The sequence below is a fragment of the Grampus griseus genome (genome assembly GCF_964374135.1).
Source record: "Grampus griseus genome assembly, chromosome: 4".
NCBI lineage: Eukaryota > Metazoa > Chordata > Mammalia > Artiodactyla > Delphinidae > Grampus > Grampus griseus.
Genome location: NC_138997.1, coordinates 116,581,568 through 116,725,746, shown reverse-complemented (window position 1 = coordinate 116,725,746; position 144,179 = coordinate 116,581,568). Strand labels below are relative to the sequence as shown.

At 37.6% G+C, this 144,179-nt stretch overlaps 2 protein-coding genes and 1 pseudogene across 6 annotated transcripts; 1 reads left to right on the top strand and 2 right to left on the bottom strand.

Moving 5' to 3' along the window:
• Window positions 1-33,226: 33,226 nt before the first annotated feature.
• On the bottom strand, window positions 33,227-52,897 carry LARP7 (La ribonucleoprotein 7, transcriptional regulator). Of its 4 annotated transcripts, none has more exons than XM_082653774.1 (13): window positions 52,768-52,897; window positions 46,505-46,715; window positions 45,863-45,963; window positions 45,707-45,790; window positions 45,409-45,573; window positions 45,237-45,330; window positions 44,816-45,160; window positions 44,593-44,737; window positions 42,550-42,701; window positions 41,644-41,762; window positions 38,120-38,279; window positions 37,780-37,871; window positions 33,227-33,849 (listed from the first exon to the last, which is right to left on the bottom strand). In XM_082653774.1, the coding sequence occupies exons 2-13, from the start codon at window positions 46,704-46,706 to the stop codon at window positions 33,769-33,771; spliced, it is 1,740 nt and encodes a 579-aa protein (XP_082509900.1). In that variant the 5' UTR covers window positions 46,707-46,715; window positions 52,768-52,897; the 3' UTR covers window positions 33,227-33,768. The 4 variants fall into 4 exon arrangements, with proteins under 4 accessions (XP_082509900.1, XP_082509903.1, XP_082509902.1 ...); XM_082653777.1 differs by having other exon boundaries at window positions 41,707-41,762; XM_082653776.1 differs by having other exon boundaries at window positions 44,816-45,157.
• A 358-nt stretch (window positions 52,898-53,255) lies between these two features.
• ZGRF1 (zinc finger GRF-type containing 1) lies at window positions 53,256-123,710 on the top strand (the record flags this gene model as incomplete). The annotated part of the gene is made up of 29 exons (XM_082653800.1): window positions 53,256-53,286; window positions 56,665-56,752; window positions 57,886-57,966; window positions 64,277-64,336; window positions 66,650-66,835; window positions 67,142-69,353; window positions 79,128-79,201; window positions 80,762-80,812; window positions 82,653-82,736; window positions 94,505-94,607; window positions 94,699-94,796; window positions 97,920-98,043; window positions 99,863-100,515; window positions 101,241-101,379; window positions 101,876-102,060; window positions 103,697-103,893; window positions 105,096-105,235; window positions 107,026-107,169; window positions 108,446-108,560; window positions 109,967-110,229; window positions 111,925-112,084; window positions 115,351-115,428; window positions 115,633-115,780; window positions 117,401-117,528; window positions 119,400-119,523; window positions 121,948-122,124; window positions 122,263-122,397; window positions 123,116-123,377; window positions 123,553-123,710. Exons 2-29 carry the CDS (start codon window positions 56,732-56,734, stop codon window positions 123,708-123,710), a joined length of 6,300 nt encoding a protein of 2,099 aa, XP_082509926.1. The 5' UTR covers window positions 53,256-53,286; window positions 56,665-56,731.
• A 5,907-nt stretch (window positions 123,711-129,617) lies between these two features.
• On the bottom strand, window positions 129,618-130,711 carry LOC309822309 (periodic tryptophan protein 1 homolog; annotated as a pseudogene). Its single transcript has one exon. The product of its transcript is annotated as a periodic tryptophan protein 1 homolog (transcript).
• Between the last annotated feature and the right edge of the window lie 13,468 nt (window positions 130,712-144,179).

Below are 144,179 nucleotides of genomic sequence, written 5' to 3'. Positions count from 1 at the left end.
GGTTCAATTTGAATACAGTGTCTAGTTGGTGGATGGGTGGATGGATGGATGGATGGATGGAGATATTTAAGGATGGCTGACAGTATTCCTTATAAGCAACAAAAATATTTTTATATTAATCATTTTATGTAGAAAAATTTCTAAGACATATTATAACCTCCCTGCCTTCTAAAAAATTACTAAGACTGTTTGACTCTTCTAAATGACTCCTTATTACTATTCTTTGAAGTAGTTTTTTTCTATATTTTCTGTTAGCTTCCTTGCTGACATGAAATCGCTTGTCGCTTATTACTGCTGTCCATATGCCACCTGAGTCAGCTCTTCTTCCTCTAATACCATTCTGATCTGTTACAAGTTTGGGAGACACATCATGAAAATTGCTGTAACTGTATGCAAAACACAAGTACATTCAGAATGAGGTTCTGGACACTCTCTTATAAGAATCGTCATGAACTCTAGGGCAGTAGTCTTAATGACAATTATATTTGCCTAACAGAATACTTTCCTTACTTCATGACTCTTTGGGCTCTGGATAGGAATGGTATTAATGTATAAGATTTAGTACCGTTTCAGAAACTAAATCTGGGACTTCCCCAGCAGTCCAGTGGTTAAGACTCTGCTTTCCAATGCAGGGGGCACTGGTTTGATCCCTGGTTGGCGAACTAAGGTCCCACATGCCGCAGGATGCAGCCAAAAATTAAAAGAGAAGAAAAGAAATGAAAAACTACCAAATAGAAATAAATATCTGAACATATACCAAATTAGGAAATAGTGGTAAGATATGGTATTTTAAAAAGACATATCACAAAATCAATTTGATTTAAATATCTGACACAGTCTATGTTCTCTTCAATATATGGTGAAATGAAAAGAGCATGGACTTTGGAAACAGATAAATTCAGGCCCAAATCTTTGTTCATTCTTTGGATGACTTAGCTATTCTCCCTTGATTTCATCTATAAGATCCCTAGGCCGGAAAATGGAGATAAAAACACTCTTCTTACTGAGTTGTTAGCAAATAGATTAAGATAATAATTTAAATAGTCAACAGCAATGTACATTTAAAAATTTGTTGAGAGAGTAGCTCTCATGTTAAGTGGACTTAACAGTAAAACAAAAAAGTTTTTAAAAGATAATATTTAAGAGCAGTTGCCTATTTGGCATTTCCTCTTGCAAAAATGAGTACCTGCAAAATAAGATAGTGGTAACATCAGTAATTAGAAAAAGAAAGCTAAAGTCTCAGCAAAGTGATAGATCATTAATGTTTTACTGGGCAAATCTTGTAAATCCTTGCAAATGTATGCTCTCAGTGCCTCTTTCAAGCAACCTTGTGACCTTTGCTAACTCATGATTACAGCCTTACTCAGCCTCCTGTCAGGAGATCTCCCCTCCTCTACTCGGAGTGGCAACAAGCTCCTCTTCCCCTACAGACCACCAGGCCATTCTTGGAGAGGGTTTTGTTTTATAAACTCTGAAACTGTGCTAAGCACTTCATAACTAATAACATTTAATCACACGAGACAGGTCTTTTTTTTAATGTTATCTTTATTTTTTTAGTGAGGTATAATTGACAACATTGTATTAATTTGAGGTATACAACATGATTTCCATATTTGTATTACTGCAAAATTATCACAAGTCTAGTTAACATCCACCACCATACATAGTTACAAAATTTCTTTTTCTTGTGAGAACTTTTAAGATCTACTTTCTTAGCAACTTTCAAATATGCAATACAGTATTATTAACTATAGTCACCATGCTATCCATTACATCCCCAGGACTTATTTATTTTATAACTGGAACTTTGTACCTTTTGACCTCCCTTTACCCATTTCACCCACCTCTCCACCCTCCAGACCTTACCGTTCTTACACACACTTTACAGCTAGGAAAACTGAGGCAGAAGTTTAAGCCTGAGTTGTTCAACACAGTAGCCACTAGCCCATGTAACATTTGAGCACTTGAAATGTAGCTTGTGTCAATTGAGATGTAGGGGTGAAGCACATATAAGATTTCAAAGACTTAGCACAAACTAAAAGATTGTAAACTACCTCATTAATATTAGTTTACATTAGGGAATTCCCTGGCGGTCCAGTGATTAGGAATCTGCGCTTCCACTGCAGAGGGCATGGGTTCGATCCCTGTTCAGGGAACTAAGATCCTTCAAGCCACACGGTGCGGCCAATAAGTAAATAAATAAATAAATAAGTGTAAAAGTTTACATTGATTGCATGTTCAAGTAACATTTCGTGTATATTGGCATAAGTGAAATACGTTATTAAAGTTGATTTCATTTATTTCTTTTACTTTCTTTAACATGGCTACTAGAAAATTTTAAATTGCTTATGTGTCTCCTATTATGCTTCTATGGGACAACTCTGGTTTAAGCAAGTTGCCCCAGATCACCCTGGTGGTGTCAGAGGCAGGTTAGAACCAGGTGGTCTGGTCCCAGAGCAAGAGCTCTTCATCGCTGGGCTCTAAATATACGTAAAGCACTTAGTGCTTCTGGGCATATACTGGTAGCACAAATTCAGTGAATGCAGGTTTCCTTCTATGTTCACTAATGATATATCCCTTTTCCTGCACCTCTGCTTCCTTCTAAAGTACTTAATAGATAGTATACGATTTAATTTCTATAATAAGCCGATTAATTGCCTGCTATCATTATCCCCATTTTACAGACAAGGATATTGCAGTTGAGAGAGGTTAAGTCCCTTGGCCAAGATCACAAAGCCAATGAGGAGTTAAACTATCTCAGAATATGTACATTAACAAGGATCATAATATTCAGTCCATCTGAATTGCCTGAGACAACTGTATGGAGCATGCTCTGTGGAACCAGTGTTTCTAGGTAATTGTTAAGACAATCTGCTATCAGGAGGTTGAAATCAAGTTTCAAGTCCCCGGTAGTCATATTCACAGAGACACAACCTCAGAAAAGTATCAAGCAATAACTGCTGCCATATTTCTTCTGTCATAAGCTATACATCATTTTCAATATGAATTAATGTTAACCAATATATTAATTTTATTTATTTATATTTTTTTTTCCCGGTATGCGGGCCTCTCACTGTTGTGGCCTCTCCCCTTGCGGAGCACAGGCTCCGAACGTGCAGGCTCAGCGGCCGTGGCTCACGGGACCAGCCGCTCCGCGGCATGTGGGATCTTCCCGGACCGGGGCACAAACCCGTGTCCCCTGCATCGGCAGGCAGACTCTCAACCACTGCGCCACCAGGGAAGCCCCCATCAATAATCTTTTAACAGTTAGTAATTGTGTTTTAATTTTCAAAAAATTAATTTTGTGTCTAGCAGTAAAAAAAACAAGAAAATCCCTTGCGTCAATGGAGCTTACATTCTAGCCGGGGGATAGGAGGGGAGATAGATGTTACAAATGAATATGTATTATTTCAGGTGGTTAAAGGGGCTATGAAGAAAAACAAAGCAGAGTAAAGGCACAGAGAATGACAGGAGAGTGATGGATGGAAATGGTGCTATTTTTAGTAGGAGAATCTGGGAAGTCCTCTTTGATATGCTGACATTTACACAGGGGCCTAAATGAAGTGATGCACGCTTTGCAGTTATTCTGGGGAAAGAATTCCAGGCAGAGGGAAAGGCAGGGGCAGAGGACCTAAGGAAGGAGCAAAAAGCTAATATGGCTAGAATGGAGTGAACAAGGGTAGATCATGAGGTTAGAGAGATGTGGAGTGGGGGGCAGATGCAGAGTCTGACAGGCCGCTGTAAGGACTTTTGACTTCATTTTGATTGACACTGAAAGTCATTGGAGGTTTTAGAACAGAAGAGTGAGAAATTCTGAGTCACACTCTTACTGCTTTATGGAGAATAGATTGTAGGCAGCAAAAATGAAAGTAGGGGTGTCCGTTAAGAGGCTATTGCAATTGCCTAGTTGTGCAAGTGTGGTAGCTTAGACTAGGATGGTACCAGTGTAGGTGATGAAAAAGGTCGGATGTGGGTTATTAATGGAGTTAAGGCCGACAAAATCTGGTTGGATGTGAGATGTGGGAAAAAGATAGCAGTTAAACTGGCCTGAATGCATAGGACTTTGTTTTCTTTCATTCATTCATTCACTCGTCCTTTCATAGGCTCTGAACTCTGCCACTTGTCCTGTGCCCAAACCCAAACTCGTGCTCATACAGAGTAACCCCTCTTGCTCTTGGGTTTTTGTTTTGTTTTGTTTTTTATTTATTTTTGGCTGCTTTGGGTCTTCGTGGCTGTGCCCGGGCTTTCTCTAGTTGTGGTGAGCGGGGGCTACTCTTCCTCACGGTGCGCGGGCTTCTCATTGTGGTGGCTTCTCTTGTTGCGGAGCACGGGCTCTAGGTGCATGGGCTTCAGTAGTTGTGGCTTGCGGGCTCTAGAGCACAGGCTCAGTAGTTGTGGCGCACAGGCTTAGTTACTCCGCGGCATGTGGGATCTTCCCGGAACAGGGCTCGAACCTGTGGCCCCTGCATTGACAGGCGGATTCTTAACCACTGTGCCACCAGGGAAGCCCTCTTGGGTTGTTTTTTGAGTGTTCTTTTTTTTTTTTTAGATAATTTTTCCCTTTTAAAAGCAAACTACATCTATAAAAAAAAATTTTTTTGAAGAAAATAGGTGGAAAATCAACCTAATTTCATCTCCCTAAATCTAATTTTAATATTTTGTATATTCTTTTCCTAGTACTTTGCAAAATGCCCGCATATTTTTACATAATGACATTATTGGGAATAACCTATCATCTGTATTGCATATTCAACTTTGCCTTTTGTCTACATGGTATTCAAAAGTAGCATTTATAATTGTTGTATAATGCAGAGGATATATATTACTATTTCAGTCACTATTTCACTTACAGTTTCTTCTAATTCTTCCTTATTATAAATAGCCCTGAAGGAATGTTCCTATTTTGGGATTATAATATTAGGTCAAGTTTTCAGATTTGGATTGCTGGGTCAAAAATAATGAATATTTTGTCTAATATATTAAAATTCATTTAAAATTTATCTCTCTATTCAGTATCTGTATAAGACCAAAATTAAACTTAACTTGGTGAACATAAAAATTTTAAAAAGCTTCTAAATTTTCAGTGAAAGATCCCAATCTTTCTCAAATTGTTTGATTAATATATGAAAAGGAGTTACTTTTAAATTTGTATTACTATGGTTTTTCTGTTTATTTCAAATGTAACACACTTACTTTAAAATTTTTAGAAATGCTGAAAGATAGAAGTAGGAAAAACACTTTACTCATGTCCCATCCTCAAAGTCACTGATAGACTATTAGTGGATTTCCTTCCAGTCTTTTTTTAATGCTTAGATTATTTTTATTTTTTAAAAAACTTATTTGTATTCCTACTATAAATACAATTTCACATTCCAATTTATTCAACATTTTTCCACATAATTAAAGTTTTCATAAATATACTTTTTTTTTTAGATAATTTTATTTTATTTTTTAACATTTTATTGGGGTATAATTGCTTTACAATGGTGTGTTAGTTTCTGCTTTACAACAAAGTGAATCAGTTATACATATACATATGTTCCCATATCTCTTCCTTCTTGCGTCTCCCTCCCTCCCAACCTCCCTATCCCACCCCTCCAGGCAGTCACAAAGCACGGAGCTGATATCCCTGTGCTATGCGGCTGCTTCCCACTAGGTATCTACCTTACGTTTGGTAGTGTATATATGTCCATGCCTCTCTCTCGCTTTGCATAAATATACTTTTTTTAAAATGTTTATTTATTTATTTATTTTGGCCATGCGGCTTGTGGGATCTTAGTTTCCTGACTAGAGATTGAACCTGGGCCCCAGCAGTGAAAGCACCGAGTCCTAACCACTGGACCACCAGGGAATTCCCATCGCAACATACTTTTTTATTTTATTTATTTATTTATTTATTTATTTATTTATTTTGCGGTAAACGGGCCTCTCACTGTTGTGGCCTCTCCCGTTGCGGAGCACAGGCTCCGGACGCACAGGCTCAGCGGCCATGGCTCACGGGCCCAGCCACTCCGCGGCATGTGGGATCCTCCCGGACCAGGGCACGAACTCGTGTCCCCTGCATCGGCAGGCGGACTCTCAACCACTGCGCCACCAGGGAAGCCCCAACATACTTTCTTAATGACTGTAATGTTCTGTGGAATTTACTTGGATATTAGTACGATCTATCTCTGACTATTGTTAACCCAACCATCAGAGTTTAATCAGGTTGACCCGTCAAGCTAAGTGGTGGTTTTAGCCCTTCCTTAGCACACCATTAGGGTCCACTGAACAAATTTTCCCAAAAGTAGGCTTATAGACGTCTCCATGCTAGACCCTCTACAGATTTTCCTTAACTCTTCACCTATTATTTTTAGTTTCTTTAATTCTATCTTGGTGCTACATCTGTCCTTATATAGCCTTTCCAATTTATATATTGTTTTCCACTTTTAAATATATTGGTAAGTCATCATATATGCATATTTTAAAATGAAATGTAATTTTCATCTCCTTTATTAAAGAAGCAATACCTGTTTACTAAAGAGCATCATAAAATATACAAGGAAAAAAAAGGAAAAAGAAATCCAAGAGATGTATTCCAAGCAATAACGTTAACTCCTGGCATATACCGTACTACATCTTTTTTTTTTTAATGTATGTATATATACCACTTGCACTTCACCTGCACTTGTCTGTGTTATTTATCATCAACAATGGAGAATAACCTACTTTTTCATCTTGGAGGAATAAAAGCTGCCTCCTTGAGCTGAAGTTTCATATTGTTGTAATGTTTTTCTCAGAGGGATTTAGGAAGCCTCACCTATTCATTTCAGGGAACAGAAAACACAAAGTGAGAGAAGGTTGATGCTGGATATAAAAGAAAGTGGAAAAAATAAGTCAAGGTCAAAGAGGAAGGATGGGTTTCAGAGGCCCTGGATCCTCAGCTGCTGTTGCTTCTCATTTTGCACCTGGCTTCCTGCCGGACACCAGTGCCTGCCCTTAACCCTCCTCCTCCATCCTGCCCTTGAGGAGACACACATTAAGACATGGTAAGCCTAAACTCCCACTTTCCTGTTCTAACTGCATAATGCAAATGCCCGTGACATTTAGGCTGGTACTGAGTGATCCCTTAGGGTTCCTAATGATCAGCATTGCTTTAGGCAACCTCCTTGGGCTTGGGCAACATTCTCACCTCAATAAAAGATCAAAGAGGGGCTTCCCTGGTGGCGCAGTGGTTGAGAGTACGCCTGCTGATGCAGGGGACACGGGTTCATGCCCCAGTCCGGGAAGATCCCACATGCCACAGAGCGGCTGGGCCCGTGAGCCATGGCCGCTGAGCCTGTGCGTCTGGAGCCTGTGCTCTGCACCCGGAGAGGCCAAAACAGTGAGAGGCCCGCGTACCACAAAAAAAAAAAAAAAAAAAGATCAAAGAGATCTGTCTTGCCATAGGGATACACAATTTAAAGAGTTTACTTATGTTTAATGTTCCACGAAATAATGAAACTATATATGGACTGTATGTTTGATATTTATATGCTATTTTACAAAATGTTATCATTGGTGCTGGTAAAACGTGGGCTTTGATGTCAGATAAACTTGAAATCTTACTCCTGACTTTGCCACTTATTAATTGTGGGAACTTCATTAAGCAATTTTTAATTCTCTAAAGTTCACTTTGTTTAGACGAATTGAAGCTAATAGTACCCAACTGCAAATTTAAGTGCTAAATGAAATAATATATTCAAAAAGACCAATAGAGTGCCAGGCAGATAGTTTTTTTAAACCTTTATTTCTTAGCACAGCTAGAATGGTGTCTCATGTGTATTCGTTGCAACTGAATTAAATAGATGAGCATGTATATACATGAGTTTAATTCTTTGCCAGCATAGACATTTGAGAAGTTTTGCAAGGGAGAGAGAAATCTCCTTGGCCCTTCAATGTCACAAAATGGTGCCCAGCACTGCCACTCACATGTACATACCCCAGGTTATGAAGTCTACTTGGCTCCATGTCAAAGAAAAGAAAGGGAGTGAGAATTTAAGAGTGGCCAGTGGGACACAGATCCAGGAATTTTCTGCTGTGTTGCCATAGAGCCTGCACTACTGAATTGACAGCAGAGACACACAGGACTTTGCATTAGCCATCAACTTCAGGGACTCTCAACATAAATCTGGTTCAGGCAGAGAATTTAGAAAAGGAAGACGAGAGAAGTAATGGTCCTGCCTCATCCTAGAAAGAACGTAGGATCCAACAGGAGAGAGAATATGAAATGCTAAGAGTTGGTCAGCATACTTTTATGATGAGTTAGCAATGATGGGTCCCCATCTAATGATGGGTTCATACTAAGAATAATATTTCTGGAACAATGTAATTTGATACTTTTCTCTTTATTTCTTATTTTACCTCTTGTCACTAAAAGAAGACCTTCATTCTCACATCGCTAACAAAGTTCAGGGTACTACCTTGTTGGTCCTGTCTATAGATAGGGGAAGAGAGAAAACGAGGTGATTTCAGAAAGAAGATATCCCTTGCCCAAAAATATCTTCCTACCCCTGAAATTCCATTTCAGAATCTCCCTGTAAAATGCCTAGCACAGTGCCAGCACGTATTTATTAATTGTTCAATACATGATGGCTATTTCTATTACCATATAATATATATATATATAATATTACATATTATCTTTACTTTTTTTTTTTTTTGGCCATGTTGCGTGGCATGTGGGAATCTTACTTCCCTGACCAGGGATCCAACCTGGGCCCCCTCAGTGGAAGCGCAGATTCCTAACCACTGAGCCACCAGGGAATTCCCTATTCTTACTTTATCTCTACAGTTTTGTAGTCTTGGAAGGCACAGTACTCTAAGATGTTTTAGATCACATCATTCTCCTCAAAATCCTCCAGTGGCTTCTCATCTCCTTTAGAATCAAAATAAAAAATTTTTATAGTGACCACCCCCCCAAGGCCCTACATCATCTGATCTCCAGCTCCATGCTTACCCTCATATTCTACCACTCCTACCTACTCCACAGCTGCTCTGCTGGCCTTCTTTTTGTACCTCAATATCCAAGGCACACTCCCACCTCAGCGACTTTGCATTTGATATTCCTGGACTTAAAACCTAGACTCCCCCTATCTGACATCCTTCAGGTTCTTTGCTCAGATATCATCTTCACAATGAGACCAACCCTTCCTGGCTTTATTTTTCTCCATAGATGTGTCAAAATCCAAAATAGCACATATGCATTTATATATTGATTGCTATCTCTGTCCACTTATGCTCTCTCCAGAGCATAAGCTCAACAAGGGCAGATATATATTTTATTGCTGATGCTTAGCCATTAATAGCTACACAATAAATATTTGCTGAAAGAATAAGTGAATAAGTCATATACCTTGCCATTTGAAATGGATTACCTAAGAAAATATTTTCTAAAAGTACAATCATGAGAGGAAGCATGAGAATCAGATGGGACACACATGGAGGTAAAGGGCATGGAACAGGACAGTCTTGGAGGTCTGAAAATAAACTCATCTACCTGATCATTTTGCAGAAAGCCAAGCCTTTTTGGTGGGCCAGAAACAATATTGCATTAATCCAGGCAATTGAAGAAAACCCAAACCTCATCTCAGAAATTCCACTGTATTAAAACTCTTTTGTGGCCATTTCTCATTCATGTTAATAGATCTCTCCTTTTCCTCTAAGAGCAGTAGAGGAAAAAAAAAATTTACTTCAAGGGCCCAGAAGGGAATGACTTAACTAAATATAGCCACCTTGTACTGTAAGAAATAAAGACTAGGCACTGGTCTGCACGGGGAAGCAGTAGGGACGGAGCCCGGCACCACCTCCTGGTTCTCCCTCCAGGGAAACCAGGAAAACAAGAACTAGCAAGAGCTTGACAAACGCCTGGTTTTGAACTGGAGACCATTCACCTGCCTATTGCTTCATTCCTGGAAATTTCATTGCAACTAAGTAAGCAAAAAAATACCAAGAAAGAAAACAAAGAACAAAATACCCGAGAATTCCTAAAGAACGATACACTAGAAATACATCTAACGTGGAACAACTCCTACAGAACACCTACTGAACGCTGGCAGAAGACCTCAGACCTCCCAAAAGGCAAGAAACCCCCCACGTACCTGGCTGTGTGGATGAAAGGCTCTTGGAGCTGCAGCTAGGAGTCAGTGCTGTGCCTCTGAGGTGGGAGAGCCAACTTCAGGACACTGGTCCACAAGAGACCTCCCAGCTCCACGTAATATCAAATGGCGAAAATCTCCCAGAGACCTCCATCTCAAAACCAGCACCCAGCTTCACTCAACTACCAGCAAGCTACAGTGCTGGACATCCTATGCCAAACAACTAGCAAGACAGGAACACAACCCCACCCATTACCAGAGAGGCTGCCTAAAATCAAAATAAGTCCACAGACACCCCAAAACACACCACCAGATGTGGACCTGCCCACCAGAAAGACAAGATCCAGCCTCATCCACCAGAACACAGGCACTAGTCCCCTCCACCAGGAAGCCTACACAACCCACTGAACCAACCTTAGCCACTGGGGACAGACACCAAAAACAACGGGAACTACGAACCTGCAGCCTGCAAAAAGAAGACCACAAACACAGTAAGATAAGCAAAACGAGAAGACAAAAACACACAGCAGATGAAGGAGCAAGATAAAAACCCACCAGACCTAACAAATGAAGAGGAAATAGGCAGTCTACCTGAAAAAGAATTCAGAATAATGATAGTAAAGATGATCCAAAATCTTGGAAATAGAATAGACAAAATGCAAGAAACATTTAACAAGGACCTAGAAGAACTAAAGATGAAACAAACAACGATGGACACTGCAATAAATGAAATTAAAAATACTCTAGATGGGATCAATAGCAGAATAACTGAGGCAGAAGAACAGATAAGTGACCTGGAAGATAAAATAGTGGAAATAACTACTGCAGAGCAGAATAAAGAAAAAAGAATGAAAAGAACTGAGGACAGTCTCAGAGACCTCTGGGACAACATCAAACACACCAACATTCAAATTATAGGGGTTCCAGAAGAAGAAGAGAAAAAGAAAGGGACTGAGAAAATATTTGAAGAGATTATAGTTGAAAACTTCCCTAATATGGCAAAGGAAATAGTTAATCAAGTCCAGGAAACACAGAGAGTCCCATACAGGATAAATCCAAGGAGAAACATGCCAAGACACATATTAATCAAACTGTCAAAAATTAAATACAAAGAAAACATATTAAAAGCAGCAAGGGAAAAACAACAAATAACACACAAGGGAAACCCCATAAGGTTAACAGCTGATCTTTCAGCAGAAATTCTGCAAGCCAGAAGGGACTGGCAGGACATATTTAAAGTGATGAAGGAGAAAAACCTGCAACCAAGATTACTCTACCCAGCAAGGATCTCATTCAGATTTGATGGAGAAATTAAAACCTTTACAGACAAGCAAAAGCTGAGAGAGTTCAGCATCACCAAACCAGCTTTACAACAAATGCTAAAGAAACTTCTCTAGGCAAGAAACACAACAGAAGGAAAAGACCTACAATAACGAACCCAAAACAATTAAGGAAATGCAAATAGGAACACACATACCGATAATTACCTTAAATGTAAATGGACTAAATGTTCCCACCAAAAGACACAGATTGGCTGAATGGATACAAAAACAAGACCCATATGTTTGCTGTCTACAAGAGACCCACTTCAGACCTAGAGACACATACAGACTGAAAGTAAGGGGATGGAAAAAGATATTTCATGCAAATGGAAAGCAAAAGAAAGCTGGAGTAGCAATTCTCATATCAGAGAAAATAGACTTTAAAATAAAGATTATTACAAGAGACAAAGAAGGATACTACATAATGATAAAGGGATCGATCCAAGAAGAAGATATAACAATTGTAAATATTTATGCACCCAACATAGGAGCACCTCAATACATAAGGCAAATACTAACAGCCATAAAAGGGGAAATCGACAGTAACACATTCATAGTAGGGGACTTTAACACCTCACTTTCACCAATGGACAGATCAGCCAAAATAAAAATAAATAAGGAAACACAAGCTTTAAATAATACATTAAACAAGATGGACTTAATTGATATTTATAGGACATTCCATCCAAAAACAACAGAATACACATTTTTCTCAAGTGCTCATGGAACATTCTCCAGGATAGATCATATCTTGGGTCACAAATCAAGCCTTGGAAAATTTAAGAAATTTGAAATTGTATCACGTATCTTTTCCGACCACAACGCTATGAGACTAGATATCAATTACAGGAAAAAGATCTGTAAAAAATACAAACACATGGAGGCTAAACAATACACTACTTAATAACAAAGTGATCACTGAAGAAATCAAAGAGGAAATCAAAAAATACCTAGAAACAAATGACAATGGAGACATGAAGACCCAAAATCTATGGGATGCAGCAAAAGCAATTCTAAGAGGGAAGTTTATAGCAATACAATCCTACCTTAAGAAACAGAAAACATCTGGAATAAACAACCTAACCTTGCACCTAAAGCAATTAGAGAAAGAAGAAAAAAAAAAATCCAAAGTTAGCAGAAGGAAAGAAATCATAAAAATCAGATCAGAAATAAATGAAAAAGAAATGAAGGAAACGATAGCAAAGATCAATAAAATTAAAAGCTGGTTCTTTGAGAAGATAAACAAAATTGATAAACCATTAGCCAGACTCATCAAGAAAACAAGGGAGAAGACTCAGATCAATAGAATTAGAAATGAAAAAGGAGAAGTAACAACTGACACTGCAGAAATACAAAAGATCATGAGAGATTACTACAAGCAACTCTATGCCAATAAAATGGACAACCTGGAAGAAATGGACAAATTCTTAGAAATGCACAACCTGCCAAGACTGAATCAGGAAGAAACAGAAAAGATGAACAGACCAATCACAAGCACTGAAATTGAAACTGTGATTAAAAATCTTCCAAAAAAAAAAAAAATCTTCCAACAAAAAAAGCCCAGGACCAGATGGCTTCACAGGCGAATTCTATCAAACATTTAGAGAAGAGCTAACACCTATCCTTCTCAAACTCTTCCAGAATATAGCAGAGAGAGGAACACTACCAAACTCATTCTACGAGGCCACCATCACCCTGATACCAAAACCAGACAAGGATGTCACAAAGAAAGAAAACTACAGGCCAATATCACTGATGAATATAGATGCAAAAATCCTCAACAAAATACTAGCAAAGAGAATCCAACAGCACATTAAATGGATCATACACCATGATCAAATGGGGTTTATTCCAGAAATGCAAGGATTCTTCAATATATGCAAGTCAATCAATGTGATACACCGTATTAACAAATTGAAGGAGAAAAACCATATGATCATCTCAATAGATGCAGAGAAAGCTTTTGACAAAATTCAACACCCATTTATGATAAAAACCCTGCAGAAAGTAGGCATAGAGGGAACTTTCCTCAACATAATAAAGGCCATATATGACAAGCCCACAGCCAACATCATACTCAATGGTGAAAAATTGAAAGCATTTCCACTAAGATCAGGAAAAAGACAAGGTTGCCCACTCTCACCACTCTTATTCAACATAGTTTTGGAAGTTGTAGCCACAGCAATCAGAGAAGAAAAGGAAATAAAAGGGATCCAAATCGGAAGAGAAGAAGTAAAGCTGTCACTGTTTGCAGATGACATGGTACTATACATAGAGAATCCTAAAGATGCTACCAGAAAACTACTAGAGCTAATCAATGAATTTGGTAAAGTAGCAGGATACAAAATTAATGCACAGAAATCTGTGGCTTTCTTATACACTAATGATGAAAAATCTGAAATTGAAATTAAGAAAACATTCCCATTTACCATTGCAACAAAAAGAGTAAAATATCTATGAAAAAACCTACCTAAGGTGACAAAAGACCTGTATGCAGAAAATTATAAAACACTGATGAAAGAAATTAAAGATGATACAAATAGATGGAGAGATATACCATGTTCTTGGATTGGAAGAATCAACATTGTGAAAATGACTCTACTATCCAAAGCAATCTACAGATTCAATGCAATCCCTATCAAACTACCACTGGCATTTTTCACAGAACTAGAACAAAAAATTTCCACAATTTGTATGGAAACACAAAAGACCCCGAATAGCCAAAGCAATCTTGAGAACGAAAAACGGACCTGCAGGAATCAGACTCCCTGACTTCAGACTATACTACAAAGCTACAGTAATCAAGACAGTATTGTACTTGCACAAAAACAGAAAGATAGATCAATGGAATAGGATAGAAAGCCCAGAGATGAACCCACGCACATATGGTCACCTTATCTTTGATAAAGGAGGCAGGAATGTACAGTGGAGAAAGGACGGCCTCTTCAATAAGTGGTGCTGGGAAAACTGGACAGGTACATGTAAAAGTATGAGGTTAGATCACTCCCTAACACCATACACAAAAATAAGCTCAAAATGGATTAAAGAACCTAAATGTAAGGCCAGAAACTATCAAACTCTTAGAGGAAAACATAGGCAGAACACTCTATGACCTAAATCACAGCAAGTTCCTTTTTGACCACCTCCTAGAGAAATGGAAATAAAAACAAAAATAAACAAATGGGACCTAATGAAACTTCAAAGCTTTTGCACAGCAAAGGAAACCATAAACAAGACCAAAAGACAACACTCAGAATGGGAGAAAATATTTGCAAATGAAGCAACTGACAAAGGATTAATCTCCAAAATTTTTAAGCAGCTCATGCAGCTCAATAAAAAAAACAACCCAATCCAAAAATGGGCAGAAGACCTAAATAGACATTTCTCCAAAGAAGATATACAGACTGCCAACACACACATGAAAGAATGCTCAACATCATTAATCATTAGAGAAATGCAAATCAAAGCTACAATGAGATATCATCTCACACCAGTCAGAATGGCCATCATCAAAAAATCTAGAAACAATAAATGCTGGAGAGGGTGTGGAGAAAAGGGAACCCTCCTGCACTGTTGGTGGGAATGTAAATTGATACAGCCATTGTGGAGAACAGTATGGACGTTCCTTAAAAAACTACAAATAGAACTACCATATGACCCAGCAATCCCACTACTGGGCATATACCCTGAGAAAACCATAGTTCAAAAAGTGTCATGTACCAAAATGTTCATTGCTGCTCTATTTACAGTAGCCCGGCAATGGAAACAACCTGAATGTCCATCATTGGATGAATGGATAAAGAAGATGTGGCACATATATACAATGGGATATTACTCAGCCATAAAAGGAAGCAAAATTGAGTTATTTGTAGTGAGGTGGATGGACCTAGAATTGGTCATACAGAGTGAAGTGAGTCAGAAGGAGAAAGACAAATACCATATGCTAACACATATATATGGAATTTAAGGAAAGAAAAAGTGTCATGAAGAACCTAGGGGTAAGACAGGAATAAAGACACAGACCTACTAGAGAATGGACTTGAGGATATGGGGGGGGAAGGGTAAGCTGTGACGAAGCGGGAAAGAGGCATGGACATATATACACTACCAAACGTAAGGTAGATAGCTAGTGGGAAGCAGCCGCATAGCACAGGGATATAGGCTCGGTGCTTTGTGACCGCCTGGAGGGGTGGGATGGGGAGGGTGGGAGGGAGGGAGACGCAAGAGGGAAGAGATATGGGAACATATGTATATGTATAACTGATTCACTTTGTTATAAAGGAGAAACTAACACATCATTGTAAAGCAATTATACTCCAATAAAGGTGTTAAAAAAAGAAAGAAAGACTAAGTTCTGCCAAAATTAGATCCTATCAACAAGGAACACATTATGTTATTCCTGGTTTCAACCTTGAGATAGGAAAGTTTAAGAAACTAAGATTTGCAATTCTCTATTTTCATATAATAATTAGAAATTTAAATGATCTGGTATTTGGACCATCTTTTCCAAGCGCAAACTGGATATTTAAAGGCAGGGGCTACGTGACTCCAGACAAAAATACTCTGTATCATATTGGAAGCCATGTATGCCTTCCCAGCAGCTGCAAGAACATTTGTCATGTGGTGACAGCATTCTTCTCACTTCTGATAGCACGCACACTCTCAAACCAGTACCCAGGGCCTCTTCTAGTCTTTGTGAAGTCAATTTTCAATAACTCTTTCAGATTAGAACAATGTAAGAAAGGTCTTAAGTCCCCTACTACTTTTTCAAACCGTTTCAAAATTAAGAATGAGGTCAGTAGAGACTACATTTCAATGATATGCAGTTTGGGGCCAGAGGTGTAGTGAAACCAAACACTTCTTTGGCCCTGTGCAGGGTCTCACAACTCCAGGATTAAACATCAGCTTGGATGCCAATTAAATCAGAGTCATCCAAAACTTGCTCTGGAAAACTTTTAATTATAGCTCTTTCTTTCTTGGCATAGGTAAGTTAGGAAGCAGTGATGGAAAGAAACACTATTTAGAGGATGGTAGTCTTTTTTACTTAGAGGGTTTAGGGGAAGAAAAATTAAGTATAAATGAAGAGGGGTTATGTTGGAAGCAGACAATAGGTTACCTCACAAGGGAATACGATGTGGGGTTTAAGCAAGTAGAAGAAGCCAAATGATATTCAAAAATGTATTGTATGGGATAGTAATACACTTCCATGTATAATCATGAGATAATCTCGAGAACAGTGGTCCTAAAGTGTGGTCCCTGGACCAGCTGCATCAGCATCACCTGGGAACTTGTTCAAGATGCAGTGTCAGTCCCACCCCAGACTTACTGAATCAGAAACCCTGCGGGTAGAGTGCAGCAAGCTTACCCAGCCCCCCAAGGATTCTGCTGCACAGTAACGTTTGAGAACCATTGAACTAGTGAATCTCAAGCCCTGGTGCAGTAGTTCTGCAACCTTAATGAACATTAGGATCATCACCTGGTGATAGACCACAGCCTCTAATGCCCTGCCCAGAATAGGCTCTTCATCAATTCTTGTGGGCTTGTGGACAAAAGGAAAGTTGGGAAAGGAGGAATATATTCACATATATCAAAGAAGAAGAACTTATCAACTTCCATCACTCATCTCTCATGTTTTGGGTTTTGTTATACTCAAGGAAATTTACAAAGAGATACAAACTTCTATGTATAATAAATAAGTAACAAGGACATATTGTACAGCACAGGAAAATATGGGCATTAGTTTACAGTGACTTTAAATGGAGTATAGTCTATACAAATATTGACTATGTTGTATATCTGAAACTAAAAAAATATTATAAGTCAACTATACCTCAATTAAAAAAAAACAAATTTACAGAAAATATTAATCTCTAACACCATTTACATTGTATGACGTACACACAATATTTTACCTGAGTTGAAATCAGTGTATATATACTAGTTTTGCAATATGATTTTAATTTTTTTATTTCTGCTTCATGTTTATCTATTAAGGATTTGAGGCTACCGCTTCTTTTTCACTTGTTTTATGTACACACTTCCATGTATCAGTTTAGCCAATATGCTTTTTATTGTTATGCTTTACAGTCTTTCTGTGTGTTTCCTTTTCAGTGCCTTAAAAATAGAAAATAACTAATTTTGATTTTTACGACAAACAGTGGCAATAGCATTTGAATCTCCTGCAGAAAACAGCATTGAGTGCTAAATTCAACTCCAGTAACAGAGAAACAAAGAATCAGTCCCTGTTCTGTAGAGACAACAGTCAGTGAAGTAATTTAAGGAAATAAGTGAGAAGCACCACAGTACTTAAGTGATTAGAGAACACGCAGTAAAGAAGTGATCAGAATGGGAAGGCTTCCAGAAGAAAGTTAAGTTTTGAATCAGCACTGAGAGGAAGTGATGGATATGATTGGCAGAGAGTGGGAAAGCCATTCCAGATTTAAAGAATGGCCTTTCCGAGGTCCAAAAGAGAGGAACTAGCAAGTCATATGCTGGGTGCTATCTGCCAATTAACTTGGCACAAGAAGAAGGTCATGTTAGGGAATAACAAAAGTTGAGGTTGGAGAGTTGACAGTGAGCCCAGAATGCTAAACTCAGAGATACGGTAACCAGTAAACAGAGAATTCTGATAGATTTACAATGAGGTAGTGATGTGATAAAAACAATTTAAAAAGGTTCACATCCAAAATGAATACTGATATAGAAGTAAAATCCATGGGTTTATATTGTTGGCAATATAAGCCATTTAAAGCAAGAATTGTTGTGAATAAGACACATAATAATTATTTGCACTATTATGTCTTTCTCCTGTTTGTATACTTAATCTGCTTTAACAATTCCCTGCCCTATTCCCCCCAACCCAAGCATCAAACAATGTACAATAATTCTAATGTACATTTGTGCTGGAAAAAAATAACTTCTAATACACCAAATTTCTAGCATGCAAAAGGAGTTCAGGTTTTTTGAACCAATCCTAACACTGTATTTCTTTTTTTTTTTTTTTTTCTAACACTGTATTTCTGAACTACATTTCTGAACCTCCACTTGCCTTGAGCTGTAAAGGCTGTACCACTTAACCTTGGTCAAACCAGTGAAGTCTCTGCTTGCTATATCGTTTGCATACAATGTCAGCTTCATTTAAGGCAACTGCATCTAGACTTGAATTTCACCATCTTTAACTGGAGCAGTAACAAGGCTGAAAATAGCTCTTAAAAAATCTTGATATTTTTAAATATGTCAAAGATATTAAATAAAAGGGAAAATGTGATGCTATACTGTCTAGTACTAATCCTGAGTTTTACTGTTCTTTTTAATTTTGATATTCTACATGCATAAGAAGTCATCTATAATTGAGCTCTAATTGTTCACTCTGGGGTCCACATAACTCAAGGATACTGTGGAGAATTTAAATCAAGAGCAGATTTGATGAATAACAAATCAGTGTAGGAATTTTGCCAAGACTTGATAGCCTGGAAGTGATGATGTCAAAGAGAAACTTTTCCAAACCTGTCTAGGACTCTAAGAGCTAGGGAGAGCAAAGTATTGAAAAGCAGAACCTGTAGATTTCATTCAACATGTGTTAAGGGTCAACACTAACTTTTGGCCAAAAGTATAGAGAAATGAGTTTTGCATTTTGGGAGAGTAAGTCATTGGGATGGCGAGAAAAAAAGTGTAAGGATTTCCTACTTGATATAAACCAAAGAAAATCACTGGGTAGTTTCCTCACCAGCAGATGCACATCATTCTTGTATTTTCTTCTATGTTCCCACTATTTCAGTTCCTCTTGTGGTTCTATGGGCCCATCAACTATGGTGGAGTCAGAAAATATGAACATTGACCTTAAATAGCAAACCATACACACTCAGAAAGAAGATAGGGAGAAAATGAGGGAGAGAGTGAAGAAGAGGAAGGAGAGGGAGAGGATTGAGAGTATGACAACGATGTAATTAGTATGGAAAAGTATCCTTAATTGGGAAATGGGAATATGCTCTTCCCTGAGTTTTTTAAAATAAATTTATTTATTTTATTTCTGGCTCAGTTAGTTCCTCGTTGCTGCGTGTGGGCTTTCTCTAGTTGTGGGGAGTGGGGGCTACTCTACTGCGGTGTGTGGGCTTCTCATTGCGGTGGTTTCTCTTGTTATGGAGCACAGACTCTAGGTGCATGGGCTTCAGTAGTTGTGGTGCATGGGATCAGTAGTTGTGGCTCATGGAGTCTAGAGTGCAGGCTCAGTAGTTGTGGCACATGGGCTTAGTTGCTCTGCAGCATGTGGGATCTTCCTGGACCAGGGCTCGAACCCGTGTCCCCTGCATTGGCAGGTGGATTCTTAACCACTGTGCCACCAGGGGATCCTGTTCCTTGACATTGTTTTTTCCTCACATTCCTCTCTGAGTGTGGGCATGAAGCTACACTTAGCATTTAAAGATTCATTTGTTGAGAGGGCAGACAGCAGAAGCAAGAACTACAATCCTGCAGCCTGTGGAACAAAACCCACATTCACAGAAAGATAGACAAGAATGAAAAGGCAGAGGTCTATGTATCAGATGAAGGAACAAGATAAAACCTCCAAAAAACAACTAAATGAAATGGAGATAGGCAACCTTCCAGAAAAAGAATTCAGAATAATGATAGTGAAGATGATCCAGGACCTCGGATAAAGAATGGAGGCAAAGATCGAGAAGATGCAAGAAATGTTTAACAAAGACCTAGAAGAATTAAAGAACAAACAAACAGAGACGAACAATACAATAACTGAAATGAAAACTATACTAGAAGGAATCAATAGCAGAATAACTGAGGCAGAAGAACGGATAAGTGACCTGGAAGACAGAATGGTGGAATTCACTGCTGCAGAACAGAATAAAGAAGAAAGAATGAAAAGAAATGAAGACAGCCTAAGAGACCTCTGGGACAACATTAAATGCAACAACATTCGCATTATAGGGGTCCCAGAAGGAGAAGAGAGAGAGAAAGGACCCAAGAAAATATTTGAAGAGATTGTAGTCGAAAACTTCCCTAACATGGGAAAGGAAATAGCCACCCAAGTACAGGAAGTGCAGAGAGTCCCAGGCAGAATAAACCCAAGGAGAAACACGCCGAGACACATAGTAATCAAATTGGCAAAAATTAAAGACAGAGAAATATTATTGAAAGCAGCAAGGGAAAAATGACAAATAACATACAAGAGAACTCCCATAAGGTTAACAGCTGATTTCTCAGCAGAAACTCTACAAGCCAGAAGGGAGTGGCATGATATATTTAAAATGATGAAAGAGAAGAACGTACAACCAAGATTACTCTACCGGGCAAGGATCTGATTCAGATTCCACGGAGAAATCAAAAGCTTTACAGACAAGCAAAAGCTAAGGGAATTCAGCACCATGAAACCAGCTCTACAACAAATGCTAAAGGAACTTCTCTAAGTGGGAAACAAAAGAGAAAAAAAGGACCTACAAAAACAAACCCAAAACAATTAAGAAAATGGTCATAGGAACATACATATCGATAATTACCTTAAACGTGAATAGATTAAGTGCTCCAACAAAAAGACACAGGCTCGCTGAATGGATACAAAAACAAGACCATATATATGCTGTCTACAACAGATCCACTTCAAATCTAGGGACACATACAGACTGAAAGAGAGGGGATGGAAAAAGATATTCCAAGCAAATGGAAATCAAAAGAAATCTGGAGTAGCAATACTCATATCAGATAAAATAGACTTTAAAATAAAGAATGTTACAAGAGACAAGGAAGGACACTACATAATGATCAAGGGATCAATCCAAGAAGAAGATATAACAATTATAAATATATATGCTCCCAACATAGGAGCAACTCAATACATAAGGCAACTGCTAACAGCTATAAAAGAGGAAATTGACAGTAACACAATAATAGTGGGGTACTTTAACACCTCAGTTACACCAATGGACAGATCATCCAAACAGAAAATTAATAAGGAAACAGAAGCTTTGCATGACACAAAAGACCAGATAGATTGAATTGATATTTATAGGACATTCCATCCAAAAACAGCAGATTATACTTTCTTCTCAAGTGCGCACAGAACATTCTCCAGGATAGATCACATCTTGGGTCACAAATCAAGCCTCGGTAAATTTAAGAAAATTGAATAAATAAATAAATATTCATTTGTCATATGACATGACCCTCATGCTCACTGGTGTCCACCTGAAGGAACAAGGACTGCTTCTAATAGTGGTAGAAAATTGGCTCTGTTGAGTTTCTTTTGTTTTGTGTTGTTTCATTTTGTTTTGTTTGCTTTTGGTCACACCACGTTGCACGTGGGATCTTAGTTCCCCAACCAGGGATCAAACCCGTGCCCCCTTCAGTGGAAAGTGCTGAGTCCTAACCACTGGCCAGCCAAGGAATTCCCTGTTGAGCTTAAAGAACAAGTTTTTCCACTGAGGCATATTCGTGGGGGATATTTTTCCCTAGGATAAATTTGATTATTAGTGGTGTTTCTCCTTTATTATGTTGATATACATTCTTCTGTACCTAATTTATTGAGAGTTTTATAGTGAAAGGATGTTGAATTTTGGTAAATTCTTTTCCTGCATATATTGAGATGACCAACATATCTTTCTTGTTGCTTCCTATGCAGCAGGCACAGATCTAGGCACTGAAGAGATCTGGTTTGAAATCCCAGCTCTGCCATTTACTAGCTGTGCAGCCTTGGACAAGTTTCTTAATTTCTCTGAGCCTCAGTTTCCTCAAAGGTAAAATGTATCTATCTCATAGGATTGTTATGAGTGAATAAATGCATGTGCTTGTAACAGTGCCTGGCACAGTAAGCAGCTGTGAGTATTCTTTTATTGTTAATTAATACAGAAATGTATAATGTAAAAGGTGAAAATCCATACCCATCCCATACTGCATACATAACCAGTGTTAATAGTTTGGTTTATATGTGTCCTATTTTTATACGCATATACAAATTTCACATCTGAATGTATGTGCATAACTGTCTTACATGAGTGGGCTTATTCTGGTCTTGAACTTGTTTTTTCACTTAAATATATTTATTTTATAATCAGAAATAAATATGTATATATATGTATGTATATATATAGAATTAAATTTACTATACATAAATTAAGCCCCTCCCATACATACTCATAATCAAATTTACACAGGGTACTGACTTCCAGGCTGCCTTGAACCAAGCTGTATAGTTTCTGGTTAGAGAGGATAAATGTGTAATAGAGAATATGGTCCTTTGGTAAGCTGGTAAATCTATTTATTCATTGACAATGATTGACGTCAGCTTTTCTTCTTTAAAAATAATCTAAGAAATCTTGATATATGATATATTAAAACTGAGACTAATGCTAGATCCAACCAAACCAAAATATGTCCATAGAAGCAGAAAACAGTCCTGAGGGCTGATCTTAGGATCAGTGGGGAATGCACGTGAATAGCATAATGTGATCAGAAACTTGCAGACAACTTATTCTTAGAAAAGCAGTGTTTTTAATCAGATTACTAAAACACTGAACACACAACTGGGAAGAAAGAGCATGTCTGAGTATCCATGCTGGCATTGATAGTGAGCAACAGTTCAGCCGGTGCTCAGAAACAGGACAGGCATACTCAGAGCTAAGAAAAATGTATAGTGTCTTAGAAATTTCTAATTAGGTGTTCCTTTCTTCCAGTTTCTCTTATTTCATTTTGAAGATGGAAAGTTAGATTCTTTAAAGTGGTAGGAGAGAGACATGCCCAGATTACTTCAGAATATGACACATATGTCAACTCATCAGGCATTCCAGTCAAGCCTGTGATGAAAGCAGTCCTGTTGGAGAACCACCCAGGAGCTCAGCTTGCTCTGCAGCGACCTATCACCCAAGAGAGAGGATGATGCTGCGTCCAGTGGTACACCGACTGGAGGGACTGGATTCCATCAGGTCAGCACACACGTGTGCCTTTGGCTCTGGTCTAGTCAGTCATGGTCACAGTAGCGAAGTAGATCCTTGACATGCATGGCACAAACCATATTAACTTTGCAGGAGGGGCAAAAAAGGCTTTTAGAAATATTTAGCAGGCCCTTACTTAGGACTGCATGGCCCAACCTCCTCTGTACTCTACAAGCTACCTGCCATCAACACTTCCAGGAATTTATCCTAAGCATACACAAAAACTTATAATAATCAAAAAATAGAAAACTAAATGTCAAGTAATGATGGATTGATTAATAAATTATGGCAGATGACATAATGGCACACCAGATAGCTATTAAAAATAAGGATGCTATTTGTAAGAGATTTGATGAATGCTTACCATATGCCATGTATGTGCTAGATGGTAGATAATATTACTATCTCTGTTTTTCAGATTAAAAAACCTGACCTGAAAGTAATATTTATTGACAGAAAAATCTTTACAGTATACTACTCAGTAAACATAGGAAGTTATGAAACAGTGTAATAATATGTATAGAATTCTGATGACTTCCTTTTCTTCTTTCCATATATATTTTCTAATATTTTTCCTCAGAATTTGTGTTATTTATGTATTTGAATTATAATAACAGGGGAAGAACTTTTTAATAAAAAATTTAAAGTTATTTTCAGTACTTGAGATAATTTAAAAATAAATATATTTTCATTCCTATATTCAGCCTTCCTTCCTTTACCCTTTATCAAACATTTTTGCTTTTCTTTTTTTTTTTTAAATCTAGAGAAAGGGCAAATAAAGTTGGTTTCCTTAGTAATAGCAACTAAAGCTTCCAAACATTCTTTCTTTTTGTTTTTCCCCATTACTTTCTTTTAAAACTGTTTGGATTTCCTGGGTAATAGATATGCATACTAATTATCAGTCTGATTTTATTCTAGGCGTTTGAAAATGATGACTGTGAAAATGGCCTGATTCAAAGTTTAAACCAACAATTTTAACAGCTTAAATAAACAATTTTAAGTGGGTCACCATTTCCTCCTAGAATTTTCAGACACTTTCCAATACTACAATTTAAGTTCAAGGGCCAATGTCTTAGTGCACAGATGGCAAGAAGGGTTCTCATATTAAATGTAAGGACTATATTCAGAGGATTCTTCAACTTTCTATTCATATTTTTAAAATTAAATACAAGTAATGCATGTTTATTAGAATATGGAAACAGGACAGAAAGACATAAAAATTAAAAAGTCTTTGTCATTACTTCAGTTCTTCTTCACCAAAGGTATCACTATTATCAAATTTCCTGTGTATTACTCTAAAATGTGTTTAATGCATATAATAGTACATATATGATACATGCTTTTCTAAAGGAGATATATTCTCTTTAATATGTTTACCCAGATGGGATCATATAATATTATTGGTTTGTAAACATCTTTTCTCCACTTCAATCTTACCTGCTACAGAGCATTCAATTGTATAAATTGTACCATAATGAAAACAACCAGTCTCTTTTTGATGACTTAGGATTTTTCTTTTAGAAACAATCCTGGAATGAGCAAACCAGTGACCTAAAAAGAACATCTAAATGTCTGATTCTGTTTGGATCAAGCACAAAATCAGCTGAAACTAATCTATGCTGAGTCCTCCCTTGGTGAAGGGAGTCGGAGTGACTGGAAGCAGGGGTTTTTCTAGGGTGCTTATCTGTTTCTCAATTTGGGTGCTCTGCTTACCCAAGTGTAGTCCTTTTGTAAAATTTCATTGATCTTTACTAAGCTTTAACATACAGTTTTCAGTATACATGTTACACTTCAATAAGAAGTTGAAAAGAGAGTTGTTACTGTAATTGCTATTTATAAGACTTAAACACTGGTGCTTTTTGCAGCACAGCAATTACTTAGGTTACTTTTAAGTTTTAGCTCTGTGCTTTTGCATATTTAAATGACTAAATATATAATAATTACAAATAAATGATTGACATGTGACCTTATACCCTCTTTTCCAAAATACTGCTCTAGCATCACAGCCTCAGTAGCATAGCTATGTGGGAGAAACCCAAGTCCCTGTATTTGGCCTCTTGCTATTATCTAATCGTGGTTGCTATTTGTCCAACAAATTGTAGTATATTTCCACTTAGAATTCTACCTCCAAATTAGCACATACTAAAAAGCTAACAATCACACCTCCACCTCACTGGTCTGCCTCTTGAAAAATCAACTCTCATCTTAACCTTTTTTTTTTTTTTTTTTTTAAATCAACTGCTGTGTTCCGCCATCCAGCCTAAAATCTCAGGCTTTGGCTCTTCAACTTCCATCAACATTTATATCTGATCATTCACCAATGATTGTCAGCTCTTCCTCAATAATACCCTTTCCATTTTCACTGAACTCCACTTCTTCATGACGGAGATATGCTAGTGGCTTTCTAATTTAGTTTCACTGATATCTGTTTTTTCCTTCATCACTTCAAAGAGTTACATATTGATGTTGGTTTTATTAGACTGATATTTCATGATACCTTTCCCGTGTTTAGAATCTTCAGTTGCCTACAGGTCATACCCCTGAGTCTGCCATTCAAAAAATTTCTATAGACTGATCCTTATCAACTTATCCCATTCTTTATCTTTTCCTACTTTCTTTTTATCAATGTTTTCAGCTGCTTAGATTCTTTGCTGTGTCCCAAACATGCCAGACAAGTTCCAAATTTATTATTTTTACATATGCTGTTCTCTCAACTTTACTACTATAATAGAATTAGTTAGGTAAATATTCAACTAACAACCTTTGCCCTCTCTAAGAAATACTTCCAAACCTGTAATCAATCCTAGTGTGACTATTCAGAAAATCTACTCCTCTGGCCACAACTGATTGATCTAAGAATGCACCTGACCCGGGCTTGGTCTGTCAGAGTCTGTCTTCTGGGAATTGGAAATTTGGAATTGAGAGTTACAAGCCTGGAGAGCACTGCTACTGAGTCAAGTGAACAGTTGAAGTAGGCTCTCTAAAAACTCCTATTGTCAAGAGGTCCAGAGCTGCCCGGGGTCCTCCACTTCTTGAGGCTTTATTATTCATCTATCTCTTCCACAGAGTTCATGTGCCTCCCTTGTATTCTGACAATACTTTTTTTCCTTTGCTTAATCTAATGGAATTATTTTCTGTTTCTTGCAACCAAAAAAACCTGTAAATAATACAATTTCTTTCTCACTCATTCTTGCACACTTATTCTGTAAATATGTTGCTGGGCCCCGTATTGACCTAGTCTTACTCTGATTGACAGGTGAAGAAAATCAACAATCACTGAGTATTTATTTCATGAGCCGGGCAAGTTCCAGCACAGCACAAAAGCTCTGGAGTTATTCTTGTGTCCTATGCGTGGCCCAGAAGTACCATGAGAACTATTGAGCCAAGTATACAAGAATACCTTTGCAGCTGAGTGAATTCAAGATTTGTAACTTCATAAATGGAACAGTGGCCTTCTCAGATATATTTCTGGAGATAAATGGTCCCCTCAAACTTCATATTGCATAGCCTTGAGAATTTTGACTCAACACTAAGTGAAAGGGAGAGAACCCTAAATTGACTGAGATTAAGAACATTTGTGGGTGTATCAATTTACATTCCCACCAACAGTGCAGGAGTGTTCCCTTTTCACTACGCTCTTTCCAGCATTTATTGTTTCTAGATTTTTTGATAATAGCCATTCTGACTGGTGTGAGATGATACTTCATTGTAGTCTTGATTTGCATTTCTCTAATAATTAGTGATGTTGAGCATCTTTTCATGTGCCTCTTGACCATCCGTATGTCCTCCTCGGTGAAATGTCTATTTAGATTTTCTACCCATTTTTTAATTGGATTGGTTGTTTTTCTGATATTGAACTCCATGAGCTGTTTATATATTTTGGAGATTAATACTTTGTTGTTTCATTTGCAAATAAGTCAGAAAGAGAAAAACAAATACCATATTGTAACACACATACATGGAATCCAAAAAAAAAAAAGGAACTGATGAACCTAGTTGCAGGGCAGGAATAAAGATGTAGACATAGAGAATGGACTTGAGGACACAGGGTGGGAGGGGGAAGCTGGGGCGAAGTGAGAGTAGCATCGACCATATACACTACCGAATGTAAAACAGTTAGCTAGTGGGAAGCAGCAGCATGGCACAGGGAGATCAGCTCTGTGCTTTGCGATGACCTAGAGGGGTGGGACAGGGAGGGTGGGAGGGAGGCTCAAGAAGGAGGGGATATGGGGACATATGTATGCATATGGTTGATTCACTTTGGTGTACAACAGAAACTAACACAGTATTTTGAAGCAATTGTACTCCAATAAAGATCTATTAAAAAAAAAAAAAGAATAGGGCTTCCCTGGTGGCGCAGTGGTTAAGAGTCCACCTGATGATGCAGGGGACACGGGTTCGTGTCCCGGTCCGGGAGGATCCCACGTGCCGCGGAGTGGCTAGGCCCGTGAGCCATGGCCGCTGAGCCTGCATGTCCGGAGCCTGTGCTCCGCAGCTGGAGAGGCCACAACAGTGAGAGGCCCGCGTACCGCAAAAAAAAAAAAAAAAGAATATTTGTGGGATGTGGGGCTTGAAATAAAGTTATATTTCTTGCACACCTTCGTTTGTGGGCTGATTTCTATTGCAACAGAAATAATGGTTTTGTAATATTTTAGGTAAAGATGTACATTATTATTTTCCATACTCATTGGTTCAGAATGTAATTTATCAATTGAATAATGAATTCACTAGTTAACCCACGAGATATGAAGATTAATTTTTAAATAGCCACCCTATTTTTGTACACTTCACTTTATATTAAAATAAGGATTTGGCAGGGGTTTGTTTGAAAGGTTACTTTATAAGTAATTCCATGAAATAAATGTTCTTTAAGTACAGGAAAATAAACTCCTTAAATCGCAACAATTTTTATTTACTCATGCCACTAAAGACTCTTGGAAATACAAATTCAGATCTATTCTAGTTAAAAGATAACAGAGCAAGAGGCTTATCAAATGGACTCAAGGCACAAAAAAGCCTTTTTTTTTTTCCTGGCATCAGCTAAGCCTATTGTAGGGATATAAGGATGCTGATATTGTCAGTTGATTCTTTCAAATAACTGTTCATTGGTATAAGCTATTATTCTAAATACTACCGTGGATTCCAGTTGCATGGTGGTAAAGTTCTATCAATTCACAATACAGTATATAATATTACCCCTTTACCCCTATCCCTGACCATACAGGATAATACTAATACTAATCTTTCTTTTTGTAAAAATTTTATTTATTTATTTATTTTTGGTTGCATTGGGTCTTCGTTGCTACCCACAGGCTTTCTCTAGTTGCAGTGCACGGGTTTCTCAATGCGGTGGTTTCTCTTGTTGCAGAGCACGGGCTCTAGGAGCGTGAGCTTTGTTAGTTGTGGCACACAGCTCAGTAGTTGTGGCTCCCCGGCTTAGCTGCTCCGCAGCATGTGGGATCTTCCTGGACTACGGCTCGAACCCATGTCCCCTGCATTGACAGGCGGGTTCTTAACCACTGCGCCACCAGGGAAGCCCTAATCTTTTTTATTTTGTCAATCTAATCGACCCATAAAAGGCAGGGTGCCTCATTTTATTTTCCTTTTCATTTTCTTGATTACTAGTGAGTTCATGGGTCTGTTCATTATGTTTATTGGCCATTTATACTTCCTTATCCTCATCCATTTTTCTATTAAGTTTAATCTTTCCTCATTGGTTTGTAGGATTAAAAACACAACACTTTTCTTAAGATCAAGCCTTGTTTACTCAAGACAAAACAAATCTAAAACCTTCCAGAAACATAAATTATATTCCATACCCTTGGAATATAGTTATGATTATAGCTCTAAGTATTTGCTACAGAAAGAATAATAATGAAAAACTAATATTGTCCTATAGTAGTTCAAAATCTCAGGGCGATGGACTACCTTTAGAGATCCCTATTTTAATTCTTGTCCCTGAAGTCTCTACTTAGATGATGATTTGGTCTATATTACAAATCATGCCTCTAGGTTTGGATCACCCCAGACCTGGACTACTTGTGATGATTTATAAGAATGTTAGTTTTTTGTTGTTTCCTTCAGTAGTGGAAGAATATTCTCAAATACAAAATACAAAAAGCTGAACATCCTTGTGCACTGGGCTGCCACGTATGGTGGGCAGATTGTGCACTGCACAAGAACATCAAATCCAAGAACATAGGTTCACATTGTAACCTATGCAAATGCTGCCATCAGTGCACGACTTGTGCCTCAATATGAAAAAGGCAGCCTTGTTTGTGTGGTATCATTAAGAAGGTCAACAGACAAGTGGGGACTAAGTACAAGAGATAGTGTCGACTCTTTCCTAGTGTGACTCCTTTCTAGTCTTTCATTCCAATTGCTTTCCTGTATTATAAACTTCCTAAGGCATTTTCAAAAACGTGTGATTTAAAACCAACAGGGACCTACTGTATAGCACAGGGAACTATATTCAATATCTTGTAATAACCTATAATGGAAAAGAATGTGAAAAAGCATATATATGTATGTACATATAAATCACTTTGCTGTACACCTGAAACTAACACAACATTGTAAATTATACTTCAATTTAAAAAAATGGTTAAAAAAAAGATGGAAATTTTGGGAAAAAAATTTTAGATGAATAGTATAACTTGGTCACAGCAGCTCTCTTAAATCCAGAGAGAGGTAAGGAAGCAAGATAGCACAGAAATATGTCTTTAAAAAGACCAAGGATGTGGTTATTAGCATGTGGAATTCTCTGGAATCAAGGAAGTCTACTGAGTTCTTGAGAAATTACTACTGCCTAAAAACTCATGAACCTAGACTAAAAAAAAGTGTGATTTATTTTTTAAAGAATGATATTCCTTTTAATTAAGGTTGTACTGGCTGCAGAGAATGGACTCACTCATGCTAACTCAAGAAAGATCTCTGCTTATGTCTCTATCTTCTGGATATCAAAAATCTAAAAATGAGGTAAAGACAGGATTCACAGGCTTCAGCCTGGGAAATCATGTTCTATTAACAGCAGATTAAATGATATGGCGCTGGGAATTCCCTGTCGGTCCAGTGGTTAAGACTCGGTGCTTTCACTGCCACGGGCCTCGGTTCCCTGGTAGGGGAACTAACATCCCACAAATCATGTGGTGTAGACAAAAAAAAAAAAAAAAAGATATCACTCTGTAAAAATATAAAATATCTGTAAAATAAATGTTCCGTAAACCAAGTTGAAAGGCAAGAGATTGAATGGGAGAAAATATTTACAAGAACGTAGTTAACTGTTTCTGGCAGTGAAAATTTGTACAGCGTTTTTGGACTATTTCAGTCATGCAATGTAAAATATATTTCTGCCCTGGCAATTCCTATTCCAGAAATCTATACTGCAGACACACACACACGTCAACAAATGTGGAGGACACACAGCATTGCTTTTAGTAGTAAAATAAAGCAGGTAACTACAAGAAATTGCAGTACATCTCTACTACGAGAGGCAAAGCATTGATTGAAAAGAAGGAAATAAGAAAGGAAGTGGGAAGAGGTCGGGAGAAAAGGAGGTGTTCTAATCATTTAAATATGTGGTCTTTACAGTAGGAGAAACTGAGTTTAAATCCTAGACTGGCTAGCTATTTTGACCTTGGGCAAGTGCTTCAGTTTCAGTTTTGAAGTGGTGATAATAGTGGCACCTACTTCACTGAAGTAACACAGTAAACAGGTTAACAAAAGACAATGACCATGGAGGTTTTCTTTGTGACAGTGGTACTGAGCTACTGCAAGGTGCTTAAATAAAATTAGCATCGCAGTTAAGGAAGGAAACCCCACTAACATGCACGAAGACAGGTATGTAGTAGGCACTTAAAAAAAAAAAAGGAACATGAGTACTGAGAATCAGCAACTTGAAAGAGAAAATATCCTTTATGCAACTAAATCAGCATCTGATCTCGGGGAACATCCTGAAGCACACATTCAATTAAACAAATACTTACTAAGCAATTACTAGGTACTAAGTGTTGGATAATGAAGGGAATACACTTACCCAAAGGATCGAAGGTTAGAGACCTTGAAAGGTCATGCAGAATTATGACTTTGCTTTCAGGAACCCATCCCATATCTGGAGTAACTTGTCCTGTCACTTATATTGTATCCCAACTTTATGTTGACTTGCCTGTCTTCCCCAAGGCTGTAAATTCCTCAAGGGCAGGGGACCTTCCTTACCTCTTCTTTGTATCTCTAATGTCTATAGTGTCAGTGTCTGATATATAGCAGGGGCTAAATAAGTATTCCTTTAATTAAGTGAATTATAGAATAAATGAGGGCTTCCCTGGTGGCACAGTGGTTGGGAGTCCGCCTGCCGATGCAGGGGACGCGGGTTCGTGCCCGGTCCGGGAGGATCCCACGTGCTGCGGAGTGGCTGGGCCCGTGAGCCATGGCCGCTGAGCCTGCGCGTCCGGAGCCTGTGCTCCGCGACGGGAGAGGCCACAGCAGTGAGAAGCCCGCGTACTGCAAAAAAAAAAAAAAAAAAAAAAAAAAAAAGAATAAATGGAAGAATGAATGAATAGGGTTTTCTCCTTCTCCACCTTTTTCCCTTTGTCCCTAGGACTTATCTAACCAACTGTGTGATTTTTACTTATTTTTGTTTATTTTCTCTATCTACTGCTGAAACATAAGCACCACGAGGGCAAGTGTGTCTAAACACAGATATTTGTTGAATGATTGCTTCTCTTGTTTTAAAGACTGCCAAGAGGAGAAGTTTTGAAATTTTATCTGATAACCTCTTCGAAGTCACCTTATGACAGTCTTCCTTGAGATTAACTCAATTCTTGAGACATACACCTACTTTTGATTATTCTAGATCAACTGGAGCATTATTTACTCACAATCCTCACAAAAGGGTTTAGCAACTATTAATTGATCATTCTTTTCCTTCACGAGTGTGTATGCTAGCTTTCCTTCATGGGGAGAGAAAAACTAGTGAGTCAGTGGCAACCTGACAGTATACCTTTTTTTTTTTTTTAATAAATTTATTTGTCTTTACTTCTGGCTGTGTTGGGTCTTTGTTGCTGCGTGCGGGGTTTCTCTAGTTGCGGCGAACAGGGGCTACTCTTCGTTGCAATGCATGGGCTTCTCATTGTCGTGGCTTCTCTTGTTGCAGAGCACAGGCTCCAGGCACGCAGGCTTCAGCAGTTGTGGTGCGAGGGCTCAGTAGTTGTGGCTTGCGGGCTCTAGAGCACAGACTCAGTAGTTGTGGCGCATGGGCTTAGTTGCTCCACGGCATGTGGGATCTTCCCGGACCAGGGCTTGAACCCGTGTCCCCTGCATTGGCAGGCAGATTCTTAACCACTGCGCCACCAGGGAAGCCCCAGCATACCTATTTTTGGTACTGATAAGCTGTTGCCATCCCAACCAGTGATGCAGCCAATTTCCTCAAATTTCTGGCCCATAGGAGTGAATAGATTCTTGATCCTTTGCTTCCCACAATGCATAGAAGGGACAGCCAAATTAGTCCTTCACTGCTGGACAACGCTGATGGAACTAAAAATGGGTTTATAACCCAAGAAAATGAACCCCAGGGCTGTCCAGAGTACTTTCCTGATACCTGGTGAGAGATTAACATGCCAGTCACATACATGCCCTTCAGGTTCAGTTCTGGGAAGGCCTTCAACATACCATTCTGTGATTTTCCCGAATAAAATGACAGACTTCGGTTATGCCTAAGGCTGATTCCTAGATTTTTTTTTTTCTGTGTTCACAGCATCTGGTACATTTTATAACCAAAATAAAATGTTTATTAGCTTCATTTATGAAAACAAACTCACTTAACATTTTAATTGGAAACAGTTCATATGGTCTGTTCAGTGGAAGCTCAGATAGGCAAAGTGCAATAAGCAGAATGAAATATCAACATATACGTCTCTGCATAAATCAACATGAAAAAGTATTTAAGATGTTTCAAATGGAAAAAGCAAGCTACAAAATAATAACTACAGTGAGAGTTCTCTGTTAAACATTGTTTCCTAAACTATTTATGTAGTACTATTATTTTTGCAAAAATGTTATTGTTTTTGTAATACAAAACAGCAAAATTAATGATAATGTTTGGAAAAAAATATAATGTTCAAAACACATTTATTTTCTAAATCACTTTGAGGTTAATTTATATCAGATAATTTCAACAAATACAATGTTTAATGAAAAAACTGTGGTATACAGTGTAATTGTCTCTGGACAAACATCTTGTTTACAAATTAAGGAACAAAACTATTTCTTTTAATTAAATGTAGGTTTTAGAAAAACATTCATTACACATTACTACCGTAAAAAAAAAAAAAAAAAGAATTCCCTAAGAATAGCTCTAGCATCCAGTGAAATCTTAAGAGGTGAACCAAAATGTTTTTTTCAATCATATTCAGAAAATCTAATGTGTTTACTTGCTTGTTGAGTCTTTTCGAGTCTGATCTTTTCGGCTTTGGTGATTAACTACAGAGAAAGAAATCAGAAATTAGAATGTACTGGATACGTAAAAAGAGAAAGATAATTATGACTAGAAAAATCTCATAACTATTAGCTTGAATAAAACTTCTTAAAAAGGGGAAGAAGAAAACAAATGAGATAATTAAGCTTACATCAAATCAGTTACAGAGAGAAGTGTCTAGATTATGGCTTATTAAATAGATACTAAACCTTTGAATTACCTAAGATCCTCTCATTTTAGTTCCAGATTACTAAAAAAATTTTCAATTAAAAATAACCATTCCACCAACAAGGACCTACTATACAGCACAGGGAACACTCCTCAATATTCTGTAATAAACGAAATGGGAAAAGAATTTGAAAAAAGAATAGATACATGTATATGTATAACTGAATCACTTTGCTCTACACCTGAAAGTAACACAACATTGTTAATCAATTATGCTACAATATAAAATTACAAAAAAAAAAAACATTCCATGCTCGTAATTTTTTTGACATTTTAGGAGGCTTAAGGACCAACATTTGTTGTTTTATAGTCCTTTGGGCTTGAGTATTAATTATCAAGACACTTCTTAAATGATGTGTGGTCTTTAATAATTATATTGTGCTTGAAAATTCATATATTATTTGAATGAGACAGCATATTTTGGGCTGAGTGCTACACAAAGGTTTGCTTACAAATTTAAAAAATATTCCAAATAAGAAACTGCTATTAAGAGTACTTATTAATTACACTCTTACATAAATACTTGAAAATTTTAAAGAAGGCAAATGAAATTATGTGGAATGCAGAAGAACATTTAAAATATCTTTACATTCCAGAAGTTTTCTTGATAAAAAAACTTAAGGTATCTTACTTAGCTTTGGAGGAAATGAAAATTTTATTCTCTTGAAAACACAGATTCTAATGAGTATTCATTAAAATAGTTTATTTAAACTGGTGATAAGTGGCCACTGGCAGGAAATCACTTTCAGATTAAACTAAAAGCCTTTTAATCAGTGAAGTGAGTCAAAATGTAAGTGTTTAAAACTGTCACACCGATATGCTCTTCACAGATTTTATGAATTCCACCTATACCTGCTTAATATCTAACCTATCAGTACTTTGTAAAGGAAAGAACATTTTGATAAAAACATTAAAAAATTCAAAAAAAAACATTAAAAAATTCAAATATGTTTTAAAAACTAAAGAGAAATGACAAAAGCCTTACTGTGTCTCCAGTACCTGTTATCTAATTTTACCAACGTGCTCAAAGCGATAGGGTACACTACAAAGATTTGGTCTGGGTAGAATGAATCAGACCCCTTTTGGCAGATCTTTCCTTCATCTTACTGATCTTTTGTCAGAGGTCTTAATTTAACTTATCTGTACTTGATTTTTATGGGTAAAAATATCATACATAGAAAATAAAATATTTCTACCAATTCTTTTGTCTTTTAATTCTGTGTAAACTGACCAGAGCTCAGGAAAGTTTCCCCAGTAGCCTTCTCCTCCACAATGTGAAAATAAGAACCAGGATTTTTTTTAGTGCTTTTTTTCCACTCAATTATGGACCAAGTATAATGTTACTGTGGAAACGGTAGGCTGGCATGTCAGTGAGGTATTTATGCTATACTTTTGGCTGCTAATTTTTTCTAAAATACTTAATTTCCATTACTAACATGCTTGCTTCCAGTACTCCAGCTAGTCTCACAATCTCCTTTCAAGACCTCTGCACTTTCTTCTTTTTTTTTAAAATATTTTTATTTATTTATATTTTTGGCTGTGTCAGTTCTTAGTTGCGGCACGCGGGCTTCTCTCTAGTTGTGGCTTGCGGGTTTTTTCCTCTCTAGTTGTGGCATGCAGGCTCCACAGCGCATGGGCTCTGTAGTCTGTGGTACTCGGGCCCTTTAGTTGAGGTGGCGGGCTCAGTAGTTGTGGCACACCGGCTTAGTTGCCCCATGGCATGTGCGATCTTAGTTCTCCGACCAGGGATCAAACCCTTGTACCCTGCATTGGAAGGCAGATTCTTTACCACTGGACCACCAAGGAAGTCCAAAGGCCTCTGCACTTTCTGTTGCCTCCGACTGGAAAGCTGTGCATCTACATTTTTTTTTTTTTTTTTTTTGCCGTACATGGGCCTCTCACTGTTGTGGCCTCTCCCGTTGCGGAGCACAGGCTCCGGACGCGCAGGCTCAGCGGCCATGGCTCATGGGCCTAGCTGCTCCGCGGCATGTGGGATCTTCCCGGACCAGGGCACGAACCCGTGTCCCCTGCATCGGCAGGCGGACTCTCAACCACTGCGCCACCAGGGAAGCCGTGTGCATCTAAATTTTCCTGACTTGCTTGCTCACTTCCCTAAGGTCTCCTCTACTGTCACTTTTGCAGATAGAACTTCCCAGACAATCTCATCTCATGTATCCCATTATACTTTTGAGTTTTCTGTACAGCACATGTCATCATCTGACTTATTAATATATTACCTCTAAGCCTCAACAAAGAAGGGGACTTTGTTACTCACAGCTATATACTCAGTTCCTAGAACAGTGGCTAACACAAACTGGCACCAAAAATATTAATTAAATGAATTAAGAAAGAAGTAAACTAAATTACGGTCTAACCCCCTCTCCTCTGAGAAGCTTCTCTGTGTGGTACCTTTTTTTCATTTCATGAAATGAGCAAACTAGTTATATCCATAGCTTTAGCTAGGAGTCTATACTTTCAGAGGTTTATCACACAAATCATGTGTATGATAAACCTGATGGTGTAAGAGGTAAATGAGAACTCTCCCAATGATAGAACTACTCACTGCTTTCCAACCGAATTTATAAAATTCCCTAAGTCAGTGTTTATTTCCTTGTCTCAAATTTAATTTGTGGAGATGGAATCTTTCTGAAAAATAAACTTTCTGATTTCTAGTTTTAAAAATATATACAATTTAAATGAAATTTCACACCAATTAGAAGGATAAGCATTATTTAACAAAATGATTTCATTTCAGTTGTCAGTTCTGGATTAATGATTTTATTAACATTTAAATACTCTCAAGCAGGCTTTGAAATTAACACCTTATGGACCTGAAAGAGTCCTTAAGAAGGGAGGCCTCCCCATCTCAGCAAATTTAGTCCACATTCACAGAATTAACAAAGACCAGTAGAAAACCTCCTCCTAAATCATCTTAAATTCCAATGAATCCTAGGCTATCTAACGCTGATGAAAAAACTTAATTTTCCAATTAAAAAATAAACAACAAAGAATTTTATAAATAGGACCCTAAAGCAACAAACCTAGAACATAGGAAGTATGACCTTTCAAGTGCTAATCAATCAAAAAAGGATGTACGTACATCGTTCCGTATTTTACCGATTTTTACAATATACATTAAAAAATTTATACTAGTAATATTACTATTATTATGTGCACATAATAGGGCACAGTTATTATGTGCCCTATTTTATTCTAAGCACTTTAAGATGTTCTAACCTTTACATGTATAATAATGTTTTAAAAGAATAAACTAGACAGCTTACTAGCAACAATAAATATCTGATAAATTTAGTGTCATTTAAAATAAAATTATTGAAAGAGAGGCTTGTTTTAAATTATTTAATGTACTTATTTAAGTTTGTTTCTTTCACTTGTCAGCTAGCCTAGAGAAAAAGGAATAAAGCTTACCGTTGCTACAGGGAATGTTATGCATAGTCTCTCAATCTTATCTGTGGAGGCTCATATTTTTAAAAAGTACAATCTAAATACATTGTGTTTTTTACCATTAAGACAATCTTTAAATAATCATTCACCACAAAGCCATAAATGAAAGCAGCCAGAAATTTAAATTACATCACTATTTTCTTTTTTAAAAAAGATAAACTTATATACCCTTGTGTGGAAAATAATTCTAATTTCGTATATTTCAAAATCTAGAGAAATAAAAAAAAAAATGCATTGATTACCTTCTCAGTGCCTCTTTTCTTTTCACGAGGCTGATTAAGTTTGGCCTGCCTATCTACCAAAATCTTCTGCCAATACCTCTGTTCATGGTCACCTTAAAAAAAAACAGAACAAAAAACCCCACGAAAATGCTGATCATAAGGATACAGATGAAGAAACATATTCAAGGCTTTATATTGTCAACAACCGAACCGGAATAGTCTCATTTTATTAATGCTACTTTATGCATATTATAGTACCAAAAAAACCCAACAACGTAGTTTCATTAGCCAAACTCAGAAATTATAGAACAATCACCCCACAATAAGAATTGTTGAAAAAGAATGTTCTATAAAGTTTTACCAGAAAGAATCTCTAGTTTCCAGCAGTGTTTCTTTTTAATTTCCGTATATGCATTTATTACCGCTTGAGCATCGTCAGGAGTTTTAAATCTAGCATGGCATTCTGTATCTCCTTCCAGCAAATCAACATAAACAACTTCTGAGATTACTGCCAAGGTATCCTGCGTTAGAGTTTAGAAAGGCTTAAAGTAAATAATAAAAATGTTTCAATATAATTTTAAAATTATTCCAATGGCTGTACTAGAATCTATTATAAAATTGAGCCATATGTCATTTAAAATGAGGAGAAACTATCCTATATCAAACATTTCTTCTAAATATATACAAATGGGGAATTTCCTGGAGGTCCGGTGGTTAGGACTCTGTGCTCTCTCTGCTGAGGGCCCAGGTTCAATCCCTGGTCGGAGAGCTAAGATCCCATAAGCCACACAGTGCGGCCAAAAACCAAAAAAAAAACCACAAAAAAAACAGAAAACGAGAAAGAAAAAAAGCCCCCAAAACGAATGCTCTTAAAAAGTGACTTGGACAAAGCTGAGAACCAATTTAACATCAACTCTAATAATAACTTTCCTTCCTTCAACAGCATCCTTAAAATCTTAACTGGCATGGGAATATTGCATAAGGAAAAGAGATTTGTAGAGCGGAATGTACAAATACAACTCCAAATTCAGAAGAAGGTTTCCAAGTCTGGGTGTAGTTAAAGAGTAAAATTAAAAACAAACAAAATCGAAAAGGGATGAAGGAAGGTGGGTTTGCACTTACCTGTACCAAAACACTTATGACTTAAAATATATGTAACCTTTTTATAACCACTTGTGAAAAACATTTCAAGGAACATACAAAGTAGTTCCCAAGTAGTCTATGGGAATACAGATAGCTCAAGAGCTTTTATTCTCTGATAAAAACACCTAAGCAACCTCTTCTAAACAAGTTGACTCACACAGCAAGGAAAAGTTTTACCTATAGGGCCTGCTGTGAGGGCAAATTAACAAGATTCCTGCATTCCTAGTCTTTTTTTTTTTTCACAGCAGGTTCTAGAGTGTACGCAATGCAATTATGCAGGAATGTTACACTAATTCTTAATTCATCAACTTCCATTCATAAAGCTAAAGAAATAACTGAAGGTTCCCAACTGGGGGAAAAAAGCCTTACCCACCTCACCTCCTTTAGTTTTAACCCAAAATTTCAAGGCACAACTAATTTAGATTACTTTTATTTATTTATTTTAAAACATTTATTATTTTCTTTGGCCCCGCCATGCAGCTTGTGGGATCTTAGTTCCCCGACTAGGGATTGAACCCGGGCCCTCAGCAGTGAGAGCGCGGAGTCCTAACTAGTGAACTGCCAGAGAATTCCCTAGATTACTTTTAGACATTGGATTTTTAAAGTATGAATTACAAAAAGAACTGAGCAATACCTGGAAATATTTTTTCATAAGAAAAGTTTATAAAGTAGTAAAAACCTGTGCTTATGTACAAGCCAGGGACTATATCTTAATTCATACCAACACTTAAAACACTGCCTATCACAAAATAGGCTCTTAATAAATGTATGCTAATTCAATGAAAAAAAAATTAAGAGAACTGGAGAGAAATATACCTGCTAATTCTTCCCATTTCTCTATCTATTCAGTATTAAATTTAGACACAAAGCAAGAAACTATGGTATGAAGTGATGAAATTTTAATGTGTTCATTGGTAGTAGTTAGAGTTTTATAATTGATTTATCAGACAGATTAGATTACTACAATTCAAAAGATATTTACTAAATATCCATTATAATGTCAGGCTAATCTCCGGATTTAAAACCCTTCTTAGAATGACAAATTAACCTGGTAATCACATGGGCAAGTCACAGACAGCAGTAACAATCGTAGCTCAGTTTTTGTTCCAGCAAAATGTAAGTAATTACTAACTTGGTTAATGCAGTTATTTTACGATTTTGGTGATCATAAATGAAGAATCTATAATTGACATAATTACCATTTAGATAATAAAAGCTATTTGATAAATATAATTAAACCTATGTCAGTCATTCCAAATAACAAACTTTGTGTAATTTTTCTGTTAAATATTTTTCAATCTGACTAACCACAGCAGCGTTTACATCCTCAATTTTTTATCCTTCTTATTTGAAAGTCTATACTGTGACCAAACTTGAAATGCAAGCTGGTAATACCAATTTGGGATTGACCAGGTTTAATACTGTAATGAGAATCTAAATTTTGTGTTAGTGACAGCTACAGGATTTTAGGGGATAGGGTTTCAGATGAAGAGTGCTTACAGATGGTTACAATGAGCAACCTTAATGGTTATGCGAGTCAAAAAATGTGACTGCTAAGAGTCTATGCAAAAGCAAAACAATATACTACATGGTGCTGATGTCAGTATAAGAATTTTAAATATATTTGCTACGTTACAGAACATGTTATATAGTTTAAAAAGAAAGCGTCTTACCTAAATGGGTGACAAGGTTTAAAAGTAAATAAAATATGGTACTCCCACTCAAAGGAATATGTGAATAAGAAAGGAATATTGCTGTGCTGGTACAAAATGCTGTAAAAGATAACTTTATAAAATGAAAAAAGAAGACTAGTACCATATGAATAGCAATTTAAAGTGTAAATTGTGTAGAAATAAAGATTTATTTGCATATGCATGTAAAAGTTTTGGAGCTTTGGAAAATAGTTCACACTTTTCTGTAATTGTTTCAAATTTTTAAAATAATCAGCATGGATTAAAAATACCAAAAATTTTTAAAAATAAAAAATTTAAAGGCTCTTTTCTCCAAAAAAACCCGTGCCTTTCAGGAAAAAAAATTTCTATTCCCAAGAGGATTCATTAACAGACAAAAATAAACTAAGCCCATGGTAAGTGAAAAATATGCATATTATCCCTTTTATTCCGAAATCGTTCTGACTTGTTTTAAGTCACAAAATCTTTTAGGAATCTATTGAAAGCTAAGAGCTCTAATGAAAACAAATTACAAATTCTCTAGTTTGCTCCAAACCAGACAACGGCAGATAATTACAATTTTATTTTAAAAATTATTTCAAACCAACTCTAATGTTGATTAAATATTTAAAAAAGTTTTCCTAAAAAACTTTCCTAAAATCTAGTTTCTCTAGGTTTTTCTGAAAACAGAGGAAGTCCCCTAAAAAATGAATACTGGAAAACATTTTACTTTATCTACCCTATTAGTTATAATAACTATAGTATGGTTTCCTTATCCAACTATACAACCACCATTAAGGGCACCAATAAAAATAAGTACAAATTGCTTTTTTCCTATAAATGGATTAAACTATATTCACTGTAAATTTGATCCAGTGAGGAATTTCAGTCTTTAGAATTTGCTTCAAGTCAAACTTAAGGGTTATTATGGAATCAAAACCAGTAATCAGTTTATCACAAGAGAACAAATTCTAATTTGATTTGCTTCATTTTCCACATTCAAAACACCTTCACATGGGGGAGTTTTTTAGAGGAAAGAGAAACAACTATCCTGGGGATACAAAAGCATTACCCTGACTTGTTTCCTGCCAGGTAAAGGCTCAGCGCTAATGATCTTCACAATCACACCACTCACAAACTGTGGTCCTGCTGCATTAACCTTCTCCTGGGGACCACCCTCTTCACTGTCTGCTGTTTGAAAAGAAGAAGACCAGAAATAAATCTCTTACACTTAATAATTTAACCCTTAGGAGGCCCACTTTAGAATAACAATAATGATTTCTCAGCCTGATTTAAATAATTAAATTTACTCATAAAGTCATCATGTTGTAAGTTATACTATTTATTGCAGATCAGCATGAAGTAAAATACAAAAACCTTTATTATTGTAAATGCAAACTTTTACCATTAGAAGAGCACCTGTAAAACCTTAATAAAAAAAAAAGCTCCTTTACAATGAACCAAGTAACAAAGTGCTTTACTAAGTGAAGAAATAAACAGGCATAGGATAATATATAAGAATATTGTATATAAATTACAATTCAAATGTGAAATTTATATTTTCAACTTACAGGAATTTAAAGTATATGCTAATATTGAAGATTTCACAAAAATCTTGTTTTAATTTGTTCCTGCTTGTGGTTAATACCAAGGAGTAACATGTCAGGTGAGAAATTATCATCTTTGTTTCTATAAACCTGCTCAACTCAAACTAGGCACTCATTACTAAATTTGATTAATAATGAAAACTGTAGAGAAAACTTATATGATTAAAAAAGATTGTTTAAAATGAACCCTTCAAATATTCTTATGTTAAGAATAAATCACGTCAGGACAACTTGACAAATCAGTAATTTTTCTAATAACAAGCATTGTATAATCAAGTTTTTAAAACTAAAGTTTATCATATAATAACTCAGAAAGTACATTTAGTGTAAGTACAATATAATGATACAAAAACTATCACAGTGATGCTTACTTTTTTCATTTTTCATTTCGGACTTAGTAGGTGCTCCATGGTTTGTTTCCATTTCTGACTCTAATTTTATTTGGGATATTGTTTTTTTTAAAGAAGCCATGCTAGCTTTTTGCAGTGCTAAATACTCTTTTTTCAAATCCAGCCATTGGGTCCTATAATGAAAAAACACTATAGTTTTAAAATAGTGACAATAGATCATTAAATAAAAAGTAAGTATCTAATACAGACATTCAGTGACTTACAATCACTCCTCCTCCCAACCTTTCTTTCTTTAAACACTTACACTCAAATTATTTCCTGAGTTCTAAGTCCATCTGGCAAACAAACAAAGGGGAGTTCCCTTTGCCCCAACATTCAGATTAAATGTTTTATATTTGATGATTCAATTCTTGAGTATGTTTCAAATATCTGAATTGATGAAACTAAAAGTATTGAATTAATTAACTAGTAACATTTACTAGAAAAGTCAGTCAACTTTGGGGAAAAAATGAGAAATTAAAATTTAAAGATTTGTTAAACTGCTTCCAATTTGAGAGACAACATTCCTTAGTATTTACTTGAGTCAAAAGGAATTTCTAAGAAGAAAAAAACACCCCATGGAAGCAATTTATTTATTTACATACATTTAACGTGTAAGATGTTTCTTCAAACAGCTAGAGCTCCTCCAGATAGAAACACAATGCCTCGCCTGGCTCTGCAGGAGTACTCATTGTTACCCTAATCTATGCCATCAAACAAGCAGATAGGGGATTTTTTTTTTTTTTTTTTAAAGAGGAGAATATCTGTGGTAATGGTTTTAGCTGTTAACATTGACATCTGTATACTTCAAAAAAAAAAAAAAAGTATCCAGACCCACCCAGGACCATACATTCCCTGAGAGCTGATACATTAGAATAACAAAGGGCTCTTGTAATGATTCTCTGAGATAAAAAGGCAAAAGGAATTCAGGAGTTAAGAATAGTATAAATAGAAGTACCCAAAGTCCTTGCCTTTTAACCCTCCAAGAGGAAAACTGGATTCTTTGGAAAGTAATCCAGGAAGGTTAAGAAAAACTCTCTTCTAAAAGGTATGCCATTTGCTTTCTTCTACTTATCTCTCACCCCTTGAGTAGATGGACTCCCTTTAACTTTAACATGGAAGTACTTTCTGTGACTTTTAAAATAGTAAGTGCTTCCATGTTTTAGTAGAAGTGAATCCAAATTATGCCTCCGGATTCGAGATGGCAACCTTTCTAATTTACAGAAGCCAAGGGGATCCCCTTTGCTTTAACATGGGGGTACCTGCTGTGTAAAACAAAAGTAAGTGCTTCCATGTTTCAGTGGAGGTGTCCCCAAACCGACACTTTCAAGGATTCAGATCTATTTTTATAGGATTAAACTGTTGAAACTGGCTACTAGTGAAGCTCTGAAAATAAAATAATGAAAATACAGCATTGCTTGTTAAATTTTGAATAAAGGATAAAAATATATAATCCTTACAGTGAAATTTTACTTAATTTAACTTCATATATCTTTGTCGGACAGGTCCAAACTGACGCGTTTGTTCTGATCCCAGATTATTTTCTAAATTTCCTTTACAGGTCAAAGGACATTCATGATTTTTATTTTTCTTCCCAAGACTGGGCTTCCCACCACTTAAACGTGGATGTACTTGCTTTGAAACTAAAAAAGTAAGTGCTTCCATGTTTTAGTGATGGTAAGTCTTCCTTTTTCATTTTAACTTCAAGAAAACTTCAGGAGTACTTAACTGAATGGCCGGTCTATGATACATTAAAGCTGTGCTTCTAAATCTATTAAGGAACACCCTCTACTTTAACATGGAGGCACTTGCTGTGACTTGATAAAAAATAAGTGCTTCCATGTTTTAGTGTGGTGGTTCCTTTTTAAACCCCAATCGTGTTAAAGCAACTTGTCTGCAGATCATGGCTTCAGGCCATTACTGTTGCTAATATGCAACTCTGTTCAATACAAATTGGAATTGCACTTTAGCAATGGTGATGGAGTGTGTCAAATGCCAACAATATAATTTGTACCGCTGACTTACTTTGATAGTACTCGTAATGGTATAACCTCTTCTCCCATTTTATGCCTCTCTTTATGTTTTTTCTTATGCTTTCTTTTTGCTTTCAAGAGGGATCCATCTTTTATATCTCCAGTGTCTTTTTCCTCTTCAGTAGAGACTTCTAATTCTAAATTAAAAAATAAAGTCGTGAGTTAAGAAAAAAAGAACCTTATTTATCTAATCGTAAGCTTAAAGTTAGAAATACCTTTGTTTTCTTTACAAACTTCTGAAGCTTTTTTAATGTCTTTCTGAGCCACTTTTTTAAGTTTTGATTTGGGAGTTAGGTAATCTGCATCTTCAGAGCTACTTCTCTTTCTCTTCCCTGTTTTGCCTAAAGGTAAGCTGGATACTTCAGTTCTTTCTCGTTTTTTCTTCTTCTTTGTGGGTGGCTTTTGGGCTTCAGTAACCTCTACTTCAGAGCCCTCAGATGTGGTCCTCGATCTTTTTTTACAGACGCTTTCCTTGCTTGGGTCCATATTTGACTCTTTGGTCTGGATACTGTCTTCTTTCTTCATTCGGCCTTTCTTCTTCTTTTTCTTTTTCTTTTCTTCTGTAACAATTTTATCTTTTTATTATTTATTATTTTACTTCAACTACATCTACTTTAAAAATATTTAATAACTCACCAGCTACTCTAAGGGCAGGAATGGGCTTGTTTTTCACTGTCTTGGGAAATACACCAGGTTTTCTTGGTGCTTCCTCTGGTGGGTTATTAAGAAACTGAAATGAAATAAAATTTTGTTACTATTTAAAACAGTTGGTTATTTTCTTTTCCTTTGTTTTAGGTTCTGGACCTACCTCAATAGCTTTTGCTGCTTGTTCTTTTGTCTCAAATTCCACAAAGGCAAATCCCTTTGGATCTCCAGTAGACTTATAATGTGGTATACTTATATAAACAACATTGCCACATTTCCCAAATACTCTTTCAATCCAGCTGTGATTAACATTTTTGGGAAGTAATTCCTATGATAAATTAGAAGCAATATTAAATAAAATGTTAAATCTTAAAATAAAGTTTTACTTAACTGAATATTAAAATGTTTCTGTTGTTTTTTTGGGGACAACACTTCTGAGCTTTTCCAGAAAAATGGCTCACCACATACACAGTCCGCTCATCCTCATCCTTTGGTCTTTCACCCAGAGGCTTTTTTCTCCTGATTCTGGTGCCTTCTAAATCCAGCTTTAAAACAGTAAATAAGGTTAATACACTAATACAATATAATGTGACATAATAAGTTGTAACAATTCTTACCTCTACAACAGCTGAATTTTTCAGTGCTCTGGCTATTAACTTTCCATCAGTGGTCAATTTTTTCATTTTGTTGAATGACACGAGAAGTGATATATCAACATCTAATGAAAACAAGTTAAAGTGAATAAATATAATTAAAAAGAAAACATTAAAAATATAAACATTAAAAAGAAAAAGAAAAAGAAAACATTAAAAATATAAACCAGCAGGATAAAATGGTACTTGGGATGAATTAAATCTGCCCCTTAAGTTAGACACAGCCTTACTGGTCACAGTTATACATTCATAACAGAAAATTGATACAACTTCCCTTCAAAACTAGTCAAAGGTGTTTTGAAATGTAGACTAGGTAAAATGCCTTTCTGTCTGAATCCTGCACATACCTCTATGCATTCTCAAATAAACATGCGTGGTAAATGTTCATCTGCTTTGAAGTTGCTAGAGGCCTAGTGAGTCTTTAACTGTAAAAATATAAAGGCTATATAAAAAGTGGCCTACAATAGTTCTCGTAAAATTATACACATTACACAAGCGTAGTGGAGTTGATGCTATATATACACTACATTATAGAATTACATACACTATCTTAGAAGTAGATACACCTCTTAAAACTAGTTCAATTATACACTGAAGCAAACTTACATCCATCTCTAGATTTTTCTATCTGCTCTCGAAGAAATCTATCCTTGTGAAGATTTGCATCTCCAAACCAGAAGTCCACCTGCTTTGCAATATCTGCAAGCACCTGTTTTACCCGAGACCTTTTCTTTTTTTCTACTTCTTTTTTCTTTTCAGTGCTTTCCTCTTCCAGTGCTTTTTCTTGATTTCCACTTCCAGTTTCCATTCCTGTCAACTGGGAAAAGGTAAATATCAACTCAGTACAAGTAATTAGTAATACGGAAAAAATGTTTAGTTTAGCCTTTGACTGAAGGGAAATGGACTCAAATTTGACTGCCAGAGAACAAACTTCAGGGGAACACTTCATTTTTCACCATCAGCTGAGGAAACTTTCATTGGTCTTCTTGAGTGGTTTTTTTTTTTTTAGTTCTTTCTCGTTCACTTCTCATTTGGCCTTGTTTTTACTTTAAAAATAATTTACCTCCTATGTTATGGAGCACAGCTTCAGGATTTTATGTCTTAAACTGCAGAACCAGATTATCCTAGTATAATTTATGTCTACATTTATATCTCAAAGTATATCATTAGGAACTGAAACATTTTGAAAAACCTCAAAAAAGTTATTTGCATTTTAAAATACAACTTCTAATGAAATAAAAATTGATTCTTGATTTTTAAAAATGTTAATTTGTTTACTAGAAGCAGAATTCAACTGATAAGTCACAGAATCCACCATCTCTTTTTCAGGTGACCTTCCTGTCCCAGTGTTTATTTCTTGGTCAGCAACTTTCAACCCCCTCATTCCTCAAGTCACTGTGCATGCTTCTTTGCTCCCTCCGCTCCAGCCATGCTGCTTTTCTAGCTGTAGCTACAACTCAGCTGGCAAACTGAACTGAGGGATTTTTGAATCTTGCTATTCTTTCTAAAATTATCCCCTAGATAACATGGCTTGCTTCCTCACTTGCTTAAGTCTTGTTCAAATGTCACCTCAGTGAGATCTCCCATAACCCTATTACTATACATTTGTTTATTCTTTATCCTTCCTAGAATGTAAGATTGATGAAATCAGATTTTTGTCTCTTTTGCTTACTGGTGAATCCCCAGTCCCTGGTACACAGTACTCATTCAAAAATTTGTTGAATGAATTGTGTCATCTTAGTTGAATCACTAAAGGTATGCACACAAAAATGAGTAGATGAGCAAAGGCTTAACATGAGGCCTGGGGTGATGCAGCCTTGCCTAAGAATAATCTCGGTCTCCCATAACATGGTTTTTTGGAAACAGGAGCATTAAGACAAATGGGGAGAGTCATCTGTCTCCTCTGTCGCACTGGGTTGGGCGCTGCTATTAGCTGGTATGCAGTCCTTAAGGCTGTGACCAGAATGACACAGTAGATTGGTGGGCAAAAGGGCTAAAGCTTTTACATATCAAGGTGACCCAAAACACCGTTTGCCTTTATCTGTGGAAGCCATACTTGTCTACTGTAGATGGCAGGGCTGGGGGCAGGGGAAGCAGTGGATTTGAGTAAATGCTGGGGCTAGGACTCCAGATGAGATGAAGATTCTGTCTCCACTGTATCTTCTGCCTTGTATCCTTTAAAGCTCAGTAAACACAGTATTAGATTAAAGCCTATTTGTGTCTCCTGAGTCTGACTGTCAGCTAGAATCTGTCACTGCAGCAGTGATGTTGCAGACAGTACCAGAAATAGTGTTTCAAAGTGACATCCGGTAAGAGGGTACAAAGCCATTAATGCATTTCACTTCAATCTCCAACTAAATATGCCAAAGTCAATAGAAGAGTATTCTGGTATTTTTAAAATAGGCTTTTTGACTTTGCTTCTATTGACCAAAGTCAATAGAAGAGTATTCTGGTATTTTTAAAATAGGCTTCCGCTGATTGGCTAAGCACCAAGTTTTTAAATATACAAGTAATGAAGTATTAATTTAGATGATGCTAGCATAACTCATAAAATGGAGGAATATGGGGCTTCCCTGGTGGCGCAGTGGTTGAGAGTCCGCCTGCCGATGCAGGGGACACAGGTTCGTGCCCTGGTCCGGGAGGATCCCACATGCTGTGGAGCGGCTGGGCCTGTGAGCCAGGGCCGCTGAGCCTGAGCGTCCGGAGCCTGTGCTCCGCAACGGGAGAGGCCACAACAGTGAGAGGCCCTCGTAACGCAAAAAAAAAAAAAAAGGAGGAATATGTCAGAATTAATCATTAGAAAGACAATCAGGTGTCATTCAGTGCTGCATAACCACAGTCCTCACCTCGCACTCCCACTCCAACCCATCCTGTCAGGCTTTCCTTTCCACCTTTCTAATGAAACTGAAAACAATTATCTCCGCTGTCTACCGGACCTCTCAGCAGCATCCGCAGTCGGTAACTCCCTCACTGAAAACGTTTTCTTCCTTTAGCTTCCAGGAGCATTCTTCTCAATTTCCTTTTCCGGACCCTCCTACTCCGCTCTACCTTTACATGCTGCCTAGGATTGCATTCAGTCCTGAGCCCCCTTCTTATCTACACAGACCTCCTTTCAGAGGGTGTCTGGCTTGAAGCTCCTTGGCTCTATGCTGATGTTTCACAAATCTATCTTTTCCCTGACTTTTCCCATTAGCTCCCCATTCCAACATGGAACTGTCCATTTGACCTCTTCACTTGTTTATTTCTTGCGTATCTCAAGCTTAAATTGGCAGAAATTGAACTCTCTAATTTTAACAAACCTATTTTTTGCCTAGTTTTCCCCACCTCAGAAAACACCAGTGACAAAATTGCTGAGAGGGCAAAAACACTGAAATTCTTAATTCTTCTTTCCTCACACCCCATAGCCAATTCATTAGCATTTCTGTTAGCTCTACCTTTTCGAAATACATACTGAATATGAATCTTTCTCATTTCTTCCATCACAACCACCTGTTCCAAGCTATCACGGTGTCTTGCCTGAACTTCTGCAAACACATCCTAACATTTGCTTGCTTCTACTCTTCTTCCATTATCATCAATTTTCCAGATAGCAGCTGGAATAATCATTTAAATATGTACATAAAATGTCAATCTCTTGAACAAAATCCTCCACACGTTTCTTATCACACTCCAAATAGAATCCAAAATCCTTACTGTGGCCTACAGGCCCTATTCCATCTGGCCTGGGGATCTCGCTCTAACTTCATCACTTGCAACTTCTTCCAGGGTGCTCATTCCAACCACAACATACCATCTTTTTGTTCCTTTTTAAACAAGCTAAGGCCATTCCCATCTCAAGGCTCCTGTTGCTCTCTAGCTTCCCTGCCACACCTGCAGGAATTACTTCCTTGTTCATTCAGGTCTCTGCAAATGTCACTTTCTCAAAGAGGCTTTCTCTTTCACCCAATCTAAAATATCCCCTCCCAGCCAACCTTAACCCTACCCGCCCCCTTAGTCACCACTTTCTACACTTGTATCCTCTTATCCCTAACTGGAATTATAATTCTATTGCCTGTCTGCCTCACTAGAATAAAACACTATGAAGGTAGAGACTTCAGTTTGATCACAACCTCAGCATTTGTTGAATAGCTAAATAATATATCTAAAAGGATCTAATAAACTGTAAAGTGTTAAGCATTTCAAGTTATTTTGTTAGGGGGTCAAATGTAGGGTATGACTGTCACTACAGCAGGGTCCACGCTAACTTTCCTTCTGAAAAAACTACAAATTATAGAGGGCAGACTACCAGCTCTCCACTTCTTTGCATCGTCAAAGCCACCATCTAAGGAAATAGCGGACAGAACTGCATAAACACAGAAAGTCACAATTCTCCCAGAAATCAGACTTTTCCCATCATTCTCATATCTCAGCCCAGATACTCTCCTCCTTTCCTTCTCCTAAAGAATTTTTTGTGGCTTGGAGAATTAAGTTCAGAAAATCTTGCCTAGTGTGAATAACACTCATCTGCAAATTTTAATCTTAAAAATATATTCTATAGATAATCAAATATACCTTCACTTTAGGGGAAGACATGAATTAAACAGGAAATAACAAGCTATGGTACAAGTTAGCTTCCCTACACAATGGTTGCAGAAGATGAGGAAGTTACATGGCAGTATTTTTGTTACAATTTTGATCTTCATAGTTTACTTTCTCAATGTCCTATGATAACAAATATGTGTGTTGTCATTCCATATATTCGAAATCAAACTTATTATCTTTCTTACCCATGACTGTTCTTCTCACCATCCTCATTTTATTTAAGGATGACATATTCCACTTAGTTAACCAAGCAAGCTATTTACTAGCTGTATGGATTTTGAGCAAGTTACCTCATCTTTCTATGGTCTATAAAATGTGAATAAAAATTATACCTGCATAATAGAGTTGTAAGAATTAATCAAAATAAATAAACCATTTCCCATTGCTGCTATATAGCACACACTCAATAATATGTAAGCATTATTATTTATTATCATTTTATCATTTACCAATCTGTTATTAAGTACTATCAATTCAACCTTTGGAATGGCTCTTATCTCCATCCACTGTTTTCCACAACTACTGTCACAACAGTATGGAACTAGTTTATAAATTGTTCTAGAAGTCATCCATCCTTCACAGAAGCTGTGTAACTTGTCTAAAACACAGATCTAATTTTCTGACTCTGACATTAAAACTTCCAACATTAGAAACTCCTCAGCACCTTCTAGTAACATAATCTGTGGTTTTAAAAAATTGTTAAATGAATGAACCGGTTTCATGGGCTTTAAACAAATAAAAGTTACCGTGTAACAATGTCAGTTACTTTACATACGTTGTTCTAAATCCTCATAATCCCTCTAGGTTCTTTTAACTTCTTTTTACAAAGGCTCAAAGATTAAGTGACTTGCCTAAAGCTAGCTGGGTAAGTAAGCTCAGGTATGCTTGACTCCCACACTGCCTACCTCTTAGTAGACCTTCTTGCAACCTGTTACCATGTGCTCTATGTTCTGACTCAGAAATCCTTAATCTGAAGCCCATGGAATTTGCGAGGGATTTCAAGAATTCTTGTGAATCCCATGAAATTTTCAAAAGATAAATTTTAAAGAAAAGGTGAAATCATGACTCTTCTACATATATAAAATGATCACATGTCAAAGATTTTATTTAAGCAATTAACCAGGGAACTAGCCAAGTGTTAAAAACCAGGAGTTTTTAACTCCTGGTTAAAAGGAATTACTCAAAAACTCCTTTTCAAAGGAGAACTCAAAAATTAGACATGCACAAGTACAAGCAATCAGGAATGTTGAAATGAATTTGTTAAAATAGATTGCAATACTAATCAAGGCAATAATTGCAAGACTGATTTCCATTATTGTTTTCTACAACTTACACAATTGTAAAATAGCTCAATGACGATGAAAGGCAGAGATAACCTTGAACAGTGAGCTAGACAAGACACCACATATATGTGTGTGTGAATATATATATATATATATATATAAAATGGGCCATTTCAACGTCTTCCACAATTTTTCTTAGAAAAAGTTGTAGCAAAATGTTTTCACATGTACATGCATTTTCCTGGGAGGCTCATCCACAGCTTTAAAATCATGTTTTAAAAGGAAATGGTGTGCCCAAAAGGTTAAGAACCATTGTTCTAGTCACAGCTGACTATTCAGCAGTACCCAAAAACTTTCTTGTCTCTTGGGCCTTCGCTTTAAATGAGTCTTCTCGTCTTCCTTGCCTTATAAACTTCTATACAATTTTCAAGGCCCAGGTTAAATGGTATCTTACTCTTTCTAGCCTTCCACTACCACGTCTCCCGTAATCAACTGCCTCCTCATCTGTTTTCTCTTAAGTAAGTCTATTAACGTACTCGGTACACTATTTAACGCTTATTATTTGTTCCTTCCATAACTGGATTTTCAGCTCTCTGAATGACAAGGACTAAAGTTCTGAGAAAGAAAATGACTTAATTTTAAAATACAAGTCCTCACATTCGGTATCTTTTAGCCAGCAAAACTCGAACCTGTGAAGTAAAGCAATTTCACTTGACTACTGCCTCTCTCGGTACCCGTGCTTCCGCACGGACGCCGCCAAACGCTGGACGGCCCCGAACCTTCCAACACCGGACAACACGCGCCCCCAATCACTGAAAATTGGGAACTACAAGGGCTGCCGGAGGACTTTTGCGCGTGCGCACAGAGCACTACGACGAGCAAACTGATGGTTGATGGGAGGGGGCGGGGTGAGGACAGATGATAGAATGGGCTGCATAAAAAAGGACTGAGAGAAATTCAGACCTCACCTAACCTGGGCGACCCTATAGTCCACTTAGAACTTACTCCGTCCAATTCCCAAAATACAGGGCCAGAGACTGCGTCCTTCAGTCCTTCGCGTCTCCCGATCCTTAAAGTCGTAGTTGTTTTCGCGTCATAGGAGGAGCGACACCGTTCTTCCGTACGCCTCGGAAAAGACAGGCCCAGCGACTGTGCGTCTGTCGTTTACGTCACAGGCGTGGGCTGCCTCAGCGTGCGGGGCGGGGCATCGGAGAAGGCGGCCGCTGCGGAGGCTCGCAGACGATGAAGAATTTGATTGGCGGTTTGAAAACGGCGGTTCTCGCCGGGGCGGTGGTGGGCGGGCTAAATATTGGAGCTTGATCTGGTGTGGTCGCGAGCGGATGACGTCACGGGTTTTCGCGGGAGACGTTCGAAAATGGGTTTTGTGCAATAGATGGGTGAAGTGAGCTGTTTCACGGGGTTTCCGGGGAGTAAGGAGGATTAGGCTGGAGTTTTGAGCGAGAGGTGGTGTCACTGATTTTGGCGCGACTGGACGAAGGAATTTGCTCCGCCAGAAGCGGACCGGTAAGGAAGCCCTGTGGAACCAGGATTGGATCACAGGGTTCTCGGACAACTTGTAAGAACTGGTGTCTCCTCTTCACCGCCTTTCCCAGCCCTTGCTTTGCAGTTCCCACATACGTGTGAGAACCAGAGATGGTTTTGCTCTTTGTTTTTGGGACTGACAAAGGGTCAATTCTCCACTGTCATTTGGTTACACAGGATCATGGTAATTAAACTTTGGCAAATGAAATGGGAGCTTCTTTTGGTTATCTGGACTGGATGCTTTCTTAATAAGCTATCGGGTTCGTGACTCTTAAATCTGTGAATCATTTAGGGATTCGAAAGATCCTGCTTGTTCCAAAACAAAAGGACCAAAAACATCTCGTCGTACTTAACAGAAAACATCTCATTTTAGTGATAACACAGAATTTTATACATAAATCTATAACGCAGCACAATAATGTATGTGTGAAGATATGTATATATTTCTGTACTTAAGTATCACAGAACATCTAGGGTCTCCATGCCAAAAACTCATTTGCACATTAAGCTTTCACCCACTAGAGGTGGGTCAACACTTGAATTGTTTTAGAGATATGGATAGATGAATACTTTCAGAAAGCTTTTTATCTTTGCACCTCACTGAAATATATGATGCTTTTCGCTAAAAACGTTTTTCCTGTTTAATGGTAAGAAAGAGGTGTTGACTCACCTTTGAATGTGGGAATTAGGGCTTCTTCTAAATATTTTAAGAGCCAGTTAGTCTTTTTTTTTCGATGTCTAGTCCTATAAACTAACTTACCACATATATGAGTTTGGACCTCCTCAGTTCCTTTTAAATTTTAAACAAGTAATATTTCTAATTTAGGAAAACAATGGGAAATTTTATTTTGCAATTTGTAAATAGCATATAAGCAATCCTAAATTAGTAAATACTGGATTTCTAATATGTAAATTGTGATGGTAATAATTACTTTTCAGGATTATGAGATGATAAATATTATATGTAAAGTATCTAGTCCCATTCCTGCCTGATGCAGTAGGTGTTCAACAAATAGTCACATAATGTAGTTTTTGTGAATATGAGCACCAGAATTTAGACTACTTAATTTTGAATTCTGAATCTGCCATTTATTTACTTCATGATCTTAGGCAGATTACATACCTATTATGCACTTCAGTTTCCTTTTTTGTAAAATGAATATGAAAAATAGTATCTATACCATAAGGTGTGAACATTTAAACAGTGTCTAGCATATAATTGCACTGAGTAAATAATAGCTGTTATTAAAGGGGCTTAATGTTAACAACTGCCACATGCCAGGCATTGTTTTGACACCATGTAGTCTTACCTACATATATAGGATGTCTAACCCATTCAGTGGCTAGAAGCAAGTTGCTATAAAAGCAGCAGTGAATGATGTATTTCTCTGGACCTCTCTGTTATCTTCTTGGCATTCATTGGACATCTAGCAATCCCGTGGGCTGCAGGGGAGGGATATCGGATATGGGAGTTATGTTTCTGAAACGCAGTGCCTCTGTAGGTCTGGGTCCTGTCCTGTGCACTGTGTTGTGGGGCAAGTATTCACATCTCATTTACGTACCCCTTGCCACACCCTTTCTCCATTTGGCAGCCAGAGCAATCTTTGTAAAACCCAAGTCACGTTATGTAATCTTATTCTTAAAATCCTGCCTTGGCCTCCTACTGTCTTTATAGAAAGTCCAGACAACTTAGCATAAAACAGAAGGCCCCTTGAATCCTGTTATTGCTCACTTTTTCAGTGTTATCTCTCACAACTCACTGTCTTACACTTGATTGTACTAGAGTTCCTTGATTATGCCTTGCTGTGTCTTCCACAGGCTTTTGGACATGTTGATTCCTATTTGGAAATACCTTCCCTGGCATTTTTCCTTGGTTAATGATTATTTCAGTTTACAGCTTAGATATGTCTTTCAGGGAACCTTGTTTCATGCCCTAGACCGAGTTGGGTGCCCCTCCTGTGCTTATTCCTGCTACATTTTATTGTAATTACCGTTTATTACCCTGCTATACTGAAAATTCCTTGAGACTAGGAATAGTATTTTGTTCAATTTAGTATCTCGGCCTGGCACAATGTCTGGCACGCAGTAAGTACAAATATATGTGATTTATAAATAATATGTAGGTGGCCTGTTTTTATATATATTATATGTATATAGGATGAATTTAATCCAGAATTGCAAATTATAGCTTTATTAAATCCGTCTGGGTTTCAAATTTGAGCATGTATCACTATCACCTGCAGGGCTTGTTAAATTACAGGCCATCCAGCCCCAACCCCAGACTTTATAATTTAATAGGTCAAGACCCAAGAATTTGAATTTCTAACTGGTTCCCATGTGATGCTAATGCTGTTGGCCCAGGGACCTAAGGCAGTGGTTAAAAATAACTTTCCTGGGGTTTCCCTGGTGGCGCAGTGGTTGAGAGTCCGCCTGCCGATGCAGGGGACACAGGTTCGTGCCGCGGTCCGGGAAGATCCCACATAACGCGGAGCGGCTGGGCCCATGAGCCATGGCCGCTGAGCCTGCGCGTCCGGAGCCTGTGCTCCGCAACGGGAGAGGCCACAACAGTGAGAGGCCCGCGTACCGCAAAAAAAAAAAAAAAAATGATAATTTTCTTTGGCATCTCTACTTACTTCTTCAATTCACCCTCTGATTTTAGATTTCCAAATTTGTCCGCAGTAATAATTTTATCCAATAGCGTAGGATAACTACAGTACTCACTGCAATGATATTGGAAAGGTTTTTCCTTGGAGAGGTATTATAATGTATATTTGGTCTTAAATACTGTGTTATATTGACTTTAAAATGTAAAATGAAAAATTTGAAATGCAAGAGGGCCATCTTGTGGTGATCGTAGCAACTCAGAAAGTTTTAAAAATTGAAACTTTTTCTGTAAAGAATCGAGGTTGGGGGGAAGGGAAGAATCATATTTTCTGATACATATTATGGCAGCTGGAAAAATGTTTGCAGCCTACTAATTATTTTATATATTTTACTTGGTTTTGTCTTTACTTGGCAAATTCTTTTTCCACAGTGTAGTGTCACTATTCTATCGTGTCCTCAGTGGCAGATAATTTGATTACACCTGTGGGTTTTTTTTTTTTTTTTTCTTGGCCATGCTGCATGGCTTGTGGGATCTTAGTTCCCTGACCAGGGATTGAACCCGGGCCCTTGTCAGTGAAAGCGTGGAGTCCTAACCAGTGGAGCGTCAGGGAATTCCCTATACCTGTGTTTGCCTTGATAGTTACATAGTCTCAGGACGCTTAGATGCCTCTCTCTGGTCAAGAGTTTGTGGGGGAAAAATTGTATTTGATACTCTGTTCATCAGGGTTGAATATTCTTTGTCATTTTTCATTTTAGGTGATATAAATTGTTGAATGACCACTGATTATTTTCTGGACCTGACTATATAATTTCAGAAGAAACAATGAAAAGCCAAGAATTTATTGTAAGTCTTACCAGTTTTCACTATTTCCTTTTTTCTTCCTTCTTTCCATGTTTCACAAATGTCTTGCCAGATTTAGCAAAAAAACCTAAAATAAATTAAAAAAAACCAAAAACCCAAACCTAAAAGAAGGGCACTCAGTTGAAATTGAATTTCAGATAAACAGTGAATAATTTTTTAGTATTAAGTATGTATGTCCCAAATATTGCCCTATATTGTGTCTGGCAACCCTACACATTGGTTATACAAAGTCCTTTGGAACAAATTCTTTGGAAGTTTGGGACCAGGAAATAATTTCTTTCTCTTGAAGGACTGGCATGACTCTTCTAGATTAGTGGTTCTTAACCTGTTTGGTCTCAGGACCCTTTTATACTCTTAAAAATTATTGAGGACCCCAAAGAATTTTTGATTATGGGCCTTATATCTAGTGCTGTCTTTCATATTAGAAATTATAATGGAAATTTTTAAAATGTTTATTAATTCATTAAAAATAATAAGCCCATTACATTTAACATAGATTACATTTTTAATGAAAAGTTTATGGTCCAATAACAACAGAAACGTATTGTAAAGAGTAGCCATGCTGTGCATTTTTTGCAAATCCCTTTAATATTTGACTTAATAGAAGCCGCTAGATTCTCAGATCTGCTTCTGCGTTCATTCGGAAATTGAATCTTGCAATATTGCATATATATAACCTTGGGAGCTTCTACTAAGTACATGATCAAAGGAGTGAGATTGAGATACATACAACATCATGAAAATAGTTCTGACTTCACAGACCCCTGAAAAAGTCTTGAGGGGGACACCTCCAGGAGTCTCTGTACTCCTGGACTTTGAGAACTGTACAATTTTTTCCATCCCACAGATGACTAGGAAGCTCAAAATAGTTTTTGTTGCTCAGTTAACTTTTCAGTTTCTTCCTTAAGTTTTACCTCTCCTTTCTCCCCTCCCTTGCCTTTTGCTACCAGGTATTTTTTGTTGTTGGTGTTTGTTGTTATTGTTATGATATCTGTGCTTTTATTTTGATAAAAGATGTCTTCAATATTTTTTGTAGGTAGGAAGGGTATAAAAATATATACATTTAATACTTGTAAATAGAAACCATTTCTTTCCTTTGTACTTTTGGAAATAAGGTACTATATACTCATCAAAAGATGAAGAAGTCAAAAGTGTGGCAAGATGGAATTCTGAAGATCACTCACTTAGGAAACAAAGTAAGTGCATAGCAGTTGACTATGGAGTCTAAGAGTTGGGTTCTTGCCTTTTGATTGAATATTAAGAAAACTCTGGAGATGATAAAATCTTAGATATGTCCATAAGCTGATGTGATATGAAAACAGAAGTTGTCAAATGATTCCCATACCACAGTGATTCATTTGTGCATTATAAAAGTTCAGTTAATACTATTTAACTGGGCTTCCCTGGTGGCGCAGTGGTTGAGGGTCTGCCTGCCGATGCAGGGGATGCGGGTTCGTGCCCCGGTCCGGGAGGATCCTACATGCCATGGAGCGGCTGGGCCCGTGGGCCATGTCCGCTGAGCCTGCGCGTCCGGAGCCTGTGCTCCGCAGCGGGAGAGGCCACAACAGTGAGAGGCCTGCGTGCCGCAAAAAAAAAAAAAAAAAACTATTTAATTTCTTCAGATTTTTTTAAAATTAGATTTTCTATGAAACTTTTCAGGAATTTTAGCACACTTTTTTCTTTTGTTTTTTTAAATTTATTTATTTATTTATGGCTGCGTTGGGTCTTTGTTGCTGTGTGTGGGCTTTCTCTAATTGCATTGAGCGGGGGGCTACTCTTCACTGCAGTGTGTGGGCTTCTTACTGCAGTGGCTTCTCTTGTTGTGGAGCATGGGCTCTAGGCGCACGGGCTTCAGTAGTTGTGGTACGTGGGCTCAGTAGTTGTGGCTCACGGGTTCTAGAATGTGCAGACTCAGTAGTTGTGGCACACAGTCTTAGTTGGTCTGTGCCATGTGGGATCTTCCTGGATCAGGGCTTGAACCCATGTCCCCTGCATTGGCGGGCAGATTCTTAACCACTGTGCCACCAGGGAAGTCCTGGCACACTCTTTTTCTTTGCAGGTAATAAGAGTTTAACTATACAGAAAAAACTACTATTAAAATATATTTCTAGGGCTTCCCTGGTGGCGCAGTGGTTGAGAGTCCGCCTGCCGATGCAGGGGACACGGGTTCGTGCCCCGGTCCGGGAAGATCCCACATCCCGCAGAGTGGCTGGGCCTGTGAACCATGGCCGCTGAGCCTACGCGTCCGGAGCCTGTGCTCCGCAACGGGAGAGGCCACAACAGTGAGAGGCCCGCGTACCGCAAAAAAGAAAAAAACAAAAAACAAACAAACAAAAATATATATATTTCTAACATAATAATGCTCACAGTGTAATGGTACACACAGAGTTGACATACCATTTTAGAAAAGCTGCCAATTTCTGAAATTATGTATAGAATTCTTCTATTTTTGGATTTTCTTTGAATCTGTTATTTTATTATATGATCCTATCAGTCTTGAGAAAATTATTTACTAGGATAATCGTCAACCCTGCTAGATATGGTGATCCTTCCTTGGGTTTCCCACCCTGATTATCTCCATCTGTCAAATTTTCATGTTCTCCTCTTATCAGTTCTCGTGACCTTATTTAACACCCTTGTCTCTTCCATTCTTCACAACACTTCTTCATTTGACTTCTGTGACACCATGCTCTCCTGATGTTGCTTACTGCCCACTTCTGAGTATTTTCTGTGGGCTCATTCTCTTCCCATACTTAAAATTTTTAGTCAGGACTCAGGATTACATGCTCTTATATATAAAGATATATAAATTATCTCTGTCTCTCTCTCTTTGTTACTCCCTCTATGGAGAAGACAGAGATTTATTGTAAGGAATTGGCTTATGTGATCATGGAGGCTGACGAGTCCCACCATCTGTAGTTGGCAAGCTGGAGACCCAGGAGAACTAATAATGTGGTTTTAGTGTTTATGCCAACAGGCTTGAGACGCAGGAAGAGCCAGTATTTCAGTATGAGTCAGAAAGTAGGAAAAAACTGATGTCTCAGCTCAAAGACAGTCAGGCAGGAGGAGTTTTCTCTTACTTGGCTGTTGTGTTCTATATAGGCCCTCCACGGATGGGATGAGGCCCAGCCACAGAGCAATCTGCTGTAGTCATTTATTTTATTGAGGTATAGTTTTGACATTTAAGTTTCAGGTGTACAACTTAATGATTTGATATTTATATACATTGCAGAATGATCATAATAAGTCTACTTACCATCCATCACCATCCATAGTTAGAAAAATTCTTTTTCTTTTCTTTTCCTTGTGATGAGGGCTTTTAAGATTTACTCTCAGCAACTTTCAAATATACAATACAGTGTTACTAACTATAGTCACCATATTGTACATTATATCCCCATGACTTATTTATTTTGTAGTGGATATTTGTATCTTTTGACCCCCTTCACCCATTTGGCCCATCACCCTGTTTTGATTTCTTTAAAAAAAACTTATCAAGTGCTTACTGTGTACAGGCATAATGCTTTAAATGTATCAACTTACTTAGTCTTTATAAGTCCCGTATTAGTTACGTACTATTTTTATCTTTATTTTATTGATGATGAAGCTAAGGCTCAGAGAGATGAAGCCCATAGATCTCACAGCTAGAAAGTGGAGGAGTCGTTTATTAATTTAGATTTTTTGGCTCCAGAGCCCATGCCCTAACCATTCTATTGTTTCTTTTAATATTACTAATTTAAAAGAAGAACTTTATTATAGATGAGTTGATAACATATAGGACACATTGACAAGATTGTGGCCTCCTGAATGAAGCCAGCAGTTAAAGATCTCCATATTCTGTCCTTATTCTACATATCTATCACTCTGAAATTATCACTAAGAGAACATTTTTAATGTAGAAAGACTACTTATCATTTTTTAAATTAACATTTGATTTATTAAAACAGAAAAGTAGGAGTTCCCTGGTGGTCTAGTGGTTAGGACTCTGTGCTTTCACTCAGGTTCAATCCCTGGTTGGGGAATTAAGATCCCGCAAGCTGTGTGGCGTGGCCAAAGAAAATAAAATAAAAGAGATGGTAGGGAAGGAAATGAGTACTGTTCTTTAAAAACAAAAAAAAAAGAAACAACAAAAAACCAGAAAAGTAAAAGAAAAATTAGTTTTGCCTTAAGCCTTCAATTTCAGCTTACAGATCCTATTCAGTTTATAAACCTAGTTTAGTTTAACTTTTAGTTGAGTCCTAGCTTAATATTTAGTCAACTTAAGTCAAACAGGCTAGATACTTTTAAACTAATCCATTCACTGTCCAATGCTGTTCTGTAAAACTCTGGGGTTTTTTTTTGGGTGGTCTTCCTATTCAGTTAAGGCCAAGTCTTTAAAATCTTATAGTTTGTGTTATGTTAAAAAGACATATGATTGGATTCTGCCTGTCTTTCATGTCTTCTTTTGGCACAAAATCATAAGTATTAAGGTTATGCTAGTGGTATTATCCAACTTTATCTTCAACTATAGCTTATATTTATTGAGTGTCCATTATATACCTCACACTGATAGGTTACAGGAAAGCAAGATAAGTACAAGTTAGTCCCAGAGAGTTTTTCTATGATCCAGGAAAATTAATAATCTCATATCCTAACCCTTGTTCCCAAATCCAAACTGTAAACTGTAAACTATTGTTTACAGTATTTTTCTTGATAGTAATGCCTTTTCTCTATGTATTCAGATCCTTACTGTCAGGGTTATTCATCTTCCATTAACTGAGTAATCATTCAGTAAACATATATTGCTGCTGGGCAGTGGGAAAATTCAAATAAGACGTATGGAAGCAGTGTAGAAGAGCAGTTAATGTCAAATAGTCATTAGCCTGAATCCTGCTCTTCACTTACTAGATGTGTAATCTTGGCAAGTTATTTAGTCCCTCAAGGCGTATAGTCTCTTCTTTGTAAAATGGGGAAAATGATACTTCATAAAGTTTTCTTGAGGATTAAATAAGATAACAAACCTCTTAACGAAGTACCTGGCACATTTTAAGCATGCAATAAATAGTAACTGTTATAGTTTTTGTCTTCAAGGGAATTTTATCTAAGTGCCTAAGGATTAGAGTATATACAGAGATATGCTTAAGGGTCTATGAGATTACAAATGAGAGACATCAAAATTGGACTCTGGTTCAGAGAAGTCTTTCCAGATGAAGAGTATTTTTTTGAGTATTTGTTTTGTTTTGTAAACAAAATTGATAGGTCGGAAGGAGGGGAGCTGAAGATTGAAGATTGTGTCATTGCTGTAACGGTGTTGAGGTGTGGAACAGTGTGAAATATTTCTGGGGAATTATAAACAATTGACTCTGGCTGGAATGAAGGTCCCATGTAGGCAAACTGTAGAATACACAGCTAAAGAGGTAGGCAGGAGCCATATCATGAAGGACTTTGTGTGCTCAGCTTGAGGAGCCAGTGAAGAATTAGGAGTAGAAGAATGACATAATCATGTCTCTATTTTAGAAAGATCACTCTGGCAGCAATGTCTAACATACCTTTTAAGTTATGTAGGATGAAAGATTGGATTTCGGAAGACAGTTATAATAAAGAGGCTATAAAATAATGTAGATGAAAAGTGATGGGGGTCTGACTAAGGAGGCCTTAGCACTGACAATGGAGAGAAAGGATGATTAGAGAGAAATTGTGAAAATATTATAGAATCTTAAGGTCTTGGATATGGAAGGTGAAGAGAATCCAGAATGACTTCAGGTTTCTGTATTATGATTATGGTATTGAGTGAGATAGGATATCTGAAAAAGAAAAGCAAGTTTAGGGGGAACAATGAAGATTTACAGTTTCATTTTGAACATACCAAATTTTCAGTGTCATCAAAACACTCAAGTAATTGGCGATAGGGACCTGGAACTCAGGAAACAGTTTTGGGCTACTGATGCAGATTGGGAGTACTTGGCATTTAGATGATATTTGAAGCTCCTGGAGTGGATTCGTTCATTCATTTATTTAACAAATACTTTTTGAGCACCTGTTAGGAGTTACACACTGTTCTAGCAGATGTAGCAGGTAACAAAACAGTTAAATCCCTGGCTTTGTGGAAATAACATGGTGGAGACAGACCAGTAAACTAAATGAAGATGTATGTCTAGTGAGTTAGGCAAACAACAAGTAGAGTGAGCAAGGGTAAGAATGAAGATAAAGAGGACTATGTAGGCCTTATTGGCTAATGTAGGGACTTTTGTCTTATTCTTTGGGAGCTGTGGAGACATTTGAGCAGAAGTGTGACATGAATTTTGTGCATAATATGCTCAGGGATGGAGAATAGAATGTAAAGAGTAGAGAAGAAAAGGTAGGAGACCTTAGAAATACCAAAATTTTTAACTGCTTTATTGAGATATAATTCACACATTTTTCATTACACCCATTTAAAGTATACAACTCAATATATTCACAGAGTTTTGCAACTATTACTGCAGTCTAATTTTAGAATATTTTTGTCACCCCCAGGAAGAAATACCATAAAGGCACTACTCAGTCCTAATCTACTTACTGTCTCGACACATTTGTGTATCCTGGACTATTCACATGAATGGAATGATACAATAAGTGGTCTTTTGCGAATGACTTCTTTCATTTAGCATGTTTTCAAGGTTCATCCATGTTGAAGCATGTACCAATACTTTATTCCTTTTTATTGCTGAATAATATTCTACTTTATGGATATATCCCACTTTGTTTATCCATTCATCAATTGATGAACTTTTTTGAGTTGTTCCTACTTTTTGGTATTATGAACAATGCTGCTCTGAACATTTGTATGCAACTTTTTCTGAAAACATGTTTTCATTTCTCTGTACGTATATCGTACTTAGGACTGGAATTGCTGGATCATGTGGTAACTCTGTGTTCAATCTTTTAAGGAACTGCTAACTATTATCCAAAGTGATGGAAACAGCAATGTTTAAGGGACTAGTAGAGAAGCCGCTATGAAAAATGGCTAGAGAGCTAGAGAGACACGAGGAGAAAGCCAGAAAATGACAATCACCTTGGTTTCCTTTTTCTCCCATATCCTGCATGTTCGATAAGTTTTACTCTTTATGCCTCTTATACAATTGTCTTATCCCAGTGCTAATGACTTATTTCAAACTCTAATTATCTCCTTGATCCTTCATATCACACCATTACAATAATCTCTTTACTGATCGTGTTTCCTGTTTTGCCTCCTGTAACTCATTCCAATTCTGTCTTCTCCCTGATTCCATTCCAAGATTCTCCTGGTAGGGAATAAGTTGTTGAATTTATGTGTATGCCTTTGCTCTTTTGCACACACTGAATGGATGCTTAGAAAACATTTGAGATAGATGCACTTTCTAATCCAAGTTTACAAAGTGGGTAATCCTTTCAGTACATGATTTACTTATATAACAATTTTTGATTTGCTTTGAAGATGTTTAAGAAAAGTGGAATTGTGTTGTGTCCCTTTTTAACATTTTTAACACTTTTTTTGTTTTAATATAGGCAATTCTATACGATGACAAAGGAGAATGTTTGGAGAGTTTATTTCTTAAGTGCCTTGAGGTATTTTAATTTATCTTATTTTTAAGTTATTGTTAAATCTTAATTCCTTTGTGAATATTGTTAAATAGTATAGTAATGGTACTAATACTAGTAATTATAGCTAGTATTTATTGAACATTTATTATTAGCCAGACTCTGCTAAAAGCTTTTAGGTATTTTTTCATTTAACCTTTATACAACCCTGTGATTTTTTTTTTTTTTTTTTTGCGGTACGCAGGCCTCTCACTGTTGTGGCCTCTCCCGTTGCGGAGCACAGGCTTCAGACGCGCAGGCTCAGTGGCCATGGCTCACAGGCCCAGCTGCTCCGCGGCATGTGGGATCTTCCCGAACCGGGGCATGAACCCGTGTCCCCTGCATCAGCGGGCTGACTCTCAACCACTGCACCACCAGGGAAGCCCGGACCCTGTGATTTTTATAGATTAGGAGTATAGTGCTGAAAGTTTAAATAACTTGCCCATGCTTATAGAGTTAAAGTGGTAAGGCTGAGATTTGAACCCAGAAAGTGACTCTAAATCTATTATGTGGTTTTGATAAGCAGAGACCTACAGTGGGATATATTTTGTGAAATTATTCCTATTTAAAATATTTTCTCAAATATTTATTCCATGTTTTCCTCTGTTGGAAAATGGAAGGGAATATTTTAGTGTAAAGATTAAGGATATTAGAATTTGTTTGTTCTTGGTTTATTTCCCACTTTCACATACTTCCTAGCTAACCTAACCTCTCTGTGTTCAGCTTCTCGGCTGTCAAATGTAGACCGGAGACAGCCTACTCAGTTGGTGGGAAAGTTAGAAATAGCTTAGGCAAAGTGCTTAGCAGTTTAGTACAGTGATTTTCAAAGTACTAAAATGCATACATATTCTTATTATCACTGTGTTGATTTTGGCCATGGTACTTAACCTGTTTTTAAATTTTATGACAGTAGTGGTTGTGGAATTTTTATACTTACCAAAAGAGGGTCTTGGAGAAGCACTGTTTTAGTAGATACTTAGTGATGGTAATGACTGTTGTTATTATTTCATTTAAAATTATTTCATGAGTAAAGATTGAGCACATTATCTGTGATAATACACAGATTTTGTATATTATCAACTAGGTTGATAATCTTGTGTTTATGCTGCAGTCAGAAGTGGTCGCAAGTGCTGTATTTGTTAATTAAAGTGATTAAAAATTCTCTCTTGGGAATATGATTAAGAACTAACAATTAATAATTTGTGATAATTATGAGTATGTATGTAATTCACATTAATTTATAAAGATATATATATAACTGATTAATAACTTTAATTGTTTTTTAATTAATTTTTTTTAGCTGCATTGGGTCTTTGTTGCTGCGCACAGGCTTTTTCTAATTGTGGCGAGCGGGGGCTACTCTTCATTGCGGTGCGCGGGCTTCTCATTGCAGTGGCTTCTCTTGTTGCGAAGCACAGGCTCTAGGTGCGCAGGGTCAGTAGTTGTGGCTCATGGGCTCTAGAGCGCAGGCTCAGTAGTTGTGGCACATGGGCTTACTTGCTCTGCGGCATGTGGGATCTTCCCGGACCAGGGCTCAAATCCGTGTTCCCTGCATTGGCAGGCAGATTCTTAACCACTGCACCACCAGGGAAGTCCCTAATAGCTCTAATTTAAAAATTACATTTAGATTTATGAATTCTAGGTGAATTGAGAGGAGGCATCTTTTCCTTGCTTGTCTTTGTATCCTCGACATGTAACAAAAGTTCTCACATAGGTTCCTAATATGTATTTTTTTTAGTATAAATTTATTTATTTATTTTTCGCTGTGTTGGGTCTTCGTTGCTGCGCACGGGCTTTCTCTAGTTGCGGTGAACGGGGGCTACTCTTTGTTGCGGTGCACGAGCTTCTCGTTGAGGTGGCTTCTCTTGTTGCAGAGCATGGGCTCTAGGCATGAGGGCTTCAGTAGTTGTGGCTCACGGGCTCTAGAGTGCCGGCTCAGTAGTTGTGGCGCACGGGCTTAGTTGCTCTGCGGCATATGGGATCTTCCCGGACCAGGGCTTGAACCCGTGTCCGCAGCATGACCAGGCAGATTCTTAACCACCGCACCACCGGGGAAGTCCCCCTAATATATATTGTTGAATAAACAAATTAGTGATTTTTTTTTGTTGTATTACTTTTTTTTGTTCTTGTTGATAGTTAACTAGTGCATAGTAATCAATAATTTAGTTACTGATTCATTCATTCAACAACTATTTATTGAATATCCATTGTGTCTTTGCTTGTGCTAGAAGCTTATTGGAACACATAGGTAATCAAATAATTAGATGTATATGATCTTGATGTTAATTCTTTAAAATTTAGGTGAAACCTGGAGATGATTTAGAAAGTGATCGATACTTAATCACAGTTGAGGAGGTTAAAGTTACTGGAAGCACAGCTGTCAAACAGGATGTTGTTAAAGAAGCACCAGCATTGAATTCAAAGAGGTTTATATCTTCTGGCCGGTCCCTTGGGTGTCAGCCTGCTGGTTTAAAAAGGAAGTTTGCTGTAAGTTTCTCTGTTGAAAATAATAAATCAATATATATTTATAAAATTGTTTTAAGAAGTAGTGAATTGTGAAGCTATTGTACTGTATGATTAAAACAGTGCTTCATAGTATATGCTTAGGTAGGAAGGAAGTAAACATTAATCTTAATACAAATGAGTGTTTGTATTTTAGCTTAGCAAACTTTATATCTTAATTATTACCTTGTAAAACATCCACATTCCTTTTTCTTTTTTTTTTTTTAGTCAGTTCATTTTACATTTTCTTTATAGGATATAGAACAGCTAATAATTGTTTAATATTTTTAGGGTTTTCAAGGACCGCGTCAAGTGCCAAAGAAAATGGTTATTACAGAAAATAATGAATCGGCTGTTTCATTTGAAGCTAAGAAGCCTGGTCCTATTTTTCTTCCTCCATTCTACAGCACACCTCCTTTGTTTTCTACATTTGGCAAGAAAGATATAAATAATATACCAACAGACCCTGAGAACATTGTCACTTACAAGAACAGAGAGAGAAATGGCATACCTTTTTCTTCACTTGTCTCTACTTCGTCCTTCAAGGTTAACCCAGAAATGCTATGTGAAGAAAATTATTTTTGCTCTCCTGTCAGTTTTGTAAATAAGCATTCAGATTCTTTACTGACCAATGAGCCCATGAAAAGAGATAGTTTGGTATCTCACTGTTTAGGAGTTTCACAAAATATTAGAAGCAAAGCCCAAATATTAGCTCTTCTGAAGTCCAAATCAACTAGTATGTCTAAGGAACTAAATTCTGAGATTACAGGACATTTCCCTCAGATGCAACCACAAGGAAGTTTAAAAATTCCTACTAAACCAAAGTGCTTAATTGAACAAGAAGAGTATGCTGAGGTGAAGAGCACAGAAAGTTTACACTACCAGCATCAATCAGAAAATACCATGAGAAATAAAAGCCGGTGGGCCATGTATTTATCCTCACAGAGTTCGCCTATACATTCCTCTACGGTAGATGGAAATGATATAGGAAAAAAACCCAAGGCCCAAGTTGGTAATTTAAACTTGAAAGACCTTTTGGTGCAAAAAAGGATACAGTTCTTTGAAACAGGTGCTGAAAATGGAAAAAACTATAACGAAGACAAGCCAGTAGATGATAATGATCAGACCTGGGATCAAGAAGGAAAATTAGAAATTCCTTCATTCTGTGATAGCAGCAGCTTACCAGTTACCTGTAGTAACGCAGAAAATGATGGCTTTTTATCAGAATCTGACATTCAAAAAAATAATAAAAGACCTCTTAATCAAAATGACCAGATGGGCATAAAAGGGTCAATTCTCATTAGAAAAAAAGCTCAGGAGATAGATATACGTGGAACACCAGAAAAGGAGTATAAACATCTACAAATTGAATCTTCACTAAGTAACAATTCTGGGATCTCTGATGATAATACGGACATATTTTCTAAAAGTAGTACTAATAATGAACTCCTTAATAATATTCATGAACCTATGAGTAATGTAACACAGCCACTTGTGGAGGTCACATTTAATCTAAAGAATTTTGAAACCAGTGACACTGAGGAGGAATCAGAGGAAAGCAACAGAATTTCCCAGGATTCAGAGGGTTGGGTGAAAGAAACTTTGGTTAATGACGGCAATTCAAGATGTGAGAATATAAGCTGTAAAGAAGTTGGCAGTGAACACTTGCCTCTCTTAACGTCTACTGGGGACAAACTATCAGAGACATTTCCCATGAAAGAGATTCTGCCATCACAGTTTTGTGATAAAACGTGTGTAGGTTTTGACAGAGGACCTTGGAAAGCTGGAAACACTGGAAAAGAAATAGAGGAGGAGTGGAGTGACACATTAAGCAATTTTGACTCATCCTTAGAGTGGACTGATGATGTATATGCAGAAAATAATGAAGGCAGTAATAAATCTATTAGTGCTTCATTCCCAAATAAATCTGAAAGTATAAACACGAATTTACATATTCCTCATTTTTTAAACATAGCCACTCATCAGAATCCTGAAAAAAACCTATTTTCAGAACAGGCTCAGCCTCGGCCTTTTATTATGGGAAGTGACTTGGACAAAAATTCCAAACAGGTTTTACCATTAACCTCTAGCAGTGACAACAGTATCCAGCTATTAAATGCCAGTCAGATTCACTCTGAAGAATGTATTGCACTTGATAAATCACATACCCAAGTTTCCAATTCTTTGTTTTACCCTTTGGGAAAAAAACATCCTATTTCCAAAGACACAGAATCACATGTTCCTGAATCTGAAGACTTGGGAAGGACTAGAAGTTTACCCCAGGACCATATTGATGTAGAAACTGCTGGAGAAAGCAAACAATACTGGAATAATCCTAGACATTCTTCAGAACTTTCCAGATTAGTAAATAGCATTTCCCTATTAAAATCATTGTCTGAACACAGTACGGCTTTGGAAGGCTTGGAAGTATTGAAAAAGAGGAATACCGCTTTTAAACAACAAGGAACTCGGCAGACCGATGAGCCAGATAGCAATCCTGAAGGTTAGAATGTCATGTCTGTTTTGGATTGTTCTCTTTATAGTTCAAAGGATGAGGAGATATTTGCTCTGGAGGCTACATTAAGAATTACATGGTATTTAAATAGGTAATACATGTACTTGATAAAATCAACTGTAATAGAGGATAATATAGTGAAAAGTAAGTCTCCTTCCTACCACAGCCCTTCAGTCCACTCAGAATTAGCAGTCTTCTTCCAGAGTATTCTTTCAAAAATATGTTATGTGTATATAAGCATATATAGGCACATATAAGCAAATATGTGTGTGTGTGTTATAATCCATTCCTGTCGTTATACATTTTTGGTCATGTGCTAGGAGATACTTTTTTAAGAAAAACGTCATGAGCTCATATTGATATCTCTAACTCCAGTTCTAAACCACAGGATTCTTCCTTTCTTCCCTTCATTCCATAATTGTGTTTCTTTATTCTCAGAGTGGAAAGGGTCCTGGTGCCCAGCAGCATCAGTATATTTACTTCCTCAATTCTATGGTGTGCACCAAATGGTTTCCAAATTGTTAAACCAATATCACTACTGGCAAAAAAATTTGTAAAGCTTACAAATTCCTTGGAGTTTTTCTTTGTTTCCATTTTTTTTTAAACTGGTTGTGTTTTGTTTCTTTGTTTGTGTTTAGAGTATATCCTGAGAGTATAGAGTTGGAGTATTATGTTCCAAAGTTATTGGGTACTTTTTTTTCTTTACCGTGATTATGTTATCATTTGATATATAGTTAAGTTCATCGTCTATATTTCGTATGAGGATATAGTTGATTTATTCTTTAAAAAATTTTTTTTTCTGACTATGTAGAATATTAACTGAGTACAAAAATCAAAACTGTATAAAGACATATACTCAGATTCCTTCCTTATGCCTTCCATCCTATTCCTACCTGCTGTAGGTAACCAATATATCATACTTGTGGTCTGGTTTTTATTTTTTACTTTTTTGCAAAAATAGACACCTCCCGGTATAAATTCTTGTTTCCCTTTATTCAACATAAGATACTGTGCTCTGTATTCTTTAGCACCTTGATTCTTTTCACTTAATAATATATCCTGGAAATCACTACCTATCACTTCATAGGACTCATCCTCATTTTATTTGTTTATAGCTATATAATATTTTACTGTGTGGATGAACCATCATTTTTGCAACCAGTCTCCAGTATTTTGCTATTGCAAATAATGTGACAATAAGTAACTTTATATATCTGTATCTATATAACTGTATGGACTTTTTGCATGTTACTGCAGGTATGTCTTCAGGGCAAATTCCTAGCAGTAAGGTTGTTGGGTAAAGTTGTGTCTTTGTTAGATACTTCAAAATTCTCTTGAAGGAATCATACCATTTCTCATTCCCACCAATAATGTATGAGAGTGCCTGTTTCTCCATAGCATTGCCAGTAGAGTATTTTGCCAAGCTTTTGAATTTTTACCAATCTAATAGATGAGAAATGAGAGTGTATTTTAAATTTGTATTTCTTTCACTACAAGTGAAATTGAGCTTTTCATATGTTTAAGCATCATTTGTATGTCTTTTTTCATGAATAGTCTGCTCTACTCTTTTGTCCAGTCTTTTGATGGTTGTTGGTCTTTTATTCTCTTTTACTTGGAAGAGCTCTTTATGTATTAGAAATAGCAGCCCTTTATCTATGTTGCAGATATTTTCTTTCAGTATGTCATTGATTGGTCTTTTGACTTGGCTTGTGGAACGTTGCCAGTAGCATTTTTTTTTAAGAAAAATAATATTATAGGACATAAATATTATGTACACATGAATGTGAATGAACAGTGTACTCAAAAGTTAAAATTGAACTCTTCTTTGAATATCTCAAGGAATCCCTGAGAAAAATAGGAATAAATTATTGTACCTAGTAAAATGTTTCTTTCAAATGTAGTTAAATATGATGACTATTATTACAGTTTATTTTCTTTTTTTAAAAAATAAGTTTATTTATTTATTTTTGGCTGCATCAGGTCTTCGTTGCTGCTTGTGGGCTTTCTCTAACTGTGGCAAGTGGGGGGCTACTCTTCGTTGTGGTGCGCGGGTTTCTCATTGTGGTTTCTTCTGTTGCGGAGTACGGGTTCTAGGCATGCAGGCTTCAGCAGTTGTGGCATGCAGGCTCGGTAGTTGTGGATCACGGGCTCTAGAGCGCAGGCTCAGTAGTTGTGACGCATGGGCTTAGTTGCTCCGCGGCATGTGGGATCTTCCCGGACTGGGGCTGGAACCTGTGTCCCCTGCATTGGCAGGCGGATTCTTAACCATTGTGCCACCAGGGAAGTCCCTACGGTTTATTTTCTAAAAAATTAAAAATAAGAAGAAACCTATTGAAAAATAAATATGGGTAGATGTAGTTATGCAATGTCATATAAGGATATAAATTCCTAATATGAAGGTTTAGAAATTACAGAATTTAGTTTTGGGAAATTTATTCTTTTTTCTCATCAAGTTGGAAAAGAGGATTACAGTTGATTCTCATTATTTGTGGTGGTTGTGTTCTATAAAGTTACCAAACAGTGGATTAGTGAAAAATAGGCCATTGCTTTTTGGAGAAATGCAGGGTTAGGTTCCTTCAAACCTCTGGTCAGAACATTTTCATCAACTGATCAGTACAAAACCTTGTTTTATGTGTGTTTTCATTTAAAGATTCCTTGTTTAATATATATTGGTGATCGATTAACACTGAACTTATGACCAATAGCACTGTAACTAACTCATGCCTGAATGAAACTTACCACGTGTTTCCTACATAAGGGACGTCAGAGCCTTCTTGCACTTAGGAACACTGGGCAGCACTATGCTTAGGGAACATTTTAAATAGCAAAGTCACCAATAAAAAGCCCCCAAATATGAAAAATGTACTAAATAGATCACAAGAAGGACACTTGTTTGTAGCATGAGGGCTGGAATTAGAAGGCAGAATGTCGCCTTGTTCTACCTCAGCTGGGAATGTGCATGTCAAGCAACTCACTTTTTGTAGCTCTGCATGTCTGCAGATGACCTCAGAAACACAGTATTGATTTGGGGGTTACAAATAAATTTTAGCAAGTAGGCGGAATCTGTGAATAATGAGGATTGACTGTATTTTCTGACATAAATATATTTCTCTAAAAATGATTAAGTTGGTTTTCTTGAGACAATTTGAGAATTGGAATTATTTTTATTGGAATATAGCAAATGACTTCATGGATTTTAATACAGAATTAGAAAAGAATCTGTTTTACCACCATTTTAGAATGTGTGAAAGTGTTAAAAAACATTTTCTCCATTATCTTCAAGTTTTCGTGAGATGGCTGGATATATTTTAGAAATGTTAATTTAGAATTTTATTCTTAAGTGAAGGCAGTAAAGGGAAAAATAATTTTCATCCAGTGCCTTTTTAAAATTCCTTTTATAAATAACCTCAAGTTCCAAAATCCACTTATTTTTGTTTCATTTGGTATAGTCTGAATGTTTACAGGAAAATAATGAAACCAAAAGTAACAATTGGCAAAAAGTGAAGTTTGCACTGGATATGGCTTTTTTTCTTAAGTTATTGAATTTTTTAAAATTAATTAATTATTTTTTGGCTGCGTTGGGTCTTCGTTGCTGTGCGCGGCCTTTTCTCTAGTTGTGGCGAGCGGGGGCTACTGTTCGTTGCAGTGCATGGGCTTCTCATTGTGGTGGCTTCTCCTGTTGCAGAGCACGGGCTCTAGGCGCGCGGGCTTTAGTAGTTGCAGCACGCGGGCTCAGTAGTTGTGGCTCACAGGTTCTAGAGTGCAGGCTCAGTAGTTGTGGCACACGGGCTTAGTTGCTCCATGGCGTGTGGGATCTTCCTGGACCAGGGCTTGAACCCGTGTTTCCTGCATTGGCAGGCAGATTCTTATCAACTGCACCACCAGGGAAGCCCCATGGCTATTTTTTTAAACGGTAGTTATCACTAAAATTATAGTCTTATTGGTGACTTTGCAAGAAACTGAGATTATTGAATTTCTTTTAAGGGAAAAATCCCAATTTAAACAGATACCTGATAAGGTGGTTTGGCCTAGCCACCCTGTCCTCCTTTTTTTTTTCCTTTATGCACTTTCCTTTCTTTCTTTTTTTTTTCCTTTTTTCCTTTAACATCTTTATTGGAGTATAATTGCTTTACAGTGTTGTGTTAGCTTTTGCTGTATAACAGAGTGAATCAGCTATATGCATATGTATATCCCCATATCCCTTCCCTCTTGCGTCTCCCTCCCACCCTCCTTATCCCACCCCTCTAGGGTGTAGCACAGCACCGAGCTGATCTCCCTGTGCTATGCAGCTGCTTCCCACTAGCTATCTATTTTACATTTGGTAGTGTATATATGTCATTGTTACTCTCTCACTTTGTCCCAGCTTACCCTGCCCCCTCCCCATGTCCTCAAGTCCATTCTCTACATCTGCATCTTTATTTCTGTCCTGCCCCTAGGTTCATCAGAACCATTTTTTTTTCTAGATTCTATATATATGCGTTAGCATACTGTATTTGTTTTTCCCTTTCTGAGTTACTTCACTCTGTATGACCAACTCTAGGTCCATCCACCTCACTACAAATAACTCAATTTTGCTTCCTTTTATGGCTGAGTAATATTCCATTGTATATATGTGCCACATCTTCTTTATCCATTCATCTGTTGATGGACACTTAGGTTGCTTCCATGTCCAGGCTGTTGTAAATAGTGCTGCAATGTATATTGTGGTACATGACTCTTTTTGAATTACGGTTTTCTTAGGATATATGCCCAGTAGTGGGATTGCTGGGTCGTATGGTAGTTCTATTTTTAGTTTTTTAAGGAAACTCCATACTGTTCTCCTTAGTGGCTATATGAATTTACATTCCCACCAACAGTGCAAGAGGGTTCCTTTTTCTCCGCAACCTCTCCAGCATTTATCATTTGTAGGTTTTTTGATGATGGCCATTCTGACTGATGTGAGGTGTAACCTCACTGTAGTATTTTTGTTTGTTTGTTTGTTTGTTTTTTTGTGGTACGTGGGCCTCTCACTGCTGTGGCCTCTCCCGTTGCGGAGCACAGGCTCTGGATGCGCAGGCTTAGCGGCCATGGCTCATGGGCCCAGCCGCTCCGCGGCATGTGGAATCTTCCTGGACCATGGCACGAACCCGTATGCCCTGCATCAGTGGCGGACTCTCAACCACTGCGCCACCAGGGAAGCCCTGGATTGGATTGTTTGTGTTTCTGATATTGAGCTGTATGAGCTGCTTGTAAATTTTGGAGATTAATCCGTTGTCAGTTGCTTCATTTGCAAATATTTTCTCCCATTCTGAGGGTTGTCTTCGTCTTCTTTATTTTTTCCTTTGCTGAGCAAAAGCTTTGAAGTTTCATTAGGTCCCATTTGTTTATTTTTGTATTTATTTCCATTTCTGTAGGAGGTGGGTCAAAAAGGATCCTGTTATGTTTTTTTGTTTTCTTTGTGGTACGCAGGCCTCTCACTGTTGCGGCCCCTCCCGTTGCGGAGCACAGGCTCCGGAGGCGCGGTCTCAGCGGCCATGGCTCGTGAGCCCAGCCACTCCACAGCATGTGGGATCCTCCTGGACTGGGGCACGAACCCGTGTCCCCTGCATTGGCAGGCGGACTCTCAACCACTGCGCCACGAGGGAAGCCCCCCTTGTTATGTTTTATGTCATAGAGTGTCCTGCCTACATTTTCCTCTAAGAGTTTTATAGGGTCTGGCCTTACATTTAGGTCTTTAATCCATTTTGAGTTTATTTTTGTGTATGGTGTTAGGGAGTGTTCTAATTTCATTCTTTTACATGTAGCTGTCCAGTTTTCCCAGCACCACTTATTGAAGAGGCAGTCTTTCCTCTATCGTATACTCTTGCCTCCTTTATCAAAGATAAGGTGACCATATGTGTGTGGGTTTATCTGTGGGCTTTCTATCCTGTTCCATTGATCACTGTTTCTGTTTTGTGTCAGTACCATACTGCCTTGATTACTGTAGCTTTGTAGTATAGTCTGAAGTCTGGGAGCCTGATTCCTCCAGCTCTGCTTTTCTTAAGATTGCTTTGGCTATTCGGGGTCTTTTGTGTTTCCCTACACATTGTGAAAATTTTTGTTCTAGTTCTGTAAAAAATGCCATTGGTAGTTTGATAGGGATTGCATTGAATCTGTAGATTGCTTTGGGTAGTATAATCATTTTCACAATGTTGATTCTTCCAATATAAGAACATGGTATATCTCTCCATCTGTTGGTTTCATCTTTAATTTCTTACATCAGTGTCATAGTTTTCTGGATACAGGTCTTTTGTCTCCTTGAGTAGGTTTATCCTAGGTATTTTATTCTTTTTGTTGCAGTGGTAAATGGGAGTGTTTCCTTAAATTCTCTTTCAGATTTTTCATAATTAGTGTATAGGAATGAGAAAGATTTCTGTGCCCTAATTTTGTATCCTGCTACTTTACCAAATTCATTGATTAGCTCTAGTACTTTTCTGGAAGTATCTTTAGGATTCTCTATGTATAGTATCATGTCATCTGCAACAGTGGCAGTTTTACTTCTTCTTTTCTGAACTGGATTCCTTTTATTTTTCTTATCTGATTGCTTTGGCTAAAACTTCCAAAACTATGTTGAATAATAATGGTGAGAGTGGGCAACCTTTTCTTGTTACTGATCTTAGAGGAAATGGTTTCAGTTATTCACCATTGAGAATGATGTTGGCTGTGGGTTTGTCATATATGGCCTTTATTATGTTGAGGTAGGTTCCCTCTGTGCCTAGTTTCTGGAGAGTTTTTATCATAAATGGGTGTTGAATTTTGTCAAAAGCTTTTTCTGCATCTATTGAGATGATCATATGGTTTTTTTCCTTCATTTGTTAATATGGTGTATCACGTTGATTGATTTGCATATATTGAAGAATCCTTGCATTTCTGGGATAAACCCCATTTGATCATGGTGTACGATCCATTTAATGTGCTGTTGGATTCTGTTTGCTAATTTTTTGTTGAGGATTTTTGCATCTGTGTTCATCAGAGATATTGGCCTGTAGTTTTCTATTTTTGTGACATTTTTGTCTGGTTTTGGTATCAGGGTGATGGTGGCATAGTAGAATGAGTTTGAGAGTGTTCCTCCCTCTGCTATATTTTGGAAGAGTTTGAGAAGGATGGGTGTTAGCTCTTCTCTAAATGTTTGATAGAATTTGCCTGTGAAGCCATCTGGTCCTGGGCTTTTGTTTGTTGGAAGATTTTTATTTATTTATTTTTTGTGGTACGCCGGCATCTCACTGTTGTGGCTTCTCCCGTTGTGGAGCATAGGCTCCAGATGCGCAGGCTCAGCGGCCATGGCTCATGGGCCCAGCTGCTCCACGGCATGTGGGATCCTTCCGGACCGGGGCACGAACTCGCGTCCTCTGCATCGGCAGGCGGACTCTCAACCACTGCGCCACCACAGAAGCCCCCTGTTGGAAGATTTTTAATCACAATTTCAATTTCAGTGCTTGTGATTGGTCTATTTATATTTTCAGTTTCTTCCTGGTTCAGTCTCAGAAGGTTGTGCTCTTCTAAGAATTTGTCCATTTCTTCCAGATTTTCCATTTTTTTGGCACATAGTTGCTTGTAGTAATCTCTCACAATCCTTTGTATTTCTGCAGTGTCAGTTACTTCTCCTTTTTCATTTCCAATTCTGTTGATTTGAGTCTTCTCACATTTTTTCGTGATGAGTCTGGCTAATGGTTTATCAATTTTGTTTATCTTCTCAAAGAACAAGCTTTTAGTTTCATTGATCTTTGATGTTTCCTTCATTTCTTTTTCATCTGTTTCTGATCTGATCTTTATGATTTCTTTCCTTCTGCTAACTTTGGGGTTTTTTTGTTCTTTCTCTAATTGCGTTAAGTATAAGGTTAGGTTGTTTATTTGAGTATTTTCTTGTTTCTTGAGGTAGGATTGTATTGCTATAAACTTCCCCCTTAGAACTGCTTTTGCTGCATACCATAGCTTTTGGGTTTTTGTGTTTTCATTGTCATTTGTTTCTAGGTATTTTCTGATTTCCTCTTTGATTTCTTCAGTGATCTCTTGGTTATTTAGTACTGTATTGTTTAGCCTCCATGTGTTTGTATTTTTTACAGTTTTTTTTTTCCTGTAATTGATATCTAGTCTCATAGCGATGTGGTTGGGAAAGATACTTAATATGATTTCAGTTTTCTTAAATTTAGTAAGGCTTGATTTGTGACCCAGAATATGGTCTGTCCTGGAGAATGTTCCATGAGCACTTGATAAGAAAGTGTATTCTGTTGTTTTTGGATGGAATGTCCTATAAATATCAATTACGTCCATCTTGTTTAATGTGTCATTTAAAGCTTGTGTTTCCTTATTTATTTTCATTTTGGATGATTTGTCCATTCGTGAAAGTGAGGTGTGAAAGTCCCCTACTATTATTGTGTCACAGTCGATTTCCCCTTTTATGGCTGTTAGCATTTGCCTTGTGTATCGAGGTGCTCCTATGTTGGGTGCATACATATTTACAATTGTTATATCTTCTTGGATTGATCTCTTGATCATTGTGTAGTGTCCTTCCTTGTCTCTTGTAACATTCTTTATTTTAAAGTCTATTTTATCTGATATGAGTATTGCTACTCCAGCTTTCTTTTGATTCCCATTTGCATGGAATATCTTTTTCCATCCCCTCACTTTCAGTCTGTATGTGTCCCTAGGTCTGAAGTGGGTCTCTTGTAGACAGCATATATACGGGTCTTGTTTTTGTATCCATTCAGCCAATCTGTGTCTTTTGGTTGGAGCATTTAATTCATTTACATTTAAGGTAATTATTGATATATATGTTCCTATTACCATTTTCTTAATTGTTTTGGGTTTGTTTTTGTAGATCTTTTCCCTCTCTTGTATTTCCTGCCTAGAGAAGTTCCTTTAGCATTTGTTGTAAAGCTGGTTTGGTGGTGCTGAATTCTAATAACTTTTGCTTATTTGTAAAGGTTTTAATTTCTCCATCGAATCTGAAAGAGATCCTTGCTGGGTAGAGTAATCTTGGTTGTAGGTTTTTCCCTTTCATCACTTTAAATATGTCCTGCTACTCCCTTCTGGCTTGCAGAGTTTCTGCTGAAAGATCAGCTGTTAATCTTATGGGGATTCCCTGTATGTTATTTGTTGCTTTTCCCTTCCTGCTTTTAATATTTTTTCTTTGTATTTAATTTTTGATAGTTTCATTAATATGTGTCTCGGTGTGTTTCTCTTTGGGTGTATCCTGTGGGTGGTACTCTCTGCTTCCTGGACTTGATTGACTATTTCCTTTCCCATGTTAGGGAAGTTTTCGACTAATCTCCAAATATTTTCTCAGACCTTTCTCAGAACGCTGAGTTCCCCCCATCCTCCTTTCCATTCTGTAGGCTTGCCAGCTTTTTCTGTCTCAGAGTCTTTACACTTGTTCTGCCTTTCCCCTGAACACCTTTACCCCTGCATAGCTAGTTTTTTCTTGTCTTCAGGTTTCAGCATAAATGTTACTTCCTGTGAGAGATCTCTTCAGGTCATCCTGCTAGCGTTACTCTCTCTCATTTCACCCTGTGTTATGAAACCCTTTTGTATTACAATCTGAATTTATTTATCTTCTGTGTCCCTTTCTTTTCAAGGGATCTTGTTTGTTTTGTTCACTGCTGTTTCCCCAGTGCCTGGCATACTGTATTTTGGAAATAATTGTTATATTCCTTGTTTCACTCAGTTTTAGATATAAGTTTTTAAAAATTTTAGAGCACTACTATATTTATGATGAATAAGATAATTGGATTTTGTCCATTCTAGCTAGGAAACCATTGACTGCAGTAGTTTCACAAGCTATACCAAAGTCTTCTCATCTGAACCAGGATCCTCAACAGGTACATATTTTTCTGTCAGTATATTTATTATTTTGATATAGAATGTTCTATAATTTGTAATGATACTATAGAAATACAGGAGTCTGAAGCTATGTTGGTTCATGACCTCTCCTGTATCTTAGTGATTTTTTTTATTGCATTGCTTGGCCAAAAGAAACCTAGCAGTTCCTTTTATTTAGTTAGTAGTATTAAAAACTTAGTAATTTGTTAAGCATTTTGTCCTTTTTTTCCAGTGTTATTGAGATATAATTGACCATATAACATTGTATTAGTTTAAGATGTACAACATAATGATTTGATATATGCATATATTGTGACATGGTTATGATAAGCATTTTATTTTTAAATAAACACAGTTACTAATGGAATGCATGCACCTGTTGGGCACTGTGCAACTTCTCAAAGCTTGGAATAGATTCAGTTTCTGGGTCCACATTGATTTTTGTATGGCAATTGATTTTTATCATAGCCATTTCCTAAAACCCAGCTTCACAAAGATATGATGTCACTGACAGAAATGACGTGAAATCTGATGTTGAAACTGAACTACCTTGAGTTTGCAGTTTGTTCCGTTTCTGACAGATGTCTAATGACACTGTGTTTCCCTCAAATTTAAAATATCTTGTGGAGCCTCTGTTGAGTTCACTGTGGCACCCCAAAGTACCTTGTTATACCAGTTTGGGAACCATGGAAATAATATAAAAAGTAATAGTACTAATTAGGATGAAATGAAATTTTACAATAAGTTATCTAGGTTAGTGTTTCTCAGTGAAGATGCTTTTAGCACTTTTGAAGAGACAGTTCTTTCCTTGTTTCATTTACCCCCAGTTTGTATCATATTCTATTTTCCATGTTACTGTTTTTTTAATAATATCAATTTTTTCCTCCTTTTTTTTTAAATACAGAAAAAGGTAAAGAAAAAATAAAACTTACCATACCACCTGGAGATAATTACTATTAACATTTCCAGCATTTTTGGCCTAATTTAAAAATATGGTTAGATTGATAGGTACAAATAGTTTTATATCCTTTCTCCTTAATATCATATTGTATTTTCTCACATTATTAAGAACACTTACACATACCTTTTAAAGGTTACTTATCATTCCATCTCGTGGATATCCTTTGCTTTGGACAAACAGTTCCCTATTTTGGACATTTAGATCATTTCCAGCATTTTGCTTTTGTAAATAAAACTTTAGTAGATGTTTTTGCACATAAATTATTGTTTACGTTTAGTTATTTCCTTAGATTTGATTCTTAGAAATGGAACTGATAATTTGAGAGGCCAAGAACAACTTTCTTAGATTGTTGATATAAGTCAAATCAAAATATCTTAATGTTTTACAATATGAATATTTGTTTCATTTCATATTTACCAGTACTGAGATCTTTTAAAATTCTTCCTAAGTGAAATAGTATTTAATCAACACTTAGTTTTTATTTCTTTGATTATTAGTAATGGTGACCTTATATTTCTTACATCTAAAAAAATCTATATTTTATTTCTAAGTTACTATTACCTTTTGGCTTATCTTATATTAATGTTCTATTCCTAAGATGATGAAAGAAAATGAAGTTGAACCAAGTAAATCACTTCAGTCTTTGCAGGTGAGTTAACTTTTAAAATGTAACATAGCCAGAAATTGTATTCGTATATATAGGTATGGCATGTAATTATACGTTTGTATTCTATATTGCCAGTTTTCAAATTTATTTGTAATTAGTTACCCTTTTATACTCATTTAGATGAGCCTACTGTCTTGTGTAAGTGTCCTGTGTAGTCAGTAGAATTTGAGTAAATAACAAATATTTTATCATAAAGCTAATTTTTCAAACTTGCAAGCATTACCTAATCCAAGAATTGTCATTGACAATTACAACTGCATCTGCAGGCTCTGTTGCCTAGAACAGTACAAAATAAAACAAAATCCATTGTGGTGACTCAATCATTTTTCACCCTTATATTACAAGATCAAGTATAAAATAATGAACAGTCAGCAGCTGCTTACAAATGATCACATTCTTACTGGGTTTTTTTCACTTGAAAAAAATATGGTTTAGGGCTTCCCTGGTGGCGCAGTGGTTGAGAGTCTGCCTGCTGATGCAGGGGACACCGGTTCATGCCCTGGTCTGGGAGGATCCCACATGCCGTGGAGCGGCTGGGCCCATGAGCCATGGCCACTGAGCCTGTGCGTCTGGAGCCTCTGCTCCGCAGTGGGAGAGGCCACAACGGTGAGAGGCCTGCATACCGCAAAAAAAAACAAAACAGAAAAACAGAAAAAAACGTTTTCAACTTTTTCAAGTATAATTATCACAAAGTATAAATTGCAAATTAACACTATCACTGTTTTTCCCTCCAGGATGAGTTGCCATTTAAATAAATGTCATATATATATATATATATATATATATATATATATTTTTTAAATAAATGTCATATATTTTTAAAGCAAAATATTTTATAATCTCAAAATAATGAAAAAGGTCTTAGAATCTTTTGCAAAAAAAAAATTTAAATCTTTTTAGCATTAATATCAAAGTACATTTGTGTTTTTATAATAGCTTTCTTGCTACAACTCTCTGAATCAAACTCTTCATACACACCTAGTGATAGAAGGAACTTTCAAAACTTAAAATTAGGGTGCGCTTAATATTTAATGCCACCTTCACCTTATTGCTGTAAGTGTGATTAGTCACACAAAGCAAAGGAGCTAGAAGATACAATATGCTAACTAATTTTTTAAACTCACTATATTCAAAAATGCTAGTTCTAAAATATGAGTTGAATGTTTTTAAGAGCTACCTGATTGGCAGTTGTGCTTATGTATATTGTTATAAAAGGAAAGTGACTATTATTTGAATAAATACACTATTTTACCTCTTTTAGTGGCATATTTTTTCTCCATATTTGTTAAACATAAAGAAATTACTTCTACAGTTGAGTTCATTTTCTGAGTCTGTAGTTCATATTAGAAATTATGGTTATTTTATATAGTTACTTGATGAACTAAAAATGACTAGTTGCTGTTGTCTGTATCTTGTGTTTTATGGTGGCTAGAAGATGATTCTCTCTTTAAATAAACTATTACACTTCTTTAATTTTACACTAATTTTTGAATTAAATAATCTGCATTAACATAAATATTAGTATGGGATTTATAACATACCCAGCAATGTTAAAAAAGAATTCAATTAAAAGTTTAGAATTCCAATTTTCTAATATGCTGAGTTTTTAAATTAACTAGTATAGTACTTTCTCTGCTAGAGCACTCCTTTGCCGGGGGTTGCTTATTGTATGTATGTATATAGAGAAGCAAGATGGAGATGACAAGTATCATCGTTTTGAAAGGGCAGACTTAACTTTAAGTTTGAGGAATATTTTCCCATCAAACTCATAAACACCTACAAAACTATTTTAGCTAACATACTTATTGATATTTTATCCTAGTTCTTTTCCTTGGGCAGTGAAGAAGAGACTGCTTTTCTAGCTGTTATTCCTAAACAAATGGAGAGAGAAACCTGTGACCCCAAGGTAAAATTTGTGAAGAATTGATTTTCTAAGCCACAGTGTTTTCCTGCTGTTTTTTTACACAACTGTCAGAGTTTTCATAAGCAGAAGATTAGTGAGCAAAATGAATTAACCTGGTTTTAAGAACAAGAGACACTAATGACTCCTACCCCTTTTTTTGGTCTTGAGCCCTCTCTCTGTTACTAATGAACTAATAATGCGTTATGTATGCATAGGATATCCTAGGGATTGGGCACAAAGATATGTAAAGTACAGTTAATGAATGTTCTGTGTAGAACAAAGTGAAGATGTTTATAACTTTTAATTCATTATAGTTTACTCCACCACTTTTACTTCAGGCTGAAGGGATAGAAGTATATATAACCCAAGCTCTGAGTAATGCTACCCACTCCACAGCAAAAATTGATAGAGACAACAGCATATAAATGGTTGGGTTTTGTAAATAGTGATTCTATTCTTAAAACTCAACAGATCTCTGGAAAGGATCTACATAGCATCAAAGAAAGCAAGGCACCTGTTTGTTTGTAGAGAATTTGTATTCCACATGAAACAAAGCAGAAATATACAGTCTTTAAAGGTTTAGACTTTTTTTTATTGATATATGTTATGTTTTAAAATTCAAAATAATGTTTTCAACAAAACTCTTGTTTCAGAGGCAATTTAGTTCCTTTCAAATGTGTGATTTAGAATCCTCATTTTTAAATAAGAGAATTTTCAGATTATGTATTTTTGTCATTCTGTTAATTTATCAGTTAGAAATAAATTCATTCTTTATGTACATTCCTTTGACTCTACATACTCTTATTTTTCCACATTCTGGGTAGGCTTTGTCACCCTGCACAGAGTAAAAATCCTAGAACCCTCAATGGGGCAGCAGAGAAAGCCATCTGAAGTCTGAAAGCAGACCAAGTCTCTGAGGGGGTGAAAGCACCCCTCTGAGGTACACGTCTGTCTTGGTACTCTTAGGCCTTTGTTCTCAGAGCTATAGGATCAGATCATCTGGGAAGCTGGGAACCCAGCATCCCTCTTGCTAATATTCTGATAGTTTACAAAACCCTTAAAGGAAAATGCTTCCTCTGTTCCTTCTCTCTTCCCTTCCTATTATCATGTGTTTATTGATTGCCTCCTGTATTCCAAGCATGGTATTAAATGCAGGTGATATCCTGATGAAGCAGAAGCGTCTTTGCCCTCAAGGAGCTTGCAGTACAGTTAGTATACAGATAAGAAGAAACTTCATTGTAGTGTAATGTGATGTCTACAATGGAAAGTTGTGGGGAATTCCCTGGCAGTCCAGTGGTTAGGACTCCACGCTTTCACTGCGAAGGGCCCGGGTTTGATCCCTGGTCAGGGAACTAAGACTCCACAAGCCATGCAGTGTGGCCAAAACAAAAATAAAAAACCAAAAATGTTGTGTAATGTATAGTGGAAGCATAGAGGAAGGAGCACCTGTGTCTTTCTGGCTTAATCAACCCATTATCATTACACTCCTTGTGTTTGTAAAAAAACAAAAAAAAAAATCATACTTATTAATGTTGACCTTGAATGCAGTTAAATCACTGCACTTTATTTTTTAATGTTTTATTTATTTTTATTTATTTATCTTTGACTGTGTTGCTGTGCGCGGGCTTTCTTCTAGTTGCCACTAGCAGGGGCTGCTCTTCGCTGTGGTGCTCTGGCTTCTCATTGCAGTGGCTTCTCTTATTGCAGAGCATGGGCTCTATGTGCGTGGGCTTCTGTAGTTGTGGCATGCAGGCTCAGTAGTTGTGGCTTGTGGGCTTTAGCGCACAGGCTCAGTAGTTGTGGCACATGGGCTTAGTTGCTCCGCGGCATGTGGGATTTTCCCGGACCAGGACTGAAACCCATGTCCTCTGCATTGGCAGGCGGATTCTTAATCACTGTGCCACCAGAGAAGCCCCAATCACTGCACTTTAAATTAGTCTACCCTTAACATATTTTAGGATAATAGGAATATTTCCTGGTTTTCAGTATTAGTCTCTTAGTAATTATTTACATTAACTAATATTCAATAGAAAGCCGAATTATGCATTATTTTCTTTGTATGTGTGTATTGTAAATATGTATACTTATGTAATACTCATTTTTAATAATTTACTATAGCCTGTTGAATTTCAAGGGCATCAAGTGAAAGGATCAGCTGCTAGTGCTGTGATAGTGAGAGGACACAGCTCACAGCTTGAATGCAGTCAGTTTCCAGATAGCATTGTGTATGAAAACTGCACGACAAACAGTTGTTTTTTGACACCAGAGTTGCCTAGCACTTGTATGCAGATTGACTTCTTTCAGGTAAAAAAAAAAAAAGTATATATATATATATTTAGTTTATTTAATTTATTTATTTTTGGCTGCATTGGGTCTTCAGTTGCTACGCATGGGCTTTCTCTAGTTGCAGCGAGTGGGGGCTACTGTTCGTTGCAGTGCGTGGGCTTCTCATTGTGGTGGCTTCCCTTGTTGCGGAGCATGAGCTCTAGGCACGCGGGTTTCAGTAGTTGTGGCACGTGGGCTCAGTAGCTGTGACTCACGGGCTGTAGAGCACAGGCTCAGTAGTTGTGGCACACGGGCTTAGTTGCTCCGTGGCATGTGGGATCTTCCCGGACCAGGGCTCGAACCTGTGTCCCCTGCACTGGCAGGTGGATTCTTAACCACTGCACCACCAGGGAAGCCCTTAAAAATATTTTTATAGCTGCATCTTGCCAAATCATTTTCTTTATGTCAATACTAAATTTTGTAAAGAGAGTATATTTAAATCTTTGTACAGTTGTAAGTTAAAAAAAAGTTTAGTAAATTGACAAGAAATATCATATCTTAAATCAAACTAAATAAGACAAAAATATTTGAAAGATTTACTGCCTTTTTAGGATCAGGAATTTAAAGGATTACTTTTCACTTCAGACAATAGTAGAAATTTATGACAAGAACGGATAGGCAGATTACATATAGAAAATATATTTAACAGCTAGCAGATTTTTTTTCCTTCTAATATCCACCCCTCTCCCCACTAAGTAGGACACCAAGTACCTCTCATTGCTACCCAAATAGAAAAGGTTATGGAGAAAGGATGTATGCATATATTTGAAACAGTAACTGTTAAAGAGACTTTTTTAAACTTTTCCCTTTTTTATTAAAGCATAATGCACATACAAAATAAGTGCACAGACTGTAAGTGCTCAGCCCAATAATTACCACAAAGTGAACACACCCATGTAACCTCCACCCTTAAGAAATAGAGCATTACCAGCATCTCAGAAGTACCCCTTCTGCCCCCTTTCAATCACTACCCCTTCCATTCTCCCCAAAGATAACCACCATTTTGACTTATAATACCATATATTAGTTTTGCTTTTAAAACTTTAAATAGAGTAATACACAGTGTTTTGTGTGTGTGTCTGCCTTCTTTTGTTCAACATTGCAGTTTTGAAATTCATCCATGTTGTTGCTTGTCGCTGTAGTTTATTCATTTTCGTTGCTGGTGTAGGATTCCATTGTGTAAATACACCCCAATACATTCTTCAGTTGTTTAGGTCGTTTGCCTTTGGAGGTTATCACAGATAATACTGCTGTGAATAATCATGTACTATCCTGAATGTGTATACACATGACATGCTTCTGTTATTTACACTACCTAGAAGTGTGATTATTGAGTCACTAGATACGCATGTCTTTACTTTTAGTAGATAATGCCGAACTGCTTTCCAAAATGGTTATTAGAGTTTATATTTTCTATCAGGAATGTATGAGAGTCCCCATCACTCTACATCTTCATTAACACTTGGTGCTGACAGTTTTTTGTTTTGAATTTTAGCTATTCTGGTGGGTATGTAGTGTTATTTCATTGTGGTTTTAATTTGCATTTTCCTGCCTAATAATGAGGTTAGGACCTTTTTGTATATTATTAGCCTTCTCTGTAATCCTCTCTCATGAACTGTTTGTTAAGCTTTCTTCCTCAGTTTTTTTTTTTTTTTAATTTATTTATTCACTTATTTACTTTTGGCTGTGTTGGGTCTTCGTTTCTGTGCGAGGGCTTTCTCTAGTTGTGGCAAGCGGGGGCCACTCTTCATCGCGGTGCGCGGGCCTCTCACTGTCGCGGCCTCTCTTGCTGCGGAGCACAGGCTCCAGACGCACAGAGCTCAGTATTTGTGGCTCACGGGCCCAGTTGCTCCGTGGCACGTGGGATCTTCCCAGACCAGGGCTCGAACCCGTGTCCCCTGCATTGGTAGGCAGACTCTCAACCACTGCGCCACCAGGGAAGCCCCCTTCCTCAGTTTTTAATTCGCGTGCTTATCTTCCCTGACTCTGACTTATCTTTCATTCTTAAAGATGCCTTTGATGAATGGAAGTTTATAATTTTCAATACAATACAATTTATCTGTTGTTTCCTTTCTGATTATTGCTTTTTTGTCTTATTTTAGAAGTCTTTCTCTACCCTAAGGTCATAAAGATACTCTCATGTTATCTTGTAGAAGCTTTATTATTTTGCCTTTCACATTTTGATCTGTAATTCACCTATAATTGATTTTTTTTTTTTTTTTTTTGCGGTATGCGGGCCTCTCACTGTTGTGGCCTCTTCCGTTGCGGAGCACAGGCTGTGGACGTGCAGACTCAGCGGCCATGGCTCACGGGCCCAGCCACTCCACAGCATGTGGGATCTTCCCGGACCAGGGCACAAACCCGTGTCCCCTGCATCGGCAGGCGGACTCCTAACCACTGCACCACCAGGGAAGCCCTTCGCTTGGATTTTTAATGTTATATTTAGTGGAATATTCTTTTATATTTATTTGAGCATAGTGTTTTATTGTATATCGTACTGTTTTGTTTTCTTGTCTTTCTGTGAACACAATACTTTTTATTAACCTTTTTAAATTTTTTAATTTAATTTTATTTTTTTATACAGCAGGTTCTTATTAGTCATCAGTTTTATACACATCAGTGTGTACATGTCAATCCCAATCGCCCAATTCATCCCACCCCAGCCCCCCAATGGCATTCCCCTCTTGGTGTCCATACGTTTGTTCTCTACATCTGTGTCTCAACTTCTGCCCTGCAAACCAGTTCATCTGTACCATTTTTCTAGGTTCCACGTATATGCGTTAATATACAATATTTGTTTTTCTCTTTCTGACTTACTTCACTCTGTATGACAGTCTCTAGATCCATCCACGTCTCAACAAATGATCCAATTTCATTCCTTTTTATGGCTCAGTAATATTCCATTGCATATATGTACCACATCTTCTTTATCCATTCATCTGTCGATGGGCATTTAGGTTGCTTCCATGTCCTGGCTATTGTAAATAGTGCTGTAATGAACATTGGGGTGCATGTGTCTTTTTAAACTATGATTTTTCTCTGGATATAAGCCCAGTAGTGGGATTGCTGGATCATATGGTAATTCTATTTTTAGTTTTTTAAGGAACTTCCATACTGTTCTCCATAGTGGCTGTATCAATTTTCATTCCCACCAACAGTGCAAGAGGGTTCCCTCTACTCCACACCCTCTCCAGCATTTGTTCTTTGTAGATTTTCTGATGATGCCCATTCTAACTGGTGTGAGGTGATAACCTCATTGTGGTTTTGATTTGCATTTCTCTAATAATTAGTGATGTTGAGCAGCTTTTCATGTGCTTCGTGGCCATCTGTATGTCTTCTTTGGAGAAATGTCTATTTAGGTCTTCTGCCCATTTTTAGATTGGGTTGTTTGTTTTTTTAATATTGAGCTGCCTGAGCTGTTTATATATTTTGGATATTAATCCTTTGTCTGTTGATTCGTTTTCAAATATTTTCTCCCATTCTGAGGGTTGTCTTTTCATCTTGTTTATGGTTTCCTTTGCTGTGCAAAAGCTCTGAAGTTTCATTAGGTCCCATTTGTTTATTTTTGTTTTTATTTCCATTACTCTAGGAGGTGGATCAAAAAAGATCCTGCTGTAATTTATGTCAAAGAGTGTTCTTCCTATGTTTTCCTCTAAGAGTTTTATAGGGCCCGGTCTTACATTTAGGTCTAGAATCCATTTTGAGTTTATTTTTGTGTATGGTGTTAGGGAGTGTTCTAATTTCATTCTTTTACATGTTGCTGTCCAGTTTTCCCAGCACCACTTACTGAAGAGACTGTCTTTTCTCCATTGTATATCCTTGCCTCCTTTGTGATAGATTAGTTGACCATAGGTGTGTGGGTTTATCTCTGGGCTTTCTATCTTGTTCCATTGATCTATGTTTCTGTTTTTGTGCCAGTACCATATTGTCTTGGTTACTGTAGCTTTGTAGTATAGTCTGAAGTCAGGGAGTCTGATTCCTCCAGCTCTGTTTTTTTCCTTCAAGACTGCTTTGGCTCTTTGGAGTCTTTTGTGTCTCCATACAAATTTTAAGATTTTTTGTTCTAGCTCTGTAAAAAATGCCATTGGTAATTTGATAGGGATTGCATTGAATCTGTAGATTGCTTTGGGTAGTATAGTCATTTTCACAATATTGATTCTTCCAATCCAAGAACATGGTATTTCTCTCCATCTGTTGGTATCATCTTTAATTTCTTACATCAGTGTCTTACAGTTTTCTGCATACAGGTCTTTTGTCTCCCTAGGTAGGTTTATTCATAGGTATTTTATTATTTTTGTTGCAATGGTAAATGGGAGTGTTTCCTTAATTTCTCTTTCAGATTTTTCATCATTAGTGTATAGGAATGCAAGAGATTTCTGTGCATTCATTTTGTATCCTGCAACTTTACCAGATTCATTGATTAGCTCTAGTAGTTTTCTTGTGGCATCTTTAGGATTCTCTATGTATAGTATCATGTCATCTGGAAACAGTGACAGTTTTACTTCTTCTTTTCCAATTTGTATTCCTTTTATTTCTTTTTCTTCTGTGATTGCCGTGGCTAGGACTTGCAAAACTATGTTGAATACTGGTGGTGAGAGTGGACATCCTTGTCTTTTTACTGATCGTAGAGGAAATGCTTTCAGTTTTTCACCATTGAGAATGATGTTTGCTATGGGTTTGTCATATATGACCTTTATTATGTTGAGGTAGGTTCCCTCTATGCCCACTTTCTGGAGAATTTTTATCATAAATGGTGTTGAATTTTGTCAAAAGCTTTTTCTGCATCTATTGAGATGGTCATAATGGTTTTTATTCTTCAGTTTGTTAATATGGTATATCACATTGATTGATTTCCATCTATTGAACAATCCTCATATCCCTGGGATAAATCCCACTTAATCATGGTGTATGATGCTTTTAATGTGCTGTAGGATTCTGTTTGCTAGTACTTTGTTGAGGATTTTTGCATCTATATTCATCAGTGATATTGGTCTGTAATTTTCTTTATTTGTAGTATCTTTGTCTGGTTTTGGTATCAGGGTGATGGTGGCCTCATAGAATGAGTTTGGGAGTGTTCCTTCCTCTGCAATTTTTGGAAGAGTTTGAGAAGGATGGGTGTTAGCTCTTCTCTAAATGTTTGATAGAATTTACCTGTGAAGCCATCTGGTCTTGGACTTTGGTTTGTTGGAAGATTTTTAATCACAGTTTCAATTTCATTCCTTGTGATTGGTCTGTTCATATTTTCTATTTCTTCCTGGTTCAGTCTTTGAAACTTATACCTTTCTAAGAATTTGTCCATTTCTTCCAGGTTGTCCATTTTATTGGCATAGAGTTGCTTGTAGTAGTCTCTTCGGATGCTTTGCATTTCTGCGGCGTCTGTTGTAACTTCTCCTTTTTCCTTTCTAATTTTATTGATTTGAGTCCTCTCCCTCTTTTTCTTGATGAGTCTGGCTAATGGTTTATCAATTTTGTTTATTTTCTCAAAGAACCAGCTTTTAGTTTTATTGATCTTTACTTTTGTTTTTTTTGTTTCTATTTCATTTATTTCTGCTCTCATGTTTATGATTTTTTTCCTTCTGCTAACTTTGGGTTTTGTTTGTTCTTCTTTCTCTAGTTCCTTTAGGTGTAAGGTTAGATTGTTTACTTGCGATTTTTCTTGTTTCTTGAGGTAGGCTTGTATAGCTATAAACTTCCCTCTTAGAACTGCTTTTGCTTCCTCCCATAGGTTTTGGATCATCGTGTTTTCATTGTCATTTGTCTCTAGGTATTTTTTGATTTCCTCTTTTATTTCTTCAGTGATCTCTTGATTATTTAGTAATGTATTGTTTAGCCTCCATGTGTTTGTGTCTTTTACGTTTTTTTCCCTGTTATTCATTTCTAATGTCAAAGTGTTGGGGTCAAAAAAGAAGCTTGATATGATTTCAATTTTCTTAATTTTACTGAGGCTTGATTTATGACCCAAGATGTGATCTATCCTGGAGAATGTTCCGTGCACACCTGAGAAGAAAGTGTAATCTGCTGATTCTGGTTGGAATGTCCTATAAATATCAATTCAATCTATCTGGACTATTGTGTCATTTAAAGCTTGTGTTTCCTTATTAATTTTCTGTTTGGATGATCTGTCCATGTAAGTGAGGTGTTAAAGTACACCACTATTATTGTGTTACTGTCGATTTCCTCTTTTAGAGCTGTTAACAGTTGCCTTATATATTGAGGTGCTCCTCTGTTGGGTGCATATATATTTATAATTGTTATATCTTCTTCTTGGATTGATCCCATGATCATTGTGTAGTGTCCTTCCTTGTCTCATAACATTCTTTATTTTAATATCTATTTTATGTGATATGAGTATTGCTACTCCAGATTTCTTTTGGTTCCCATTTGCATGGAGTATCTTTTTCCATCCCCTCACTTTCAGTCTGAATGTGTCCCTAGGTCTGAAGTGGGTCTGTTGTAGACAACATATAGATGGGTCTTGTTTTTGTATCCATTCAGCAAGCCTGTGTCTTTTGGTTGGAGCACTTAATCCATTCACGTTTAAGGTAATTATCGATATGTATGTTCCTATGACCATTTTCTTAATTGTTTTGGATTTGTTTTTGTAGGCCCTTTTCTTCTCTTGTGTTTCCCACTTAGAGAACTTCCTTTAGCATTTGTTGTAGAGCTGGTTTGGTGGTGCTGAATTCTCTTAGCTTTGCTTGTCTGTAAAGCTTTTGATTTCTCCATCGAATCTGAATGAGATCCTTGCCGGGTAGAGTAATCTTGGTTGTATGTTCTTCCCTTTCATCACTTTAAGTATATCATGCCACTCCCTTCTGGCTTGTAGAGTTTCTGCTGAGAAATCAGCTGTTAACCTTCTGGGAGTTCCCTTGTATGTTATTTGTTGTTTTTCCCTTGCTGCTTTCAAGAATTTTTCTTTGTCTTTAATTTTTGCCAATTTGATTACTATGTGTCTCGGCGTGTTTCTCCTTGGGTTTATCCTGTATTGGACTCGCTGCGCTTCCTGGGCTTGGGTGGCTCTTTCCTTTCGCATGTGAGGGGAGTTTTCGACTATAATCTCTTCAAATATTTTCTCGGGTCCTTTCTCTCTTCTTCTTCTAGGACCTATATAATGCGAATGTTGTTGTGTTTAATGTTGTCCCAGAGGTGTCTTAGGCTGTCATCATTTCTTTTCATTCTTTTTTTATTCTGTTCCGCAGAAGTGAATTCCAGCATTCTGTCTTCCAGTTCACTTATCCATTCTTCTGCCTGAGTTATTCTGTTATTGATTCCTTCTAGTGTAGTTTTCATTTCAGTTATTGTATTGTGCATCTCTGTTTGTTTGTTCTTTAATTCTTCTAGGTCTTTGTTAAGCATTTCTTGCATCTTCTTGATCTTTGCCTCCATTCTTTGTCCGAGGTCCTGGATCATCTTCCCTATCATTTTTCTGAATTCTTTTTCTGGAAGGTTGCCTGTCTCCACTTCATTTAGTTGTTTTTCTGGGGTTTTATCTTATTCATTTATCTGGTACATAGCCCTCTGCCTTTTCATCTTGTCTGTCTTTCTGTGAATGTGGGTTTTGTTCCACAGGCTGCAGGATTGTAGTTCTTCTTGCTTCTGCTGTCTGCCCTCTGGTGGATGAGGGTAACTAAGAGATTTGTGCAAGTTTCCTGATGGGAGGCACTGGTGGTGGGTAGAGCTGACTGTTGCTCTGGTGGGCAGAGCTCAGTAAAACTTTAATCTGCTTGACTGCTGATGGGTGGGGCTGGGTTCCATCCCTGTTGGTTGTTTGGCCTGAGGCAACCCAACCCTGGAGCCTACCCGGGCTCTTTGGTGGGGCTAATGGCTGACTCTGGGAGGGCTCACGCCAAGGAGTACTTCCCAGAACTTCTGCTGCCAGTGTCCTTGTTCCCACGGTGAGCCACAGCCACCACCCGCCTCTGCAGGAGACCCTCCAACACTAGCAGGTAGGTCTGGTTCAGTCTCTTCTGGGGTCACTGCTCCTTCCCCTGGGTCCCGATGTACACACTACTTTGTATGTGCCCTCCAAGAGTGGAGTCTCTGTTTCCCCCAGTCCTGTCCAAGTCCTGCAATCAAATCCCACTAGCCTTCAAAGTCTGATTCTCTAGGAATTCCTCCTCCTTTTGCCAGACCCCCAGGTTGGGAAGCCTGACATGGGGCTCAGAACCTTCACTGCAGTGGGTGGACTTCTGTGGTATAAGTGTTCTCCAGTCTGTGAGTCACCCACCCAGCAGTTACGGGATTTGATTTTACTGTGATTGCGCCCCTCCTACCATCTCATTGTGGCATATCCTTTGTCTTTGGATGTGGGGTATCTTTTTTGGTGAGTTCCCGTCTCTTCCTGTCGATGATTGTCCAGCAGCTAGTTGTGATTCTGGTGTTCTCACAAGAGGGAGTGAGAACACGTCCTTCTACTCCGCCATCTTGGTTCAGGGCCACAAATTTCGCTTCATCCTTAATTTTCTCCCACCAAAAGTATCAGCTTTTGTGAAGGCACCGTCAGTGGCTGCTTGTTTGTTGTATTTCCAGTGCCTCACTCTGTGCCTGACAGATAGAAGCTATCCATGAATACCTTTTTTTGTTTCTAATTGGAGTATAGTTGTTTTACAATGTTGTGTTAGTTTCTGCTCTTTATTAATCTTTATTTTTGGCTTTATTGGGTCTCCCTTGCTGCACGTGGGCTTTCTCTAGTTGCGGTCAGTGGGGGCTACTCTTCATTGCGATGCCCAGGCTTCTCGTTGTGGCTTCTCTTTGCAGAGCATGGGCTCTAGGCGCCGGGCTTCAGTAGTTGTGGCACACGGGCTCTGTAGTTGTGGCTCGTGGGCTTCAACAGTTGTGGCTCGTGAGCTCTAGAGCGCAGGCTCAGTAGTTGTGACGCACAGGCTTAGTTGCTCCACGGCATGTGTGATCTTCCCAGACCAGGGCTCAAACCCATGTCCCCTGCGTTAGCAGGTGGATTCCTAACCACTGTGTCACCAGGGAAGTCCCCACAGTACATTTTTTTCAATGCTAAATCCTAGTGTGATCTTTCTGAAGGCATTTAAACAGCAGAATTGCTTAATATGTCTAATGTTAACAATGCACAAAGTCATATTTAAGTCATCATTATTTGAATAGTATTACTACTTTGCATATAGTTGCACTTGCACAGGCAAAGACAACTATGTCACAGATGTTGCCTGTGCTGTTAGAGATGTAAAAATGTCATTTTTGAGGTGCATCCCTATTTCAAAGTTGTTAAGATGTAAGAAACTTGAGTCATAAGAATTGATGAAATATAATGTACCCTGCTTTTCCGGAATGGAACTGGCTTTATAACATATTTCTTTCTGTTTGTCTGTGTCTCAAGTTATAACTATAAACTATATGTGTAGAGAGAGATAGGTAAAGATATGGATATGCACACACATTTTTTCTGAACTGATAAGTAGATCTCTATTTTCTAGTTCCCAGATGAAGAAAACTTTCCAAAAGGAGGTACTAGCTTTAATATTGAAGAGAATTTTCAAGTGACAGCTGAGTCTAATAAGGACTCAGTTGAAACTGATTGTAAGTAAATTATAAATAAAATGTAACATTAAGAAGTTATTTGACATTGAACAAACTATGTAAAGATCCATGCTTTTTTTTCCCCCCACAGCAATTTTAGATTTCCCTCCTAAAGATTCAGGACATTTATATAATTATTTGGATTATAATTTTAAATCAACAGAGAGGACTTCGTGGGAAGCAAATAAGGTATAATGTAAACAAAGGTTTTTTTGTTGGTTTTGTGGCCTGCACCCTGCGGCTCATGGGATCTTCGTTCCCTGACCAGGGATTGAACCCAGACCCCACCAGTGAAAGTGCTGAGTCCTAACCATTGGCCCACCAGGGAATTCCCTAAACAAAGTTTTAACAGTTGTGAGTAAAAAATTTTTGTGATCTTATAAGAAATGACTCTACTAAAAACTAAAATGATAAAATTCTTAAGACTAGATGATTTTTTTAACATGATCAAGAAAGTTTATGAACAACCAACCATGATTATTTTAGTAATGAAACAGCACAGAATAATTTTTGTTAGAATAAATAACAAAATGTGGATTACTGCTATCTTCTTTGTTATTCAGATGTTTTATTTTTTGCAATGTGACATGAAATGCGAGGCATACATAATTAGAAAGGAAAAAATAGAATTAGATGAATCAATTAAAAATGAGGGCTTCCCTGGTGGCGCAGTGGTTGAGAGTCCGCCTGCTGATTCAGGGGACATGGGTTCGTGCCCTGGTCCGGGAGGATTCCATGTGCCGCGAAGCGGCTGGGCCCATGAGCCATGGCCGCTGAGCCTGCGCGTCCAGAGCTCCGCAGCGGGAGAGGTCACAACAGTGAGAGGCCCGCGTACCCCCCAAAAAAAAAGAAAAAAAAAAAAGAGAGGTTTAAAAATAATTTTGTAAAGGAGCTGAAGATAAGATAAACTTGAAAAGTTAATAGCTTTCTTAAACCAAGTAGAAAATATACCAGAAAAAGAGTCCCAAGAGTAGTAACAAATGATATGCAATGAAGTGCCTAGGCATGATCTTAATTGGAAATGTGTGGAACATGTGTGAAATGAGCAATGAAATTTTACTGTGAAATATAAAATTTATGAATAAATAGGAATTCAGCAGTGTTTACTGAATGTCTTCTATAGGTCAGGAACTTGTAAGACTTGGATATAGAATGTTGGACAAAACAGGAATGATCTCTGATTTTAAAGGCCAGCAGGGGAGAGAGATGTTACTCCAGAGAACAAACAAACTGAGATAATTGCTATACAGAAAAGTTGTGAAGATACTCCGAAATTATAGGGGAATCTACTTTATAGATGATTAGGAAGCCTTCTCCAGCTGTGGCAGCAGTAGGGGGAAGAACATACCATGTACAGAAACAGCAAGTGTAAATACCCTGCGATTGAAAAGAGTTGGGTGGGTTGAAGAATGTGAAAGGAGATCAAAGTAGCTGGATTGTGGAAAGTGACAGGGAAAGTGGTAATTAAATGAAATTGGGAAAGGGAGCAGGACCAGACATACAAAGCCTTGCAGGTCAGGTTAAGAACTTTGATATTGCTCTGTGTTCCCCGGGGAAATCACTGAAGGGTTTTCAGCAGAACACCCATTACATTTACATTTTTAAGAGATCTTGCTGGCTGCTGGGTGGAAGATGCATGGGATGGGCACTGTGGTGGAAGCCAGGGAACCAGTCAAGAGGAGCCGTAGACGATAGTGACTTGAAATAGAGATTGTGGCAGTGAAAGTGTAGAGCAGTTGATAAATAGATTTAAGATAAATTTTTGAGTTAGAAGCATGGATGTTGCTGGATTGGATGTAGAGAGTAGGATGAAGGAAGGGCAGGAGAAAGACTCCTGGCTATTTTGACTTAACAGCGTGGACTGAGGTGGGCTTTACTGAGTGGAGTAAGATGCAGGACTCTATTAGTTGGCTAGGGTTGCTGTAACAAAATACCACAGGATAAGTGGCTTAAACAACAGAAATTTATTTTGTAACAGTTCTGGAAGGTAGAAGTTCAAGATCAAGTTTCTGGTGAGAACTCTATTCCTGGCTTACAGATGGCTACTTTTCACTATGCCCTCTCACTATGTCCTCACATGTCCTTCCTTGGTATGTGCACATGGAGAGAGAGAGAGAGCAAGAGAGAGCACAGCGAGTGAGAACTCTCTTGTTATAAGGACGCTAATTCTGTCAGATTAGGGCACCACTCTCATGACCTCATTTAGCCTTTATTACCTCTTAAAGGCCCTGTCTCCAAATACAGTCACACTGGGGGACAGGGAAAGGAAGAAAGCAATAATAAAAGGTGTTGAGTCCAGCTGGGAACCCTCTAAGAGACCTATAAAACAAAACTCAGAATTGTCCTCCCAAAGAATGAGGAAAGTAAGGTATTTATGCACCAATTCCCACCGCTCTTTGGCTGAAGATTACTCCTGGGCATATTAACCACCTGGCACTTCTGGTCTGCCCTACCTGCTGTCCCAGCGCGCTCCCCCAGCCGCTGTCCTCAGGCAGAATGATGCAGATGCTAGAGGTAGGAAGCCTGGGACAGGTAGGGGAGCAATTCCCCAACTGTAGATGACCTCATAGATGGGCCAAGGAGACATGGCCAGGACAGCAGCAGCGTCTGCTACAGTGGTTAATGGTGGAAAGTTTAGGAAGTTTTCAGTGGGCTGTGCTTCCTGCCATGTGGAGGAATCTGGTCTACAGGGAAAGAGAGAGAAGCAGACTTTCAGAGAAAGAGACGGAGTTAGTGACAGCAGTGGAAGCCCTAATTCCAGCTGCCTGTGAGGCCCAAGCCCCAGTTTTGTCTGTTCAATTAGTATTAGATTTTTAGGGTGATTAATTTCTGGAAGCAGCAACAAAATTAAATACTGTTCTAAGGAGAATAACATAGAGAATAATATGACTGTTCAGATGTGGAATATATCAAAAAAGTCCTCCTAGACCTGAGGACCTAAGAGAAAGCTGTCCTTGGGTTTTCAGGAAGTTTTACCTTCACAGCTCCAAACATAAGATCTGATTAAGCCTGAGACCCTTAGACTGGAAACTGATCTTCACAACCAAATCCCCGTAACCCAGATCAATCCAAATCAGAATCTGACCCATTTCAAGTAAATCCAACAGGTTTTATGTTCTGTATTTCACTTTCTATTATTCTTGTTTATTTTAGTGAGTTTATTCTGTCCTGCCCCTTTTGGAGGAAGCTTTGCCCCACTATAGCTCTACACAATGTGCTTGAAAGCATTATTTTTACAATAGTTATTAGAATTCATTCAAACTATAGGGGAAAAGATTTTGATCTGTAGTTTTGTCTCTTCTTTCTGGATAGGTGACATCACCAGAACAAAAGATCTCCACATTAAGCCCTGTTTCTACTTTACCTTTGAACTCAAGAGATGAAGACTTCATACTGGAATTCTCTGAGGAGTCCCTGAAAGCAAGAACTTTACCTGGTGATTTTCACTTTCTCAACTTAGACAGTTGCTACCATATGGCTCTAATCTGTCTGTCCATGTAAAGTGAAGTTTTTTATTTGAGAGATTGTTACTAAACTAAAAATAATCTTGAAACCAGATTCAATGTCTTACGCCCTCAAACCTTCCTACACCCTCTCTCCCTTTTGACTTTTTCTATTGGAGATGGCTCTTATTTTCAAATACAATACTCCCAGCTTTCTAGTTCCTTCTTATTTCTTCTCTCATCTTCTCATCACAGACCTCTAAAAGTGTCTTCTACCATTGCCAACACTTCTCACAGCTGTAACTCCAGAGCCCCGCCCCTCTATAGCCCCTTCCCCTCTCAGGGAAAGGATTCATTGTGAATGTCTGGTCATGGTTGACCTTAGCATAACCTCTTAGTTCCCCTCTTTTGCTTTGGGATCCTGGCAATATCAGGGAACTCTTCAGTTGCTGCTACCTCAATTGCATTCTCAGGCCTCTGTGTTTTCATACATTCTGACTCTTCCCTGTGAGTAATTTCCTGCTTCTTGATAAGTATAATACATTCTGTAGGATCCCTTTCGCTAACTTTTCTTTTTCTCTCTCTTTTCTTGTAATCTCATCCATGTATCTTCCCTTGATTCTGAAGTTATGTTGGGTGAGGGGTGAAGTTGTAGATAATTTTTTGGTCCTGGGTGGATGATATAAAAATAAAAACTAATGTGTCCGGGTAGCTGGGTTGAAGAAGGTTTAGTAGGTGTGGTTGATAGAGGAAACAAGGTAGGAAAGAGTCAGTATGGGAGCTGTGGGTATCTAAAACAAGTGAGGTGACAATGGCCTGTAGATGATTTACACAGTTATACCACGAATCTTTTACTATTTAATGAGGTTTTAACTTTTCTGTCAGTGTTGCTTGATCAGCTTGTTAGAATTACAAGGTAACAGTTTATAAAAAAATATCATTGACTCACCTGCTGTTCTACTACCTTCCCAAGTGACCTCCAGAGTTTATTCCCAACAAAATAGAAACTCTATCAAGAAGGTACATTATTATAAAATAGGCAACCATAGCATTTCAGAGAAAAACTTTAAGCTTATATAGTTCCCATGCAGTATTATTCATTATTTATTCAACAAATATTACTGCTTTTTACATTTTCAGGAATATATCAGTTACTAACAATGCTGACAGAAGGAATTATAAAACTCAGCCAAAATCTGCCATAACATGAGTTTACCAGAGTTGAACTCTTATCACATAACAATATATCAAAATAAAGCTAAAAGTCTTCGTTACCCTGAAGGTCAACATATTAGTCTGTGAATGTAATAAATACATAAAGGAAGTTGCAACGCATCGATAAGTAAACCTTGAACTTCAGTCTCTGGAGAATATAAAGTTGAGAACAAAAAACTAGTTCTGGGTTCTTGTCTTAACTCTGCCAATTGGTAGTCATGTTACCTCTAGGCCTTGTTGGCAATCTTATCTATAAAATGAGAATGATGGATCCCTTCTCGGCCGTAAAATACTTTGAAAACTTCAGTGTTATGTAAATATAATGTAGTAATTGGTGGGGCGGTGGTGAGTGGAAATTCTTAGCTAAGAGGGAAAAGAAAAAGAGAAGGATTTCAAGTTTATTAACCTTGGAAAAGTTTCTTTATTTTTTGGAGACTAAAACCATTAAAGTTTTTTAAAGGAAATGTGATATTTTTGTTTGTTTTGGTACAAGGCATGTTGGTACTTTTTGCTTTTTTGTATGGATACCCACTGTTTTCTAGAGATTGGGTGATGTCCGTAATACATTTTTATTTAACTAGCTTTTTTTTTCTTTAGTAATGAAAAAATCGAGTTCTCTGGAGGATAAGAACCTTCAAAGACTTTCATTAGAAAGTGGAACCCGAGTTCCACTTATTACTTTGCCACCTGCCAGTGGGCCACCTGATGTAGATTCTTGTTCATATGTGATCGACTGTGACAGGCAAGAGTCTTCTGGTTCTCCCATATTCAACTTTTGTGAAGAGTCAGAAGTTCCTTCTTTTAGCTTTGGGTCAGAGGACCAGAGCGAAACTTCTATCTCTAAAGAATCTAAGGAAGTGACTCCGAGGGACGTTTCACTTTTTGATAATATATCTACTCAAAGCAAGTGGCTGAAATATCAAAACATACTCCAGTGCAACTTGACTACTCCAAACACAGTTGATCAGAAAGTAACAGATGGCTTCTTTGCTGAGGCTATTTCTGGGATGCATTTTAGTGACACGGGTGAAGGACAGAGTGGTGCTGTGAATGAAAGTTCTGTAGACTCTGTGCGTTTGCAAATCATGAAACACATGCTTCAGCAACAGCAGCAGGATTTTAGCAGTCAAGATTTGGTTTCCAGAAAGAAAGCGTTTTCTTTGAATTTAAAGCAGACTTCTAAGACTGAGAAAATTCAAAATGTGTTAAGAGAGTATGCCTGCTACAACTGCAGTGTAACAGATTTTCAGGTGAGGAAATGTACCAGTGTTTTGCATCTTTTTTCCAGTAGTTGTTATCTGAATTTCAACAAAAGAATTACCAAAATCATGTAGGTGCAATGATTTTAGTCTCGGAGCCAATGGCTTTGTTTTTTTGGGTTTTTTTTTAGAGTTTTCCAAAACTCTTGCTACACTCACATTTTCTTTGACTTATCTTTCCTAGAGTTTGTGAACGTTAAATGAAATTATATATTTGAAAGTGTCTGGTGCAGTATCTGGCACATAATAGATACTTAATAAATTATAGCTCTGTTTCTACCATCACTTCCACTACTACTGTTACCATGATTGTTTTCATTTTTCACTCTCAGCTCAGTTTTGCTGATCAGATCATTATTAGGGTAAAGATACATCTTATTATACATTGGTTACGAACAATTCTTACTATAGTTGTAACCAGAAATAGAGATACATAATGATTCACTCACATCAGTTAAATTTTTCCTAGCAAAAATATTTAAAAACTTATTAAGGGGCAAACAAGAAAAGTTAGTCTTATTTATCATTAAAAGTGCCATGGCATAGCCTTTCTTGCTATACTTAGTTTCTCATTAAAAATTAGAAAATGGTTTTCATGGATTCTGGAAATCAAAAGAAAAATTTGTTTATTTCCTTTAACATATCTATGGAATTTGCTTATTAGTAAACAGTATTTTTCTGGAGTTGTTATAATAATTTGAATTATTCCATTTCAGGAGATAAATGACTCCGAGCTATGCTTCCCAAATGGGCAGAAAATAAAATCTGCATATCTTCCCCAAAGGCAAATTCACATACCAGCTGTTTTTCAGTCTCCTGCTCATTATAAGCAGATTTTTACATCTTGTCTCATAGGTATGACTGTTATCTTTTTATTTTATTATGATTGATTGCTACTTAATGTAAATAGTTTAGCTATAAGAAAGTGTATCTTTTATGAATTTTTACATTAAATTGTCTACTTGAGATTTGTTATTTTCTATATATTTAATCCAGTTTTTGACAGCAAGTTGTATTTTAATTTCAGCTCAAAATTGAGTTTTGAGTGGGAAATGACAGCATTATCTTTTTCAAGGTGTAGTTTAAAAAAATTTTTTAACTGGAAGTGTTACAGATGGTTTTGTTAAATTAAGTAGGAAATTTTAAGTATGGTGCATAAGTTTGTTTTGTTCAAGAGTAAAACTGGACTTTTAAAAAATGGATGTTAGTATTAGGTTATAGTTTACTCTGTCAAAAGGCTATTTTCAAATTTAGCTAATACATATCTGATACAAATGTGAAATTATTTTGTATTTAATTTTCATCTGTACCTATGTATTTTTTAAAATTATCTTGAAAAATTTTTTTGTAGAACATTTAAATATATTGCTGTTTGGGTTGGCACAAAGGTTGCACAGAGCTCTTTCAAAAGTTGACATATCATTTTACACATCATCAAACAGAGACAAACTGAAAAATGTAGAAAATAATGTGCCATCCTGCCATCATCGTCAGCCTGCAAAACTTGTCATGGTTAAAAAGGAAGGTCCAAATAAGGTATTGTTCTCTCTTCCCCTCCTTTCATGAGACAAGTAAGTCTCATAAAAGGCTTAGGTACCTATTGCTTTACAACAAGCTTAAAGAGTAAGTCTTGACTGGGAGCCTTCTGCTTGAGACATTAGTAACTAACATATAGTAAACTCCCAATACATTTTTCCTGAAAGATGATTTGCATTGGACGATACAAAAATATGAGTTAAAATCAACCTTCAAGTTGCTTAGGAACTTGTTGCACAGTAGTGGATGGAGAGAGATATATAAAAGGAAATTTTATATAATACTGTAATTGATAAAGTAGGAGGGATATGCCCAAATTACAGTGAGAGCACTGAGAAGGGAATATGTCCCAACCTGAGGGCTTAGAGAATGCAGAGATGAGCCTGAAGGAAGTAAAGGTTAAAGCTGGTCTACTATGTGATCCCTAGTATGAGTAACGTAACTGATAAGGCCAGGAGAATAGAAAAGCATATTGATTTAATTTATACTGCTGATAACATTATTAAGGAAGAAGTTAAGTTAGTAAAATGTTTGTAATATTGACCGATGGTTTGTACTCGTAAGACTGTGCTTTCACTCATAATAATACAACTTTCCTCCATTGCTTGCATATTCCACTTCATCATTAGTTGAGTATGTAAATTTGGTTTTAAATTTAGTTTTCAAAAGCAAGAATTCATAAAAATATTATAACCATAGAATAAAATATTATAGAGCCACTAAAAGTGTTTTTTTTTTCTTTTTAAGATTATTTGATGACATGGTTGTCATGCTCATAGTATGTTGTTGGGTATAAGAGTTAGGTTATAGACTAGAAAATGTGTTGTTATCTGAGTTTTATTAAAACAATATACATGTGTGTATCCTTGTGTGTGTGTGTGCATGCTTGCACTTACGTGAGTGAGAAGAAAGTCTGGAAAGAAATGCACGAGGGGCTTCTCTGGTGGCGCAGTGGTTGGGAGTCTGCCTGCCAATGCAGGGGACGCGGGTTCGAGCCCTGGTCCGGGAGGATTCCCACATGCTGCAGAGCAGCTAGGCCTGTGCGCCACAACTGCTGAGTCTGCGCTCCAGAGCCCGCGAGGCACAACTCCTGAAGCCCGGGCGCCTAGAGCCGGTGCTCCGCAACAAGAGAGGCCACCGCAATGAGGGGCCCGCACACTGCAGCGAAGAGTAGCCCCCACTCACCACAGATGGAAAGAGTCCACGCACAGTGACAGAGACCCAATGCAGCCAAAAATAAATAAATTAAAAAAAAAAAAAGAGTAGATGTTAAAAAAAAAAAAAAGAAATGCACGAGATGTTCCCTATAGTTGTTTTGGGGCAGCTTTCAGGTTTTCTATAGTGAACATGTTAAGTCAGAGATCAATAAATATTATTTTTCAAATAAGATTGAGTTTTCAGAATAGTGTAATTTTTGATAAAAAGTAAAAAATGAAAAGTAGGTGGTTTTAAGTTTTAATTTATTATTTAAATTAATAAAAAGATTAAGTTGTATAGCGGCTAATTTATTGGAGTACATTAATGCCAAGCAGTCTATAAAAGTCTTGACAAACATAGTACAGAAACAGTAATAAATAAATAAATAAATAAAAACATTATTTTTCTCACTAAAGTTTCAATATCTTTTTCCCCTTAGGGTCGTCTCTTTTATACCTGCGATGGACCCAGAGCTGACCGATGTAAATTTTTCAAGTGGCTTGAAGAAGTGACCCCAGGATATTTAACACAGGAAAAATCTCTACCTAGCATGGTTTTAAATGATATAAAAAGTATTGGCTTGTACTTAAGAAGTCAAAAGATACCCCTCTATGAGGAATGCCAGCTTTTGGTGAGGTATGTTTTATGGTGCCAAGTAATTGCCTCTAATTATATCAGAAAATAGTAACCTCACAGAATTATGATCAGTTTTCAAAGAGACTGAGATAGGAAGAATGTCTAAAAGATAGAGTACCTCATTTTTTATGACTATAAAATGGCAATAATTCCCTAAAGCTATTTTTGGCCCCCTCTAAACATTGAGCAGTGTCAGCAATATCAGGATTACTGGCAGGAATGCCATTTTTCTAAGCATTTTTACATATAATCATAATTCTAAGGGAAACCCTATCAAACAAGTCACAAAAATAATTTTTATCAGCACAGGATAATACATATTGGTCATTCACAAGCCTGAACTACATAGTTTATAGGATGATAGAATGCTACTTTTTGGAAACATGTCTTATAAAAGTTGGATTACCCAAAAAGTAAATATAATGAACATTTGCATGGTAATTTGATAATAACAGCATTTATTGGGAGTTTGTACATGCCAGGCACTCTTCTAAGCACTTTGCATGTATTATTTCATTTAATCATCATAATTTATAAGAAATGGTAATATGATAATTTATTATTCCATTTTTACAGTTATAGAAACTGAAGTACCCTGTCTTTTAGATACTATTCCTATCTCAATCTCTTTTAAAACTAATGATGTTTCTGTGAGGCTTGCTATTTTCTTCCTTTGACACAATGTATTTTTATTGTGTATATATGTATGAAAGTATATAAACATACACATCCCTGGTTCTTCCCTCTTCATACTGTATTTTAAAGATTTTTTAAAAAAATTTGTACCTTCAAACTTCCAGTTATAAAATAAATAAGTCCTGCAGATGTAATGTATAGCATAGTGACTATAGTTAATATTACTTTACTGTATATTTGAAAATTGGTGAGAGAGTAAGAGCTCATTACAAGAAAAAATTTTTATTTGAAAAAAACTTTATACACGCAATGAGTTCTTCAGTGCTTTTTTAAAAAATTCAATTTATTTAAAAATAAAAACTTCATCCATTTTCTTCACAAGAAAAAAACTTTGTGTGGCAATGGATGTTAACCAGACTTATGCTGATAATTTCACAGTATATACATATATCAAATCATTATGTTGTACACCTGAAACTAATATAATGTTGTATGTCAGTTATATCTCAAAAAAAAAATCATACCTTAATATTCAAATTCACTTTTGTCTTTTACTCATTTTGCAGAAAAGGGTTTGATTTTCAAAGAAAACAGTATGGTAAACTAAAGAAGTTTACTACTGTAGATCCTGAATTTTATAATGAACCTAAGAGCAAACTTTATCTTAAGCTGAGTCGGAAGGAAAGTTCTTCGACTTACAGCAAAGGTAAGTTGATCTGATTATGTTGTGGCTGCGTCTAGCCTTGTATCTCAGTTACATACAGCCCTGTAAATTCTTTATATTAAAGAGATTTTTAAGAGTACAGTTTCATAGTACATATTGTGAATTATTGTATAATAAATTAGACCATTTCTAAAAAGCATATTTTATTTTATTCCCCCCACCCCTAAAAAGCATATTTTAAATTTTAGTTTTTTTAAAAGCTTTATTATAGGCTACCAAAAACTGTTTAATTTTGGTTAAAGAGTCACACCAAGCTCTTGGCATCATAAGTGTACTGAATGAACTGTATCCTGAACCTAATATAAAAAATAAGCTGATAAAGCAATTATACCCCAATAAAGATGTTAAAAAAAAAAAAAAAATAAGCTGAAAATGTAATGAGTTTAGTGATACTTCTGTCATTGCTGCACAATATGACAACCTTGGACCCCAAATTTTGTATATTTGGAAATAAAATCCTTAAAAATTTTTTTCTTTTTTTGGCTGCGTTTGGTCTTTGTTGCTGCGCACAGGCTTTCTCTAGTTGCAGTGAGCAGGGGCTAGTCTTCATTGCAGTGCGCAGGCTTCTCATTGCGGTGGCTTCTCTTGTTGCGGAGCACGGGCTCTAGGTGCGCAGGCTCCAGTAGTTGTGGTGCTCGGGCTTACTTGCTCTGCAGCATGTGGGATCTTCCTGAACCGGGGCTCGAACCCTTGTCCCCTGCCTTGGCAGGCAGATTCTTAACCACCACACCACCAGGGAAGTCCCTAAGTTGGGTTAATTTTTATCTTTGGTTTCATGACCTACACTTGTCATTGATCCTAACCTAGCTTGCTTTTGTTATTTGCTTTGAATCAACAAAGCAAAGCTAAATCTAGTACCTTATAGCTACCTACATTTTTAAAAAAATACATTTATTTATTTATGGCTGCATTGGGTCTTAGTTGCAGTGCACGGGCTTCTCACTGCGGTGGCTTGTCTTGTTGCGGAGCACAGGCTCTAGGTGCATGGGCTCAGTAGTTGTGGCAGACAGGCTTAAGTTGCTCCGCAGCATATGGGATCTTCCTGGACCAGGGCTTGAACCTGTGTCCCCTGCATTGGCAGGTGGATTCTTAACCACTGTGCCACCAGGGAAGGCCGGAATGTAGTTTTCTTTAAACAACAAGTTTTTTCCTTCATACTCAAAATGGGTCAAATAATAATGTGATTAAGTTATATAATTATAATAGCAAATACAACTAGTATAAATAAGTTTTAGAACAAATGCAGTTGACTCTTTGTAAACTCCACTGATGGTAGAAATAGTGCATAGATATTCTGGAAAGCAGCCTACTAGCTATGAGTGCTCAGTGTACTATGGAGAAGAAAGGAGAACGTTAATTAATCTGGAACATATGTTAAGTGGAAGTCTGTTAAGAGAACTTGTATTCTATCCATGGATTGCCAACTTTATTTGAGCATAGAAACCTTTACATGGTGGAGCATCTTTTTAGACTAATATTCTACCTTGGGAAAATCAAATGTAGCTGTAAGAGAAAAATGAGTTAGATGTTATCTTTGCTTTATTTACAGTTTTTTTTTAAAATTATAAAGTAACTTTAAAAACATTAAACTAATTGAGTTAAAAACATGGGAATGAAATGTTATGTGTTTGGGTCTCTGGGTGGAATCTTGTTGGTGATAATAACCAAGTTTGTTTTTTTGAGAAATAATGTAGGACTAAGCATTAAAGAAATCCAAGGTAGCTTTGGATGGAGCATAGTTCTGAATCCTTTAAAAGTGTTTGTCTTTTCAGATGATCTTTGGGTGGTTTCAAAAACCCTGGACTTTGAATTGGATACTTTTATTGCATGTAGTACTTTCTTTGGTCCATCATCTATCAATGAGGTAGAGCTACTACCTTTGAAAGGTTATTTCCCTTCGAATTGGCCCAGTAACAGTAAGTATTATTATGCCCATATTAATTTGTATTAAAAAAGAATGAAAGACATGTGATGCACTGTGAGCAAGAATGCTAACTTTGTGTGGGATTGATTAAAGCCAACAAAAAGCATCCACCTCTACTTCCTATTATTGTGTACAGTATTCTTGAAATGTGTATGAAAGTTGAATATCTAAATATTTCTGCAGCTCAAGTCCTAGAGGGCTAACAATATAATAAAATCTTGACCCCTCACTTAAGTATTTTGTTAAAGTTGAATTTTACATGGTATATACCCGATTTCTAAAAATATAAATATTAAACATATAAATAAGAATTTCCTTAAATAATTTCTTATATCAAGTTCCAGTTCTTCATTTATTTAATCCTCTTGGTTTATTATTCTAGTAGTATACATTTAGTAAACAAATCATTTATTTTTACATTGAGAAGGTCTTGTAGATTTTGCAAGAGATTTCGTGAGCAGTTGAGCAGGAGGGTATGATTTTCATTTGAGGCTATTTTATCATCTGCCTTGAGAAATTCTCAATAAGACAGTAGGCTATGAGCCTTACTTTTCTTTTAATAAAGGAAGCTTTAGTAAGCTGAATCCCTGTCCAGTTCTATGAATCTGTATACTTCTCTATACATTTTGATCTCTGGAGTAATTTCTGATGGTCGAATTTGGTCCATATCTAATTAAGACACAGCATTTAACGACCCATTTCAAATATTTCATAGACATTTTTAACTTGATTTTTTTTCTTTTAGAACTGAATAAACCTAGTCAACCAGCTTGAGTTCAATAAGAGCCTAATTAAGTGAACATTTGTCATTTTTTGAATGCATATTTTCATATTTGTTGCAGTTGTTTCCTCACCAATAAAAGCATTCTAATTTTCTGCTTTCCATATATTCCTATAAAATAATTGAGGAAGAAATGCAAGAAAATGTTAACAAATTCCATAAACACTACTGTACAATGTATGCTGATTAAATCGAACTGGCTGTTAAGCAGTGTCACCACACCCTAACTCAAAATAGTTATTCTTATTCATTAACTGACATATGGAAGTCCAAATTTGATGTTAAGTTATGCAATTTATAAAGTATGAATGAGCAGGTAGTATAGTAGTTTAATGGATAAAAGGACCTCTGCATGTACTTAAGCGTTTATTTTATGTTGTGTGATTAATTCAGTAGCTGAACTCTGAGTTATGTGTACATTTAATAGATTTTTTCTAATGGTTCATTTCATTTACATTAATGTTAATTTTCTGCATTCTGTCTACAGCAGTGGTCCATGCATTATTGGTTTGTAATGCTAGCACAGAGCTGACCACTTTGAAAAATATTCAGGACAACTTTAATCCAGCTACTCTACCTCTAACACAATACCTGTTAACAATGTAAGTCATTATTTACCTTTGGGTCATTGGTATTAAAAAATGATGACTAATTGTAAATATGAAAATGTAATAAAAGTACATTACATAAATTTTTGCCAACAAAGTGTTAATTTTCTTTCAGTGATTATGAGGTTGCTGTTTTGTCAGTGGTTCAAAAGAGAAAGGGGAATACACATCATTTCCACCCATTCATCTATCTGTTTGTTTATTTATTGTGGTAGAGTCTAGTAAGGGTTACTGCAAATCTTTTTCCTTTGTCAAGGAATAATTTCCTAAGGGTCTTTTGAGTGTTTTTATTTATTTATTTATCTGTACTTTCATGCTACAAATTATTTAACATTTAAAACATTTAAAATTATGTAACATTTTACAGCTTGAATCCAGGATATATATATCGATACTAATTTTATTCTTGACATAACCTATATCTCATTTTTAATTTCTCAAGCACCATGCCCCTTTTTTAAAAATTGGGAGCGACATTATATTGAATTCACTAAAATGATAGAAAAAGTCTAGTTTCTAATTTGTAATATTATGATCTAACTTGTGGTATTTCATTTTTTTTCACCATAATAAAGTCCTAGGTAAGAAAAATAAATATCCTTATCCATTATGTCATTTATCTACTTTGAAAGGAATGCATTTTTTTAAAAATTTATTTATTTATTTTATTTTTGGCTGCTTTGGGTCTTCATTGCTGTGCATGGGCTTTCTCTAGTTGCGTGAGCGGGGGCTACTCTTTGTTGCAGTGTGTGGGCATCTCATCACAGTGGCTTCTCTTGTTGCAGAGCACGGGCTCTAGGCATGCGGGCTTCAGTGGTTGTGGCTCGCGGGCTCTAGCGCGCAGGCTCAGTAGTTGTGGCGCACGGGCTTAGTTGCTCCGTGGCATGTGGGATCTTCCCAGACCAGGGCTCGAACCCTTGTCCCCTGCATTGGCAGGTGGATTCTTAACCACTGCGCCACCAGCAAAGCCCAGGAATTCAGTCTTAATAGAAATAAAACCAGTTTATTGCAGTTTTACCTTAAACGGAGACTATATTAATTACCTAAGTCGGTTTTGTTTAATAGAACATGGGCTTTAAGTCAGTATATGACTTATTAGCTGTGTGCTTTGGGGGAAAAATGTTAATATTTCTGTATCTCTATTTGGGATAATTAACTACTTAGTACTGTTGTGAAGATTGCACCAAGTAACATGTAAAATGCTTAGTATAATGCCAGCACATAGTAGGTTTTCAACAAATGTTAATTCTCTTCCACCCTCCTCCAAATTGGGGTATATGTTTATTTGTGTCTCCAAAAAAATGTTAGCTGTGATGCTTATAAAGTGAAGGCTAAGTTATGACTAGGTCTGCTCACCTATTTCAAAAGCCTCTCATTTAAAAAAATTTTCATTTGCTTAGGTCTTCATCAACTACAATGAGCAACAAGAGAGTCAATAAGAGAAAATTTATCCCACCAGCCTTCTCGAATATCAGCACAAAATTTGAACTACTCAGTATAGGAGCAACATTGCAGTTAGCTAGTGAGTTAATTCAGGCACACAAGTTAAACACGGATCAAGCTACAGCTCTAATTCAGATAGCTCAAATGATGGCATCACATGAAAGTGGTGAAGAAGTGAAGGAACCGGGAATTCATACCCTCCCTATCACGATCATACATGGTAAGAAGCAAGAAGAGAAAACGGTTCTAGTAAATACATTGTCATATAAGCTTTTGTAACTCAATCTGCTCGCTTGTAATTTCCTAGTCAGACAAGATTCCAGAATAACTCTACATTTTTCAAATCTGGACCCATTTTAGTAAACTATTAGATGAGAGCAGAACTGACCACCCTAAAAGGGAGAATAGGCAGCATATCTGATGAATGGGTAGCATTATACTCTCATTATCAAAGTATCCAGATTTGATCTAGACATCTACGTGTTGCTCTCTATTAATTCCTAGTCAGCTCACCCTTCATCCTTCATAGTAGCTATTCCAAACCTTCATCCTTCCCATAATACCATCCTTGCCCCTGCCCCACTCTCTCTCTCTGAAATTGATTTTGTTTCTAAAATAGGAAATGGAGGTCATAATAGAAACTCGTTTCAATGTCCTGCCTTCCTTTTCCAACTTACCTAAGTATGGACCTATTCTTACTCTTCTGGTTCTGTCTCAGTGAAGGAGCTTTACTTTCTCCTCTTCAGAGCTACTACTTTTATCTGGAATCTGTTCCCTCTTTAACTCATTTCCTCTCACAGACCTTTTCCCTGAAGCTGATCCTACTTTTCGTCCTATTTTGAGGATTTGCTTCACATCCACTCTGTTGACCAAGCTAGACACTTGGGAGTCATCCTAGATTATTTTTCTCCCTAGATTAAGTGACTTTTTCTTAACACCCCTCCATCTCTCTGTTTCTCTCCCCTCGTCAGATCAGTCACTGAGATGTCCCTTCTTGTTTGTACCCACTTTTCATATTGATTCTCTCCTCGCCAGCTCATTTGCACCTCCTCAATCCAAGCCTTCATCATGCCTCCATATAGCCTAGTTGGTGAGACTACCCTGTAAAATGGGGTTTGATAATAGCATCTGTCTCATAGGTTTGGAGGATTAAATGAGTTAACATAAATAAAGGGCTTAGAGTGGTGTCTGGCACATGGGAGGCACTTAGTAAAGTTGGCATGTATTATTGTTATGATCACCTCACACAGCTTTCTAATTGACCTACCTTTAGTTTTACCCTTCTTCATATTTTCCCTCAAGTAGTTTTTCTAAAAAAAAAATCTGACTTAGTTCCATCACTTAAAATCCTTCGTTGATTTCCCCTGGTCTTTAAGATAAAATTCAAACCTTTAGCCATAGCAAGCAGAACTCTTGTGATTTATCCCCTTGCCTACCTTGTCAGATGGCCTCATCTCTTGCCTATTTGCTATAGGCTGTATGGAAATACTTGTCAGCTGTGTGCTTTGTCATGCCTCTGCCTAGAATGACCCTCTCTTTAACAGGATATCTTATCCTGGAAGATTTAGTTCTGTTACTCTTTTTATTTTTAGGAAGCATTCCCAACTCCACCAAAGCAAAGAGAGATGTTCTTTCTCTGATACCAACAATGTTACTTACCATATTGTTTTATCATTGTTCTTTGCTTGTCTATCTTCCTAAGTAGACGATGGTCTCATTAAATATGGAGGTCTTTTGAATAATTATCTATGTATTTATCCCTTGTCCTAATTAAGCACATAGTGAGCACTCAGTTAATATTTTTCAATAAATTACTTAAATGAAGGAGAGAGGGAGATGGATGAAATATTTCTTGTGCTTTTCAGAAATTTATTTATGATATTGCCTTTATTTTTTTCCCTTTCAAAATAATTAGGTGTTTTTGGAGCAGGAAAGAGTTATTTGCTGGCAGTGGTGATTTTGTTTTTTGTGCAGCTATTTGAAAAGAGTGAAGCTCTTACCGTTGGAAATGCAAGACCATGGAAAGTTTTGATTTCTTCTTCTACTAATGTAGCTGTTGACAGAGTACTTCTTGGGTAGGTATCACATGTATATTTCAGTACCTAATGTTTTAGGTTATTGTTGAGAGAGGTAGATCACCATAGGCCCTGAGTGTCCATGCACATTTTTCCTGGGTATGCCAGACATGCAAGGCCTTTATCTCTGACTCAAGAACCAGCATCCATGAAACAGTAACAGGCTAACTTATTAGTTGCTTGTGTAAAAATTTGAGTCCAGCCCAGAACGTGTATTGTTGGGGGAGGAATCTACCGTGCAAGGCCCTGACCACTCTTACTCAGCACATTTCGTAGGGTTGTGTCTGCAGTGAGCAACCTTGACTGATGAGGTAGTATCTCCCTCCCAGACAAAGAGCAGGGTTACTTACTGCTTGTTATAAAAATAGTGGATTCCCAAGCTCAGTGTTCCTTTCCTACAACACAATCCACTGCAGTGCAGGCATCCATTTGGATTCTCTGTGTCTCCTCATAGGACAAGGGGACCAAGGGAAACCACAGTAGATATGTTGGTGCTTATGCTGCTTCCTGTGCCATAAGTAAAAGTCCTTTGTCTCTGACCCAGGAGCTTTGGGTTGTTACCTTGGAAGTAGGCTAAAATTGCAAAACCAAGTCATGGGTTATTCTCTTATCCACCTGCCTATATGAACAAATAATAGTAAAATAGCTGAACAGTTTGATTAAATTATGTTTTTGGTTCAATAAGAGGGATCTACCTTTAGTTTTACCTTTATCCCATCCCTGTACCAAAATTGTCAGGTTTTGTATTTGATTTTATCCTACTTACAGACTAATAAGTTAGCCTGTTGCTGTTTCATGGAAGGCAATAGCACAATCTGTTTTACAGGTGTAAAATTTTTGTGTAAATTTTATTAAAAATTGGGACTTCCTTGATGGTCCAGTGGTTAAGACTTGGCGCTTCCACTGCATGGGGCGGGTTTGATCCCTGGTTGGGGAACTAAGATTCTTCATGCCGCAGTGTGGCCAAAAAAAAAAAGCAAAGAAAGTATTATGTAATGTTTTACCAATATTCCAATGTTTAATGATTTGAATTTCGCACAAATGATAAAGTTTGATTAGGAGAAATAACCCGTTATTTGTAAGTGTAGACTTTTTAAAAATTAACTTTTATAATTATATAAGTTAATGCTTATGGCAGAAAATATGCAAGACAGTACAGAGAATATTTTATTATATTTCTTTACAGACTTTTAATACATATACACACACTCATTTTGTTTTCCAAACTTAGGATTCAACAGTATATATTGTTTTGGGTCCTGCTTTTTTTTTTTTTTTTTTTGCGGTACGCGGGCCTCTCACTGTTGTGGCCTCTCCTGTTGCGGAGCACAGGCTCCGGACACGCAGGTTCAGTGGTTATAGCTCACGGGCCCAGATGCTCTGTGGCATGTGGGATCTTCCCGGACCAGGGCACGAACCTGTGTCCCCTGCATCGGCAGGCGGACTCTCAACCACTGCGCCACCAGGGAAGCCCTGTCCTGCTTTTTTTTACTCAGTGATTATTTCTCTATGGTATTAAAGCTTAGAAACCAAAATTTTTCATAGCTTTATTAAATGCAATGATTTTCTTATATGATAAGCAATTTTTGATCAGTAAGTTCTTACCAGATTTTTGCCATTATAAATAATATTGCAACCAAGTTCCTTAAACATAAATCTTGGTATCCATTTCTTATTCTTCACTGAAGAAAACGTCCTAGGCCTAGAATAAAAGATATGAACATTTTTAAGCTTCTTAATATACTTTGCAAGATTGCCCTCCAGGAAGGTTCTACCTGTGTGTACTCTTTCTTCTGAGTAAGCGAAAACAGTGGCTGAGGACATTTTCTGACTCAAGATAATGACAAGTTACCTGGAGACTAAACAGCAAAGAACTTCAGATTGCTTAGCCTAAGATTAAAATTTAACTGTAGACTGTTAGAAAAGAAAAATCAAGAAGCTAGAAGAGTAAGTACTAACTACTGAAAAGTAACAGAAAACACGTAGAAGAGATTCTTTAGGGCTTCCCTGGTGGCGCAGTGGTTGAGAGTCCACCTGCCGATGCAGGGGACACGGGTTTGTGCCCCGGTCCGGGAAGATCCCACATGCCGCAGAGAGGCTAGGCCTGTGAGCCATGGCCACTGAGCCTGCGCGTCCGGAGCCTGTGCTCCGCAACGGGAGAGGCCACAACAGTGAGAGGCCTGCGTACCGCAAAAAAAAAAAAAAAAAAAAAAAACTACAAAAAAACAAAGTTGCTCCTAAAGACATAATAATATGGAAAGCAATAGCTACCATATATTTAGCATCGAGATTTAGTAGAAAGAGTGTTAGCTTCTTAACATACCTTATCTTGTTTAATACTCATTACAGCTCTGCACAATATCTTATGTTAGAGATGAGGAACTGAAACTCAAGTCAGGTATTTTGCTGAGGCCACATAGCTAATAAGTAGACTCCCAACCACTGCGCCACCAGGGAAGCCCTGTTTTTTTGTAGTTTTTGTTTTTCGTTTTGGCCGTGCGGCTTTTGGGATCTTAGTTCCCTGACCAGGGATTGAACCTGGGCCACAGCAGTGAGCCAAATCCTAATCACAGGACCACCAGGGAATTCCCAGGGCAATTTTACTTGTGATAAATTCTAACATAAATATTTTATGAACGTTTCATGAGCCCTCAACATAAGATGATACATATTTTTGGGCTTCCCTGGTGGTGCAGTGGTTAGGAATCTGCCTACCAATACAGGGGATACAGGTTCAAGCCCTGGTCCGGGAAGATTCCACATGCTGTGGAGCAAATGGGCCTGTGGGCCACAACTACTGAGCTGGTGCTCTGGATCCCATGAGCCATAACTACTGAGCCCACGTGCCACAACTGCTGAAGCCCACACGCCTAAAGCCCGTGCTCCGCTATGGGCGAGGCCACCACAGTGAGAGGCCCGCGCACTGCGGCAAGGAGTGGCCCCTGCTCGCCGCAGCTGAGGAGGGCCCGTGCACAGCAATGAAGACCCAATGCAGCCAAAAATAAATAAATAAAGTTAAAATAAAAGAAAATAAAGGCATGCTTTAAAAAAAAAGATAATACATTGTTTTAAATTCTCTGAAACACATTTTATAAAAAAGTCTTTCAACTACATTATATTTACTTTGAGGTTAGCCATTTCACATTGAACTACATAATATAAAATATACTGTTATGCAAAGTTAATTTTAATAATGTAAATATGTGAAACTTTTAGATTCCATTTTCTAAATAATCAGAATCTATTTTACCCTGTTTTTTTTAAAGGCTTCTTAGTCTTGGATTTGAAAAGTTTGTCAGGGTTGGGAGTGTCAGGAAGATTGCCAAGCCAGTTTTACCTTACAGGTAAGAACGCTAAATTTCAAAAGTCACAGAATGTTCACAGAAGTATAATTTTATCTAAGTCTTACCTTAAATCTGGTTTCTGAAGAAGACTAGAGAAAGCTGTATCTTTTTCTTGGTGTTAATTTAGGAAATCTGTATTTTACTTTTTTGTGATGCTGTGAAAATGGAATCAAAGGGTATTCTTTTATGTAATTCCTTTTTAAGTTTGCATGCTGGCTCAGAAAATGAAAATGAACAATTAAAAGAACTACATGCACTCATGAAGGAAGACCTGACTCCTGTGGAAAGAGTCTATGTGAGGAAAAGTATTGAGCAGCATAAACTGGGGACCAATAAAACCTTGCTGAAGCAGGTGAGGGGAAACAGCTTCAGTTTGTCTGTTTATTTATTTAATTTATATATACGATTCAGATCCCTTTTATTCCTGTTGATAGGAGTATTATTCCTATTTATTTCACTTAAATAAAACAAACGACTGTGATAGCTCAGATTCAACTGAAGTGTGCCTGTCTATCCAATGCACGTTTTATTGCAAAGCGTTCTTCAAATTTGTGAACACATCCAACTCTCGATGACAGAGTCATCTTTTCTCTTTCTCCCTATATGCATATCTTTTTATAGGCTTAAGGGGAAAGTGAAGAGGTGGGAATAGATTCCTGGGAAGTTAAACGAAACTTGGCTTTTTTCTAGGAGAAACAGAGGAAGAGAAAGTCTGACACTCGGCAAAATATCCAAGTTCATTTTTATCTTTGGTGCTTTCCTAGAAACCAAACCAATCCTTTCAGGGTCTGTCTGAAATCTATCCTAAGAATCTAGGAGGCTCAGACACTTAATCCCAGGTGTTGGGAACCAACACTGGACACATAGGGTCTCCGGCTGCAACAAGTAGCATCATCTCCTTCATCAGGTTCTGATCCAGGCCAGTCTGGGTGTCAGCTGGGAGGAGAGTAAGAAGTCATTTAGTAGCTTTCTCCTGTGAAAGGAGAGCCTGGGGGGAAGAAAAGGGAGTGGAGGAAAAGAGGGTTGTTGGCTTGTTGGACAATGTGGACATGGGTCCACTTTTTCTGCGAGAGATTTGGGACAGTCAACCTGTTTGGGACCCTGTTTTGGTCAGCTATTGCTGAAATCATGTTGCTTAACAAAATCTCAATAATTTAAGACAACAAACTTAACAACTCTACAGGTCATTTGGTGTGGGTCAAGCCTCTCGTTCTGAGAACAGTTGTGTGTGGCATGATGCCCCTCTCCTGACAGACAGCACAAGTGCAAGAGGGCAGGCAAGATCATACAAATACGTGTAAAGCTTCTGTTCCCAGCACGTCAGCTAACATTCCATTGCTATAACAGGTCATATGGCCAAGCCCGACATCAGGGGGCAGGGAAGTATACTCCACCTACTTCTCTGGTGGGAGACACTGCAGAGGCACGCAGCAAAGGGTGGGATGAGTAATACTGTCACGGGGAAGGAGGGAATTGTAGATAATAATCAATCTACAACAAGTTTGGGTTCTAGAAGTCCTCGGAAGCCTTCAGACCAGCTTTTTATTATCTGAGTTATAGACTTACCTTTCTTCCCTTCTCCTCTACCAAATCCAGAGGGGCTTAGTTTGACTACATTCAATTAATGCAAATAAGTCATTTATGTAAACTACTTACTGTTTTACATCCTTATCCAGCACACTGATATGTAAGAATAATTATTAATGGTTTCTTTGATACCTTTCTAAGTGAAAGCCCGGTTTACTATAAACTATTGCTCATTGGTATCACCTGTTCATAAATAAAACTCTTAGAGGAATTTCCATTTCTTATGTGGGAATAATGAAAATGTAAAGTGGCCTATGATTTCTGATTGCCAGTGATTAAATTAGGACCTGCTCATTTCTGATTTTAGCCTGTAAGTTCTTTGGTAAATGTATTCTCTTAATTTGTTTAATAGTTGTTAATGAATAACATTCTTACTGTAATAAAGGTCCGAGTAGTTGGAGTTACCTGTGCAGCCTGCCCATTCCCATGCATGAATGATCTTAAATTTCCTGTGGCTGTCCTGGATGAATGTAGTCAAATCACAGAACCGGCTTCCCTCCTTCCCATTGCAAGGTAACCTAAAAGTTCTTTTCCAAAGATGTTACAATTATTTGAAACATTTCCTTAGTTCAAACTCTTCCCAGACTTTTGTGAAAATTCCTAGCAACGCAAGTGCTAAACTGATTTTTTGAAAAAATCCAGAGGGAAATTTGAGGGAGGGGTTAATGTATCAAAATTTTGTTAGATCACCGTTGAGGCAGTTGGATCACTACTTGGATCACAGTTTAGACAGTCTTAAAGCCTTGAAAGTTCAAGTGCTAGGATTCTACTAGAACGTTGCAGGCTTCTCAACCAGACTAAAGGTGCCTCTTTAGTCATAGTTTAAGAACCTAACTCTACTGAAGAATGTTCTTTAGTTCCTTACCTTGATATAATTCCAGTGTTTAGGTTACGAAAATATTTTTTAGATTATGAAAGTAGATAAAGAAAAATAAGTTGAAAATGAAAATTTGTCTACTAAAATTTAGGAAACTATGAAATCTTCTAAGCTGTCTCAGCCAACTGAAACACTGCTTTCAAAGCATCTCTTATTGAGGAATCCTAAAGGTAGTGGAAGGAGTACTAGACCAGACTCAGTAGGCTTCAGTCCTAGGCCTTGTTCTGTCCCCCTTGTTGTTTCGTTTTCTTTCTTTTTTATAGTAAATATTTAATCTTCTGATTTCCAGTTCGTAAGTGTTGAAAACGCACAAGAAAGATTTTACTTCACAAGTACTTTTATGTTAATATATTTTGATTCAATATATATGGCAATAAATCTCCACACGTCATAACCAAAAGTATGTTTTCTTCCCCTTAAAAAATGGGGATGTAACATTAACCACCACTGTAAAATAAAGCACACAGTTATTTTGGTGAATTTACAGTTCTTTTTTCCCAGGTGTAAGGATGAGGGAGTAGGGCATCAACTGTCACGATCTGCCCGGGACTTGGGAGGTTCCGGCATCATGGGGTCTTCAGTGTTTAAACTGGGACAGTCCTGGGCAAACCAGAATGAGTTGGTCACCCTACTCAGGAGCCAGGGATGGAGAAAGTAAGGCCCTGCATGAGAGGGTGGAGGGTTAATACTGTGGAGCACCTACTGTCTACTAAACACATTACATACTTTATTAAGTCCTTACAACAGCCATGCATGGTATTATTATATCAAGATTACTGATAAGAATAGTGAAGCTGTAGAGATTAAATAACTTGCTGTGTCCACACAATATAACAGCGAAAATTTGGATATAGGTTTTTCTTCAAAACTTGGACTTTTCCCCACTATATTCTATTCCTATTTAGAAAGACATTTTACCCCTGAAAGCCTAATTTGCTTCATCTCTAAAACAAGAGTTTAAGGCAGATGACTTCTAAGAATGTTTCTAAGTTTATAGATTCTAAAAATCATTGTTTCTCAAAGTGTGTTCTGTGAAACACTAAGTCCTTGCAGAGGCAGGGGACACTTACTAGGTTTTATGTGGAAAAAAGTAAAGTTATGTAAAGGATTCTTTTTTTTTTTTTTGTGGTACGCGGGCCTCTCACCGCTGTGGCCTCCACCACCGTGGAGCACAGGCTCCGGATGCGCAGGCTCAGGGGCCATGGTTCACGGGCCCAACCGCTCCGCGGCATGTGGGATCCTCCCGGACCGGGGCACGAACCCGTGTCCCCTGCATCGGCAGGCGGACTCTCAAGCACTGCGTCACCAGGGAAGCCCAAGGATTCTTTACTGCACAACTTTTTAAAGCCTTTTAATACACTTATTATCACTGTTAAGCCTTGTTAGTTCTGAGAACGTGTCATGGTATTCAAATTCTTTGAAATACATTTTAGAAAATAGTGCAGTAAATGATGTTAATGCATGTTTCTCTCATTGCTTAGATTAATTTTTAGAATTCTGTTTTTAGGTTTGAGTGTGAAAAGCTGATTCTTGTTGGAGATCCCAAACAGCTCCCTCCTACTATTCAGGGTTCTGATGCAGCTCATGAAAATGGATTGGAACAAACGCTTTTTGATCGACTTTGCTTAATGGTACTACTGCTAAATTCATACAGAACTATCATTTATTGATTATACACTGTGTAGGTTGATAGAAAGTGAAAATATTAGAAGAACAAGTCCTTGCCCTAAAATTATTTTAATTGGAATTGTTTAGAAAGTACTCATCTTAAAGATAAGTTGAACCCTAATAATTTAAGAATGAAATGAATCTTTTCCCTGTGTACTTTCGTAGTGGGTAGTAAGTATATTGATTTTGCTGTAAAATAAAAAAAAAATCTATATGTCTCTGTTATCCATGTCCCCTATTGTAGAGCTGTTCTAGAGCTCTACTTCACATTTTTTTAATTTAAAAATTATTAATATAGTCTTAAGTTGAGGTGACATTCACGTAACGTAAAATTAACCATTTTATAATTGCTGTCATTTGGAGGCTCATTCTTCCATTTTTTTTCACGGGGATGGATGCAGATTTGGGGGGCCTGGGTTTATACATTTTGGAAGTTCACTTTCAATGATGCAAAAATTAAAATTCAAAAGTGAATATATATTTAAATGTGGAAAGCAATCATAACAATAAATTTTACAAATCATCCCCCCCCAAAATTAACCATTTTAAATGAATAATTCAGTGGCATTTTAGTACATCCACAGTGCTGTGCAACCACTACCTCTGTCTAGTTCCAAAACATTTTCATCCCATCAAAATAAAACTGTACCCATTTAGCAGTTACTCTCTATTCCCTCCCTCCAGCCCCTGGCAAGCACCAGTCTGCTTTCAGTCTGTATGGATTTATCTTTTCTGTATTTATCATACGGTCTTACAATTTTCGTATCATACAGCTTGAAATCATACAATATGTGACCTTTTGTATCTGTATTCTTTCACTTAGCACGACATTTTTGAGGTTTATCCACACTGGCGGCATGTAACAGTACTTTTACTTTTTTTTTTTTTTAAGTACATTTACAATGTAGTGCAACCATTACCCCATCCTTTTCCAGAACTTTTTCATCAACCCAACAGAAACTTTGTACCTATTAAACAATAATTCCTCATTCCCCTCTCCCCTGAGCCCCTGGTGACCCCTATTCTACTTTTGGTCTCTGTATTTGCTTCATGTAAGTAGAATCATACAATATTTTCCCTTTTGTGTCTGGCTTTATTTACTGAGCATAATGTTTTCACAGTTTGTCCATGTTTTAGTATATGTCAGAATTTTATTCCTTGTTAAGGCTAAATAATAGTCCATCGTTTTATGTGTACACCACATTTTATTTATCCACTCGTCTGTTGATGGACATTGGGGTTGTTTCCGCCCTTCAGCTATCATGAATAATGCTGTTAGGAAAATTGGTATCAATTATCTGTTCAAGTCTCTGCTTTCAGTTGTTTTGAGTATACACCCAGAAGTGCAACTGCTGGATCTGATGGTAATTCTATGTTTAACTTTTGAGAAACTGCCAAACTCTTTTCCATCGCTGCTGCTCCATTTTACATTCCCAACAGCAATGTACAAGGGTTCTAATTTCTCCACATCTTCACCAACACTTGTTATTTTTCATTTTTTAAAATAACAGCTATCTTAATGGGTATAAAATGGTATCTCATTGTGGTTTCCCTAATGTCTAATCATGTTGAGCATCTTTTCATGCACTTATCTTTGGAAAAATGCCTATTCAAGCCCTTTGCCTATTTTTGAATTGGGTTGTTTGTTGTGTTGTTGAGTTGTAGGAGTTCTTTATATACTTTGGATATTAATCCCTTATCAGATATATGATTTGCAAATATTTTCTTCCATTTGGTGGGTTGTCTTTTCACATATTTATGCCCTAAAAGAGTATTGGGGATTGATTTTTTTCCTCACATATTTCTCCCCCATAGAAGATCCTTTGTCCATGTGATCACTAATCCTGCATTTTATTACATATTATTAGAGTGCCTTGTAACTATTCAAAATGTTCAAACAATATTACAGAACATTTTGCAAATAAAGAACGTACTCAAGGAAAGCCCTGAAGTAGATGGGAGTTGGTTTATGATGTATTAAGAAAATCGGAAACTTCTTTGAAGATTCAGAATGAAAAATGGCTTGTACCTAAGGAGGATAGTTAATGAGTTATCAACAACAGTTTCTAATTTTTTTAAAGATTTATTTTCAATTTAGTGTTAGGCCAATTCCATATAGATTATGAAAGCATGATGTTAGGTACCATACTTATTAGATAGTCTAAGATTTGTTTATATTTTATAATTTTCTGGTATAAAAAGTTTACTATAAAAATATTTTTAGTAAATTCAAAAAATTCTTTTTATTCATTTTATCATGGTTGTAATTTACTAAGATCACAATATGGCAGTATTTTTAAACTTTAAAATATTATTGTGGATTTTTTTTCCACTAAGAAAAAAAATGCTGTTTTAATTCTTTATTTTTCTGCACTTAAATTTCTTAGGGTCACAAACCAGTTCTATTGAGAACCCAGTACCGTTGTCACCCTACAATCAGTGCTATTGCTAATGATCTGTTTTATGAAGGAAACCTCATGAATGGTGTTTCAGAAACAGAGAGGAGCCCTTTACTGGAATGGCTCCCAACCCTATGTTTCTATAATGTTAAAGGACTGGAACAGGTAAATGACATTAGTGTTGATAAGAGTCAACACAGTTTAGTTTCCTGTTTTAATTTTATTGTTGTTGTTTGCATGCTTTTCATGGTCTTTCCATAGTGTTTCTGGGAAATGTCATTTAGGTTCTGTTTCTTATTCCAGATTGAAAGAAATAACAGCTTTCATAATGTGGCAGAAGCTGCTTTCACACTCAAGCTGATCCAATCACTGATTGCAAGTGGAATAGTGGGCTCTATGATTGGGGTGATAACATTATACAAATCCCAAATGTACAAGGTTTGTATTACCTATTATGATATTTATCATTATTAAATATAATTTCATATTATAATATTTTATATTACATTTGTAGTAGTTTGGTTTGTGTTGGTTTGGTGCTAGAAAAACTTTGGGGACTGTAGTTACTATATTAAAACAGCATTCAGACTTCTGTCTAGTCTGGCTTTTTTTCTGTATAATTAAATGTAAACCTAACAAGGTTTAATTAAATTCAGTTTACAGCTGTTGGGGCAAAAATGCAAATAAACAAATTAGAGGGAAGGAAATATGGTATATGCTTTGTGTTTTGGGACAGATGGGATTGAATCTGTTTTCCAAAATGTTCTTTCATTATTATTACATTTTATCAGTAAATCAAAGATAGATACCAGATATTAATCTACACACAAGCCAGTTACTTCTAACTAGTTTTCATTTATATTTATTTATTTTTAGTATTTTTCATCTGTTTCATTTAGTTTATCAGCTCTAAATCAGCATATCTAAATAAGTTTCCTAGCAAAAGATAAATCATCACTTTGATTTTGTTTCATAACTTACATTATCATTAGTTATTTATCATTTCAGAAATTAGCCAAATCTCTGTGAGTAATAAAAAAGAAAATGAAAATTACCCACTGTTAGTTAAATGATGACAGCTGCTGTGGGTAGGTTGAGAGGCGTAGGTTCTTCATGACCTCTGCACCACATGAGCCTTGTCTTCTTTCCTCCACAGCTCTGTCATTTACTCAGTGCTGTGGACTTCGACCATCCTGATATGAAAGCTGTGCAGGTGTCCACAGTAGATGCTTTTCAGGGAGCTGAAAAGGAGATCATTATTCTGTCCTGCGTAAGGACCAGACAAGTAGGATTTATTGATTCAGAAAAAAGAATGAATGTTGCATTGACCAGAGGAAGGAGGCATTTGTTGATTGTAGGAAATTTAGCCTGTCTGAGGAAAAATCGACTATGGGGGCGTGTGATCCAACACTGTGAAGGTAAAATAAAAATGTATTTAATTCAAGCATTTTGAATTAAAACTGACTTTTGGGTTAGTGCTTGGGGTGGTTCAGGTAGGAACAGCTCTGAATTTGCCACTATGGGAGATGAGTGAAATGATAATATGGAAACTACTGTAAAGTATAGTTGTCTCATGTTTTGTATCTTTCTAAGGGAGGGAAGATGGATTGCAACACGCAAGCCAGTATGAACCACAGCTGAACCATATCCTTAAAGATTATTTTGAAAAACAAGCAGAAGAAAAACAGAAGAAAAAGAGAGAAAAAGATAAATCTAAAGATAAATCTTATTTGCAGAAAGACATGATATAGTTTGTATTTATATAATTTCAAATTCATTTTACACTATACATTTGTATATTTTTATTACCCCAAACCCATTATTGAAATAAAAAAGATATTTAAACAAAAGTAAATAAACATATGTAAAATTTTGCTCTTCAGAAAAAGTATAGTTACTTATATTAAGATAGGCAGATGTTGAAAGTAATATATAATTTCACTAATAAAAATAATTTTTTTCTAAAAATTATGGCTTCTGTTTGCTAAAGAAATGAATTTTACAAGGAGCAGGAAAAAGCCTTTATGGGGAATACCAATGTTACTTCAAAAATAAGTGAATATCTCAAAAGCTCATCTGTTAAAACATGTCTACACAGTTATACCAACACACTCCTTTCTGAACTACAGCTCTAGCTGAATCTTTTTAAAATAAGTATAATGCCCTGTCATTTTATAAGTAAAAACATATTCACAATAAAACTTTTAAGCAGTACAAAAGAAAGAAGAGAAATGAACTAAAAGTTCATTCCTGAAGACAGCAGTGCTCAAAACTGGCCATGACCCTGGTATAGTAGGTGCTCAATAAGTATCTGTGGGATGAATGAATGAATGAATGGATGGATGAAAGACTCCCTTTGGCTCATTTCATTCTATAGTCTTTTTCCTGTGCATTTATTTGCAGAGTAGTTATTGGTATATATAGTATATAATGGATTTTAAAATATTATAAAAAGAATACATTCCCCTTACAGAAAATCTGCAAAATACAGAAGAGTATACAATAGAAAATAAAAAGCACCTGGAGATTCACTACCCAGAGATAATAATTGCTAACATATTGCTTCAGTCTTTTTTCTATCCTTATATTCCATATGTAAATAAGTTAAACCATTTGTTGTATGATTTTTAGCCATTATTAAAGGAATATTTACCTATCTTACATGGAAAAATGGCAAGGGCTTGATTATAATTAATACCAATGAAATATTTGTCTTTACCAATTAAAAACTCATATTTTTTATGAGTGATTCGAGTCAATTTTTTTTTTCTTTTTTTTTTTTGCGGTACGCAGGCCTCTCACTGCTGTGGCCTCTCCCACCGTGGAGCACAGGCTCCGGACGTGCAGGCCCAGAGGCCATGGCCCACGGGCCCAGCCGCTCCGCGGCATGTGGGATCCTCCCGGACCAGGGCATGAACCCGTGTCCCCTGCATCAGCAGGCGGACTCTCAACCACTGTGCCACCAAGGAAGCCCAACATTTATTTTAAAGATGCAGAAAATTGCTTACTTGAATTACTTCACTGTAAAAAATGGCCAGTCTACCTCTATGAAACTCTTCTTTTGTTTGGGAGAAAAATAAATCTAACGAAGAAACAAAAGTTGTAATTCTCCAAGCCTTGTCCACAATGTGTTAATGATTGCAACAGCATTTGCTCTTTTAATGTAAGTGAAAGATGTGACTCTCGAGTTCCAGGCAATACCTGACTGAATAGGAGACACCTCAGAAATTACTCATTGCCCCTTGGGGACCCTGGTGGGGCCCAAAAGCCCCTTGAGCCCAGCACATCCTCAGTAGATTCACTAGGACAGAGACCCAGGCCTGAAGATAGCATGTGAGATGCCACCTGTAGGCTAGACTGGGTGGGTGCCCCAGCTGAGCTCCGCATCACCATCTGGGGAAACAGGAGGGGAGAGAAGCCTTTAACAATCTGCCATTACCCCAAAGAGGCCTTGCTTAGTTGGAAGTTACTTTTCTACCCTGGAATTGCGTGTCTTACAACCAGAAGAAAAGGAGTAACCTTAATGGACCAGTTTACTTCCCAACTCTACTGAGAATGCAAACTTGAGTGCCACCTTATGTCAATTACATGGACAAGAAAGGAACCACATTTTCACAAAACACAAGATGGCAGAACAGAAGGACCTTGAGCTCATCTTCTCTTACGAGGAGATTAAAAATGAAAAAGACTGAAAAAAAAAATTAAAAAGACTGGAACCTACCAAAAAAGATGTTCTACATCCAAAGACATAAAGAAACCCAACAAGATGGTAGGAGGGACACACACGATATAATCAAATCTCATAACCCCCAGGTCAGCAACCCCCAAACTGGGGAACAATTATATGACAAAAGTTCTACCACAGGAGAGTTCTGAGCCCCTCGTCAGGCTCCTCAGCCTGGGGGTCTGGCATCAGGAGGAGGAGCCCCCAGAGCATTTGGCTTTAAAGGCCAGCAGCACTAGAGTGCAGGAGCTCCACAGGACTGGGGGAAACAGACTCCACTCTGGGAGGGTACACACAAGGTCTCATGCGCACCAGGACCCAGGGCAAAAGCAGTGACTTCATAGGAGCCTGGGCCAGACCTACCTGCTGGTCTTAGAGGGTCTCCTGGGAAGGTGGAGGGCAGCTGTGGCTCACTGTGAGGACAAGGACACCAGTGGTGGGCATACTGGGGAGCATCCATCAGTGTGAAGTGTCCTGGAGACTGCCATTTTGGGACCAAGACCTGGCCCACCCCAAAAGCCTGTGGACTCCAGTGCTGGGACGCCTCAGGCCAAACAAGAGGGCAGGAACACAGCCCCACCCATCAGCAGACAGGCTGCCTAACAACGTCCTGGGCCCACAGCCACCTCTTGACACGCCCCTAGACATGGCCCCGCCCACCAGAGGGCCAAGACCCAGCTCCACCCACCAGTGCCCAGGCACTGGCCCCTCCCACCAGGAAGCCTGCACAAGCCTCTAGACCAGCCTCACCCACCAGGGGCAGACACCAGAAGGAAGAAAACTAAGATCCTGGGGCTTCCCTGGTGGCACAGTGGTTGAGAGTCTGCCTGCCGATGCAGGGGACACGGGTTCGTGCCCTGGTCCAGGAAGATCCCACATGCCGCGGAGCAGCTGGGCCTGCACGTCCGGAGCCTGTGCTCCGCAACGGGAGAGGCCACAGCAGTGAGAGGCCCGCGTACTGCAAAAAAAAAAAAACAAAAAACCTAAGATCCTGCAGCCTGTGGAACCAAGTCAGCAGACATAGATCATAACCTACCCTGGGACCAGCTGGTCCCTGGCCCTTGGGTGACAAGAGGCAAGTGTACTGCTGGGACTCATAGGACACCTCCCATAGAGGGCCCCTTATCCAAGGTTGAGAAACATAACTAACCTTCCATATATATAAAAATACAAATATAAATGTAGACAAAATGAGATAGCAAAGGAATATGTTCCAGACAAAAGAACAAGTCAAAACCCCAGAAGAACAACTAAGTGACATAGAGATAGGCTATCTACCTGAGGAAGAGTTCAGAGTAGTGATCATAACGATGATCCAAGAACTCAGGGAAAGAATGGATGCACAGAGCGATAAGCTACAAGAAGTTTTTAACAAAGAGTTAGAAAACATAAAGAACAACCAGAGTTGAAGAATACAATAACTGCAATGAAAAACACACTAGAAGGAATCAATAGCAGAAGAATATGAGGCAATATGAGGCAGAAGAACGGATAAGTGACCTGGAAGACAGAATGGTGGAAATCACTGCCATGGAACAGAATAAAGAAAAAGAAATGACGACAATTTAAGAGACCTCTGGGACAACATCAAATGCACCAACATTCACATTATAGGGGTCCCAGAAGGAGAAGCGAAAGAAAGAGCCTGAGAAAATATTTGAAGAGATAATAGCTGAAAACTTCCCTAACAACAGAAAGGAAACAGTCACCCAAGTCCAGGAAGTGCAGAGAGTCTCATATAGGATTAACCCAAGGAGGGACATGCTGAGACACACAGTAATCAAACTGATGAAAATTAAAGATAAAGAGAAAATATTAAAAGCAGCCAGGGAAACCAGCAAATAACATGTAATGGAATCCCCATAAGGTTATCAGCTAATTTTTCAGCAGAAACTCTGCAGGCCAGAGGGGATGGCACAATATATTTAAAGTGATGAAAGGGAAAAACCTACAACCAAGAATACTCTACCCAGCAAGGCTCTCAGATTTGATGGGGAAATCAAAAGCTTTACAGATAAGCAGAAGCTAAAAGAATTCAGCACCACCAAACCAGTTTTATAACAAATGCTAAAAGAACTTCTCTAGGCAGAAAAGACCACAACTAGAAACACGAAAACTACAAATTGGGAAAGGTCACTAGTAAAGGCAAACATATAGTAAAGGTAGGAAATCATTCACATACAAATATAACATCTAAACCAGTAATCATGAGGAGAAGAGTGCAAATGCAGGATATTTGAAATTAAGGGACCAGCAATTTGGGACTTCCCTGGTGGTCCAGTGGTTAAGACTCCACGCTCCCAACGCAGGAGGGCCCAGGTTCAATCCCTGGTCAGGGAACTAGATCCCACACGCTGCAACTAAGAGCCCGCATGCTGCAACTAAAGATCCCACATGCTGCGACTAAAGATCCTGCATGCCGCAATGAAGATGCTGTGTGCCCCAACTAAGACTTGGCACAGCCAAATAAATAAATAAATGTTAAGAAAAAGAGACCGGCAACTTAAAACAATCATATATATATATATACAGACTTCTATATCAAAACCTCATGGTGACCACAAACCAAAAGTCTATAATGGATATACCACCACACACAAAAGAAAAAGGAATCCAAACACAATACTAAAGATAGTCATCAAATCACAGGATAAGAGAATAAAAGAGGAAAGGAATAAAAAAGACCTACAAAAACAAATCCAAAACAATTAACAAAATGGCAGTAAGAATATACATATTGATAATTACCTCAAATGTAAATGGATTAAATGCTCCAACCAAAAGACACAGACTGGCTGAATGGATACAAAAACAAGACCTGTATATATGCTGTCTACAAGAGAGGCACTTCAGATCTAGAGACACACACACAGACTGAAAGTGAGGGGATAAAAAAAGGTATTCCATGCAAATAGAAATCAAAAGACACCTGGAGTAGCAATATTCATATCAGACAAAATAGACTTTAAAATAAAGACTGTTACAAGAGACAAAGAAGGACACTACATAATGATCAAGGGATCAATCCAAGAAGATATAACAATTGCAAATAACATGCACTCAACATAGGAGCACCTCCATATATAAGGCAAATGTTAACAGACATAAAAGGAGAAATTGACACTTATACAATAATAGTGGGGAACTTTAACAACCCATTTTCATCAATGGACAGATCATCGAGACAGAAAGTCAATAAGAAAACACAGGCCTTAAATGACACATTAGACCAGATGGACTTAATTGATATTTATAGAGCATTCCATCCAAAAGCAGCAGAATATACATTCTTTTAAAGTGCAGATGGAACATTCTCCAGGATAGATCACATGCTGGGCCACAAAGCAAGCCTCAGTAAATTTAAGAAAACTGAAATCATATCAAGCATCTTTGCTGACCACAACACTATGAGAAATCAACTACAAGAAAAAAACTGCAAAAAACAAACACATGCAGGCTAAACAATATGCTACTACACAACCCATGGATCATTGAAGAAATCAAAGAACTCAAAAAATATCTAGATGTAAATGAAAATGAAAACACAGTGATCCAAAACCTATGGGATGCAGCAATTCTAAAAGCAGTTCTAAGAGGGATGTATATAGCAATACAAGCTTACCTCAGGAAACAAGAAAAATCTCAAACAACCTAACCTTACACCTAAAGCAACTAGAGAAAGAAGAACAAACAAAACCCAAAGTTAGTTAAAGGAAAGAAATCATAAAGATCAGAGCAGAAATAAATGAAATAGAGATGAAGAGCACCATAGAAAAGATCAATGAAACGAAAACTGATTCTTTGAAAAGATAAACAAAATGGATAAACCTTAAGCCAAACTCATCAAGAAAAAAAGGGAGAGGGCCCGAATCAGAAATGAAAAAGGAGAAGTCACAACTGGCACTACAGAAATACCAAGGATCATAAGAGTCTACTACGAAAAACTATATTCCAATAAAATGGACAGATTCTTCACATACTTGTCTGCTGATGCAGTCACAAGACAGCCCTTGATTTGACTGCTTAGATCAAGACGAGAAATTTCATCACTGTGTGCATTAAGTGTAAAAATTGGCTTATCTGAGCATGCATCCAAATTATATACAAAACCATCATTTGTACTGGCCAAAAAATGACAAGGTGAAAAGTGATTCCAAGTCACTCTCAATCTGCCCACTGAATCGCCACAGTTGATGGCTTTCCTCTGGACTTCGGCAGTCATACAAAGCCACTGACTTATCACATGATCCAGAAATCAGAGTCTGTGCTTCAAATGGATGAAACTGGAGAGTCTGGATCTTGTCTGTATGTATGGCAAGGCTGGCTGCTGGTTTCCCCAAGGACGTATCCCACAGAATAACAGTGTTAGCTGATGCACTGGCCGGCACATTTCTGATCAGCTTATTCCAAGAAAGGTCAAGGACAGCATTGGTATGCCCATCTGCTGAGGAATTCATCTTTCCTTTCTTTTTCTTCTTTTTTGATAGCTTATTTCTAAGTGTAAAGACTGGCTCTAAAGAGTTCCACTATATCGAAATCCCACACTTCAATGACGGGGGTCATGTTTCCCACAGCAATGTAATTTCCAGTTGAATCATCTGGGCTAGGATCAAAATTCAGCCATTCAACACTCAAAGGGTATGCAGACAACAGGATATCATGGTGGACATAAAAAGAATCTTCTTATTGGTTATAAACATGTACCTCTAAATTGCATTGGTCCTGTTCGGCTCTACCACAAACTATGAGAATGTCATTGGGCTTAATCAAGAAAACTTCACGTTCGTACTGCTCCATATCTTTCAGAGTAACATAAGGATCTTGATCATTACTCCCATAGATTGTAAGACCCAAAAGAAATTCACCAAGAGTTTCAGTATCTGGGTCACCTTCTTCATTATATTTATCTATGTCATACTCAGCCAGCTCACCATCATCCAGCGTCCTGTCATCCTCTGGGTCACCATCCTCCAGGGGCTCCCGAAGTCGGGCCTGGGTACAGACATGCTGCATGCCATCTTCTGAAGGATCGCCTGTCTCCTCTTCATCACTGCCACCTTTTTCTTGTAATTTTTCCTTTGCTTCAGCAATAAGACGTTTCACTTCTTTTTCATTAAGCTCTTCTAGGTAGATTCTTCTAGGTAGAAGATTCTTCTAGGTAGATTCTTCTAGGTAGGAGAAATGGACAGGGGCTTCCCTGGTGGCACAGTGGTTAAGAATTTGCCTGCCAATCCAGGGGGCACGGGTTCGAGCCCCAGTCCGGGAGGATCCCACATGCCATGGAGCAACTAAGCCCACACACCACAACTACTGAGCCTGCACTCTGAAGCCCGCAGGCAACAACTACTGAAGCTCGTGGGCCTAGAGCCCATGCTCCGCAGCAGAAGAGGACACCGCAGTGAGAAGCCTGCACACCAGAACAAAGAGCAGTCCCCACTCGCCGCAACTAAAGAAAGTCCCTGTGCAGCAACAAAGACACAACACAGCCAAAAAAAAAAAAATCTTAGTAAGAAAAGAGTGTAAAGTAACCTAGTAATAATTTAAAAAAAAAAAAAGAAATGGAAAGATTCTTAGAAAGGTACAATCTCCCGAGACTTAACCAGGAAGAAATAGAAAATATGAACAGACTAATTACAAGTACTGAAATTGAATCTGTGATTTAAAACCTCCCAACAAATGAAAATCCAGGACCAGACAGCTTCACAAACGAATTCTACCAAACATTTAGGGAAGAGTTAACACCTATACTTCTGAAACTATTCCAAAAAATGGCAGAGGAAGGAACACTTCTAAACTCATTCTACGAGGCCAGCATCACCCTGATACCAAATCAGACAAAGATATCACAAAAAAGAAAATTATAGGCCAATATCACTGATGAACATAGACGCAAAAATCCTCAACAAAATACTAGCAAACCAAATTCAACAATACATTAAAAGAATCATGCACCATGCTGAGTGGGATTTATCCCAGGGCTGCAAGGACTTTTAAAATTTATTTATTTTTATTTTAATTTATTTTGGCCATGCTGCCCAGCTTGAGGGATCTTAGTTCCCTGACCAGGGATTGAACCTGTGCCCCCTGCAGTGGAAGTATAGAGCAAGGACTTTTCAATATCTGCAAATCAATCAGTGTGATGCACCACATTAACAAATTGAAGAATAAAAACTATAAGATCATCTCAATAGATGCAGAAAAAGCTTTTGATAAAATTCAACACCCATTTATGATAAATACTCTCCAGAAAGTGGGCATAGAGGGAACCTACCTCAACATAATAAAGGCCGTATATGACAAACCCACAACTAATGTCATACTCAGTGGTGAAAAGCTGAAACCATTTCCTCTAAGACCAGGAACAAGACAAGGATGTCCACTCTTGTGACTTTTATTCAACATATTTCTGGAAGTCCTAGCCATGGCAATCAGAGAAGAAAAAGAAATAAAAGGAATCCAAGTTGGAAAAGAAGTAGTAAAACTGTCACTGTTTGCAGATGACATGATAATACACATAGAAAATCCTAAAGACGCTACCAGAAAACTACTAGAGCTCATCCATGAATTCAGTAAGTCGCAGGATACAAAATTAATACACAGAAATCTGTTGCATTTCTATACACTAAAAATGAAAGATCAGAAAAGAGAAATTAAGGAAACAATCCCATTTACCATCATATCAAAATGAATAAAATACCTAGGAATAAACCTACCTAAGGAGGCAGAAGACCTGTACTCTGAAAACTATAAGAAGCTGATAAAAGAAACTGAAGATGACACAAACAGATGGAAAGATGTACCGTGTTCTTGGACTGGAAGAATCAATGTTGTCAAAATGACAATACTACCCAGAGCAATCTACAGATTCAAGGCAATCCCTATCAAATTACCAATGGCATTTTTCACAGAACTAGAACAAATAATTTTTAAATTTGTATGGAAACACAAAAGACCCCAAATAGTCAAAGCAATCTTGAGAAACAAAAACAGAGCTGGAGGAATCAGGCTCCCTGACTTCAGACTATACTACAAAGCCATAGTCATCAAAACAATATAGTACTTGCACAAAAACAGAAATACAGATTAATGGAATAGGATAGAAAGCCCAGAAATAAATCCATACACCTATGGTCAATTAATCTATGACAAAGGTGGAAAGAGTATACGGTGAAGAAAAGACAGTCTCTTCAATAGGTGGTGCTGGGAAAACTGGACAGCTACATGTAAAAGAATGAAATTAGAACATTCTCTAACACCACACACAAAATAAACTCAAAATGGATTAAAGTCCTAAATGTAAGACCAGATACTATAAAACTCTTAGAGGAAAACATAGGCAGAACATTCTTTGACATAAATCACAGGAATGTCTTTTTGGATGTGTGACCTAGAGTAATGGGGAATAAAAACAAAAATAAACAAATGGGACGTAATAAACTTAAGAGCTTTTGCACAGCAAAGGAAACCATAAAACGAAAAGACAACATACAGAATGGGAGAAAATATTTGCAAATGATGTGACCGACAAGAGATTAATCTCCAAAATATACCAAAAAAAAGAATATAACTCAATATCAAAAATACAAATAACCCAATCAAAAAATGGGCAGAGGATCTAGATACACATTTCTCCAAAGAAGACATACAGATGGCCCACAGGCACATGAAAAAATGTGCAACATTGCTAATTATTAGAGAAATGCAACTCAAAACTACAATGAGGTATCACGTCACACCGGTCAGAATGGCCATCATCAAAAAATCTACAAATAGGGCTTCCCTGGTGGCGCAGTGGTTGAGAGTCCACCTGCCGATGCAGGGGACACGGGTTCGTGCCCCGGTCCGGGAAGATCCCACATGCCGCGGAGCGGCTGGGCCCGTGAGTCATGGCCGCCGAGCCTGCGCGTCCAGAGCCTGTGCTCCGCAACGGGAGAGGCCACAACAGTGAGAGGCCCGCGTACCGCAAAAAAAAAAAAAAAAAAATCTACAAATAATAATTGCTGGAGATGGTGTGGAGAAAAAGGAACCCTCCTACACTGTTGGTGGGAATGTAAATTGGTACACCACTATGGAGAACACTATAGAGGTTCCTGAAAAAACAAATAGAGTTACCATATGATCCTGCAATCCCACTCCTGGACATATACTCAGAGAAAGCCATAATTCAAAGAGATATGTGCACCCCAATGTTCATAGTATCATTATTTACAATAGCCAAGACGTGGGAACAACCTAAATGTCATTGCCAGAGGAATGGATAAAGAAGATGTGGTATATTTATATAATGGGTATTACTCAGGCATAAAAGAGCATGAAATAATGTCATTTGCAGCAACACGGATGGACCTAAAGATTATCATCCTAAGTGAAGTAAACCAGACAAAGAAAGACAAATATCGTATCACTTATATGTGGAATCTATATAAGAAAAGGATATAAATGAACTTATATACAAAACAGAAATAGACCCACAGACACAGAAAACAAACTTATGGTTACCAAAGGGGAAAAGGGGGAGGAGGGACAAATTAGGAGTTTGGGATTAACATATACACACTACTATATATAAAATAGATAACCAACAAGGACCTACTGTATAACACAGGGAACTATACTCAATGTTTTGTAATAAACTATAAGGAAAAAGAACCTGAAAAAATAGATACTTATGTATGTATAACTGAATCACTTTGCTGTCCTGAAACTAACACAACATTGTAAATGAACTATACAAAGGAAGGAAGGAAGGGAGGGAGGGAGGGAGGGAGATGTGATTCTCAACAGTTCCTTACATTGGGTAAGGAATAGTTAAAGGAAGTATTACAGAGCCACGCTTTACCTCTGAGCTGTACAATCTGACAACACATATTTAAACTTTATTCCTGAGTTTTGCTACCCAAACTTTCCCTATTTTTCATTTCTTTTTTTTGTTTGTTTTTTGTGGTACGCGGGCCTCTCACTGCTGTGGCCTCTCCCGTTGCAGAGCACAGGCTCAGGACGCGCAGGCTCAGCGGCCATGGCTCACAGGCCCAGCCGCTCCGCGGCATGTGGGATCTCCCCGGACCGGGGCATGAACCCGTGTCCCCTGCAGCGGCAGGCGGACTCTCAACCACTGCGTCACCAGGGAAGCCCTATTTTTCATTTCTTGAGTCAATCCATTCTTGGCCATCTGGAGCTAGGTCTCAAGTAATTTTTTTTTCCAAGAAGAGTGTATAAATGACATAACTTTTGAGGCTTGGTATATCTGAGGATATATTTTTGTTACATATACTTATGAGAGCTATCTAAACACCATGGGAATTGCCCTTGGACTCACTTCCTGTTCATTTGGATGACCGTTGACTTTCCATCTCAGATCTACACCATATGGCAGGCTGATTTTGCACAGCTCGTCGTCTACTTCCTACTGGTTTTCATCTAATACTACTCCAAGACTTTGATACTTAGAAGTATGGCTGCCCCACTTCCTGGCTGGTGTCCCTCTTGTATTTTTGATCCAGGCAACAGTTAATAAAGGAGAGCGGAGAATCTTTTTATTTTTAGGTAGGCGTGCCTGCCCATTTCTAATGGCATTATACAGGTAGTCCACCAGGCATGTTCCCAGTCCAGTGCTGTCATCCTTATAGCTCATGACTCTTCCTCCCAACTTCTATGAGTGTCAAATACTTATCTTATGTGTCTTCACAGTTATTTTAATGTGACAGAGACTACTGAAACCTTTTAAACAGGAACACATCAAAATCTTTAGAAGAACTTCCAATTCATTTAGCAATATTCTTATATAGAACATAATAATAGGTATAAATGTTAATAGGTATAGTAGGTGGTTAAGAGATTGATAGTATGGTATATGGTATTCTACTTTTGCTAAGGGGTAGCTATATCTTATCATTACCTACCTAAATTGTTCTCTAATTTATAGTATATATATATATATTTTTTTCCTTAATGGCAATATTTTTTTTTGATAAGTTGACATTCCATTTTTTTTTTTACCTTTTGACCCCCTTCACCCATTTCTCCCACCCCAGCCCCCCATCTCAACACTGATCTGTTCTCTGTTCTATGAGATTTTTTGCTTTGTTGTTTTTGTTTTTTAGATTCCACGTATAAGAGAGACAATATGGTATTTGTCTTTCTCTGTCTGACTTATTTCAGTTAGCATAATGTCCTCAGGTTCATTGATGTTGTCGTAAATGGCAAGATTTCCTTTTTTTAATGGCTGAATAATATTCCATTGTATATACACAGTCCGTGTATTGGTATCCGAGGGAGACTGGTTCCAAAACTCCCATTGGATAACACATCCATGGATGCTCAAGTCTCTTCTATAAAATTGTGTAGTGCTGCATATAACCTACGTACCTCCTATCATATACTTTATTTTTTAAATAATTTTATTCAACACTACAATGCGATAACCTTGCCTCTGCCAGAGATTTGTGTTTAATTCTTTTTTAAAATTTTTATTGGAGTATAGTTGATTTCAACGTTGTGTTACCTTCTGCTGTATAGCAAAGTGAATCAGTTATATATATACATATATCAGCTCTTTTAAAGATTCTTTTCCCATGTCATTATGGAGTATTGAGTAGAGTTCCCTGTGCTATACAGTAGGTCCTTATTAGTTGTCTATTTTATATACAGTAACGTGTATATGCCAATCCCAATCTCCCAATTTATCCCTCTGCCTTTTCCCCACTGGTAACCATAAGACTGTGGTGACTCTATTTCTGTTTTGTAAATAAGTTCATTTGTACCATTTTTTTCGATTTCACATATAAGTGATATGATATTTGTCCTTTTCTGACTTACTTCACTCAGTATGACAATCTCTAGGTCCATCCACGTTGCTGCAAATGTCATTACTTAATTATTTTTTACGGCTGAGTAATATTCCATTGTATATATGTACCACATCTTCTTTAGCCATTCGTCTGTTGATGGACATATAGGTTGCTTCCATGTCCTGGCTTTTGTAAATAGTGCTGCTATGAACATTGAGGTGCATGTATCTTTTTGAATTACGGGTTTCTCTGGGTATATGCCCAGAGAAAGGCATTGTAGGATCATATGGTAGCTCTATTTTTAGTTTTTTAAGGAACCTCCATAGTGGTTGTACCAATTTCCCACCTACAATGTAGAAGGGTTTCCTTTTCTCCACACCCTCTCCAGAATTTACTGTTTGTAGATTTTTGGATGATGGCCATTCTGATCGGTGTGAGGAGATGCCTCAATGTAGTTATGATTTACTTCCCATAAACTTTAGATAATCTCTAGTTCACTTATAATACCTAGTACAATGTAAATGCTATGTATGTAAATAGTTGCCGGAGTGAGGCGAATTCAAGTTTTGCTTTTTGGAACTTTCTAGAATTTTTTTTCAAATATTTTTGATCTGTGTTTGGTTGAATTTGTGGATGCAGAACTTGTGGATTAGAGGGCTGAGTGTATACCACAATTTCTTTATCCACTCATCCACTGATGGACACTTAGGTTGTTTCCATATCTTGGTTATTTTAAGTAATGCTTCAGTGAACATGGGGTTGCATATATCTGTATAATTTACAGTATATTAAAGTTAACAGAGTTCTAAAACCTAATTAACAGAAAACATTAGTGTTGCAGAATTGCTTCTGGGCCAACTTTTTCTCTTTTTTCTAGCCCACCTGCATAATTTACCATATTAAGCAGTCCTTTACACAAGGCACTTTAGAAAAGAAAAAGAAGTAATAGTCGTGTGAGAGAAAAAACGGGAAGAGATGGAAATGGCTCAGTCTATCTTCTTTTGCTTCCCTCAGCCCAGGGTGGAGATTCGCAGTTTAGGCTTTCTTTCCCTCTGGGTGGACATGACTTACAGTGGATACGGTGTTGGTGTCTTTTTCTCTGGTTCTCATCTTTCCTAGCCTGGAGAGAGACTATCTGCATTGGCTCACAGAGCACCATCCCAGGGTGTACTGTCTGGTGCAGCAGGTCTGGTGAACATGCAGGGGTCAGAGCCTACACAGTGTTCTTGCCCTAGCTCCTACGCATCAGAGCACAATCAAGCTTCATGCATTCCTTCTCCCCAACGCTGTTACAACAGAAATGGGGTGAGGGACAGTTAGCTCTCACTTCTTTATTTCCTTCAAAAACTCACTCAGTAAGAGGAGCTGGGGAATCTACTGACTTTCTCAAAGATTAATTTAATAAATCAAAACATTCTTCTGATTGGGTGGTGTTGACCACTGTAGAGTTGTTTTTGGTTCATGATCTATTCTGAGCAAAAACATACTGTCTGAACCCTGAATATTAGTAGGGCCCTAATTTCTATTTTCAAGAAGAAAAGGGCCATAACAATTCTTGATAAAGAAAAATCTCCCAAATCCAGACTAATGCCTGCTTCATCTTTTTCATCTCAAATACCAAGGTTAGATAGACACAAATTGAACTTTAAGGAGTATCCCATTCAATAAACAACAAATATTAAAATTTCTCATAATTTTACAATATACTCAAAGTAGCAGGCCAGTTTTACAGCTAGAGCCATCATATATCTACAGATAGCAATAATATATATATAATTTTGGCCACGCTGCTTGGCATGCAGGATCCTAGTTCCCCAACCAGAGATCGAACCCGTGCCCCCTGCAGTGAAAGCACAGAGTCCCAACCACTGGACCACCAGGGAAGTCCCCAGATAGAAATAACATTAAAACAATGTTTCCCATCTTGTGCTCAGTAAGTGATAGAATTAAATAAGAATGTTCTCTAGATTTTTATTTATAAAAAAGGTCTGTTAGTTTAGGCATCACATAATGAAACAATGAAATTTCTAGGCTTTAATCCACTCACCAATTGCCTTTGCTTTACACAGGTTATGTGTGTGAGGTTTCTTCCAAGATTCTTTCACAAACATCACAATGATCCCTAGGGAGGAGAACAGGTATTTTCCCCGTTTTATAAATGATGAAGCCAACAGTCAGAGAAACTGAAGTGATCCATCTAATCTACTATACAAGGCAGGATACAGGCAGGGCTGGAACCCAGACTAATCCATGGAGTCTTTTCTGCTCCACTGCACTGCCTGCGTGGTAAGTCACTTCACTTTACCAAGCAGTGAAAGACACTAAAACCAAAAATCGTCTTTGACCGAACCAAACAGGCTCATTTCCTGATAATTTAACTTGGTTAATTTATTATGTAAAATATTAACAATTTATTTGTTTGAAAAATCTATACCTTCCTGCTAAATAAATTTTGCTAGAAAATGGGATTGTTGATTTTTCTTTGAAGGTCTTGAAGGTCTACATTTGCTACTAGAAGATCTGTTTAGACTTAATGCAAGAAAAACTGATTATTAACAAAAATGTAGTAATAGCTGAGCTGGTGATTCTGTTCTTATTATCAAAAGTCAGTTAAAAATTAATAATTATGTTGCATACTCTGCTCCACTCTGCAGCCAACCCCTGTCCTTAGAAACATACATTTCGGGCTTCCCTGGTGGCGCAGTGGTTGAGAGTCCGCCTGCCGATGCAGGGGACACGGATTCGTGCCCCGGTCTGGGAAGATACCACATGCCACAGAGTGGCTGGGCCCATGAGCCATGGCCACTGAGCCTGCGCGTCCGGAGCTTGTGCTCTGCAACGGGAGAGGCCACAACAGTGAGAGGCCTGCGTACCGCAAAAGGAAAAAAAAAAAAAAAGAAACATACATTTCAATATTTGAGTTACTTGTGAAAAATCACAAGTTAAAATCTGAGATTACGAAGCCTGGCTTAAAACTTCAAAATAAAACATAACTATTGGTATTGTTCTTTAATATCTGAACAAAAAGAATGTTTGATTTGGAGATGCCAAAGCAAGCCTCAAATGCTGCATGCTCTTGATTATGGTTTAATTTAAAGACAGCTGTGAAATAGCTTTATACTAATTTGATTCTTTTTATATTAAATAAGAATGAAATGGAAATTGGTGATTTACTTGACAGATATTGGACGCTGAAAATTAAATAATTGTTCTAAAAGCATTAGCTCAACACTGATTTGAAATGCCTGCTTTGTAGTTAGTCATGAGTGAAATGTATGTTTAATTCAAGTTATGTTTCTGGTTTATATTAGCATGATTTGATTATAAAGTAAAGGAAAAATACAATCCAAGTATCTCTGCAAGCCCCTGAGTTCCTTTCATCCTGAAACACTAGTTAGGTTGATTTTTTTAAAAAACTCTTGTTCGTCTCTTGATTATAGATATTCCTTACTACTCTACTTTCTAATTGGGCAAATCTGATCTTGATAATACAGTAAATGAAGGGGTGTGTGTGTGTGTGTGTGTGTGTGTGTGTGTGTGTGTGAAAAATCAGGAAGCAGTCAACTTTCAGGTTAAAAAATTAGTAAAGGGGGGCTTCCCTGGTGGCGCAGTGGTTGAGAGTCCGCCTGCCGATGCAGGGGACGCGGGTTCGTGCCCCGGTCCAGGAAGATCCCACATGCCGCGGAGCACCTAGGCCCGTGAGCCATGGCCGCTGAGCCTGCGCGTCCGGAGCCTGTGCCCCGCAACGGGAGAGGCCACAACAGTGAGAGGCCCGCGTACCGCAAAAAAAAAAAAAAAAAAATTAGTAAAGGAGACTTCTTAAGTGAAAGTTTTAAGGTACCTATTGCTTCTTTTAAAACAAAAACTTCCAGTACATTGATTTTATTGGCTGAATGATGATGGATCTGTGGCTTCTTGGAATAGATTCTTTGGTTTCATTGAAGTCAGTGCATTCATTGAGCATCTACTCTGTGGCTGGTCCTGTGTAAATGGAGAGCAGTCTGGTTCAGTCTGGAAGACATGTGCAGTGTATTTCTCAGCCCAGGCGTGGAGTATAGGTGAACTAGTTACATATCACTCTACCCCTACATGGGGCAAGCTAAAGCTCTCCCTGATGGAGAAACTTGGTGGAATTCTTGAGGTAAGAAAATTGGGCTTCTTTGGCTATTCTTTTGGAATGTACACTTCTAAATGAAACAAGAACCAACATGGCCATGATGCTCTGGGAGCTCAGATATTGTCCTCTACATCCTCAGGTTCCTTATCTCTAGAGTTAATGTCAGGCTTTCAGGCTTTGGGTTGTGAGGCAGAGACCAGACCTTTGAGGACCAAGTAAGGCAGTGAGAAGTAAACGAGGGATGGATGTGCACGGTGAGGAAGACACATGGTTGACAAATTCTGAGGCATGAAAAGATCCTAGGTCTTTCAGCACAGATGGTGTGTGTGGGAGGGGATGTGGGTGTAAAATCAGATCATCTGTGACTTCTTTTAGGTCTCACAGGCCTTATCTAGTGCTTTGAATGGATAATAACCTTCTCAACCCGCATGGTGACATCACATGAGTACAGGATCAGGGCAACAGGCAAAGTGTAATTGCTCAGTCTAGATGTTGTATGAGACTTGCTTTTTATTTTTTAATTATTGCCACAAAGTCAATCTTTTCTTTTTTTTAATTAATTAATTTATTTATTTTCGGCTGCGTTGGGTCTTCGTTGTTGCGCCCGGGCTTTCTCTAGTTGCGGCGAGCGGGGGCTACTCTTTGTTGAGGTGCGCAGGCTTCTCATTGCGGTGGCTTCTCTTGTTGCGGAGCATGGGCTCGAGGCGCGGGCTTCAGTAGTTGTGGCACGTGGGCTCAGTAGTTGTGGCGCACGGGCTTAGTTGCTCTGCGGCATGTGGGATCTTCTTGGACCGGGGCTTGAACCCACGTCCCCTGCATTGGCAGGCGGATTCTTAACCACTGCGCCACCAGGGAAGTCCGAGACTTGCTTTTATGTGCTGGCATACTCTAAGCAAGCTGACTGAATATAAAGGACCAAGAACAAAATAGACAATATATTGTGAAGAAGCTACATGAATAACTTTAGTGCCAATGGCTCTTCAGAATCATATTTTGCATTAATAATTTGGGACCAGCACCAGCATAGTAGGTGCTAAGTGTTTAGCCATTAGATAATATAATCTAGAATATCCAGTGATCTGCTTTTTTTTTTCTTTTTTGATTGCCTTCTTTTTAAGCATTTTCGTCTATATTCTTTTTTTTTTTTTTTTGCGGTACGCAGGCCTCTCACTGTTGTGGCCTCTCCCGTTGCGGGGCACAGGCTCTGGACGCACAGGCTCAGCGGCCATGGCTCACGGGCCCAGCCGCTCCGCGGCATGTGGGATCTTCCCAGACCGGGGCACGAACCCGTGTCCCCTGCATCGGCAGGCGGACTCTCAACAACTGGGCCACCAGGGAGGCCCTCATCTATATTCTAAAACAAATCAGGGACTTCCCTGGTGGTCCAGTGGTTAAGACCCTGTGCTTCCACTGCAGGGGGCACAGGTTCGATCCCCGTCAGGGAACTAAGATCACACATGCCACGTGGCTAATAAATAAATAAATAAATAAACAAATCAAATAGGGCTTGTTTCTCTTACCATCTAGTACTGGTTCACATATGTGCCTAAGCATATATATATTTGAAGCATACCTTTATATGTGAAGCATGAATACCTCACTTTGCGTTCTGTTTTTATTCATTATCTCACATCTATTTTCTTTTTCCTTGTTTTTAAAATTTTATTTATATATTTTTAATAGGTAATAACACACACATGGGTCAATATTCAAGAGGAGAAGAAGGGAAGAGAGCGAAAAGCCTCCTTCCCTCCTGTGTCCCCAAGCTACCTAGCTCTCCTCCCCAGAGTCAACTGATATTATAAGGTTCTTATATTTCCTTCCAGAAATAGTTCACTAACATGCAAGTACATACATATAAATGGTCTCCCCTTTTACCTGGTAGCCTACTATACACATCTTCCTGTATCTGGTCTTTTTCACTAAACAGCGCATCTTAGAGTTCATTCCATGTTGTCTAGACTTTTAAAGAATTGCCTGGGATTTGTCAGCCCCTAGATTACTCCAGCACGCCACTGACCACAGCCTCTCCCCCTCACTTCCCCTACACATACTTTCCAGCCCCATCATGATCTCGCATCTCCTGACTCCTTGCTATTCTATCAGCTGCCTTTTATCTCTTCCTGTCACCATTATTTTGAACCATTCTCAGCTGCCTTGGTGCATTGCCTCTCTGCTACACGTTTTTCCACGGATTAGTCTAAACATCCTTTTCCATTTTCTTACACCTGGGCTGCTGGTGCTCTAGGGAAAAGTATACTAATGTGCAGATTAGTGCCACAGCACATTTATGATAACTGATCTCACAGGTCCCACAGGCCCAGAAGTTATACGTCCCTAATAAGCTCTTCAACTCACTGCCTCCAGTCACTCTTCCCACCAGAACGATTTTTCAAACATGCAAAAATCCCACTAATTCAATCCATCCCTCCACCCAAGGTAACCACTAATCCACTCTGTCACCACAGATCAGTTTGACCTGACTTAAAACTTCATGTAATTCAAACCATACAGTATCTACTCTTTCAAGTCCTTTTACTCAGCATGTTTTCAGGTATATCCATGTAATTACATGTCTCAGCAGTTCATTCCTTCTAATGCTGAGTCATATTCTCTTGTATGAATTTTGTCGTTGTTTTAAATCTGTTCACCAGTTCTTCACCTCTCAGATACTTTCATCTTCTCTATTTTCTCTATCCTCTCTGAAACTCCTACTGGTCAGATGATGGACTCCTGGACTGATAAATATCAATATCTTTTCCTTACTGTTGTTTAATCTTTGACTTTTTTTTCTATACTCTGGGAGACTCCTTTGAATTTATCTTTTTTTTTTTTGAAAGGACTTTATTTTTTTAGAGCACTTAGGTTTACAGCAAAATTGAGAAGGAGGTACAGAGATTTCCCAGATACCTTCTGCTCCCACACACGCACAGCCTCTCCATTATCAACATCACTCATCAGAATGGTACATTTTTTTTTTTAACCAAGGATGAACCTACATTGACACATCATAATCACCCAAAGTCTAAAGTTTACCTTAGGGTTCACTCTTGGTGTTGTACATTCTAATTCTATGGGTTTGGACAAATGTATAATGACATATAGCCATCATTATAATATTACACAGAGGGACTTCCCTGGTGGCGCAGTGGTTAAGAATCTGCCTGCCAATGCAGGGGACACGGGTTCGAGCCCTGGTCCAGGAAGATCCTACATGCTGCGGAGCAACTAAGCCCGTGAGCCACAACTACTGAGCCTGCACTCTAAAGCTCGCGAGCCACAACTACTGAGCCTGTGTGCCGCAACTGCTGAAGTCTGCATGCCTAGAGCCCGTGCTTCGCAACAAGGGAAGCCACCACAATGAGAAGCTCGCGCACCACAACGAAGAGTAGCCCCTGCTCGCCGCAACGAGAGAAAGCCCGTGCGCAGCAATGAAGACCCAACGCAGCCAAAAATAAAAATATATACATATATAGTAAAAGAAAAAAAAATCATACGAGTATTTCCCCTTCCCTAAAAAACCCTCTGTGTATACATTATTTGTAGACACTTAATGACAACCAAATAACACTGTCCTAAGATTTCTCAATAC

Excerpts from the sequence above, each read along its gene's own strand:
- LARP7 (XM_082653774.1), bottom strand. The coding sequence starts at position 46,706 with ATGGAAACTGGAAGTGGAAATCAAGAAAAAGCACTGGAAGAGGAAAGC. Across the intron at positions 45,964-46,504 it reads AGAAAAATCTAGAGATGGAT|ATGTTGATATATCACTTCTC; the intron begins GTAAGTTTGCTT and ends TGTTTTCATTAG. Across the intron at positions 38,280-41,643 it reads CTGGCAGGAAACAAGTCAGG|GATACCTTGGCAGTAATCTC; the intron begins GTAATGCTTTTG and ends ACTCTAACGCAG.